This window comes from Acomys russatus, chromosome 16 (assembly GCF_903995435.1).
Source record: "Acomys russatus chromosome 16, mAcoRus1.1, whole genome shotgun sequence".
NCBI classification, from domain to species: domain Eukaryota; kingdom Metazoa; phylum Chordata; class Mammalia; order Rodentia; family Muridae; genus Acomys; species Acomys russatus.
In genome coordinates this window covers 20,913,037-21,052,143 of record NC_067152.1, presented here as the reverse complement: position 1 = coordinate 21,052,143, position 139,107 = coordinate 20,913,037, and the positions used below count along the sequence as shown (strand labels likewise).

Sequence of the window (139,107 nt, the reverse complement as noted above, 5' to 3'; positions counted from 1 at the left end):
CTTCTTGGAGGTTAAGGAGCTCGTCATCCGTGGCATGACAGGGTGACACCAAGTGATGTCCCATCGCCTGATCATCATTTGATCATTGATTTTGGCAATTGCTAGTGATCCTTTGTCAAATGAATGATTTTTATTTTTTTAATTTATGTATGTGTTTTATGTATACAGTGTTCTGTTTGGATGTACACCTGCCCACCAGAAGAGGGCATCAGATCCCATTATAGATGGTTGTGAGTCACCATGTGGTTGCTGGGAATTGAACTCAGGACCTCTGGAGCTAGTGCTCTTAACCACCGAGCCACCTCTCCAGTCCAGCCAAATTATTTCTTAAATTGGAGATTGCAAAGTATTGGTTTCTGATTTTATTATTCCTTCCAAATTCATTTAATTGCCATTTCCCCATAAAAAAAGAACTTTCCTCCGTTACTGTTGCAATGCTAGGAATCAGACCTATGGCCTTGCCCAAGGCTATAGTTTACCTGCTAAACTAAGCCCCGGCCTGAGTTTCTTCCTTCCTTCCTTCCTTCCTTTCTTTTCCTTTCTTTTGTTTTATTTTTTCAAGACAGGGTTTCTATGTGCAGCCCTGGCTATCCTGGACTTGCTTTTGTAGATCAGAGATACACCTGCCTCTGCCTCCCAAGTGCTGGGATTAAAGGCATGCACCACCATGCCCAGCTGTTTTTTTCTTTTCTCCTTTCTTTCCTTTTTTTGAGACAGGGTTTCTCTGTGTAGCCTTGGCTGTCCTGCACTCACTTTGTAGACCAGGCTAGCCTCGAACTCACAGTGATCCACCTGCCTCTGCCTCCTGAGTACTGGGATTAAAGGCGTGCACCACATTTCTTGGCTTTTAATGGGCTGATCCTCAGTGTTATAATGCACATCAGAATGCGGCTCAGGCCATGCCCACCACAGCAACCTCATCCTATGATCAGAACCACAAGTCTATGAATCCCTAACCCTGTAACAGGCTCCTCCCCAGCCCATAGACCTCGGGTTGTCAGACTCCCTGGACATGTGAAGGCTGCCATAAATGGCTATGTCTCAAATAGACATGCCCCCCAATACCTGCAGGGGAATCAGAGATAGCCTGGATACATGAAACCTCCCCCTTCCTCTGAGACCTACAGGAAGGAAATCCCCCCCCCCCCCCCACCCCGCCAGCCCTACTCTGCCTTGGGTAACTTCAGTTCTTGTCAGAGCCCCAGTCGTGTTGTCTACATGCCTATGGCACTGGGGCCTGAATGAAATCTCTTATCCCAAAATACAAACCTACATGTATGTGTTGCCCTCCTGCCCTTGAGCCACTCCCAAGACTTTCACTCTTGACTTGGAAATTGTATGCCATGCATGCATGTGTCTGTGGTGTGTGTGTGTATGTGTGTGTGTGTGTGATTTGTTTCGTTGTACTGGGGCTGGATCTCAGGCCCTTCTGATGTTAAACAGTCCTCTGTCACAGAGCTACATCCTTGGCCTAAGGCTGCTTAACTAACTCCTTATCATGGCAAAAGGTACCACGGTGCCAGAAGTGATTTAGTTACCCTGCAGATGGCAGTACACTGGCCTCTAGTGGATGATGAAAGATGGGACTCCCCCCCCCCTTAGGGGTAAGCACGTGTATTTCCCATGTGCTGGTACGTGTGGATGCCAGTCCTTTTTTGACCCTGTGGTAACGTGGTAACTGTTACTTTATTCATGAATTGTTCATCTAGCACCAGTAGTGTGCCAGGCGCCGCCCTGGGCACGAACAGAGGAATAAGACCTGTCCGTGCTCTTAGGGAACTTTGATGCCATGTTGACAGATGCTCAGAGAGATAAAGCCAGGGTTGTTGGTTAAGCTGTTACAGACAGCCTGGATGACACTGGGTTTTGACGGGCTGAGAGGAAAGAAGTAGGGGAAAGTGTACTTTTCTTACCAATTCTTAGGCGCCCTGGAGAGCCTAGGGTGGGTGGCCTGTGCTGCTCAAGGGGACCCCTGCCCCAGCCTTCCCCTGATCTTGATATTTAAGAAGCTAGCACAGGGCTGGGTGCGGGGGAGGTGCTCCATCAGATAAACCAGGGCCACTCGGGTTTCTTCTAACTGCCAAGGCTTGTGCCACCAGAGCTGTCTGGGCCCTCTCGGCTGAGGCAACTCGGGGAGCCTGTGTAGGGCCTGGATCAGGGTGGCCCCAATCACCTTCCATGACTCAGCCTGGTTCCACCCTTTTCCAGATGAATCAGAGCCTCCTGGACATAGGGCCTAGGAATCCAGCTATCCAATGCTTCCTCAAGGCTCCCAAACCAGGCCCTGTTTGGAAAGCCCTGCCGACTGTCTTCTCCCACTTTCCATCCTGGGGTGGGGACAAGAAGCCCATGGCTACTTCCCAACACTGCAGAGTGTGGGAGTGGGATCCTTCTGTGGCTTGTCCACCAAACGGGTAATCTTCCATATTTTGGGACTCTGGTCGTTGTCTTCTTAGTATTGTTTTGTGTTTTTAGATAGGGTCCCATGTAATCTGGCCTAGACTACTGTGTGGCTGAAGGTGACTTTAAACTTCTGGTTTTGTTCCCTCCACCTCCCAAATGCTAGGATTTACAGGCGTGTGCCACCATGCCTGGCCTCGTCCTCTGTAGCTAAATCTCTAGGTCCCATGCAATACGGGGATAGAGCTGTGTAAATAGGGCTGTTGAGATGGCTCAGTGGGTAAGGGAGCTTGCCATCAGGCCTGGTGACTCATTCTACTTTGAGTGCCCAGGTCCCACACGGTAGGGAAGAGCTGCCCCTTGTAAGTTGTCCTCTGACCTGCACAGGTGAGCCATCATGTACACAGACACCCCCAGAGAGTGGCTGGAACCGTGGCTCCTCAGTTAAGAACCGCTGCCGCGTTTGCAGGGCACTTGGATTCAGTTCCCAGCATTCACTTCATGGCTTACTCCCCCCAAGTTCCAGGGGATCCCACATCCTCTTCTGGCCTCTGCAGGCACCAGGCATGTTTGTGGTACGCCTACAAGCAAGCAAACATTCATAGACGTAAACTTTCCTCAAAGATAACTTTTAATTAAAAATAAACATATGTAAATAGTTAGCAGACTCAATTGTTTAGGGCATAGTGACCAGGAAGAAAATATATAGGTGTTCAGTACAGAAGCCATTTCCCACCATGAAAATTCCCCATTGGGAATTTGTTAAATCTGCAGATTGTGAGCCCACAGAGATACCACTCAAATATGCCCATCTTTGAGTAGCTCTAATGATGAGGGTCTGTTTTACTCGGGCCCTACTCTGTAGCGCCATCCGTTTCCTGGGAAAGAAGTATGTTTTCCTTTGCTTGACTCAGCAAAGAAAGCCACAGAGTGAAATGACTGAACTTTCCAACTGCCCGGTGTTAGCTCAGCCCCAGTTTTAAGAAGTGATGGCTGGCCCACTGTCTGTGTATCCCTCTAGCATAGGGACCTGCACTGTTCAGATAGACTGTTGTGGCAGTCTACTCTCAGAGTGGAGCCAATGGAGGGCAGAGGAGCAGTGAGGCATGGGAGATGAACAGAAAGAAATTAATATTTTCTGTATAGCTAGTATATTTTCAGATGGCGCAGCAAAATTGAGGCTAAGCTGTCAGAGTTTGTAGCCCCAGCATTCAGAGATTAACCATTTCTAGACGGGGGTGTGGCTGTGCGGCTCAGCGGTAGAGTGCTTGCCCCAGCAGGCACCAGCCCTGAGTGCCATTTCCAGCGCTGGAAGAAAGATTTACCACAGAATAAGCCTGGCAGGTGTCCAACACCTGGAGTCCTTGTACTCAGGAAATGAAGGCAGAAACCTCAGGAGTTCAAGGTCAGCTTCAGCTACGTAGCATTTTGGAGGACAGCCTGGGCTATATGGGACCAAAACTCAAAACTAAAATAGAATTGACTTTGTGACAACATTGACCCTTCCTAAATTCTGAGCATCAGTCTCTCTATTGATTGAGTGCTCTGATTTCTTTAACCACTAAGCTTACAGTGTACCTCATAAATATTATATAAAGATATATAATATTTATATTCTATATGTAATATAGAATATATTTACACACAATATTGTATATACTAATATGATATAAATATATGCACACATAATATGTATTATATCCTACATATAATATAAATATTATACATATATGCATACATAATTAGTTACTACCTAGAACCTGGTAGAAGACTCCCAGATCTTCAGATCTCTTTTCTTTTCTTTCTTTCTTTTTTTTTTATTTTTTTTATTTTTTTGGTTTTTCGAGACAGGGTCTCTCTGTGTAGCCTTGACTGTCCTGGACTCGCTTTGTAGGTAGACCAGGCTGGCCTTGAACTCACAACGATCCACCTGCTTCAGCCTCCTGAGTGCTGGGATTAAAGGCATGCGCCACCAATGCCCAGCACTTGTCTTTTTTTTTTTTTTTTTTTTTTTTGGTTTTTCGAGACAGTTTCTCTGTGTAGCTTTGGCTGTCCTGGACTCGCTTTGTAGACCAGGCTGGCCTCGAACTCACAGTGATCCACCTGCCTCTGCCTCCCAAGTGCTGGGATTAAAGGCGTGTGCCACCATACCCGGCTTCCCAGAGTAGAATTGTAAAGCCAACTTTAAAACTGATATAGACAAGAAACATTTGGCAGAATTGAAAATGAAAAAAAAAAACAAAAAAAAACCCCAAAACACAGCAGCTCAGTAATGCTCACACTGTTTTTATTTGCCCAACTTTCCATCCTGCGCTCGTCCAGCGCAAGCCATAGTTTTGCTGAGTGTCCAGGCGCAGGTGTAACTTTGCACTGCGCCCCTTTCCCGTCTCATTTTTCACAAGCAGTTCTCCAGTGTGCATTGCAGTCTCCATCCCTCTCTCTTCTTAGTTGCTGCACAGTGTTCCAGTGAGCGGGTTGCTTAGTAGTCATTACCCTAATGGAAGTCACTCACATGGTTACTCAGCTTTTCCCAGGATGAATAATGCTGCAGCGTGTGTTTTTATGGATATCATTGCTTCCTTCGTGTGGCGTATTTCCTCAGCTCAGTGGCCCAGAAGGAGGTGGCAGAGTTAAAGGACACTGGGGCTCTCATCATTCTTGGCATGAATTACTATATTGTTTTCCAAAGGGGTTTTCTTTAAAAAAAAAAAAAAAATCTGCCTAAAAATATACACACATCTCTTTTTCAACTACATAAAAGAAAAGCAAAAAAATTATACTACAGAAATCTCTTCCACATTCGGACAACCATCCTTCCAGACAGCTCATGATACATAGATATATACGTAGTTGGAGAGATAAAAATAAGTTTTTCATAAAAGGGTTTGTATTCCTATGCCAGTTTTGCAGCCTGGTGTTTTTATTTTCTTTTTTTAAAAAAAGACTCAACATGTTCTGGAGTTTTCTAATTGGCTCTTTCACTAGCTGTGCCTGGGTGCTGGGATGATGTAGCACGGGGTAACTGCTTTAAGCCAGAAGCCACGGCAAGGATTATTTATCCGAGTTTAGTTTGTTGAGGCACAACAAGACTCAGTGAAGACTGTGCCCCTTTCACAGACCAAGTCACAGACTCAAAGAAATTGCTCAAGGTCACATGGCCAGCGAGCTGTGAGGGCTGTCGCTTTAGCCAAATTCTTTGAATCTGCCGGGCGTGGTGGCGCACGCCTTTAATCCCAGCACTCGGGAAGCAGAGGCAGGTGGATCGCTGTGAGTTCGAGGCCAGCCTGGTCTACAAAGTCCAGGACAGGCAAGGCTAACACAGAGAAAACTTGTCTCGAAAAACCAAAACAAATTCTTTGAATCTTCAAAATAGATTGCTTAACACAAAGTAGTGCAAGAACATAGTTTAAGAATGTTTTTGTTTGGTTGGTTTTGGGTTTTTCGGTTTGGTCTGGTTTCGGTTTTTCAAGACAGGGTTTCTCTGTGTAACAGCCCTGGCTGTCCTGGACTTGCTTTGTAGACCAGGCTGGACTCAAACTCAACGAACTACCTGCCTCTGCCTCCTGAGTGCTGGGACTAAAGGCGTGAGCCACCACGCCCGGCTTGTTTGTTTGTTTTAAACTGTGTTTGTGTATGAGTGTTTTATCTGCCAAAGAGGGCATCAGATCACATTATAGATAGTCGTGAGCCACCGTGTGGTTGTTGGGAATTGAACTCAGGACTTCTGGAAGAAGTCACTGAACGTGTTGAGGAAGCATCAGAGACAGACACACCAGTGGCCATGTTTCTGGAAGTGAAAAGAAAAAAGAATGACAGCAGACCCGGACTCTGCAGCTGCTACCAGGATTGGACTGTTGGGTTTTGGTTAATTTGGAGACAGGGTCTCATGTAACCCAGTGCTGCATGTCATGTTACATGTTGCATGTCAAACTTGCTGTGTGTAACTGAGGATGGCCTTTGATTTCTGATTCTTCCGTCTCCTCCTCCCCAGTGTTGGGATGATAAGTGTGGCTACCGTGCCCAGTTTATGTGGTACTAAAGAGCGGCTGAACCCCAAGGCTTCATATAGGCTGGGGAAGCATACATCTACTGAATTCCATCCTCAGCCCTAAGCAACGCTTTCTTGATGAAGTCGAATAGGACATCTCGCTAGGTAGACAAAAACAGACAGATAATCACACATATCTGCCTTACTTGTTGGAAGTATTGCTTCCAAAATGCTACCTGTAGACTCAATTTTCTTAACCAAAATATTTTATTAACAACTTACTGACTGAGCCTACGTCAATTAAAACCCGATTAACCAAAACAGTAGGAAATGAGGATTAATTGACACAACAACAAAACCTGAAGGATATCAGTCCCGAGGAACGATTCTCCGGTCGGGAGCTGTAGGATTTTTTTCACTGGAACCAGGGGTAACCAGACCCCAGAGCCTCAGCAGGAGCCAGAGCTCTAAAGCCTTCCCTCAAGCGGTTTTCTCTATGAGCATCTTGAAGGGCAGCGATGAACAGCCAAATCTATCCCAAGTCTTCAATCCCCCCGCCACCCGTTCTGGGCTCATTTATATGTCTCCTCCCAGAGTCTGTTCATGGGATCTTTTTCATCTGGCAACAATTAAGCTCCTGCACGAGGTGGTTGCTCTTCTAGTGAATTAACATCACCTGTTCTCTCACGAGACCGTTCTGATCCCACATTTGGGATCCTAAAGAACAGGTTTCTCTCCTTCAGCTACCAACACTGTTTTGTTTGTTGCTTCCACTGTAAAGAGTCTCACTCTGTTGCTTAGGCTGACATAAACTCAAGACCCCCGCCCCAGCCTCTGCCTCCCATGTGCTGGAATTATAGCCTTGCTTGTCTCAAGGCTACTCTTTTTATAACCTCATAAATTTTTTTACTCTTTTGGAAGTGAGTTTTCTAGAAATTTCAAATATATTTATACCGCTGAGTCCATCTGTTGTTGTCTTGTGACTTTTTCTGCCAGGCTCAGGCTCATATGTCCGTTCTAACTCCAGGGGTATGGCGGTGTTTAAGTTGGCTCTGTCCTCCGAGAGAGGCTACTGTTGATGGGTAGTTTTACCTGGGTCTGAATCCCTTCTGTTGACTCTTACCTGTGTGACGAGGGAGGGCTATTCAGTTTCTGAGTTCTGGCCTTTCTGGCTAGTGTAGACTTAGACCAACCCCAGGTCTTCCAGTTTATCTGTGCATCAGGAGTACCACAGGATGCACTTTCCTGCTTGCTCCATCAGGCCTCAAGAATCCGGATCACCAAATCTAGGAATGTGGTTCCTCACCTCCATCACCCCGCCACCGCCACCCTCCCCTACACCCACCACCCTATAACCTGCCCCCCCCCCCAGCAAGCTCCTGCTCAGAGTCATAGGGAGCCAAGCTCTTCTGTAGCTTCCTGACCATGCTAGGAGCAGTCAGTAAGAGCTGTCAGCAGCATGGCGGGGCTCCAGGAGCTGGCATCCCTGTTTCTTTCTCTTAGTCAGAGCCCCTCCTCTGAACACAGCCTGAGAAGCAGCCCTGGTCACTGTCCCCTTGGCCATCCTGGGGACTGCCACAGCCACGCACGCTCCTGGGAGGAGGCCAGTTACTTAGCCGCTGGGTCCTCTTAGCGAAGCCACTCACCCTGTGACTCTGGGTGTGCTCACTGCTGAAAGGATGGACAGGGCCTTCCCACAAAGCAAGGGTGACGATGATGGATGGGTGGGTGTGTGGAAAGAGCCTAGAGCTGTTCCTTGTGCAAATGGGCATGGCTCACGCGTGGAGGACATCACCATCGGTGTTTGCATTGTCATTTACAGCTGTAGGGAAGAGAAAGATTTACCTCAGTTGTCTTGAGGTTTGTGGACAGGGTCTGAGAATTAAACTAAAGAAGGCAGATTAATAGGAGAAGGCGTGCAAAGTAATCCCAGCTGAATGTGGCACAGGAGAATGCATAAGGACCCGGAGGCCCCAGGGATACATGGGGGAACCCTGTCTCAGAAAATTAAAAAAACAAAAACAAAACAAAACTGGAAGGCCCAGAGACTCATAACTGAATTGGACAAAAGTAGTAAATTAGGAAAATGTAGTAAGACTAAGGGACATGGGTTGGAAGAGCTGGGTGGGGTCAGGTGAGGGTGATTTGGGGGATGGTTGTACAGGTTTCCTTGGGCCTCACAATTTCATCCTAGATGACAGGAATGACACTGCCCTTTCTTAGACTGATGGGACATTTTTCTTTTTTTTTCTTTCTCTTCTTCTTCTTCTTCTTCTTCTTCTTCTTCTTCTTCTTCTTCCTCTTCTTCTTCTTTGGTTTTTTGAGACAGGGTTTCTCTGTGTAGCCTTGGCTGTCCTGGACTCATTTTGTAGACCAGGCTGGTCTCAAGCTCACAGCGATCCACCTGCCTCTGCCTCCCAGATGCTGGGATTAAAGGTGTGAGCCACCACGCCCAGCTTCTTCTTCTTCTTCTTCTTCTTCTTCTTCTTCTTCTTCTTCTTCTTCTTCTTCTTCTTCTTCTTCCATTTTTCAAATATGACTATCCTTTAAAGACAAGGTAGTCTTAAATGAGTAATCCTCTCCTCGATCTCTAGAGTGCTAGGATTACAGGTGTGTGTCACTATGCCTGGCTCACACATGCTGAGGCTGAGCCTCGGGTCTCTTGCATGCTTGCTCGACAAACGTTCTACCACTGAGCTATCTCCCCTAATTCCTCACCTGCTGCTTTTAAGAACTAGGAAGGTCAAAGTGATCTTCTTGCACCTGTTGTTCTTCAAAGGCTTTTACATGAAAATAGTCAAGAAGCCAAGAGTGGGAATTTGGGGATGGCATGTTAATACCTCATTCACTGAACACGGGGTATGCCAGCCCTAGGGAATGCAGGTCTACAGCTGAAATTCCTGGTGCCTGACAACACTCAGATCTGTCATTTCCCTGTCACCAGGGAACACAGGACTCCTGGAAAAGTTTTCTTCCTGGCTCAGTGGAGAACTTGTCTCTTGGGTAGCTGAGAAGGCGTGTGCCACCAGGTGACCTGCAACCTCCAGGCTTCAGGCACCTGCCTGTGTGACTCCTCACACGTGTGTTCCTTCCCTTCCCCCAACAGGTCTGACAGGAATGGCCCCATTTCTCAGCTGGCAGACCCATCCAGGCAGGGATCACCCCTACCTGCCTCCCAGACCCCTGATACCTGAGGTGCCCAGGATATGCCTTGCTGTTACCTGAACCTCTGGATTTTCTCTCTTCTGGGTCCCTTCTTAAGACTTCAGGCCTTTCTAACTCAGCCTGGAACTGCCCTCAAACCTGACCGACATACACAGGCCTCAAGTGCTTTGCTAAACTTTCTTGTAATTAAGACCCCAGGGAGAATCCCGAGCCTTGGCAGCACTGATGAGGGCTTAAATGCAGGTGGGCGGGGAGGGGGGGGGTGTCTCAGCTTTTGGTCATTAAGGAAGTTGTCATGGAAACCCCCCTTCTTCTAGCCTCCTTTAGATTAATAATACTAAACAGTAGAGACCGAAGAGATGGGCCGTATGTTAAGAGTACACACTAGTCTGGCACAGTGAGGTCAAGCCTGTAATCCTAGCACTCAGGGAGGCAGAGGCAGATGGATCGCTGTGAGTTCGAAGCTACCCTGTTCTACAGAGCAAGTTTAGGACAACTAAGGCTACACAGAGAAACCCTGTCTTAGGGGGAAAAAAAAAAAAAAGGACATCTCTTCCAGAGAGCTTGAGTTCTACTCCCAGCACCCACACCACGTGACTCACAGTTGCCTGTAACTCCAGCTCCAGGTGAGTCTGACACCCTCCTCTGGCCTCTACAGGGACCTCCATTCACATGCCCACCCGCCAACACGTAACAAACAAACAAACAAACAAATAAGATAGGCAGCCAAAACAGGCAGGAGTTTGAGGCAGCCTGGACTACACAGAGAGTACCAGGCCAGCCAGGGCTGCACAGAGAAACCCTGTCTCGGGGAAAAAAAAGAAAAAAGAATGAATGAGTGTAGTTGAATTTGAAGTTACCATTCTAACTAGCAATTTTATCTCAGGGTGTATACCCAAGAGAATGAAAGCATACAGTCACCCAAAGACTTGTGCTCACGTATTTACAGCAGTACTATTTTACTAGCCACAAGCCATCAACCGATGTATGTTTAAACAATAAAATGTAATTTATTCACATAATGGAACACCATTCAGCATTAAGAAGAGACAAAAGCAGGCCACTGAGATGGCTCCGCCAGGAAAGGCACTTGCTACCAAGCCTGGTAGGAGGAGAGAACTAACTCCTGCAAGTTGACCTTTGACCTTTGACCTCCATCTGTGGCTGTGGAATGTACACACACACACACACACACACACACAGAGAGAGAGAGAGAGAGAAACATGTAAATGCATTTTTTAAAAAGATACATGATGGGGCTGGAGAGAGATGGCTCGGTGGATAAGAGCATGGTCTGCTCTTCCACAGGTCTTGAGTTCAATTCCCAGCGACCACATGGTGGCTCACAACCATCTATCATGTGATCTGATGCCCTCTTCTGGCCTGCAGATGCACATGCAGATAGAGCATTCGTACATAAAATAAATAAAATATTAAAAAAAAAAAAAGATACATGAAGTACATACTTTGTGGAAGGCCCTTGAGCACATTATAAAGACATAAAAGGTCACATATTGTATGATTTCATATATATGAAGTGTTCAGAATAGGCATATTTGCGAAGACGGAAAGGATGAATGATTGGTGGGGAGCAGGGTGGAAGAGCGAATAGGGAACACCTAATGGGTATAAGGTTTCTTTTGGAGCTGATAGGACTGATCTGGAATCGGATAGTGGTGGACGGTGATGGTACAGCCTTGTGAATGAACTAAAAAACATCGAACTAGACTTACAATGATGAGTTCTGTTTTTGTTTTTGTTTTTTTAAAGATTTATTTATTTATTATTTATACAGCATTCTGCCTGTATGTGTGCCTGCACACCCGAGGAGGGCACCAGGTTTCATTATAGATGGCTGTGACCCCACCATGTAGTGTCTGAGAATTGAACTTAGTACCTTTGGAAGAGCAGACAGTGTTCTTAGCCTCTGAGCCATCTCTCCAGCCCCATGATGAGTTCTACATAATATAAAATGTTTGTAATTTAGCCAATAAAAATAAAAGGGGGAGGGGACTGGGGAGATGGCTCAGAGGTTAAGAGCGCTGTCTGCTCTTCCAGAGGTCCCAAGTTCAATTCCCAGCAACCACATGGTGGTACACAACCATCTGTAATGTGATCTAATGCCCTCTTCTGGCATGCAGGTGTACATGCAGGCAGAGCACTGTATACATAATAATAATAAAAAAACAAAACAAAACAAGGAATCAGTACACACAAAGTGCTTAAAAAAGCTGTTGAGTCTACTGTAAGCCCTGGGAAATGTCAGTCATTCAATTTAAACTCTTTTGCATTCATGGGCTGATCCAGACAAAGAAAAACGAAACATCATCCTAACAAGGTGTGGCCCTTAGTGATTATTTTATTTTAAAGCTTTTCATTTGTATGTCTTATGTGTGTAAGTATTTTGCCTGCGTGTTTGTCTATGTGCCATGTGTGCCTGGAGTCCTTGGAGGCCAGAAGAGGGCGTCAGATGTCCTGGCACTAGACCTAAAGATGATCATGAGCTGCTGTGTGGCTGCTGGGATTTGAACCTGTGTCCTCTGGAAGAGCAGCCAGGGCTCTCAACCACTGGCCCATCTCTCCAGCTTCTTGATATATTTTAAAATATGTGTTTACTTTTGATTTTTGTGCATGTATAGACATGCATGAATTGGTCTGTTACGCGTGTGCAGGAGCCAGCGGAAACCAGAAGAGGGACTCCTCCTGGAAGTGAAGGTACTGCTGTAGTGAGCTGCCATGCGGATGCTAGGCACCAGGTCCTCGCAATGGACATACATGCTCTTAACTGGTGAGCCATCCATCCAGGCCTAAGATTATTTTATCTTATATATTTTGAGACAGGGGACCGTGTGGTCCAAGCTGGCCTCAAACTGGTCATATAGTTGAGAATGACTTTGAAATCCTGATGTTTCCTTCTACCATTTCTCAAGTGCAGGGAATTAGAGGCCCGCAGCACCGTGTCTGGCTTCTTATGAGTTCTTGTCACTGCCATAGCGAATGGCCACACAATGCCTTATCTAATAACAAGAGGTCAGAAGTCTGGAGTGGTTAACCCCGATGGAGCTGTGCTCCTCCTAGGGACTCTAGGAAGAACCTGTTCTGGCTTGTTTCAACTTCAATCTATGGCTTTTCCTGGCTCTGGGCTACCACAAGTGTGCTGGCTTCACTGCACCACTCTCTCCGACTCCGGCTCTTCCCCCTCCCTCTTTAATGAGTTTGTGATTAAAGGGGTCAATGGATAATCTAGGATAATCTTCAGGTCTCCAGATTCTTAATCACATGCGACAAGTCCCTTTTGCCATATAAGGGAACATATTCACAGCTTCCTGCAATTACGATGGGCACATCTCTGGGAAATCTACGAAGCTGCTTAAAAGAGAAGTTATCTAACGATTTGAGTGCTCCGGGCCTTAACTATAATCCCTTTCATCTGTACAGGGTTTAGAACCCTTCTGTACGACACTGTTTTTCCCTCCTTGAATTGATCCTGGAAAATCAATGAAGTAAGTACTGAGCCCACACTGTACGAGAGGGACTGGCACTCAGGGGAGGCACTGAGCCAGCTCACATAGACACAAAGAGACTCAGGTCCAGAGCATCTATTTGTTTGTTTTTGTTTTTCGAGACAGGGTTTCTCTGTGTAGCCTTGGCTGTCCTGGAACTCACTCTGTAGAGCAGGCTGGCCTCGAACTCAGAGATCCGCCTGACTCTGCCTCCTGAGTGCTGGGATTAAAGGCATGTGCCACCATGCCTGGCTTATTATTATTTTTTTTAATGTTCATTTATTTATTTTGAAACAGGGTCTTACTATGTAGGTCAGGTCACAGAGATTCACCTGCCTCTACCTTCCAAGAACTGGGATTAAAGGTGTATGGCACCATACCCAGCTAATGTTTTATTTCTAAAAAATATACATTTTATAAATTGCATTCGCTTATTATGTGTGCACATGCTTACACACCAGGAGACCAGAGGGCAATCTGCAACAGCCAGTTCTCACCTTTCACCATGTGGACCCCAGGGAATGAACTCAGGCCCTCAGTCTTTGCATATTGCCTTTAGGCATGGCTCTAAGGCTTTTTTATTTATTCATTTTCCAGACAGGGTCTCACGTAGCTCAGGTTAGTGTCAAACTCACTATGTAGCTGAGAATGACAATGCTGAGATTATAGGCACACCAGCTTTATGCGGTGTCGGGAATGGAAGGCAGGACTTCATGCATGCTAGACAAAACACACCACCAACAGAGCCTCACCCTCAGCCTCCAAATGAATGATGCTCCTTTCCCTCAAACCACACCCCAGTCGTGGAGCTAGAACTTAGAGCCCGGTGCATGCTAGGCAAACACTCGTTCACTATGCGGTGCTCTATAAAGGTTTCAGCTGTTTTCATTCAGTTCCCCCACTCACAGTTCCCAGCCGTTTGCTTCCAGAACAATATGCTCTTGGTGCATTAGGCTAACTCCTCAGATAGCTGACAATTTAGAGAGCCTGTTCCCACACAGGCCTGGATGTGTCCTGAGCAGGCAGTCCTGGGACTAGAACCAGGAGGGTGAGATGTAGGTAGAAAAGCTATATTTTTGTTTTGGGGGGGGTTTTAAAAAATCATCATCATCATCATCATAAAAAAATCATCTGCCCCACCACCACCACCACCATCATCATCGTCATCATCTTTGTGGATATTCTTGGCACAGAGCCCCAGAACTCAGTGTCCATTCATCTAGGGCATGTCCTGCACAGCAGCTCTACTTGCCTGGAGCGCTCTTATTCTTAGAAAAGTCTTAGTGAGAATCTCATAATCACTCCAGTATGGTTTATGGTTTTGCCTTACGTGCTAATGCATGGAAGAAGAGCTATCCCAGCCCCACAGGTGTTAGGGGAAAGCTGCCATGGGCCCCCCTGATGCCTCTCTGAGCACCTCTCCCCCACCCCACCCACCATGATGGTCTTTGTGTGCCATCTTATTTCAGGAACTGGGGTACACTGGATCTGAAAGCAAGGCCCTGTTCCCTGGTGCATCTACTTCAGAGGAAGGTGATGTAACTATGAAAGTGCACGTGATAAGGCATTAGAGCTGGGCTGTGGGGGTGGGATAGAAGGTGTCAGAAACTTTGTGGCAGACAACGTCCCTGCTCTAGAGACGGTAGCCCAGGCAGGGGTAGAAGGGAGACACAAGCATAAGCCTTGCTCCGAAGCGTCCACGAGCCTCACTTTCTCTCTAGGTGGCCTTCAAAAAGACTCATGCATGGAAACAGAATCCTGTCATTGGGGCCTTCAGCTGTCATCCTGGTCCTGAGGAAGCTAAGCCGGAGTCACCTGTGGTTTGAGGCTAGCCTGGGCTATAAGGGAAGTTCAGGATCAGTCTGGAACATATAGCAAGATGTCTGAAGGGAGAGAAAGAGAGAGAGAGAGAGAGAGACTGAGAGACAGACACAGAGATAGACATAGAGACAGACAGACAGACAGACGGAGAAGGAGTTTGAGTGAGTCCACTCTGGAAATGGTGTCTAGCTGTCCTCAGGGCTGAGACTAGTGTAAAGTCTCCCATTGTTGGCTAAGCAAGGGTACAGTAAGGAGGCAGTGTCCTGATGTCAACTTTAAGGAGGGTGGCAACCAGATGTGAGGCCAGCTGTGGAGAACAAGTGAGCTCTGTGGTGTGGGTGGCCAGATGTAGGGAGGCACGGGGACAACCAGGGAGTAGGGCAGATGTCTTTAGAGGAGTGAGAGAAGTGGGGAGACACAGGCGAGCCATCTGTGAAAGGCTTGATGAGGTCAGGCAACCCCAGTCTATGGGCTTTGGGAGGTGACTGTCCTCGGGAAATTAATGATACAGGTGGGTGGATTTCTATCCAGGGAGGCTGTTTAATCTCTGGAAAAGTAGCTGACAAAATACTTTGCACTTGGCTGGGTAGGAATAAACAGGGACATGAAGCAGGCCTTTACATCACAACTCTGTAAACCCAGCCACCAGCTCCTCCTCCCTGGCCTGGGAGGAGGCTGAAGGAGCCTCTCTGGCCAAATGATGCTGCTGTGCCTTTAACTGGCACCTCCTCACTTCCTCCTCCCGGGCTTTAGTACTTGTGTGATTGTCTAGAGTGCCTGCCACCAACCCTGTCTACTGCACTCTTACCTGTGCCCTCTAAAGTTCTCAAGACACACTTCCCAGCATGCCCCTCTTCCCAGCATGTACAATCTGTTCTTAGGACACCCAGTTCTAGCTCCAAGGCACACTGACCTTATCCAAACTGCCCCCCTCCCCCACCCGCACCCAAGGGTACATGAATGAGCTTCAGGGAGTCCCTGTGGTTGAATGGGAAATCATGTGCAAAATTAAATATAGGGCCTGTGAGATTGCTCAGAGGGGAAAAAGACAATTGCCACAAAGCCTGATGACCTGAGTTTTGCTCCTCTAGGTCCCACATGGTGGAAGCAAAGAACTGGCTGGCGCCTGCAAGTTATCCTCAGATCTCCACACGTGTGCTGTGGTACACATGCCCACACACACACACACATACACAACCAGAAATAAATGAACTGGGTGACAGAAGCACATGCCTTTAATCTCAGCACACAGGAGGCAGAAGCACTGGAATCTCTGAGTTCGAGGCCAGCCTGGTCTACAGAGCAAGTTCTAGAACAGCCAGGGGTGTTATTCTAGACAGAGAACCCTTGTCTTGGAAAAAAGCATATAAATAAATAAATAAAGAAGAAGAAGAAGAAGAAGAAGAAGAAGAAGAAGAAGAAGAAGAAGAAGAAGAAGAAGAAGAAAAGATGATTTAAAAATTAAAAACAAAGCCAGACAATACTGGTGTACACCTTTAGTCCCAGCACTCAGGAGGCAGAGGCAGGTGGATCTCTGTGAGTTTGAGGTCAGCCTGGTCTACAGTGTGAGTTCTCGGACAACCGGGGCTACACAGAGAAACCCTGTCTTGAAAAACTGAAACAAACCAAAACTTAAAAATAAATGTAAAAGCCGGGCGTGGTGGCGCAGGCCTTTAATCCCAGCACTCAGGAGGCAGAGGCAAGCGAATTACTGTGAGTTCGAGGCCAGCCTGGTCTACAAAGTGAGTCCAGAACAGCCATGGCTCCGTAGAGAAACCCTGTCTCAAAAAAAAAAAAAAAAAAAAAAAAAAAAAAAAAAGTGAAGATGAGTAGATAGTAAAAAAAAAAAAAATTAATGAAATGGTTCCTGATGATGTTCCTAGCCCAAGTCTGTCATTAGAGAGGTTTCTCTGGCAGATGGGACCCATTGCAGAGACTAGAGACTAAAGCTAAATGTTAGGTGTAGAGAGAGAGCCGGGGTTGGAGGTCACCATCAGTTTCCTTCCATCCTGTCTCTCCCTTTGAAGCTCAAGGAACCCCCTAGGAAGAGGGGGAAGAAGGAATTGTGGGAGTCAGAAAAACTGAGGAGACTGGAAAAGCATGACCCTTAGAATCAACTAAGGGGGTTCATGGGGCCTCACAGAGTCTGCAGTGGAAAGCACGGAGCCTATGCTGGCCTGTGCTAGGTCCTCTGCATATATCTTGTTTGTTCGCTTGGTGTCTGGGGGGAGGGATTCCTGATAGTGGGAGCATCACTGACTCCTTTGCCTGGTCTTTGGGACCCTTTTCTTTCTACGGGTTACCTCACAAAGCCTGGATACGAGGGTTTTTGTTCCTGGTACTATTGTATCTTGTTGTACTGTGTTTGGCTGATGTCCCTGGGAGTGAGGTGGTGTAGGGGAAGGGGGGCTGGTGGGAGGGGGGCTAGGAGGAATGGAGGGAGGGAGGGGAAGCTACAGTTGGGATGTATGGTATAAATGAAGAATAAAAAAAAAATAAAAGATCATTCACAAAGTAAGTTCAGAAGCCGGGCGCGGTGGCGCACGCCTTTAATCCCAGCACTCGGGGAGGCAGAGGCAGGCGGATCTCTGTAAGTCCAAGGCCAGTCTGGTCTACAAATTGAGTCCAGGAGAGCCAAGGCTACATAGAGAAACCATGTCTTGAAAAACAAACAAGCAAAACAACAAAAACAAAAACAAAAAAGTTCAGAATAAACTTTAAAACTATTTAGCCTAAAAAAAAAAAAAAAAAAAAAAAAAGAGTGCAGATGAATGAAATGAATGGATTACCAAAATGTGGTGCCTGATGGGACTTTGTTCAGACGTGAAAAGGAAGGACCTATAGGTTAATCAAAACGACAGCAAAGAGCATGTGGTTCCATATACATATACTACCCAAAACAGGCCAACCCTTCAGGCAGTCTGTGGTTGCTAGGGTCTAGAAGAGAAATAAATAGGTGATGGGTACCAGTCTAATGAATACAGGGTTTTCTTCTGGAGAGTGAAAATATTTTAGAACTAGATGTGATGATGATTATTACACAATGCAGTCACGGCACTAGGCGCACCAAACTGTGCAGGTTAAGTGGCAAATTGTATTGTCACCCTCCTGTTCAGTCACATTAAAGAAAATCCAATACATATTTCTGAAGAGGAGAATTTTAACTTTGGTCAGATTTTCAGAAAGTCAAGCAGCCCAGGTCTGGTCCATCATTTTCATGAGAGGCTGTGGAAGGTCCCTGGGGCTGGGGGCAGGGCCCAGCTAGGTTGCCTACCTGCCTGACCTTGCACCTCTCTTCTCTGGCCCTTTGATCCCACTGGTACATCCCAGCCAGGCTACCCACAAGCTGTGTGACTCCACAAGCTTAAAAGGCTTTCCAGAAGCTGCCTGAGGATGAGAGGAGGCACTTCTTGCTTTTCCTCACACAGCACAGAGCTCCTGACATAACGTTGGGAGTGAATGGTCCTGTCTACCTTTAAGAAAGAGCTTGCTGTTTTGCTTGGGAGGGTACTTAGCTGGCTGCCTCTGAGAACCATTCTTTATCCAGAGGACATGCTGCGTTGGCCTAGACTTTTAGATCTGCAACAGTTTGAGGCTTTCTTAGCACACACACACACACACACACACACACACACACACACACACATTTTTAAAGTTATAGTTTATTCATTTTTTTAAAGTGTTATTTTCCCCCCTGAGACAGGGTTTCTCTGTGTAGCCTTGGTTGTCCTGGGCTTACTTTGTAGACCAGGCTGGCCTTGAACTCACAGCGATTCACCTGGAGGTGTGTACCACCATCCTCAGCTATATTTTATTCTTTTTTGAGCTAGGGTCACACACAATGTTGCCTAGGCCACCCTGGAACTCACTATATAGACTGGGGTGCCCTCAAACTCAGTACTCTCGTGCCTCCCTCTTGCCAGTGTTCTTCCAGACAGGCACCATCACTCCCGCTAAAGTTTTATTTTTAATCGACAGGTAACAATTGTATAAGTTTATAGGGTACAGTGTGATGTTTTGATATCTTTCTTTCTTCTTTTTTTTTTTTTTTAAGATTTATTCATTTATTATGTGTACAGTGTTCTGCCTGCATGTATACCTGCAGGCCAGAAGAGGGCATCAGATCCCATTATAGAAGGTTGTGAGCCACCATGTGGTTGCTGGGAATTGAACTCAAGACCTTTGGAAGAGCAGCGGGCCATCTTAACCTCTGAGCCATATTGGCAGCCGGCCCCCTCATCTTTCATTAGCAAAGAAAATGCTTAAGGAATTCCCCCAACACTGAGACCCATTCTCAGAAATGTATGTTGGTTCCTGTCTGATCTGTTTCTTACAGATTAACTGCACAGTAAAGGTAGTTGGATAGAATGCACAAATCCTCCCGTCCGGAGCACTCCCTAGTCCCAAGTTAAGGGGAGAGGACACACTTGGAAGTGTGCTTGCAAGAAATGCTGACCACAGGACAATTCGTGTACCTGTCACTTTAACCAACCCAGACACTTTGGTTGGTTTTGCCTCATTTCTTTCTCTCTCTCCCATTCCTTTGCTTTTAATTTTTTTTTTTTTCTTGAGAGGGTTTTATGTAGGCCAGGTTAGTCTAAAATCCACTATGTAGCTCAGGATGACCTTGAGCTTCGGATCCTCTTCCCAAGTGGGCGAGGTTACGTCTTCTTTAGATCCACTGGTCTGCAACTCTCACCACCGTGAGCTGAGTATGAGATAAGGTGCAGAGCCAACCGCATTCCAGAAAGCCTTTTTTTTTTTTTTAATTTAAACATTGCACAATTGAAATGACTAGTTGCCTAGTACCTACATACCTCCCCCCTTGATAAGCCATACAGGCTGGGGACTAGCTCAGGGACAGAACACTTTTCCCAGTGCGGACAAGGCCCTGAGTTCAATTTCCAGTGTTAAAAAACAAAACCATGCTTTACCCAGTCTTGGAGACACAGTGCCTATGTAGACTCAGGGTTTGGGAACTGGAGAGAGAAGAATCAGGGTCAAGCCCAGCCCTGGCTATAGCAGTAAGTTTGAGGATAACAGGGGTTAAAAGAATCATGTCTTTTTTTTTTTTTAAGGCTGGCTACTAACCTGTTTTTAAACAGACTCAATTGTTTTTTTTTAATTTTATTTATTATGTATACAGTATGCATCTGATCACATTATAGATGATTGTGAGCCACCATGTGGTTGCTGGGAATTGAACTCAGGACCTCTGGAAGAGCAGTCAGTGCTCTTAACCACTGAGCCATCTCTCCAGCCCCAAAAGAATCATGTCTTAGAAAGGTAAAAAAGAAAAAAGAAAAATCACGAGACTTCCTGAGGGAGGTTATATAGGTCACTGGTGAGGCTGCCGTTCTACTGCTAGAAGCGCCTTTCTTCTCCATTACTCAGCCTTTCGTCTGTGGCTTCCACATTTTCTACAGAAGAGGAAAAATCTCACCAATGTACCTTGCCTAAGCCCCGCGCCTCATTGCCCCAAACCTTTCATTCTTAGCTGCATCCCAGCGCCTGCTCCCTGGAGGGCCCAGGTGACAGAGCATCTCCCTGGTGTGTCCTAAGCGCCCCCCTGGAATGAACTGAACCAGAAAAGCTGTGGCCGTGAAGGGGAGCTGGTGTCTGTGTCGGAACAGGAGGACTGCCCTTGGAGCATGTGTCAGTCACGGGGAGCGGGATCTAGAGGAGTCTGTGGTAAAGTCCTGGACCAAACTCAGAAACAAACCAGATAATTCCAGAATGCTTTAGAGCTCTGGGTAAAATAACAACAACAACAACAACAACAAAGCGGATACACTTAGAATTTTGAGATAACAGGAAAAGACATCTTCACTGGTAAACCAAAGGCAACATGTATATGCAAAGACCCCAAGTATGGGAAAAGTTTGGCTGGTCTAAGAAATGAAGCTCCAGTGCCCGATGCGTGGGCGGGGCTGATGGCAGGCGCTTGGGGCGGAGTCTAGGGGCCCCTAAGCTATGTCTAGTCATGGTCAGCTGTACGTGAGCTGGGGGTTCAGGGAAACCTAAAGGCTGGTCAGCAAGCTGTAGCCCAGGGCAAGAGCATCTGGGGCGACTGGGCAGGGAATCCTACGGGGCAGCCGAGTTACTACTATCCCCATTCCAGCCACTCAGCCTGGGCCAGCTCCCACACCTACCCTCTGCCCTTCCCAGCCCAGGTGATGACGCCTTGGCGCTCTCTAACCCCTCCTGTGACGTCAAGAGTCCGACCCCGGCATTCTCGGGATCTGCGAGTGAGCCTAAGGAGTAGCTTGCGGCGCGCGGGGGGGGGGGCGCGTCATGATGAAGAAGGCTAATGACAAGCAGTCCCCGCCCAAGTTGTTCGGTGGGTGCGCGCCCCCGCGCGGGGCGCTAGTTGCTAAGGACACTGCGTCGGCCGCTTAGGGGCGGAGTCGCGAGGGGGTGGGGAGCGATCTACGCAGACACCTTGGAGGCCCAGGAGCGCACCTCAAAGCTGGGAACGTGGGGAGGCACCATGAAAGCCCTGAAGAAGGAATCCCGTGTCAAAATACCGACCGGCAGGTTCTTGGAGGCCGCAGAGAGCCTCAAAGGTTGGCGCTCGAGTCCTTGGGTGCTCAGGAAAGCCCGACAGGGGTGCTTGGGTTGGGACTAGGACGCTATAGATTCGAGGGAGGGTCACTGGGACCATGGAGTACAGTACACAAGTAAAAGTCTTAGGAAGGAGGCACAGCGCCCTGGACTTTGGTGGTAGTGATATGGCCAAGTGAGGGACTAACAGGGGGCTTTAGGGTTTAGTGGCAGGGACAGGCCTTGGACCGGAGGAGTAGGAAACCTCCAATGAGGCAGGGGTCACCTAAGAGTCATGCTGGGGGGAAATCCACAAGTAAAAATAACAAAACTCTGTTGGTTTCAGGGTCCAATTTATTTCCTACCACTTGGCCTTTCTAGCCTCCCGACAGATATCCAGTTTAACATGACTACCGTGAATGCTATCTTTTGCAATCCACTCCCTTTAAAGAAATTTCCTGCTGGGGATGGAACCCAGGGGCCCTGTGTATGCTAAGCAAGCATTCTGGTACTGAGCTATCCCTTGCCCAGTTTTTATTCTCCGAGGTCTGTCATATGTGGACACATAAGTATCAATACTGTGACGCCAATCCTCCAGAAACACAATCAAGTGAAGACACAGAGGGTTAATACCAAAAGACTTAAAAAAGAAAAACAAAATAAAACAAAACCCACAAATATGGATGCCTGTGCCAGAGCTGTGGATGCTCAGAGCTTCTGCATTAGGCCTTGCTGTGTAGACTTTGAAGAGTTTTTCTGAAGTAGATGGCATATGTGGCAGATGAAAGAAAAAGACAAATAAAAAGGAAAGATTTGCTTCTCTGGGTTTGGAGAGCAGGGTGAATTCCTGGCTCAATGAGCACAGGAACCAGAGGACTCTGTGCAGGTGGGCAGGGGCCAGAGCATGAAAGGACTTCCAGGCAAAGTCGGAAAGTCTCTGTGCATGACCTTGCAGGCCCTGAAGGGACCCAGCCTCCTAGGCCTGGCGCCTCACGCTGTGAAGTGAGGGGCAGGCCAAGAGTCTGTAGAGTCCCTGGGAGGCCCAGAGAACTAAGAAGACCCAAGTGGGATTTTTTTTTTTTTTGCTTTCTTTTATGTTTCTTCATAGTATAAAAAAGCTGGTGCTGTTTCGTGACATACTTTTAATAGTTAAGAGAGGAGAGAGAGAGAGAGAGAGAGAGAGAGAGAGAGAGAGAGAGAGAGAGAGAGAGAGAGAGAAAGGAAAATAAAATCAGTTCCCTTTCCCCAAGGGCAGCCAAGGGCTCACTCTCTCTCCTAGCCACTGCCTCGTGCTCGCCTACTTTCAGGGCGATCTTAATCAGATTTGAACTTTCTGCTGTAAACAGATAAAGGAAGGATTTTTTTTTCCACCGCATATTTGTTTTTAATAAGGGAAGGATTTGGTTTGTTAAATAGTCTTTGCAGTTAAGAAGCAGAGTGAGCAGGGAGGAAAACAAAGTTTCACATGCAAGGTCCCTTTCTTTTGGACTTTCTTAGAAGCTTCCAGCTTAGTGGACCCACCTCCCCAGGGTCATGTGTCCAGTCTACAATTGTGATCTTGTAGCCTTGTGTGTTGTGTGTCTCTGAGTCTCTGATTCCGGATCTTTATAAAGGAGAGCAAACATGACTGGGAGCCTGTTTAGGGATCTGAACCCCCCTCTCCCCCAGTGAGTCCTGTGACTCTCCTTGGTTCTTGTTGCTAAGCTACAAGTAGCACCAGCTGCCCTTCCTGCCTTGGTTCCCCACAGCTCAACTCTGAAGTCAGTTTCGAATGACAAATGACGTTTGTGTGAGAAGTAGAAAAACTTTGATCCCTCGTCTTCTGTGCACCGCCTCCCTCCCCCGTGGCTCCCCCTCTTCCCTTTCCCCTTAGCTTCAACCAAGTCTATCCCATTCAAAGGCACTGTGTCTGACCCCCTCAAATGTCAGGACAGAGAAATGCCAGCTCACCAACAGCCCCCACTCAGCTTGGACTTCCAGAACAAAGCGCGTGGGCCCCAGGTTCATTAGTGACACAGCTCTATCCTGTGTGGCCCTCCAGGACACCGGGAACTGACCCCAGCCCTCAGTCCTTCCTACCTGGTCTGCCTCCAGTCTGTCTATCTCTGCCACTGGATAGGTCATTCTGAAATTGTCAGCGCTCCACTCTCCTCTACTAGGGCTCAGATGCTTCTCTAGATTCCATTTACTCTTTATATATATATAAATTTCATGCCAGAGATACTTCACTTTTTTTTTTCTGTTGTAGTTTTGTTCTAGGATAAGGTCTCACAGCCACCATGCTCTGTTTCCCCTTGTCCTGATCAGCAGCTCTACTTCCCCAGCAAACTTTTCCTGGCCATCATGCGACACACCTGGCACATTCAGCCTTGCTCCCGCTGCAGCCTGGCCTGTAACGCCACCATTTGCAGGTCCACATCTGCAGAGCATCCAGCTCCTCCAGGCTGGAAAGCTCTCGCCACAGCTATTCCTTACATTTTCTTTAGAGTCTTCATCTTTGTGACTGGCATGGTGGCTCTTTGAATGTCTAATCAGTCCTATTAGTGTGGTTTTGTTTTGTTTTTTCATGCAGGCATTCACATTATTGCTGTGTGTTTGTTTCTGTGCAGAGGAAACCTTTTGTACTAGCTCCTCTGCCCTTCACAGTGCATGCTTGGTAAGCCAGGCATAGTAGCTCACACCTGTGAAAACAGCACTGAGAAAGCTGAAGCAGGAGAATTGCCACGAGTGTGAGGCAAGTCTGGGCTAGATAGTTCCAAGACAGCCTGGGCTAGAAGGAGACCCTGTCTCAAAAGAAAATAAAAGAGCAAAAGAAAGGACTTGGTGGATAGCCTCTAGGATGGATTTCACTTTAAAATGTTTAAGGACTATTTACTTAACCAGAGCACGTACCATTCCCCAGCGGTGCAGAGTGGCATTTATGGTGATGCACTCAAGGCAGTTCAGACCTCAGGCCAGAGCTTGCAAGGGCGGCTTCAGCCTCAGCCAGTCGGGGTCTGTGGTGCTCGCCGGAGCGTGGTGGGAGCTTTGGCCCCAGGAATCTTCAGCAATGTTGAATATTTGTGTTTATATCTAACTTCCAATAATTCTGTACCCATCAGTGAAAAGCACATCTGGAGCTGCTTAGTCCCTAGGGAAGATGTAGATGAACCAACATGATGGGCAGAAGAAACAAATGGTCTGGAAAGTGTAAATTATATGGAAATATTTTTTCTTTCCTCCTTCCTTTTGGTTTACTGAAACAAGTTCTCTCTCTCTCTCTCTCTCTCTCTCTCTCTCTCTCTCTCTCTCTCTCTCTCATTTTTTTGAGACAGGGTTTCTCTGTGTAGCCCTGGCTATCCAGGAACTCTCTTTGTAGACCAGGCTGGCCTCAAACTCTCAGAGATCGACCTGCCTCTGCTTCCGAAGTGCTAGGATTAAAGGCATGTGCCACCAGGCCCGGCTGAAACAGGGTTTCTCTGTGTAGCCCTGGCTATCCTGGAACTTGCTGTGTAGACCAGGCTACCCTGAAAGTCACAGAGATCTGTCTGTTTCTGCTTCCTGAGCATTGGGATTAAAGGCGTGCACACCACCACCCAGCATGGAAACATTTTTTGTTTTGTTTCTTGAGACAGAGTCTCTCTGTATTAGCCTTGGCTGTCCTGGACTCACTTTGTAGACCAGGCTGGCCTCGAACTCCCAGTGATCCGCCTGCCTCTGCCTCCCGAGTGCTGGGATTGAAGGTGTGCACCACCACCGCCCAGCTATGGAAACATTTCTAACAGCAGATCTGGGCTGCCGCCCGCTTTGCCCTGGCACATAGTACCCAAACCCATCTAGTTGGGGGCCAGTAAGTAATCTTAGCACTCAAGAGGCTGAGGCAGAAGGATGGCAAATTCCAGGCCAACCTGGGCTTCAATAGGAGGAAGGAAAGCTAAATCAAAACCCAAGGCTGCATCTCCAGGTGTGATCGAAGAACAGAGAGAAACCAGGTCAGACTGCCCGGCTCCGCGTGTGTCTATCTGTGAGTGAGCACTTTGTACAGAGACGGGGCCTGAGCTGCTCCTCCTGTGGAGGAGATGGAGTTATGTTTGGAATGATTTTTTTTTCAAGCCACCTGCCATGTGGACATTTCCTTTAAAACACACACACACACACACACACACACACACACACACACACACACAAACCCAAAACAGTTTGTGTAACCCAAAGCCCCTGCCTTGATGTTACCATGGTGTGTTCCCTTAAAGATTAGAGTACTTTGAGAAGCACGGGATAAGGCCAACACGTTGTTCTAAACACCCTGGCAGCTGAGTTTAGGTTCTCCTTTGATTGTTTTGTATAGATGTTTACATCAAACCCTTCTCAACCGGAGGAGGGAAAGATGAAGTTACCAACCAGGAGAAGCGAGGTGTACATCTGAGAGTTAAACCACCTCTCTGGAGGGAGACAAAATGTGTCCTGGTCAGAGGGCCCCGTGGCATAAACTCTCATCTCTGCATTTTGTTTTTTGGCAGTGGCCTAGGCCACTTCCGTCATCTGACATCTCCGGCTGCAGTAGACCATTAAATAATCCTGTCCTCAATCTTGGTCCCCCTAGGCTGTCCCCGGGACCTGACACTGCCCTCAGGATAAGCTGAAATCTCTTGCAGGGATCGCTAAGCTCTGGGTGACAGGACTCTTGCCTTTCTGCTTCACACCCCATGCAGCCTTCCTCCAGTCCAGTAATGTCACAGTGCATGCTCTGAGTTCCAGGGTCCGCCCTCCTCTCTGGCCTCTGGGCTTCTTCCGGCTGCTCCCTCTGGAAAGTTTGTTTCTAGTGTGGGGCTTCTTCTCCTTCTTCATTCTCTGTAGCAGTAGCACCTCTTTAAGGAAGCTCCCACAATCGCCCCTTAGCCAGGGTTGAAGGCCCGGCACCCCTCCCCACCCCCACCCCCACCCCACCGCCCCAGGCGAGTGCCTGACTGTTGTCCCAAGCTCAGTCTGTTTGACCATTTGGTCTCCTGTGGCTATTTTCACCCCCAACTGAAACTGCTTTGTCTTCCCAGAACCTTACCATGGAGCTCTGGTTGGCCTGGTTTCACTATGGAGACCAGGCTGGCCCGAAACAGAAATCCTCCCACCTTAGCCTCCCACGTGCTGGGATAAACCAGGTTCTTGTTTTTATCCCGGCGTGGTGGTGCACACCTTTATTCCCAACACTTGGGAGGCAGAGGCAAGTGGATCACTGTGGGTTTTAGGCCAGCCTGGTCTACAAAGCAAGTCCAGGATAGCTAGGACTATTACAAAGAGAAAGCCTGCCTCAAAAAACAAAGCAAAAAGGTTCATTTTAAGTATGTGTTTTGCTTAAGGGACCACATGCATGTAAGTGTACCATGTGTATGGCTGATTGCACACAAACATCAGAAGAAGGCATCACATCCCCTTGCGTAGGTGTTACAAATGGTTTCAAGCTGACATGCAGGTGTTAGGAATCAAAACCTAACTCCTCTGCAAGGACAACAAGCGTCAGAAATTGATCAGCTCTTAAGACTCTGCTTAAAACTGGCATGGTGGGTTTCTGTGAGTTCGAGGCCATCCTGGCCTGTACAGTGAGTTTTAGGTTAACCAAGATGGCATAGTGAGACCCTGTCTCAAAAAGAGAAAAAGAAGTCCAGTGCCAAGGCACTGCATGTAGTGGCACATACCAGTAAACTCAACACTTGGGACACGGGAGTTAGGAGGGTCATCAAGGTTATCCTGGCCTACATAGTGGATTTGAAGCCAGCCTGGGCTAAATGAAAACCATATTTTAAAAAAAAAATCAAAATTATTGGGTGGTGGTGGTGCATGACTTTAAATCCAGCACTTGGGAGGCAGAGGCAAACAGATCTCTGAGTTTGAGGCCAGTCTGGTTTGCAGAGCAGGTTCCAGGCCAGAGAAATCCTGTTTTGAAAAAACCAATAAATAAGTAAATAAATAAATAAAATAAAAAGGGCCAGGTACAGTGGTGTACAGCTTTTTGTTTGCTTGTTTGTTTCTTTTTCAAGACAGGGTTTCTCGGTGTAGCCTTACCTGTCCTGGACTCACTTTGTAGACCAGGTTGGCCTCGAACTCACAGCGATCCACCAGCCTCTGCCTCCCAAGTGCTGGGATTAAAGGTGTGCGCCATCACCACCTGGCCCAGCGGTGTATAGCTTTAAGTCTAGCACATACAGGCAGGGAGATGTCTGAGTTCAAGACCAGCATGGTTTGCATCTGCATAGTGAGTTTCCAGGCCAGCCAGGGCTACATGGGAGACTTTGTCTCAATTCCCTCAACCCCCCCCCACACACACACACAAAAAAACCCAAAAGTAAAAAACAATTTAGATAAAAGAAACCTGATGTGTTTACCCAGGAGGCTAAGGCAACATCTGGTCTAGTTGCCCCAACCCATCAGGCAACAGAATCTCAGGTCTTGGGTGGTTTGTTTTGTTCTGTTGTTGTTGCTTTTTGTTTGTTTGTTTGTTTGGTGTGTGTGTGTGTGTGAGAGAGAGAGAGAGAGAGAGAGAGAGAGAGAGAGAGAGAGAGAGAGAGGAAGGCAGGTCCAGAGACAGCTTTCCAAGGTCATCCAACTTGAAACTGCCATGGCTCTGACTATAGACGTTCAGTCACTATGGCAGTCCAGGGAGAGGAGGTAGAAGTCCCATCACTTTGGACCACTGTGGTGGCCAGCCTCTGCTGTCCTGTCTTATCCAGGTGGCTGTCTTGACCTCCTGCCATGAAGTTTAATATAGATTTATTTACTTACACCAAGGCCTCATTATGCCGCCATGGCTGGCTTCACACTTTCAATCTTTCTGCCTCAGCCTTCGAGAGCTGGGCTTACAAGCCCGCCTCACCTTTGCCACTGTTCATCATCTATTGCGGTGTTAGAAACTGAACCCAGGGCCTCACTGACCTGCAATGTGCTTGCTAGGCAAAGCATTCCGAGCTATGTCCTGAGCTCTCAATCTATCATCTTATTTGTGTACTAAAGATTATTCAAAGAGCCCTTGGGACATATCTCTCTGCAATCCCTCCAGAAAAAAAGCGGACAAAGGTAGCTGAGCTGCCCACGCCCCCAATTCAGGAAGAGCCTGAGCCTGTCAGCAATGTTTTACAAGGAGATGACATTCTTGCCTTGGCCATTAAGAAGGAAGATTTGAAGAAGGTAAGGGTGAGGGCCAGGGACCCCCTGAGCACCCTGCTGTGCTCCTAGTTCATCTGCCCATTGGCTTCCTGATCCTAGGAAAAGTAAATAAATATAAATAAAATCCACCAAATGCAAATACTTTCACTTCAGCGTCTGAAGGAACTTAGGGGAAGTTAGGTTTTCACGTTTCTCAGACTCTGGTAGACCCACAGATTGATGAGGTACCGTGGGGCCATCCTGGCCATTCCACAGGTGGGCAAGTAAGTGCAAGCATCGAAGACAGACATGAGCACAAGGCTGCTGAACTCCAACCTGTCCCCTTACCCGTCAGTTGCTGTTACTTGATCTGTCTGGGCTTGCCGGGTGGTATCATCCCCCCGTGCCCCCCCCCCCCTCCAGGTTACTCTTAAATCTCAGGTCTGTCACGCAGCCGTTTCCAGCACAGGATGTATGGATGGAGCTGGGAAAGATAGCCCTCAGGAATTCTGTCAAGAACAGGGGTGTATGTCGGGGTGGGGGACGGTGTGTTTCTTCCTCTTTCCAGTAGCATTCTCCTCTGCTTTGTTTCTTTTCAGCAACATGCTCCTCGGTTTGCAGAAACAGGAGAAAAGCCTGTCGTTACGCAGAAATTTTTCATCCGTAAGATCAAACCAAAGGACTCCAGCAGAAAGGTCTACCACTTGGTAGCGCATCCTGCGAATCCAGATGCCACCGCAAAACCTCTGGACTACTCTGGTACGGGTTCCATCGTAGGCTTTGTGTTCTTGGGTGGGTCTTGAAAGGAAGCCCGCTCTCCATCAAACAGTTGCCCTGTGTGTGGCTCACAGCTTCTGTTTCTCCATTTCTCTTCCCCTTTCCCCCAGGTCCCGCTGACAGCTTTGTAAGCAGTGGCCAGATCCTGCCTCATCAGATCTTGGGGAGTCTCCAGGATTTTAAAAGAATTGCACTTGCCCGAGGAAATATCCAGGTTTGTTGTACAGAGCCATGTGGCTGAGAGAAGCTGTTGAAGCTCTCCTACAGAGTCAAAGGAGGTGTGTGTGTGCATGGAGATGGGGGTACAGGGGTAGGGGTCTAGAGATAGGTCCTTCTCTAGGCCTAGATTAGAAGTGATCCTTTGGGAAGGAGTTGCAAGATTCAGAAGCCAGTTGCCAGTTTGAGGCAGCTTTTGCTCAAGTGGGGATTTACTAAAGGGAACTCAGAGCCTTCTGGAATTCTGAGTAGACTGCACCCCCACAATGCAGCAGAGCTCTGAATCACATGCTGGAGGGAGATGTGCCTCCACTGTCTCCTGTGCTACCTTCCTGCCACACAGCTCTTCTGTCTCAGCTCCTTCGTTTCTACCAGGCAGGCTACTAGGGACCCAGCTCAGTTTCTCTGGAGGAAGTCATCAATTGTGGAGAAGACAGCTACCCTAAAGGATGCTGACCTTTCTGGGCAGAGGGGATGGTTAACATTCCCCCAGGGTCCCTGGCATGTTTCCTGGTCCTGGCCTACAGTTTCACCCTATGGCTCCAAAGAGGAGGACAGAATGCAGAACCTGCTCTGCTTTGTGCTTCCTTGTCTGCTTTGTGCTTTCCAGCTGGCTAAGCTGATACGTACCCAGCCCTGTCTCATGACCCTCATCTCAGCTAAAGAAGAGCCAAAGCCAAAGGCCCCAAAGGAAGAAGAAAAGAGGCCGCTGTGGGCTCCACCTCTTCAGCACAACTTCCTGAGGAACTGGAGGCGGCACATTGCCTTGTGGAAGAAGCAACAGGAAGCTCTCAGTGGTGAGCCAAGCTGACCAGGGACCTGCCAGGCTCCATCTGGTACAGAGGCTCTTCTGTGTCTTCTCCCTCACCCTGGTCCACAGCCTGGACTCCCGCTGACATTTGTGCCATCGTTGTTGAGAGCTTCTTGGCTCTCGGGCCTCAGTTCTGAAATGAGCCTGGGAGTGGGCTACCCAGTTCATAGTGGCAAGAGCCTGTGTGTTCTGTTTTGGTGCAGCTGTCACAGTTCTCCTTCTTCGGCTCTTAGAGTACCTGAAGAAGCCAGCGAGTGAGCTGTTGATGCACTCTGGGGAGAGCTACAGAAAGATCCAGGAGGAGAGGGAGCTCATTGACCGTGCACTTCCGACCCAGCATGACAGAAAAGTGAGGACACTGTGGCCAAGTACAAAGAGAGGGAATGAGGGTGGAAGGGAGGAAGGTAAGGAGGGTGAGAGAGAGAAAGAGAGAGAGAGAGAGAGAGAGAGAGAGAGAGAGAGAGAGAGAATATGCACATGGGGATTGGTGCCAGCTTGTCTCCAGTTACACAGTTGGGGAGAAAACAGCCTGTCCATTACCAAGCATTGTTAAGCCCCTGAGATATTTATTGTTTATTTCATGTTCCTGGACAGCTCACTTTAATTCAGCCTGTGGTGGTCCACGGTGGTCAGTTTATCATAAGAGTTGTAATGCTTGCACCCCATCTTTCTGGCATCTTGAGAGCAAGATGTCCAACTCTTGGGGTCCTATTGGAATCCCCCACCAGTCTCTGACTGAGATACGGAGATGACCTTACTGCTTTGTCCTTCCTTGTCAGGGCTTTAATGCAACCAATTGGTTCTGGAGTCCACTGGAATATCTGGGAGATGAGGTGACAGGTCTTCTCATAACCAAAACAAAAAGTCAGCGTGGCGTGGTGGACCCCATCACACACATCAGGAAACCCCACGCCATCAAAGTGGAGACTGGTGAGAAGCGGACCCCAAGCCCATTAGCTTCTTGTGCCTGGTGCTGGAGGCAGGGCAGTATGGTGGTGGTCAGCGTGACTTAGGCAAGTCACAGACTCTACCTGGGATCCAGTGAAACTGACAAAAGTGGTAAGGGAAGCAGTAGCATCCTGGGCCTCTGCTTTCACCAGCCCCATGCAGCTGTTGAGTCCCTGGACTGCGATTTAGTCTGTATAAAAATGAGTTGTCAGTGTCGACCAGTTTGGAAAAAAATTATTTTAGTAGTCATTTAAATGCATTTATTATGTATACAGTGCTCTGCCTGCATGTACGCCTGCAAACCAGAAGAGGGCATCAGATCACGTTATAGATGGTTGTGAGCCACCATGTGGTTGCTGGGAATTGAACTCGGGATCTCTGGAAGTGCTGTTAACCACTCTAGAGATCTGGAGTGCTCTCCAGGCCCTGTTTATTTTATTTTTCAAGACAGGGCTTCTCTGTGTAGCCTTGGCTGTCCTGGACTCACTTTGTACACCAGGCTGGCCTCGAACTCACAGCGATCCGTCTGTCTCTGCCTCCCTGAGTGCTAGGATTAAAGGCGTGCCACTGCACCTGCTAGTAGCCATTTTTACTTGATTGCATATTGGAATAACAGTCTTCATATTAAATAAATATGCCAGGAGTTAAGTAAATCATGCTAAAATGAATCTCACCTGGAGCCGCTTTACCTTTTCAACATGCAACTAGAAAATTTGAAATGACACACATGGCTTGCATTTGAAGTTTGTATTATACCTCCATGTGGTAGCTGTGGTTTAGAGCCCACCAGCCTGCGTGGATTCACACCACAGCTGTGCTGCTGCTTTGGATTCCTATGAGGTACTTGGCTCCCATTGTCCTTGATTTTATATCATAAGGGTCATGAGAGGGTTAAAGGCGACATTCTATACACTAAGGGGTTCTGGCTCCTTGCTAAGACTCTCAACTCTGGGCTGCTATTGTAACCCAGAGATTCAGACGTCTGGGAGCTGATTTTGTGGGATTCCTGTATAGTGCTGTTGCTAAGTAGGCATAAGATAAGACCAGGGAACTGAGGCAGAGCTGGCCCCTCAGAAACTGTATTTGGTCCCCAGTGCCTCTCAGAAGTGCTGTTGGAATCCATGTTCTCAGGACCCTTGGGCCAAGGGTGGGAAGTGGGGCATGATGGTAGCCTGTGCCAAGGGCCTTCCAACTCCACTCTAGGATTACCAGCCCAGAAGGATGCTTGGTACCGCAACACCTGGGACCGGAGTCTGTTTCTGATCTACCGACGCAAGGAGCTACGGAGTATCATGGCAGAACTGGATTTCAGCCCGCAGGTTGCTAACACCTTAATATCGGAGCCTTGAGGCACCTTAGGCGATACCTGCCAGTCAGCTCATATTCTCGCCCTCTACTCCTCTTAGGATATCGATGGCCTGGAGGTGGTGGGCCGTGGGAAGCCCTTCTCATCTGTCACCGTGGAAGAGCATTCTTCGTCACTTGAAAAGAGCCAGAAGAGCTCTTCTGAAGACACCACGTTTCTGTGAGTCTGAGCCTCGGGGGTGGGGGGTTGGAGGGTTGAGGGTGTCTGGGAATGTGCTTACCCTTATGCCCACTAGTGTCAGGGGGTGGGCCTTCCTCTCTGAAATCAAAATCAGGGTGGCTGAATCTCTATGTCCACGGTTCCAAGTGTTGTGACTGCTCAGCCTCTGGGAAAATAAATGTTTTTGTTTTTAAATATTTTTTATTTATTAATAATTTTTAAATTTATGTGTGTTGGTGTGAGGGTATCAGATCTTGGAGTTACAGACAGTTGTGAGCTGCCATGTGGGTACTGGGAATTGAACCCAGGTCCTTTGGAAGAGCAGGTAGTGCTCTTAACCACTGAGCCATCTCTCCAGCCCTGTTTTGTTTGTTTTTACAGGGACTCATTGACCAACCTCTCCGACACAGTCCCTATGCCTATTCTTGGTCCTTCGCTGCTGTTCTGTGGGAAGCCAGCCTGCTGGATCAGAGGCAGCAACCCAGATGAAAAGGTAAACTGCCTTTTCAGCCTCCGCGCACTCGCAGGGAGGGCCTCCCTCACGGGTGCAGCTCCAAGGTGACCATGACAGTCTCAAAGAGTCCACACAGTTTCTGATTTGTGTTATCTGATGGCACATTCTGCATGCCTGAAAATGGGAACAGCAGCACCAACTCAAGGAAAAGTGAGGTCACAAGGCTCAAAAGAGAGCATCATTGGCTGGGCGGTGCTGGCACATACCTTAGATCCCAGTACTAGGGGCCAGGGACAGGAGGATCTTTGTGAATTCGAAGCCAGCCTGGTCTACAGAGTGAGTTCCAGGACTTCCTGGGGGACACACACACACACACACACACACACACACACACACCTCTATCTAGAAAAACCATATATGTGTTTGTAATATGTGTGCAGGCATACACGGGTGTATTCAAATATGTGTGAGCACATGTGTGGATGCCAGTGCACATGCATTTGTGTGAACATATGTGTATAGTCCTGAGGCTGACATAGACTGTCTTCCTCTCTCCCTTTCCACCTGAGTAGGGTCTTTCACTGAACTTAGAGCTAATGTTTGGGCAAGTCTGTCTCTACCTCCTGTGTGCTGGGGTTACAGGCAGTCTGTCATACTCAACTGACTTCTGGAGATCAGATTTCCAGTCTTTTGACTTGCAAATTAATGTCTGAGTCATCGCTCTAATACCAGTTCTAGAACATTCTTCAGATGCTAAGAAGCAGAAGTGAATACTGGATGTAAAATATTTCTCCTCTTAGTATTGGTGATAACCTCAGAGATGATTTCCAGGAGGGTCTGACACCACTCCAGGTGACTTAAGCCCAGAGGACCAATGTGTAGACAGTGGACTCTCAGAGATGTCATGGGCAATGGGGGTGAGTTGGTCACCCTAGGGCAAGACCTCTAGCCAAGACACTTCTTATGCCCTTTTCTTCCTACAGAAAAATGTCGGAATTGGTGTCCGCCTGACATTTGAAACCCTTGAAGGGGAGAAGACATCTTCAGAACTGACTGTGGTCAATAACGGCACCGTGGCCATTTGGTATGACTGGCGACGGAGGCCCCAGCCGGATTCTTTCCAGGACCTGAAGAGAACTAGGACACAGCGGTTTTACTTTAACAACCGGGAAGGTACCCCAAAGAGGCACCCACTGGCCTCAGTGACAGGGACACCCTCCACCACACCCCACCCACCTGTGTTTAGTTAGCACCTACCAGGCCATCCCCTCCTCCTCCCATGAAATGTGCGTTCTACTATTCTGTTGAGAAAACCAGGGGCCCCTTGAGAATGCTGAGAGGGAGGAGCCATCAGGGAGCATAGACCTGAGGTGAGGATGACCAGCTCTCGCAGTCCAAGTCACACACATTCCTGGAAACGTTATGGTCCCGAGAAACCAGGATGGCTGGTCACCAGAGGTGCTTTCTAGATTCAGACTGGCGGCTCAACCAGCAACCCCCTCACAACAGTCTCTGCCTCTCTCTCTCTCTCTCTGCCCCCCCCCCACCCCGCCCCTCAGGTGTGATTCTGCCTGGGGAAACCAAACACTTTACCTTCTTCTTCAAGTCCCTGAATGCTGGTATCTTCAGGGAGTCTTGGGAGTTCGGGACCCATCCTATCCTCCTGGGAGGTGCTGTCCTTCAGGTTACTCTCCATGCCATCTCACTGACCCAGGACATTTTTATGGATGAAAGGAAGCTGCTGGAGGTGAGGGACTTAGAACCTCAGCCAAGGGGACAGCACATGGGTGCCTCCAGGGATCTTGGTTATATTTTTGGTTGTGAGCCTAGCCTTTTAACAGCCGAGCCGTCTCTCCAGCCCTATTCTTCTTGCCTTGAGAGGAGACTTTCTCACTGCACAGACAGATGACTACTCTTGCTTAGCAAATACTACCCAGGCTCTTTATGATGTCAAAGATGGGAGGACAGGCTAGGGCAGGACAGCAAATGACCCAAGTTAGAAGGGAGTGAGACGAAGCCAGAGATAAAGACTCCACAAGCGCTCGGCGTGGTGGTGCACGCCTCTAATCTCAGCACTCGGGAGACAGAGGTAGGTGGATCGCCGTGAGTTCGAGGCCAGCCTGGTCTACGATGTGAGTCTAGGACAGCCAAGGCTACACAGAGAAACCCTGTCTCAAAAAACCAAAAAAGAAAGGGAAAAAAAAAAAAAAAAAAAAGACTCCACAAGTATTTTCTGAGTCCCAAGTAGGAGCTTTCACACTGGGGCTATGAGCCCCAGGTAGAAATGGGAGACAGTGTTTTGTCCACTGCTGTCTGCTACCGCACAGTGGAGAGCGACTGAACTGGCAAGACTTCAAAACCATAGACAATGGTTTAAATGACCAGCCTCAGTGTCCTTCTCCACAAGGAGCAGCCTCCCAGGAGAGTGCAAGGGGAGAGCTGGGGGGCTCTTTGTCTCCGGTCAGTCTCAGGGTGGGTCTCTTGTGCCTTGCTTTGTGGGATTCTGTCCAAAGCTGGGCTTTTTAAAAAAATTTATTTATAATGTACACAGTGTACATGCTAGAAGTGGGTACTAGGTCTCATTATAGATGGTTGTAAGCCGCCATATGGTTGCTGGGAATTGAACTCAAGACCTTTGAAAGAGCAGCTAGTGCTCATAACCTCTCAGCCATCACTCCAGCCCCAAAGCTGGGCTTTTATGTGGCTCCCTATACACAGCTGCTTGCCTCAGGCTGGGGCTTGGCCAGTGCCAATTAGATTGTAACTTTGATAATGGTGAAGTCCACTGTATTTGCTGACTCTAGGACCCATATACAGAGAGGTGCCCTCTGCTGGGTTTCTGTGACACTGTGTGGCCAGGACAGTGCAAAGTGCACTACTGTTCTTGTTTTGGTTTTTGTTTTTGTATTTTTTGTTTTTTTTTTCAAGACAGGGTTTATCTGTGTAGCCTCGGCTGTCCTGGACTCGCTTTGTAGACCAGGCTGGCCTTGAACTCACAGTGATCTGCCTGCCTCTGCCTCCCGAGTGCTGGGATTAAAGGCGTGTGCCACCACCACCCGGCTTTCATTACCTTTCTTTCTTTCTTTTTTTTTTATAAATACATTTGTTTTATTACACAGGTATAAAACAAACTACATACAGCAGGGAGAACCATGTGACAATCATGAGTTCTATAAATGCCACTACTGTTATATACTTAGTCTCTACCCCTTCTTCCAGTAGGGGTATTGAAAGGCCCAAATCCTGTGCAGGAGTACTGTCCTCCAGGCCTGGCTTCCGCTGGATGCTTTCACCCTTTTGAGAGGAACAGGGATATTTGGAGAGACCTGGTGATTTATGAGTCTTGAAGTAATAGGTGTCTATGTAAACCAGAGAGACTAACATCGGGGCAGGAACCCATACCCTGCTCAAGAGGGTTCTCTCACCTTGAGGCTACATGGGCAGCTGAGAGCCTAGGCTGCCATCTTGTGTCATCTTTCCTTTCCCAGAGTAAGCTGGCTGCCCACGAGGCGATCACCATTGCACAGAGCGTGCTTCAGGAGTTACTGAGGGGCATCTTGACTCCAGAGCGCGTACCATCCCCCGTGGATGCCTATCTTACTGAGGAGGACTTATTCCACTACAGGAATCCTCGGGTACAGGCTGGCCCGGTGCACTCTGAGCAATTGTAGTAGCAAACCCCTTCACGTGCTGGAGCCTGTGCTGAGCATCTTCCACGAGTACTTCACCTCCTCACAGCAATCCTAAGGGATAATGAGGCTGTAAATGCGGGGAAATAAAGGCCCAGAGGTGTTAAGGAACAGTTCATAAGTGGGTGGGTGCTTAGTGAGGCTGGAGCAATCACTTCTTCATTTAAACCTAGCCTTTCTTGGAAGGCCCAAATGCATGTGCAAGTATCTTGATGAGTGCAGGTGCAGGCACACACACACACACACACACTAAGTTGGAGATGCGGATGCAGGTCGAAGAGGAAGTAGGAGTTCCTCTGCCCTCAGGGGCTTCCTCTTGGTCAGTATCCTCAAGGCAATGGGAGGAGTCACAGTGACTGGGCGAGGGGCTGGGGGTGCCTTGGACAGGCTTCCTCTCACTTGCCCTCCTTCATCTTGGCTACAGTTGCATTACCAGCACCAAGTGGTACAAAACCTGCACCAGCTGTGGCAGCAGTACACAGAAGCCAAGGTGAGCCAGGAGGGTCCCCTCAGCTCCAGAGCTCGGTTCCCCCCAGTGCCATTGGTGTTTGTTGAGCAGGCCCCTGAAGACCTCCATCACCCGATGAGCAGCAAGAACGCCACCGTGTTGGAGTACCCACCCCTGCAACCTCGTCAGGAGACCCGCAGGGATCCCGGAGACGCCTTCCTGATTCAGAAGGCTGGTGTAGGCACCAAGAGCGTGCCGAGGAAGAGCATCATGGAGGAGATTCTGGTGGAGGAGGGTCCCGACAGGGAGAGTGCCAGGAGCCCCTGGGAGCTGGAAAGCCTTCCTCCGCCTCAGTGGAACCTCTGCCTGGAGGACTTCAGAAAGGTGCCCCTGAGACTCTGGAGGGGTTGGTAGAGCGTGTCCCCTGAGTGTGCCGCTCCTGCCTGGAGCCACTCGGGGAGGCTCCAGCAACTTAACTTTACTCTCCTTGTCCCATGGGCATATAGATGAACCCTGAGGGCCCAGAAAACCAATCCGTTGAGTCAAAACTTTTTTCTTTTTTTTAAACAAGGGGCTTCTTTTGTGAAAACCTTAAACCTTAAAGAACGAGATTCATGGGAATAGATTTCTGAGGGAGGCCACGGGCTCCCACAGAAGGCATCTTCTGCAGACTCCATCGCTTCTGATTTCTGGCCATGTAACCAAGCCCATTGCTAGAGAACAACAGGGACCCTTGGAGTTCTTGTGCGGAATGGTTGCCCATGGTGTCTATGACCCTGACTAGGCCGTGATGACCTTCCCTGAGGAGCCCCTGAGAGAGGATGCCCTCATCCAGCTCAACAAGGCAGCTGTGGAGCTGTGCCAGGAGCAGAAGCCGCTGCAGTCTGATCTCCTGCACCAGATGTGGTAGGTCCCCTCCAAGAGACCACCTCAGACCTCCTTCCCTTGGTAGCACCTGGCCAGGGAGGAGGCCCGGGAAGGCCGTTCCAGCGCCCATGAGGCTGTGTCCCCCTTGAGCTCAAGGTGCTAAAAAAAAAAATGAAAAAAAATGCTGCAAACATCTCATACACTGGAACCCGCCACAGCAGCCCCCACAGCTGCCAGTTGCTTCTCTGGGGAGTGGCCACAGCAAAAAAAATAGTTGGCCTTTCCCCCTCCTCCCCTTGTCACGTTCCTTCTCAATGATCAGATGAAGGAGGGGGGATGTGGGGGGGGGTGAGATGGGAGGAGAAAGCAGAGAACACTTGAAGAGAGAGGGAGCCCCAGAAAAGAAAAAAACCCTCACCTTTCTGTTGTCAGCCTGCCCACTGCCTGCTTGGGATTTGTGTGGATATATATTTTTCTGCAAGGCCCAGAACAGTCTCAGGAGCCTCATGCCAGGAATCTTGTACAAGGCTCAGTTCTTTCCTCTGGAGCTGGACCCAAGGCTAACCACCACTCCAAGCTGGAACTTAAGACTTTGAAGCAAGACTGAGTTCATTAGGACCACTTTACCCTAGGCCTAGATCTTGTCTCTTGGTTGCTGCCGCGGGGAAGCCAGAATTCCAATGAGGGGAGGGGGACACTTGCAGTGTGTCAGGGACCGGTTGGCTGCTCGGCCACATGGCATTTTTCATGGTAGTTCCTGGCACTAGAGTCTTCAAAGGGAGGCATCCGAGCCTCTGAAGGTTCAAAGACAAATGGGGCCTGATGGCTTTTCTCCAACCTGTGTCTTTCCCTCTAGTTTGCAGCTGTGGAGAGACCTGATTGACAGCCTGGTAAGCCAATCCCTGTGGCTGAGGACTCTCCTGGGCCTGCCTGAGAAGGAGACGGTTTATTTGGATGTTCCAGAAGAACAAGGTCAGACATTGTGAGGTGTCACCTGTGTGTAGCTTTCCCCAGTCCTCCGCCCTGATGGAACAGTGCTTTGGCTGTCTGCCCCATTATGGTAGGTACCCAACTGGGCCCATGGTCAGGGGCCTCCTTCATCCTATGCTGACAAGATTTGAGACTCAGATTTAACCTTGGTGCAGTCCACTTGTTTAGCACATTGAGACCCAAGAGACTTTAAATAGAGTAGAGCTGGGACTGAACTGTCTCATAGCCTTGTTACAGAAGGTCAAGGAAGGCTCCAAAAAAGTCCTCCTCCTCCTCTTCCTCCTTCTCCCCTTTCTTGGCTCTATGCTTTCAGAGAACCAAACCCTGCAGGTGCTGAGCTGACCTTTGGCATAGACCAGGCCATGGGAGGCCTTCTGTATGCTCCCACTCCGCCCCCCTTCTTAGGTCAAAAATCCCCTCCTGTCACGGAAGTGAAGGTGGCAGTGGGGAAAGTTGGGAAGGAGGAGCGGAAAGGGGCCGCCCAGGAAAAGAAACAGCCGGGAGTCAGAGACAAAGAGGAAAAAAAGGGAGCCAAGACACCAGGCAAAGAGGTATATGGGGCGGGGGTGTGGGCTGCACCCTGGATGGAACTAGGGAAAGCACTGGAAGGGGCCATGGGAAGGGGGGCATGTGGGTGCTAATGGGGAGCTCTCCAGGAATGCTGCTGGGAGGAATAAGTGACAGAGCTCCCACTCAGGGGCTATTGAGGTTGTGTGTGTATGTGTGTGTGTGTGTGTGTGTGTGTGTGTCCATTTCTCCAAGCAGGACCGCCTGAATAGCAAGAAACAGAAGATAAAGGACGACAAGAAAGTGGTGAAGTCTACAAGCCGGGACAGGCTCCTCTCAGAAGATCCTGCCCCTGACAGCACGGCCCCTTCACAGGAGCCCATAGACCCCCTGGTCATGGAGAAATATACCCAGAGGTTGCATGCTGAGGTGACGGGAAGAGGGCAAGCCATTCCTCTCAGCCCTCACACCTGTGTCATTCACCCCCCTATAGCCTGCCTGCTTCTACAGAGAAAGAGAAAGCAAAAGAGGTGGGGTGGGCATGGGCGGAGGGAGGGAGTGGAAACAGAGACACAGACAGAATCACAGAGAGACAGACAGACAGACAGACCGACAGAGACAGAGAAATGAGGCTGGCCTAAGAAGGGTTCCTTAAGCAGAAACAGCAGCTGCGGCAGAGGAGTGAGTGGGCCGGCAGAGCGGCAAGGATGGGCAGCAGACAAATAATGCAAGACAGGTGGCTGTCAAGAGGGACCTTTCTGGCCCATGCGAGAGGCCTTTGGAGTTTTCGCTGAGTGACCCCAGAAGTGATTGAGAAGTCATTGAGAGTGATATGGCCTGACCTAGGCTCTTGAGGGTACTCTAAGTTGAAAAACAGACTTCTGGGAAGAGAAGAGGGGCGAAGCTGCTAGCACCTACCCGCCCCCTACCCCCCCCCCCAGGTGCACACTGGCAGATGTGTTTCTTGGGAGAATACCATGTCGGACTGTCTTGCTCCTCTTTCTGTTGCTAGAACAAAATACAACAGAGCAGGTGATTTATAAGAAAGGTTTCTATTGGCTCACAGCTCTGCAGGCCAAAAAGCCTGGGAGTAGCCCCCCCCCCCCCCAGGAGAGCCTCATGTCGCTTCAGCTCATGGTGGGAAGATGCAGAAGGGCAACTGGGCATGTGCGGGAGGTGCGCAAAGGGGAGAGTCTTGATTTCTGACAGCCGCCAGCACTCAGGGCTGTGAAGGTATTGACCACTCTGTGAAGGTGGGGCCCTGGTGACTCCAACACCCCTGAAAAGTCCCCAGACTTTCGCAACACTCACACTGGAAGCAGATTTTAAGAGTAGCTCTGGAAGGGGTGGGGGCAGTTTACATTCAAAGGATAGTGTGTGTGTGTGTGTGTGTGTGTGTGTGTGTGTGTGTGTGTGTGTCTGCTGTGAAGACTTCTTCACGATCTGGCGGTCTTAAGCAGCAGGTCTTTTACAGACACCCCCAGGTCATCTTGGTCTTTTGCTACTGTAGTTTTGTGAGGTGTGGGGGGAGGTCAACAGAACCACTCTCAGTATGTCAGCGTATTTAACAGGGATGTCTCATCTTTCACTGATAAGGCATTTGTAGATCTGGGCTTACATTACTGTATATTGTGGGACACACGTATAGCCTTCCCCTCCCCCAACCACATTTGACCACAAGTTCTGTTTGCTGCTGCCGGTGACATCACTGAGCTTTCTGATGGCTGACGGGATCTAGAAAGTAATTATATGGCTCTTGGGACTCTGGGGTACAAACCCTTCGTTGACTCTATGACATGAAGAGTCAATTTTATTAGGCTGTGTGGTCCAGCTGCAGCAGAGTGCTCAGTCTTGGAAGCATCAGTGTGTTTATCTGTTACCTTACAGGAAGGAGAGTTGCTTCTGGAAAAACCAGCACAGAGCTGGGACTGAACCCAGGCCCACTCCAGAACTGGGGGGAAAAGTACACTGTACAACTTCGGTGCTCCCCTCCTTGTCTTTTCTCATTTAGCAAGACCGATAGATCGGTGCCTGCTGCCGAGTGGACCTTGGCCTCTGACTTCTGTCCCATTCTTCCAGGTCTATGAGTTGCTGGACATCCTCGTGACCGACATGATGGTTCTGGCTGATGAGCTTGGCCCCATAAAGAATGCGAAAGACCCTTTTCATTTTTGCAGCTGATTCCTGGGCCCAAGCTGCCTCCTGGGAAAATGGTTAGAAAAAAAAGTCAATAAAGGATCTTTAGGTTCATACCAATCCCGGGTATGCTGGGTCTCAACTGTGTCAGGTGATGGCGTGGGCCTTCCTGCGTCCCACCTGCCCGCATGTATAGTTCTCAGAGCCGCCCACATGCAGGGATGTGCGAAAAACAAGAAGAGCAAGTGGGTAGCAGGGCAAGGAATGAAGTCAGGTGACAGGGCAGATTGCCTTTGTAGCAGTCCCCTGCCTCAGGCCCACACTTTTCAGGGTCATGCTTCCTGAAGCCAACTCAGGGGAGTGAAGCAGAAACTGGTGACGACCTGGTTTTCTAAAATCTACTTCAGCTTTCCTCACCCTTCAGGGTGGCACTTGCCAAGCCTTTTTTTTTTTTTTTTTTTTTTAATTTTTATTTTATTTTATTTATTTATTTATTTATTTTTTTGCCAAGCCTTTTAAACCCTGGAGGAATCGGAGCTGAGCCCACACCCACCCAGGCCGGAAGAAAAACAAAAGTACAACTATTTACAATAGTCCAAGAAACTCTCATAGGTGTAATTTACCTCTCCCGTCCATTCCCTTTTAGCGCCCTTGTCCCAAGCCAGAGGTTAGTATTTGCGGCACGTCTGCCTTAGCCCTTCCTCCACTCAACTCATCTGGCCCGGAGCCATTTTTCTGCTATGGCAGAAAAAAATGCTTTTGGTCTCCAGTGGGACACGGAAGCGGTAAGGTTGTGAATTCAGAATCAACCTGAACTACATAATGACTTTGAGGCCAGCCTGGGCTACATGGGGTAGAAAGTGTCTCAAGCAAAGCAAGAGCAACAACAACAACAACAAAACAACAAAAACCAGCTTTGAGAATTCCCACTCCTTCCTGGAACAGAGAAATGTGGGGACTGTGAAAGTAACAAACAGCTGGAGAAGAGAAGCACTGCTTGCTCAGATCACCCTGGGGTTTCTATTGTAACAAATGCAAACAGCTGGTAAGGCTGGGGGTATCTCGGAGCAAGGGAGGATTAGAGGCAAGCAGGCAGCAGGCAGGGAGTAGCCAGAAGCCTCTGGAATTCATACTGAGCTCTCATGAGCCTTCAACACTGTGCAGGTGAAGATGTGGAAGGAGATTCAGAGCAGCCACGGCCCTCCCAGATGTTGGGGAGGCAGAGTCCTCACGTCCCTTGAGGTGGCTGGAGAAGCTAGAAGTGAGCCGGAAAAAGATCAGCCCCAGGGAAATGGTCGGTTTTCTGCTACAACGTCCTTCTCCTGGCCAGGAGGGGTAGGGCATGGTGGTGGTGGGGGGGCGGCTATTGAAGTTGCCTCCACTCCCACCCACACCCCCTTCCAGCTGAGTAGGAAGTAGAAAGGTTAATTCACTGCTGGTGGAAGTGGATCAGCTCCAGGTCTGTACCCCTGGGGTGTCACCGGCAGACAAACAGGCCGGCCTCCTCCCCTTGAAGGCACCGCCCGGCAGACAGCAGGAAGGGGTTAAACACACACCCGCCCGCCGGCCCGTCATCCTGTGTCCTGTTACTGCTGAGGCAGACCTGCCTGGCCAGCTGAACAACTTTCCTCCTGAGAGTGCTGGCCGGCAGGAGTCGAGGAAGGAGGCAGCCAGCGGGAGGCTGAGCTGCAACCCCGCTGGGGGGGACCCTGAGGTCCTTCCGAGGGCTTTGTGCCTCTCGGTCGGTTGAGGGTGGGGCTCCCGCGACCAGGGTCTTATGGTGGATGGCTCTGGAGCTGAGCCACCCCCTACAAGTCAGAGGGTCACTGCAAAGGCTGCCGGGGGCTGGGGCGAGGGAGCCCACACTGGAGGTAAGGTCCCACGGTGGCGCCCTGCATGAAGGTGGGGGACTAGAGTGGGTTCAGGAGTTAGTTTCTCTCCCAGCCTCTAGAGAGGGCAAGGCAGGGCTGTGGAGAACCTGGAGGCTTCTTACCTGCAACCCTCTCTACCTCCCTGTTACCTCCAGAAAAGGGACGACGCAGGGCTATCTGGAGATTCTTGGTGATGGTCTCTCAGACCGTGGCCTATCCCTGTATTTGCACCTTTAACCTCAGCATGACCCCTTAGTCCACTCGAGTGCTCCCAGGAACACAGCCAGCTCAGGTTTGATGAAGCCAGCAAGCCTAGGGCTAGCTAATATCCAAATCCCCCATCCCTCTAATAGCAGGAAGGACACTGCCACTTCCCCATCGCTCACTCTGGACCTGATGGGGACAGAAGATGGGGAGGGGTGCCGTCTGGGGTGGGGCTGCACACATACTTTGGCAAATTCATGCATGTGATTGGTTCTTTTCATCTCTCTGAACCTCCACCCTGGGGATGCCATCTGCTTCCTCAGTGGCGAATTTTAGGAATCTCTCCATCTCTCCCCTCCACCCCCCAACTCTGGCACCCTTCGGATTTGGGTCCTGAGGAATCCCACCTCTTCAATTTGCAAGAACCTGTGTGCAGGAGGGAGTCTATACTCTGCGCCTCGCCCCCCCCCCCCAAACCAAGCCTGTGCACTCCTCAGCTAGTGCCCTCGTGCCTCCTTTCCGGCTCTGAAGTGGCTTCCCCCTGGTCCTGGCTTCTCGGTGTCCTTCCCTCCACCTGGCAGGGTCTGGCTCAAGGTCACTGCAGTAATTCCATACCGGCCGCCTGGGGCTGCCGCTGCGCACTGCCTTATCGGCAGCTGGGTTTGTGTTTCACTCCCTTTTATTCCTGGGCATACTGTGTTCAATAAAACCTTCTGCTTGTAACACCGCTGGCAGGGCTCCCAGCTGCTACTCCCGCCTTCCCCTCCCCTCAGCTCCAGCTCCAAGAATGCTCTGGGACCTCACCCTGTACCCCTTCCTCCTTACTGTGTCCCTACCGGGTTAAAGAGTAGAAAAAAAGTCTAGGGTGGTGGTTCCAGGCAGGCAGGCAGGCAGGCATCTCCTTGTGTTTCTGTTCCCTCCCTCTCCCCTTCCCTGCCCCCTCACCCCCCCCCCACCCCACCCCACCCGGCTCCCAGCTCCAGCAAAGGTGTGGAAGCAATGTCCACCTTGCTCCTAGGAGAAAACTCCAGGTAGGGCCATGGGGGCCTACGCAGAGGGTCCCTTTCCACCGAGGCTGTTGTATCCACCCTGGCAAAGAAGGGAGGCCTGGGAAGCCAGGCCCAGGTAGGGCTCTGGTGGAGTCAGGATGTCTGATCTGACTGGTTCTGCCAATTCCAGTGGCCAGCAGGGAGGAGCAAGTACACCAGGGCGGGCTTCATGCACAATTATTCCCCATCTTGACTCTGCCATTGCCAGCCTGCCCTCCCACTAGGGGAGGTGAACACAGGCCTGAGTCACTAGTGAGGGGGAGGGCAGGAGTTTAACAAGTTGTAGCTGTGGCATTCCCACAGAAGGCCAGCTGGACAGAAAGACAGAAGGTAGGTAGCACTATGGACCCGGGTTGGTCTGTGTTTCTGTTTGTGTGTGTGTGTGTGTGTCCAATTTCCAACAATCTCATCATTCGGCTCAAGATTGGGACCTGCCAAGACCTGTGGGTACTTTGAACTGCGGGTGCTGGAAGGACAAACTTCCTAATCCGCCCTCCTATCCCCCTCAGGAAGCTGGAGAGGGATCTGGGGGAAGGTATAATCTCTATGGCTGGCAGGAGGTGTGTGGGGAGGGGTCATGGAAAAAGTAGAGTCTTTGCCAGTCCAGCTTCTGTGTGTGTGTGTGTGTGTGGTGTGTGTGTGTACATGTATTCGTGTGCAAAACTATATTAGTGTCATGGTGATGGCAGAAGGTTCCCATGTTGGGTTTTTGGCAAGGTCCTGGGGGACTCTTTTCTGCTTCCTGAGGCCCTGGAAAGGCCTGTGGCTGATTTTTCCTCCAAGTCCGCCCTCTATTAGGCCATCGGCCATCTTCTGTGTGCCTAAGGCCTTGGCAGTTTGCTTAGACTGCCCCTGCCCTCAGGGAACTTCCATTCTGCCTGAAAAGGTGGTTCTGAGATGAGTAATTAGATTAATTAATTAGTGAACTGAGTGACACTGACAATAAGTATTGAATTAGTCCCAAAGGAGACCTAGGTGTTGTCGGTCTCAGCCCTGCCACCTACATGCCCCATGATGTGGGTGGGTCACAGCAATCCTGTGTGTATGTGGCGGAGACCAGCGGGTGGTGGCTAGGGCTCTGGAGAAAAAGCAGCCTTCCCAGCATGCTCTTCCCCCTGGCTGGCTGGTCAGGCTCACAGATTCCTTTACTTTGCTGATTTGCTCTGTCTTTCTGCCCTTGCCATCACGTCTCCAGCTCAGCGCCACCTCCTTTAGAGCGACGTCTCCCATTATTTCCCTTGCTTGTGCCTCCTATACCTGAGTGCCTATGTCCTTTCAATGGATGTGGGCATTCTACAAGCATATTGCAGGGCTCGGAATAGACACCCCTACCTCCCCCCACAGGAAATAGGTGTTGAATGAATTAAATTATGGGGGGAAAATGGCCGTTTGAGAATAAGGAATGAGGGGCTAAACTGGGCAGGGCCACAGCACAAATGAGGGAGACAGGCATGAGTGAGGTGGGAGAGTGACATTCCTGGCAGCCAGTCACTTTATGATCCTTGAAGCCACACACTCAGGTGGAGGGAGGAATGCCCCCCATTTAGCAGCTCTGTGATCTCAGAGGTCTGACCGACTGATTCTCTTGAGTCCCATTGTCCCCCCGTGTGACTAGAGATAGGAATTTCGGCATCTTGGTCTGGTGGTTATATAGACGAGCATGGCAAGCAAACAGTTGTCCACTGAATAGCGCAATGAGAAAAGTTGGTGTTGGCCAAAAGCTGTTTCTGGCAACAGGGACACTCTGGCTATGATGTAGTTGGTAGGTGAATGAACAGCGAGGAAGCCTCAGGTCCTGAGTTCCAGATCCTCTTTTTCTCAGCCCCATGTGGAACCCAAGGACACAGCCGCCCTGCTGAAAGCAAGGCGGCCCATCCTTCGAGACCGTGACCTCGAGACGGTGGCCCTCGGCCCTCTACCTCCGGCGGGGGCGGGGGCCGCCCACCTCCAAGTCCCCAACCATGACAACCTCTGCGCTCCGACGCCAGGTGAAGAACATCGTTCACAACTACTCTGAGGCCGAGATCAAGGTGCGGGAGGCCACCAGCAATGACCCCTGGGGTCCGCCCAGTTCACTCATGTCAGAGATCGCTGACCTGACCTTCAACACAGTGGCCTTTGCCGAGGTGATGGGGATGCTGTGGCGGCGGCTCAACGACAGCGGTAAGAATTGGCGGCACGTATACAAGGCTCTGACGCTCTTGGACTACCTGCTCAAGACGGGCTCGGAGCGCGTGGCCCACCAGTGCCGCGAGAACCTCTACACCATCCAGACCCTCAAGGACTTCCAGTATATTGACCGAGACGGCAAGGACCAAGGCGTCAACGTTCGTGAGAAGGTCAAACAGGTGATGGCCCTTCTCAAGGACGAGGAGCGCCTGCGCCAAGAGCGAACCCACGCCCTCAAAACCAAAGAGAGAATGGCTCTGGAGGGCATGGGCATTGGCAGTGGTCAGCGGGGCTTCAACTGCAAATTACGGAGCTCCCCCTCTTCCTACAACTGTGAGTAGGCCCCCCCTATTGGTATGGCTGGAGAGGATGGGGGTGTGGGTAGACTAGACATAGTCCTCCTGGCTCTGCAGCCAGGAGCCACAAATGAGAGGTAGTTCCTACCCCAAAAGGAGGCTGAGAGGACCCACCCAGCTAAAGAGTGTAATGTGACCATCATGATGCCTGAACATAGTAGGTGCTCAGCAGTTCAGACGAAATCGTGATGGTATCAACTGCGTGTCCTTGATATTAGCCAGCTGTTGAGAGGGTGGCACAGAGGACGACATGCAGGCTCTGGACTTGCATACCATTCATTCTGTCCCTCCCATGCTGCAGTGGCTTGGGCAACCGGCTCTCTTGTAAAGCAGAGGCACACTTTAACCTCTCTCTATTGTTTGATGTGAGAACTGAGGCAGAGAAGGAAGGCCCGTGAATGCCCTTGGTGACCCTTTTACCGAGACACCTGACATTCTGCAAATCCCTGCCACTCAAGAGTACCGTCCTTGAAAATGAGGGTGGCTGATGATGAAACGTCCTTCCTGATGTGGAAGCCTTTGTGACCTGAGGACAACAGAACAGGTCCCCACGATGGCCTGCTTGGGGCTCCGAGGCTGTGATTTTGCTTGATTGGCAGATCCCTTCCTTCTAATCCCTGTGGCCCCAAGCAGTCTTGGGGCCTATTGGACCAGTTCAAGAGCTGAAGTCAGGGACCTGCATTAACCGACCTAGGTCCGTGGCCAGGCACTCCCTGCACTGTCTACTCATTGCCAAGGTGGCCCTGGCACCTGCCCTAGCAGTGCAGTGAAAAATCCACAAAGGGTTGTCTAGTGCGGTGCCCAGCTCGCTGGTGCCTGAAAAGCCAGTTTCCCTCTGCTTTCTCTCTGTGAGTCCCAGCTTCCTGGCAGGCAGAGGAGCATGGGGTGGGGGTGAGGACGTGGATATTGGATGTGCTCGCTCACGGAAGCCGCACTTGTTGCAGCTGCATCTTCGTCCCCGCGCTATGCCTCAGACCTGGAACAGGCTCGGCCCCAGACGTCTGGAGAAGAAGAGCTCCAGCTCCAGCTAGCCTTGGCCATGAGCCGCGAGGAGGCTGAGAAGGTGAGACTTGAGCCTGCGCAGGAGCCGATGGAGGAAGGAAAGGGGGTCCGGTGCTCACCAGCCTCCACTTGGGCTCTCTACCCTGGACCTGGAGACCCCCCTCCAGCTCCTGAGACAGCACAGGGCCTGTCGGTGTTCCTAGTCTGACCCAGTCATGGACTCCAACTCGTGGGAGTTCTCAGGTAGAACCCAGAAAGTGTGGGGTGTAGTTGGCGGTCTGTTAGTGTATCTTAGGGGCTTGCTATCTCACGGATAAGGAGGGATGTGGGCTGATAACACATTCTGAGAAAACCCTGGGATTATCGCTCCCTCTTACCAGCTGGCCTTGGAAGGACAGGGACAAATGCTTCTGATATCTCATCATCTTTTCCCTTACCTCTGTGGATCCAGACAGACCAGGCCGAAAACACTTGTGCCTCTTACATGGGAGGGCTATGGAAGTTCAGGGTACCCAGAAGAAAGATAGCTGAGACTGGAGATTGCGCAGAGTGCCTATGGAGGAAGGAAAGAGATCTGGTGTTCACTAGCCTCTACTTTGGAGGCTGATTCTTTTTTGTTGTTGTTGTTTTGTTTTTCTTTTTTGGTTTTTTGAGACAAGGTTTCTATGTGTAGCCTTGGCTGTCCTGGACTCGCTCTGTAGACCAGGTTGGCCTCGAACTCACAGGGATCCACCTGCCTCTGCCTCCCAAGTGCTGGGATTAAAGGCATGCTCCACCACCGCCCGCTGATTCTTAAGCTGCATCTCAGACTCAGGCAGAGACACAGGCACCCTTGCAAAGCCTGTCATCTCCTTGAGCAAAGGGCATGTCTGTCTCCATCACCATGCCTGGGCAGGACTGTGCTGGCCCTCTAGCCCTCGGGTGGGAATGCTGGACCAACTTCACTCCTCTCTTCCTCCCTCGCAGCCAGTGCCCCCAGCTTCCCACAGGGACGAGGACCTGCAGCTGCAGCTAGCTCTAAGCCTGAGCCGGCAGGAGCACAAGAAGGTAGAACAGAGGCAGAGGTGCCAACCAAGACTCCGTGCTGGTGAAGGCATTTGGTGGCGGTTCAACGGGCACTAACCTGCTTCTCTGCTCGCTAACCTGGGTGCCTCCCACCTGCTCCGTGCTGACCCCAGTCACCTGCTCATGCCCCTACCTGTTCTCCTGCAGGGGGTAAGATCCTGGAAAGGAGATGACTCTCCAGTGGCCAATGGCACAGAACCTGCTGGCCGACGTCGACGCGACAGAGAGCCTGGGCGAGAAGAGAGAAAGGAGGAGGAGAAGCTGAAAACGAGTCAGGTAGAGAGTGGACTTGGGAGAGCGGGCTAACCAGGACTGAGCTTGGCATCTGTGCAGTGCGCAGAGCGGAGCTTGCTGCAAGCACTAAATGGGAAATGAAGGTGGTGGAGCCCAGCAGGGGCTGGCAACTAAGCTGAAGTGAAGTGGCATATTAGCACTCACAATGGAGACCCCTTGAGCCTCCTGCCACTTACTGGCTTGGGACATACTGCTGGCCTCAGTTTCCTTTTTCCCCACAGTGTGGGTTTTGGACAGTTACGGCTCTTACATTGTAGGATCCTGTGATACTGTGGGTCTAGCTTAGGAGCTCGTTCAAGTACGTGGTGCTGAGAATATCTCAAGTTCCCTGGGAAGGGGAGCAGGTGGCCACTGAAAACAAGAGAACCTTCTACGCTGTCCATACTGGCCCTGGAGTACTTCTCTCTCTCTCTCTCCATCCTCTCTGTGTCTGTGGTAGCCAGTTTCTCTTGGGTACTAAGCTAGGGAAGTAGAGTCACTGAAAAACTAATCCAGCTGGGCACGATGGCACATGCCTTTAATCCCAGCACTCAGGACGCAGAGGCAGGCAGATCTCTGTGAGTTTGAGGCCAGCCTGATCTACAAAGCGAGTCCAAGACGGGCAGAGATGTTACACAGAGAAACCCTGTCTTGGGGAAAAACAAAAACAAAACTGTCCTGACTACCCCTCCCTTTCTATTGGCCTGGAATCTATCCCTGCTCTGTCTCTCCCTGACTATGTAACTTCAGGCAAATCACCTCCCCTCTCTGGGCTTCAACTAGTTGGTTCATCTGTAAAATAGGTACATTACCTACCTCACAGGGATGTTATGAAATGGGGCACCTAGTGGATGAGGAAACGTCTTATAAATGGGAAGTGCTGATCAGAGGTGAGGGGGTCATTAAAAGATGCTTGTGGCATGAAGAAAGGAGGGGAATGAGCTGGCTTCCGGCTGCTGCAGGTCAGGCCTCCCCTCCCTCCGGGCCCCGCCTACTTCTGAGCCATGGCTGCCTCTCCCCTCCACAGTCCTCCATCCTGGACTTGGCTGACATCTTCGCACCTGCCCCGGCCCTGCCTTCCACACACTGCTCTGCTGACCCATGGGACATCCCAGGTGGGCATGCAGGGCTTGAAGAGGCTCCCAGACTGGCCCCTAAGTGCCCACTTCCTTCCAGCCACTTGCTGGCAAAACATGCCCTTCCTCTCCATACTGGAGGAGGACCATTGTGCTGCCGCTAGGATGGGGCTTTTGAATTAAGGGACAGCGAAGCACACTTGCAGATCTTAGCCCATAGGAGGCTTAGCGCAAGAAGGCCTAGTTGCCCTCACTGGCTAGCCAAGCCCTGATTAAACGGATACTCCCAGGTTTTGAGAGATCCAGGCTCCTGGGTTTGTTAAACATGGGCTCAAGCATGATGCTTGCTCCCTAGTTGGCATCCCACTTGTGAAGTGGGTACCACACCACCCAACCTGGGCCGGGCAACTGGGAAGGAACCTGGTCAAAGGGTGGGGGAGTGTTGGTATAATATGTGTGCTCTCTCTCTCTATCCATTCCAGGTCTCAGGCCGAACACAGAGCCAAGTGGCTCCTCCTGGGGACCTTCTGCAGACCCCTGGTCTCCAGTTCCTTCTGGAAATGCCTTGTCCCGAAGCCAGCCTTGGGATTTGCTTCCTACTCTTTCTTCCTCTGAGCCCTGGGGCAGGACCCCGGTGCTGCCCTCCGGACCCCCCGTCGCAGACCCCTGGGCACCAAGCTCCCCCAACCGCAAACTCCCAGGCACTGGAGTAGACCCTTGGGGAGCCTCAGTGGAAACCTCTGACACCTCTGGTAAGTGGAGGGCATATGGGTGAGAAGCTGGGGACCACTGGGTCCCCTTTCTTCCAATACCAGCGACGGTCTATGGTGAGAACATCTCCCAGGCCCATCCTTATCCTTCCTTCCAGCTCACTCCATTTCCTTCTTCCTCCTGGCTAGCTCTAGGTAGTGCCTCGCCTTTCGACCCATTTGCCAAACCTCTAGAATCCACAGAACCCAAGGAGAGTGGGGACAGTGCCCAGGTCCTGCCCACGGGGAAGTCCAGCAGCCCAGTGGGTGAGCAAGAGGCCAGGGGATAGAGCTGCTTGGTCCAAGAGGAACTCCAGGGGCGCCTCTGCCCTCTTCCTCCCTCACCACTAAAATTGATCACCTCTCTTCCAGATTTAGATCCATTTGGAGACCCCAGTCCCAGTTACAAGCAAAACGGCACGAAGGAGCCTGAAACCCTTGATCTGGGTGTGCTTGGAGAGGCACTAACGCAGCAGCCAGGAAAGGAAGCGAGGCCCTGCCGGACTCCCGAGTCATTCCTGGGCCCCTCTGCCTCTTCCTTGGTCAACCTGGACTCACTAGTCAAGGCACCACTAGCTGCAAGGACCCGGAACCCCTTCCTGACAGGTAGATCACGCTGGTCTAGTGTCTGGTACCTTCCCATGGGGCCGCCCCTCTCCCGCCATTGCAAAGCCCCTATCCTCTCGTCCGCAGGTCTGGGTGCTCCGTCCCCCACTAACCCGTTTGGCGCGGGCGATCAGGGCAGGCCAACCCTGAACCAGATGCGTACCAGCTCGCCCGCGCCGTTCCTGCCGCCAGGGGTACCCATCGGGGCGCCCTTGGGCTCCATGACCTACAGCGCCTCCCTGCCCCTCCCGCTTAGCAGCGTGCCGGTCGGCGCGACCCTCCCCGCCTCGGTCAGCGTCTTCCCGCAAGCGGGAGCCTTCGCCCCGCCGCCCGCGAGCCTGCCTCAGCCGCTGCTGCCCACGTCCGGCCCCGTGGGGTCGCTGCCCCCACAGGCTGGCACCAATCCCTTCCTGTGAGATGCTTCGGCGCCTGCGCGCGAGGCCCCGCCTCTTCGAAGGATGTTGTGCAGGTTGAACATTGATCCAGCCCTCTGTGGACCCCTGACAGATTCAAACCCGAGCCAGGGACTGACCACATCTTGGGGACGAAGACTGCACCTGCCTAATAAAGACTGGAATCTACGTCCTCAGCTTTAACCAAATGGACTTTTTGAAGGGTGTGGGAGCTGGGTCTGAACCACAGCACTGATTCCCGGCTAAAGCAGAAAACGACTTGACAGTCTGAATTCCCTCATGTCCCCACCTCATTCCTATCTCCTGTGGGCCTGGTGCCTTCCCTCCCTCCGCTCTCACTCATCCGGGCTTTCATTCATCACACACGGGCTTACTCCTATAGTAAAGGGTAATAACATTTGGCCATTCTTTGATGCGCTGTGCACCTTAGGCAGGGAATTCAATCATATTTCAAGGACTCTTCAGCAGTTACTGTTATGCCGGACTTCAGAGTCTGTAGGGCCCTGCCCTACCTAAGCTGAACATGCGCTGCTCTCTGTCCAAAACTGGGTTAAGAATTTCAAAACAGAGTTGATGGACATGGTGACACATACCTGTGATCTCCGCACTTAAGGAGGCGGAGGCAAGAGGGTCCTGAGTTCAGGGCCACCTTGGGCTCAACGTTTCTGGTTTTTTTTTTTTTTTTTTTTTTAAGACAAGGACAAGAGAACAATAAAGGCCCAACCCTCCCAACCGAGGTGGTACAGGTCTTTCTTACTACTCCCATTTAGCAGCCAGCAGAGGCTTTAGGTGCAGCGACATGTTCAAAGTCACAAAGCTGGAATAACATGGGACTAGGATTCCGAGTCAGGCAGTCGGCCTCCCTGGGGCAGGTTCAGCTAACATTGACTGACTGTCTTGGACAAAATGCTGCACACGCCCAGGAGAAACCCAGGATGTCTGAACTAGGACATCTTCCAGGAACTAGGAGGGCAGGCAGTGAGACAAGGCCACGGTAGCCCTGGATATAGCTACACCATTGCCAGCCACAGGAGCCCCTTCTCTTATGTCTGACTGGATCATCTTAAATCCAGATCGGCCCCTGCCTCCTTTCACCAGACTGAAGGGAGCAAACTTGACCATCAGAAAAGTCTGGCCCTCGGGAGAGTTGTTGCAGCGCTTAGGAAAACAAATATAAGCAGCACCTGGCCGACTGCCCTGGGGGTTACCATGGTTACCCGTGTGTGCTCAGGACCCAGGGTCCGGCCTGGCCCTGGCGGTCAGTCTGATGCTAGCTCTGCTCTCTTTCCGGGTCACAGTGCTTGTGGACTTCCTCAGTCTGAAGCACCATAGTTGGGGGAGGTAGCGCAATATCCCTGGGTACGTGGGCAGGAGCTGTTCTGGTGGGGAGGGAGAGCGGGGGAGGGGCGGAGGGGGCCAGAGCTGCTGCAGGTAGGAAGGGCGAGGGCAGTTACTTAGATGTCAGCTGGGCCTGCCAAACTATGCTCCAGGGCCGAACTTAATGATAATCGCTTAGTAATAAGTGGTTGGTTAGTCCCTCTTGAGTAAGTAACTTCACCTCTGTGTCTATGCCTCTGTTTCCTTACTTGCAAGCGTTCCTTCCTTGTGAGGTTGCTATGCGGATGCTCCCAGGCCAGTGGCCATTCATCCCTGTCTGTCTTCTGCCCCACCCAAACCCAGAAGGTTCAAAGCTCCTTGGCCCCCATACCTCTACCTCTCCTTCCCCCAAGCCCCGAAGAACAGGTTGGTGGCCTTGCTTCCTGAAGCTATGAGGCTTACCCTTCTTCCCCAAGGCTGACACTCCACTCTGCCCTGTCTGGGGCAGCCACTCCCCATTCCCAGCATATTTTCCTCATGGCTCAGCTCTCACCTGAGTTCCTTATTAACTCGCTGATCCCAGATCTCTCATCTGTGATGCTGCCATCACCCCAAATCTTTGGCTTTCACGGCAGGGCTCTCGTTCTCCCCTGGGAGCTGCTGTCCTGGCACGGGGGCCATATCTAACAGGGCACACCCCACCCCAAGCCTGTTGCCCTCATCCTCAGACTCAGTGTCAGGAACCCCCTGTCTCCCCTCTAGGCCTTCAAATCTCTTTTTTTCTCCCCACACAGATCCTGCCCACCAGTATACAGCCTGTTTCATCCATTTTGAAGCCAAACCTGTCATTTTCCTATTTCCCGTTTTTAGCTGGTGGGCTTCCTGCTCTCAGCCTGATGCCACTAGGACAACACTCATCAGCTCCAGCCCAGTGTCCAGCTTGCTAAAGCCAGAGGATGTTTGTCTTCTCTGTAGGCACTTTATTCTGTTCTGGTGTGTGTGTGTGTGTGTGTGTGTGTGTGTGTGTGTACATATATGTGGGTGGAGGTCAGAGGACAACTTCAGATGTTGCTCTTTAGATACCGTTCACATTTTGAGACAGGGTTTTTTCCTTTCTTTTCTTTGGCCTTTTAAAGATTTATTTTTATTTTTTTGTACAGAAGGTCATCATCTTTAGACAGGGAAAATACTACCTCCTGTGTCACCATTGCTGAGATCATGTCATTGTTTTGTTTTGTTTTTGTTTTTTAATAGATTGTGGGCATGAGACTCCAGCCCTCACATTCATGAAGCAAGAACTTTTATTGACCGAGCCATCCTCCTGCCCCCCACCTCTTTTAGACAAGGTCTTTCTTTGTAGCTCAAGTTTGCCTTGAACTCGTGTACTTTAGTCTCAGCTTCCAGCTTCATCTTCTCGCTTAACTTCCTAAGCACTGAGATGTGCAGGTTTATGTCACCATGCATAGCTGCTCTTAAGATCCCCGAGGCTTTGAGTATGGTGGTGCATGCCCATAATCCCAGCACTCAGGGAGTCCAAGATAGCTAGGGCTATCAAAAAGCCAAAAACAAACAAACAAACAAAAAACAAAAAAAACCCACAACAACACAAAAACCCAATCAGTCAAATAAAATATCCCTATGGCTCTCTGAACTTATGCATGGGCCTGCCTGTCCATGTTATCAAGATTCAAGGTGTATGGGTCTGAGCTCTCTGCTCCCATATGCTATGGCCTCAATAGCTCTCTATGTTAAAAACTCCTTCCCTCCACCCACCCTGCCCCCTCCCACCCCTCCATCCCCCACTTCACTCCCCTCCCCTGGCCCCCCACCCACCACCCCTCATGCTCCCCACCACCCCCCAACCCCCACCCTGGCCAACAGCCTCCCTTCTGTTCTTCAGGCCTTGCTAACTCCGTTCTACATGTGCATCTCAAAGGTATTCAGACCAATCGGTCCAAAATTGACCTCTTGACCTCCTACAGCTCCATACTTTTCAGAGAACGACCTGGCCCTTCATGTTGACCCTGACACCCCCGTCTTCTCAAAGTCTGACCCTTCCTCGGCAGCTCCCCCCCCCCCCAAACATCCTGGCAGGCCTCTTGTCTCCCCTGGGTGCTGCCATGGCCCTCTCACTCCTGCTGCCTCCACTCTTTCCCCCCTTTCCAGTGTGCTCTCTACCAGAGAGAACTGAAGGAGCTTTGCAAAATGCAGACCCAAGGGCCTGCTCTCCAGATGAAAGCTCTTAAACAAAGTGGCGGTGGCAGCGCATGCCTTTAATCTGAGCACTTGGGAAGCAGAGGCTGGCAGATCTCTGAGTCTGATGCCAGCCTGGTCTACAGAGCGAGTTCCAGGACAGCAAAGGGCTACACAGACAAAGGCTATCTTGGGGAAAAAAAGCTAAATAAATAAATAAATAAGACTTTGAGCAGCTTTCTTCTTGTGTCGTCAGAACCCCTTTCTCTGCTGAAGATGTGACTCCTACTAGGGCACGTGTGTAGCATGTCCAAGGCCCTGGATTCCTCCCCCCAGCAATGCTCCCTTCTCAGAGTTTACCCTCTACCCCAGATCTAGTCCTGTCCACTTCCCTAACCTCCCACGCTGGCTAGTTTTATGTCAGCTTGACACAAACTAGATGATTTTGTAAGCAGGAACCTGAGAAATAGTGTCTCCCACCAGATTGGCTTGTAGACAAGCCTGTGGGTGCACTTTCTCAACTGATGATTGATGTTTGAGGGCCCAGATCCCTGTTGTGAGCAGTGCCACCTTTGGCTTGGTGGTCCTGGGTGCGGTAAGCATGCAGGCTGAGCAAGTCACGGAGAGCTGGGCAGTGAGCAGCATTCCTCTGTGGCTTCTGCTTTAGGTCCTGCCTCCAGATTCCTGCCTTGAATTCCAGCCAGCCCAGAATTTCCTTTGATGATGGACTGTGGTGCAGAAGTAGAAGATGAGCCTGGCTCGGTGGCACGCGCCTGTAATCCCAGCCCTAGGGAGGCAGAGGCAGGCAGATCTCTCGGTGAGTTCGAGTCCAGGCCAACCAAGGCTACACAGAAAAACCTTGTCTCGGAGGGGGAAAAATAAAGTATAAGATGAAATAAACGCTTTCCTCTTCAAGTTGCTTTTGGTCATGGTTTTTCATCACAGCAATAGAAACCTGAGCCAGCACCTATCCATGTCCATTACCCATCTTTTTTTTTTTTAATTTCCTTTCTTTTTAAAAAAAATTCATTTATTATTATGTATACAGAGCTCTGCCTGCATGTACACCCACAGGGCAGAACAGGGCATCAGATTACATTATAGATGGTTGTGAGCCACCATGTAGTTGCTGGGAATTGAACTCAGGACCTCTGGAAGCGCAGGCAATGAGTGCTCTTAACCTTGGAGCCGTCTCTCCAGCCCTACCCATCTTTTTATTCTCTGCCCTCCAGCCATGCCAGTCTTCTGCTGTTCCTCAGTCCCAAGCCCCCACCCCCACATGCCACGGGAACTTTACACGTTGTGTTCATTCTTTCTGATACTTGTCTCATTCCCTGCAAGTTCTCGGTCATTCTTTTTATTTATTTATTTAGTTTTGGGTTTTTTGAGATAGGGTTTCTCTGTGTAGTCCTGGTTGTCCCGGATTCCTTCTCTCCTTCTGTAGACCAGACTGGCCTCGAACTCACAGAGATCCTCCTGCCTCTGCCTCCCTGAGTGCTGGGATTAAAGGTGTGAGCCACAGCACCTGGCTCCCTCCTCCTCCTCCTTCTTCCTCCTCCTTCCTTCTTCTTCTTCTTGTTCTTCTTGCTTTTAAAAAAGATTTATTTATTATTTATACGGCGTTCTGCTTGCATGTACACCTACACACCAGAAGAGGGCACCAGATCTCCTTACAGATGGTTGTGAGCCACCATGTGGTTGCTGGGAGTTGAACTCAGGACCTCTGGAAGAGCAGAAGATGCTCTTAAGCTCTCACCCATCTCTCCGGGCCCCTCTTCTTCTTTTTAAGTTTATTTATTATGTATACAGTGCTCTGCCTGCACGACCTCCAGAAGAGCAGATGGTGCTCTTAACCTCTGAGCCATCTTTCCAGGCCTGGCTCTGTCATTCTTTGTAGCAACTGCACAAGTAGGATTTGCTTAGCAGAGCTTTCCTCCTCCTTCCTACTGGATCAAGTCTCTGGCTAGATTATAACCACCCATGGTACTTGTCGCAGTGTGTGGTCGAATACTCACTAGCTGCAGTCTATGAATTAAAGGTAGGGAGGAGCACACTGGTGTCCAGTGCCTGGCATAATAGACAGCAGTGGGCACTTGGCATTGGCTGGATAAAATGAATGAATAGAGCAATGCAATAGGGCACACTGGCTCAGTGTCATCACTCAGGGAAGGCTTCCTGGAATGGGTGGGTTGCTTTGTGTTTTGTTTTTGTTTGTTTTTGTTTTTTTGGTTATTTGAGATAGGGCTTCTCTGTGTAGCTTTGGCTGGCCTGGACTCGATTTGTAAACCATGCTGGCCTGCAACTCACAGAGATCCACTTGCCTCTGCCTCCCAAGTGCTGGGATTATAGGAGTATGCCCCGCGCCTGGCCTTTTTTAATTTCATGTTCATTTGTGAGTTCTGCCTGCATGTATTGTTTGTATGAAGGTGTCAGATTCCCCTGGAACTGGAGTTAGAAATTTTGGTGAGTTGCTATGTGGGTGTTGGGAATTGAACCTGGGTCCTCTGGAAGAGCAGCCTCTTAACCTTTAAACCATCTCTCCAGCCTGAGAGAGTGGGTTCTAAGCAGGAGCTTGAAATGGGCAGGCTTGAAACAGCAACTTTTGCTAGCCGAACAAATCATTCTGCTGGTGCCTCGTTTCTCGCTTACAAAACGGCCAAGAGCTAGGCAAAAGGACCGAAAGCTCTGAGACCTCATGCTCTCGCAAGGGCTTTAAATCAAACCCAGCTCATTTGACTCAGATTTTAGGCGCTCAGCCGGTTGGATTTTCAAAAGCATCGCAGGTCTATATTTCTGTGCTCTACCGCCGGGCGGCGCTCGGAGACCAGCCACAAAGGCTGAGACTTGGCAACGAACCGGCTCCGGGCCCGCCCCTTGCAGCCTACGACCTGGACTGGAGCAGCCATTCTGGGAGTGTGGGCCTGAATGGGCCCCCGATCTCCGGGTCGACCTACCCAGGGCTGGGCCTCACCGCTAGTGGCAGGTATGAGCAAGCCACTGTAACATGCCTTGCGCCCGCAGGGGCCCTCCATCCCTCTCAGGCACCGTTCTGGGATGTCTGCTCGCATCTCCCTGCATGCCGGGCCCTCCCTAATACTGGCTGCTGCTCCTTGGCTCTGGCAGGAAGGCTCCCTTTCTTCCTCTTTTGTGTTATCAGCTGCAGGGCTAGCTCAGGCTAGCTCTTTGACAACCTTAACACCACCTCCAGGAAGCCTTTCTAGAGTGCCGTGCTGTTCATAGGCCCTGCTCTGGAAGCACTCTGCATCCTGTCATAGGCTTGTGTTGCTGCGCTGGCCTCTTATTATTTAACTGTGTTCCCAGGGCTCCCAGGGCTATTCTTTCAGGTTGAACTCCCTGAGACAGGCCCGTTTGATATTCTCTCTCTCTCTCTCTCTCTCTCTCTCTCTCTCTCTCTCTCTCTCTCTCTCTCTCTCTCTCTCTCTCTCTCTCTCTCTCTCTCTCTGTGTGTGTGTGTGTGTGTGAGTGTGTGTAGCACAACATCTGGTCCTACAGAGTGTTCTGTACTCTGTTTTGGGCTCTTGGCTAAACAGGCTCTGCCCTGGACCCAATTCCTTTTGACCTGTCTAGACACTGGCAGTAGCCCCTCCCTGCCCAGGTCACCCACATGCATGCTGGGAACTCCTGAAGAGCTACTACCCCAGGGAGGGGCCCTCCATTGGGTGACAGAATGGAGCTGGAAGGACCATTCTATTCATTGTGACCTACCCTGACCTCACAGATATTCTTCCTACTGCCAGGTCCAAGAAGCTGGGGGAGACTAACCTGGCAGGGAGCCCCCAATGAGCCACCTTTCCTCACCACCCCCAAAACATAAGGGGGAGCACAAAGGACACGGTCTCCCCCGTGGTTCAGAAAGGTGGGCTCGGCTAGGAATGGCAGTCCTTGAGGCTGGGTGGCTTTGAGCTGACTGGGGTGGGCGACGGAGGTGGGGGGGGAAGCGGTCTTCCTTTATGTGACCCATCTGCATACATTAGGGGTAGCTCCTCCCGGGACAAGGACCGAAGCGCTACAGTTAGCAGTTCAGTGTCCATGCCTGCTGGGGGAAAGGCAAGCCGGACCAGCTGTCCTCCATCCACACCTCAGAAGGCCCCCAACCGCCTGATCAATGAGAAGTCACCGTACCTCTTGCAGCATGCCTACAACCCAGTGGATTGGTGAGTGATGTCCCAGGGGGTGTCCCTTGAAGCAGCGGGGCTCCCAAGCTCCTCTGAGACCCCCTAGGCTACTGAGTGATGTCTTTTCCTATTGGGATCTAGGTACCCCTGGGGACAGGAAGCCTTCGACAAGGCAAAGAAAGAAAACAAGCCAATTTTCCTCTCAGGTATATACCCAACTTTCTAAGAGTGGAGTTCAATGACAGGCAGAAGATTGGGGAGGCGGTTCTTAGGGCCCTAGGGACCTTTTTCTGCCCTCATGGACCTCTTCCTTCTTAGTGGGGTACTCGACCTGCCACTGGTGTCATATGATGGAGGAGGAGTCCTTCCAGAATGAAGAGATAGGGCACCTGCTCAACGAGGACTTTGTGAGTGTGAAGGTAGACCGAGAAGAGCGGCCAGACGTGGACAAAGTGTACATGACCTTTGTGCAGGTGAGCCAATCTCTTGCGGCGGGCAGTCTTGTCACACCCGTGCATGGCAGCTCCCCTGACCCTGGCGCCCTTGCCCTCTTTCAGGCCACCAGCAGCGGAGGGGGCTGGCCTATGAATGTGTGGCTGACCCCCAGCCTCCAGCCATTTGTTGGGGGCACCTACTTCCCACCAGAGGACGGTTTGACCCGCGTTGGCTTCCGCACGGTGTTGATGAGGATCCGTGAGCAGGTTGCTGGCTATCAGGGAGGGAGGTTGCCTGAGTCCCAGGTTGAGGGGTTGTGGGTCCCCCCCAAGCGCATACTGACCTCCAGGTGTGTGCTATCTCACCTCCTGTAGTGGAAACAGAACAAGAACACCCTTCTGGAAAACAGCCAGCGTGTCACCACAGCCCTACTGGCCCGATCTGAGATCAGTGTGGGTGACCGACAGCTGCCGCCCTCCGCTGCTACCATGAACAGCCGTTGCTTCCAGCAACTGGATGAAGGCTATGATGAGGAGTATGGTGGTTTTGCTGAAGCCCCCAAGTTTCCCACCCCTGGTCAGTGACCTTTGCCTCTCATCTATATAATGACTATCTGACTTAGTTAAGTGACCCAGTATAGCTGTGTACCTTTCTGGTCCGCTGTGGGCCAGTGATATTCTGACCTCTGACTTGGGCAATGCCGTGTCCTCTTGAATGGATGGTAGATGATCTCATCTTCCACTCTGACAGAAACTGACTAGCCAGAGATGCCTGGCCCTCTCACCCTCTTCATCCTGCTCCACAGTGATCCTGAACTTCCTGTTCTCCTATTGGCTCAGTCACCGGCTCACCCAGGATGGCTCCCGGGCTCAGCAGATGGCCTTGCACACCCTGAAAATGATGGCCAATGGGGGCATCCGGGATCATGTGGGGCAGGTGAGGGCAGGCCGGGTTCCCGGGAGGGCCAGCAGGATTGGTGACAGAGACTGAGATCAGTCTAGCACTACAACCTGCCTGCCACAGGGCTTTCACCGGTACTCCACGGACCGCCAGTGGCACATCCCCCACTTTGAGAAGATGCTGTACGACCAGGCTCAGTTATCGGTGGTCTATTCCCAGGCCTTCCAGGTGACTTTTGCCCCTAACCTCAACCCTGGCTGCTAACCCCAAGGTCTTTCAGGTAACTGTGGCTTCATCTTAATTTCAACCCACAATTCCTTCTCACATCCTAGACGCCTGGACCTCTCCACTCCCACTTCCCCGGAGAATATTCTCTATGAACCTGAGCTACCCCAGTGACCTCTATTAATACCCTCCATCTCCTACAGATCTCTGGTGATGAATTCTACGCTGATGTTGCCAAAGGCATCCTGCAGTATGTGACCCGGAGTCTGAGCCATCGGGTGTGTGTCCACTGAGGCAGGCGGACCTGGCTGCAGGAGGGCTTAATGATGGCTTGCCTTTTGGATGGTGACCAGCCAACTCTCCTATCCCTACAGTCCGGAGGCTTCTACAGTGCAGAGGATGCAGATTCTCCGCCAGAAAGGGGCATGAAGCCCAAGGAGGGTGCTTTCTACGTGTGGACAGTCAAAGAGGTCCAACAGCTGCTCCCAGAGCCTGTGGGGGGCGCCAGTGAGCCACTGACCTCAGGCCAGCTCCTAATGAAGCATTATGGACTCACGGAAGCGGGCAACATCAGCTCCACTCAGGTGAGGACTTCTGGGGCCCACAAGAGGAGGAACCCCCAAGGCCCACCAAGTGCATGGACTCCTGTTTGATCAAGGTTGTTTTCCTCAGGAGCCCAAGGTAGAGCTGCATGGCCAGAATGTTCTGACAGTGCGGTATTCGCTAGAGCTGACTGCAGCCCGCTTTGGCCTGGATGTGGAGGCTGTGAGCAAGTTGCTCAACACCGGGCTGGAGAAGCTCTTCCAGGCCCGGAAACATCGGCCCAAAGCACACCTGGATAGCAAGATGTTGGCTGCCTGGAATGGTGAGAGACCCTCTCGGAACTCTGACCTTATTTGCCAAGCCCCTTCTGTCTGCTCATTCTTTCTTCATAGGCTCTTCTTTATTTTGATTTAGAAATGAATACCTGGACACCTAGCTACCTTAAATAATCTACCTGGGCTTGGGACTTGGAGCCTTGGGAGTAGGGTTGAGGGTCCCAGGAGAGCTCTGGTTGGCCTCTTGTCACTCCTGGTCTCTCTTTCCTCCAGGCTTGATGGTGTCTGGCTTTGCTGTGACCGGCGCTGTCCTGGGCATGGATAAGTTGGTCACTCAGGCCACCAACGGCGCCAAATTCCTCAAGCGGCACATGTTTGATGTGGCTAGCGGCCGCCTGAAGAGGACATGCTATGCTGGCACTGGGGGAACTGTGGAACACAGGTGGGGTGGGGCTGAGAAGACCGAAAGGCCATCTCTTTGTGTGACGCTGGCCCTGTCTGCCCCTTCAATTGACTGACCAGTCCCTTTGCCACGTCCTGGGCCCATTGACTCTTGGGAAACAAGCTAGCTGCAGCCACAGGGAGAGGTGGCTGTTGAGAATTAACTGAAAGAAAGCCTGAGAAATTTCCTCTCTGTATTCCCAGGCCTGTCCTTAGACTTCTTTCTCTCTTTGTAACCCTAGCACACCACCCTGCTGGGGCTTCCTGGAGGACTATGCCTTCGTAGTGCGGGGCCTGCTGGATCTGTATGAGGCCTCACAGGAGAGCTCCTGGCTTGAGTGGGCTCTGCGTCTGCAGGACACACAGGACAAGCTCTTCTGGGACTCCCGAGGTGGTGGCTACTTCTGCAGTGAGGCTGAGCTGGGGGCAGACCTGCCTCTGCGACTGAAGGACGGTCAGTGTGGCTGTGGGCTGGCCTTGGGGCCTGGGTCCAGTCAGGGCAGGCCATTCCCGAGGAAGACATTTGTTTAGTTTTGCGGTATAGAGCTGGTGCAGGGCTTTGGTGGTGGTCTGATATTTCTGAACCCGCATCTAACTATAGAGATGAGTGCTAGCAGCAGTATCTGCTCAGATGTGATGAAGGGGCTGTCCTTGCTTTCCTGTTGAACATGCAGTGGTCTCTGGAATCCATGGATTCATCTCTGTTAAACAAGAGACTTGGTCTCTGCCTGCAGGACAGTTTGCAATGTGTGCTGGAGACAGTGCCAAATGTGACACCCCCCAGAACACTGAGATCACAGGAAACCAGTGACAGGTGTCAACCAAGAAGGAGCTGTGTGGTCATGGAGGCACTAGGGCAAGAGGAGTTTAGGCAGAGGAGACAGTTTGAGAGAGCCCTAGGGGAACAGGCTGACTGCTGGAAGGCAGAGAGACCGGGAGTGGTTTGAGAGGAAGAGCCGAGGCTGTGGTAAGGAAGTGAGTGCGCAGGCAAGTAAGATGGTTCTGAGGGTCTGACCTGCTCTGCCTTCAATGTAAAGAGGTCACTCTGACCATGGTAGAGATGAGTGGGAACAGGCAAATCAGGGTGACTCATTAAGAGGACACTGGTGCTTGCTTGGAGGTACTGCTGAAAGCAGGCAGGGGGTAGCACACGAGATGGGGGACAGGGGATGATAGGGCAGCCATCCAGCAGGATGTGTAGATGGGTTAGAAGAAGTGAGGGAGTTGGATGATGCCTCTCTGGCCCCAGCAGTCTGTAGCTGGACAAAGGTGTCAGCAGTCAGGTAGGGAACCTGGAAAGCCACAGCTCAACAGCATAGAAAGGTTTGTTTAAAACAAATACAAAACCAAAACAAACAACAACAAAAACCAGACCAGCAACACATGTACTTCCTCATCTTCTCCCTGGACCCCATAACGCAGATTCGGCATCAGGGCAGGGTCCTGAATCCCATTGACCATCCACCCCCGCCCCCATACCACCTCCTATCCCTTGCAGACCAGGATGGTGCAGAGCCCAGCGCCAACTCCGTGTCGGCCCACAACCTGCTTCGGTTGCATGGCTTCACTGGTCACAAGGACTGGATGGACAAGTGTGTGCGCCTGTTGACAGCCTTCTCTGAGCGCATGCGCCGCGTCCCAGTGGCATTGCCTGAGATGGTCCGTGCCCTCTCAGCTCAACAGGAGACTCTCAAGCAGGTAGGGAGGTAGTAATATGTGGGCGGATGATGTAACAGAGTACGGAGGCATGAGTGGGCTGCCAGGGCTGTCCCCAAAGCTCATGTACATGTGTGCAGGTGCTTGTGAGGTCAGGGGTCTTCACTCTATGGAGTGGAGGTGTCTGTGGAGGGTGGTATCAGAGGAGACAGCCTGTGAGGACTTGTCACTGGGATGACTTCAATATAAAGACAAAATGAAGAGATTAAACACAGATCCCGCAGCACTGAGGAGGTAGAGGCAGGTGGATCTTTGTGAGTTCGAGTCCAGCTTGCTCTACAAAGTGAGTCAAGGACAGCCAGGGCTATTTCACAGAGAATACCTGTCTCGAAAAACCAATAAGAAAAAAAAAATAATAATAAATAAAGTAAATAATAAAAAATACGGGTTCCTAGTGGTCGGGTGGCTGGTGAAGTGTTTCTCTGTAAGGCTCTGTGTGTCAGTGTGATTATTTCAGCTCCTGTGCACTTTATTGCTATGTCAACTCTTTTGTGTACACACACACACAAACACAGTTTTACTAGTTTGTGTGCTGGTGTGGGTAAGAGTGTTTGCCTGTGAACACTTGTGTGTGTTGTTTGTATATGTGGCATCTATTGTATGTGCATGTAGCTACTCTATGTCTCTTTGTATGTTGTGTGACATCCAGTGTGTCAAGTTTTCTGGACATCCCTGCCCTGTATTTGTACGTCAACTTCAATGTGTGACATTGTCACTTGTGTGTGTGTACGCGTGCACGTGTGTATGTGTGTGCATGTGTGCATATGTGTGTGTGCATGTGCGTGTGTGCATATGTGTGTGTGTGTGCATGTGTGTGTTTCCACTTGTCAAGCATTACGTCTGATGCATCCTCCTGGTGGCTGAGGTGAGTCCCTTCCCTTCTTAGGAATACTGAGTGGGTGGAGGAAGGATGGAGAAGGCCTGGCAGGTTTGGGGCCTAGCTTCTCCCTTCCTGACTCTGGATGGTTTTTCTGTGCTGGCCAGATCGTGATCTGTGGAGACCCCCAGGCCAAGGACACCAAGGCCCTGGTGCAATGCGTCCACTCCATCTATATCCCTAACAAGGTGCACACCCCTGCAAACTTGATTCATCCTCCACCTCGCTCCTTGCCTTTCCTTACTCAGCTTCCTGGCATCCTTCCTTTTGGTGGTTTTTTTTTGGGGGGGGGGAAGGTATCTCCCACTGGGCTCTGCAATGACCAGTAGGACCCTCTCTCAGGTGACACTTTCTGTTCTGACGCTGTTTCCAGGTGCTGATTCTGGCTGATGGAGACCCATCGAGCTTCCTGTCACGACAGCTTCCTTTTCTGAGCACCCTCCGCCGAGTAGAGGACCAGGCCACAGCCTACGTATTTGAGAACCAAGCCTGCTCTATGCCTATCACTGAGCCCTGTGAACTTCGAAAGCTGCTACACTAATGACCACCCAGAACCCTTTGAGCTGGGCCAGAAGGCAGAATTTTCCAGCTGACCATAGACTCAGACTTTGTGAGGCTATGCTGAACCTATAGTCACCCCTAGGAACCGTGCCATCAGGTGATCACAGCCATCTTTGCGGCTCCCCCATGGGCATCTACTCACCATGAAATAAACCTAGCAGCATCCCGTGGTGACCTCGGGGCTTTAGTCTCTTTTGTGAGAGTGGGCCCTCTGCGCCAGCCTGGGAACCAGCATCCTGGGGCCAGCCTTTCCTCTTAGAGTCCCCAGATGACTCCTTTGTCTTCTTTCATTGCCCTGTCGCCTTCAATGGGTCACTCAACTGTTCTTGCCTCTGTCCATGATTAGTAAGCTTGACTGAAACAGCCAGTGGGCCAAAACCAAGTACAGGGGGCAGGGTGAGGACAAGGTGTGCACTGGCTCAGGAAGGGTCAACCCCTACTGGGAGGTGGTCTGCCATCTACTCCTTGCCCCTTCATTTAAAGCTAGGAAAGGGACAGGGGGCTCAGTATAGACTTTAGTATTTAACAGAAAGATGCCATTGCTATGCAACGTAGGTACTGTGAAAACTGCTAGTACCAGGACTAAGGCATTTCATTGGGGGTACCCATCCAACCCCAGTATCACTGTAGGAGGCCATGTTCTTCCTCTTCCTGGAAGATGGTCTGGGAAAGGGCTCTCTTGCATGTGGAGGACGCAAATCGGAAGCTCCCCAAATCCATCTGACCTTTGCCACAGAGGAATCTGGCATCTTCCTGGGATCCCCCTTCTGCCCTCTCAGTGTTGGGAGATGCTTTTAAATCCCATCCTTAGCAAATGGATCTTCACAGAAGAGCCCACATAGCTGTCCTCAGGGGAGGCGGCTGGGAGACATGCTTTGAATGGGCAAGTATTAGAACAAGAGGGTTGTGAGACTGTAGAAACTGAGGCCAACCGAGCTTGAGCATTGTCCTAACGTTCAAGCCAAACAACACAGGTACTTGGAAGAAGCTGCCAGAGAGACAAAGCAGGGATGGGGAGTAAGGATAGGGCACTGCTGGGGGAGACATCAGCAGCAGGGAAGAGCCTCGAGGTGCGGGACATGGTCACACATACACAGCTAGCCATAGTCACCGGGAGCAGAGCTGTCTCAGTCTGGGCAGTGGGCCCTTGGTACAAGCCACCAGCCCAATCTGCAGGGGATTAGCACTCTGGCCAATGAGGTCAGCTGGCCTCTTTCTTGCTGGGTAGCCCACTCAACCTTGCCAGCAAGTCAAAGACTGGACACGTGGGGCCTGGCTTGAGGGCAGCAGGAAGGAAGAGTGCAACATGGTGAGACACAGGTGGCCTTTTTGGCAATCCCAGCCCTGGATTTGGAACAATCTGGGCAGTTCATGTAGCCCTCTTGCCACTGTGGTCCCACCGACCCACATGAACGAGAGGGTGGAGCCAGGGTCTTTTAGCCTTCTAGGGACAACTAACAGAGGGCCAGAGTTGGTAGGAGTCTATCCTTGACACCTCCGAGCATACCTGGCTTCTCCCTGGCCTCTTTAGAATGTGGCTTCTTCCTGCCAGAAGGTGGAGGCTATGAAGGAGAGCACATTTGGTGTTTTCCCTCCACCCTGCCTGCCTTTTGCGGCTCTCATTTCCCTTCTCCCATCAGGCAGGCACAGAGCTATGGCATCTTAAGATTCAGAGGAAGGAATTACTTCTCCTAGGAAGGCTGGCCTTTCTAGTGAACAGGCTGAACATGACCCTCACTGGCTGTGGAGCTGATTTAAAAGTCTCACAGCATTTCTTTCTCTTGGCAAGAGCCACTTACATTCCTCCTCCATATCCCCTCGTCTGTGAGTAGGACTGTATTGGGGGGCAGCTGTGACCTCGGGTCACAAGACACAGGGGCTCATGGTGTGGGAGTCATTTATCATTTCATTTCTCCGAGCCGTGGATTCTTTGAGAAATGGCGGTTCCTCTCAGTTCCCAGAGAGGTGGAGGTGATCACAAATGGGATACTTGCAGCATCTCTGAGTAAAGAGTACCACAGATGGTGATTTATTTAAGGGAACTAGTAGGCAGCAGGGGAGAGGCAAAGGCCAGAAGGCTGCAGGGGCCTTGGAGGGGCTTGCTAAGCAAGGCACATATGAAATACTATAGTAAACTCAGAAAGGAGTTTGGACCATACAGGTCTAACTTGGTAAGGAGGACCATGACAACAAACACAACAACAACAACAGCAACAACAATAAAAACTTTCTACCTGTCCACTATGTATCAAACTCTAGGCTGGGACTTGGCTCAGGGAACACAGCCTGAGGGCAGAGAGAAGCCTACACTCACTACCTCTGCCTAGATGTCCTCCTGTGAGGTTTCCCACCTTTGACTGGTTTAGTACTGTCTTTAGCACTTCAGTACCTGAAGGCCACTGCTAAAGATTTCTAGAAAGAAAGCCAGTAAGAAGGGATGGTGCCGGGAGCTGAGACTGGGATCCCTGGAGAGAAGGCTTCCTATCTTCTCTTGCCTCCTTCCTCCCTTCCCTCACTCAGGTAGCACACAGGGTCCCCTGATGCCTTAGGCTGTCCTAGATGGCAGATCTCCCCCCAGGTTGCAAACCCAGGGAGAAAAATAGGTCTCGATTTCTCCAGCTCTGGTGCCTGCTTGTCTCTTTTGCTGGCTATGTTCCATAACAGGACAGCTCAGGGATGAAGATGTGGAGCCTCTGACCCCTGGAGAACCATGGGGCTGGGCAAGCCTCTGCCAGTCATACATCCATCTCTGCTTTCAGAGAGTGGGTTATGAGAATCTCCACCTCTGGCTGCCAAGCGTAGGCCTTCAAGGTAATGGTCAGAATGGGAAGACCACCTGCTAGACTGAGGACACACAGGAGGCAGGGAAGAGGTCAGATTCTAAAAGCAAGCCATAAATAGCTCCCCTCTCCCAGAAGAGGGCCCCGAATTCAAGATTGGCGCCTCATACTCAGAATGAGAGCAGAGACTCCCTCCAGGAGAAAACAGGCACTTAGGGGATCTGCTCATTAGCATGAAATGCAAATAGGCCTGGCCTCATTTGCACAACTCAATGCTGGAATTTGGCAAAAGGGCAACCAGGAAGGTGACAGGAGCAGCAGTGGCTCTGCCCTCTTCGATCTATCTTGACAACTGCCTGGAGTGGGAACAGAGAACAGCCCAAACCCATGTGGTGGTGCCAGGAGGCCTCTGGAGGATCTGTGGATGGTGCAGCTTTGGCAGGGAACAGTGCCTGGGAATCAGGGGCTGCAGGAGGTGATCCGGTTCATTCCTTAGCTTTTCCGCAGTGGCTTGTGTGTCCCTGTGTCCACCGGGACCTCGGATGCTGTCGTTCTATCCTGTACACCCTACGCAGATTGTGGAGACGTTTCCCCTGAGTCTAACATCAACGATTTCCCCCTCCCTTCCCCCCTCACGTTCAGGACTCCAGCGGCGCTTGGTTCTCTGGCACTTACAGCCTTTTGGAGGCACCGGCGGTGTGAGAAAGCAGCTAGAACTGACTGAGCGCCTGAACACAGATGAGGCTGGGCAAAAGCCGGGGTCTCCGTTTGCGTGTACACGCCTGGGAAGCACGTAAGCACAAGCACCACTCCCAGTACGTTGACGGAGGAGAGTAAGTCAGTGAAACATTTATCTCTCGGACAGATACTTCCCTTAAGCCATATGGGGATTGAGGGGAGAAACTGAGGCACGTAGTTCAGCTTTGCTGGATGAAGTTGGTAAAGCTCAGCTCTAGGTGTCATTCCCTCCCACAACACTCAAGGCCCACAGCGGCCTTCGCAGGCTATCCTCACTTTGGGGCTGCAGGTGACCCAGGCTCTACCGTCTGGTGCCACTTATACTGGCTACAGTTTTCCCTGCATGAAGCCCCTGAGAGGAATCTCCATCTTTCAAAGATCTCTAGAAGCAGGTGAAGATGCTCAGAGCATCATTGAGAAGGCCTGCGAGTTAGAGTTAAGCTAGTGTCAATATATTAGAAGTGGACCTGGGGGACCTGGACCAGTAAACCTAAGAGGGTGGGGGGAGAACACTCCCAGACCACGCCCACCATTTATCTTTCCAACTTCATTTTCTGCAGACAGTCCCCTTCCGGGCTCAAACACCAGACATTCCACTTTTCTTCCCTTTCCCCAGTCTAGCTCCCAGGTTCAAACACAGAGTGGGTAATTAACCAGGTGGGGAGTCAGGTTTCGCTGGGAGACCCCCGGTAACACTCCTAACTCCTGTGACTCCTGTCTCACTTCTTTTCAAAACAGTCCTGCTTAGAGCTAAGTTCTGGCGTCTGGCTGCTGTCCAATTCGGGGGGTCTTGGACAAAAGCTGTTAGAGACCCGTAGGACTACCCCAGGACCCTATGCCAAACATTCTTGATTTCTCGAGGCTCCCTCCAGGGGAATCCCAGAGACCCCAGAGACCAATAGAAAAGTGGGTTCGGTCTGGGCTGTCTGATTGCGCTCAGCCTTCGGGAGCGAACCCAGGGGCAAGAGGAGGGTAGAAAGGCGGTCCTGGTTTTGGGGTGGGAACAAGATTCCAGCTGTGGTTCTCTCCCCGGGTACCCCCTCCCGCACTGGCACGGCGACCGACCAATGGAAGGGCGGCTCTGGACCGGTGACGCACGGCGATTGGCTGTGAGGTTGGCTGGGGAGAGGCGGGGCCGAGGCTTGAAGTTGGAGTGAGGGATCCAGCTGTGGTGTGCGCCGGGCTCCTCGCCGCCGCTTTCGCTCGCTCGCTCGCTCGCTCAGCGTCTCGGCCGGAGGAGGAGGCAGTGGCGCCGGCGACAGCTACGGCAACGGCAACCACGGCGGCGGCGGCGGCGGCGGCGGCGACATCTCCGCCTCCACCCCCGCCCGGGACGGCCCCCCACGGTCTCCCCGCCCCTCCCGGTCCTCTAACCCGCCGCGGGGCGGAGGAAGGAGCCAGCCCCCCCCCCCTCCAAACCCACCCCCAAAGAGATTACTCCTCCCCTCCCCCCCGCCGCCTCTGGCGCGGAGCCGGGACGATGCTGACCCCTTAGATCCAGCTCCGGCAGCGCCGAGGGAAGAGGGGGCTCCCCTCCCCGGACCCCCGCCCTCCACCGGTTGGCCCTTTCTTCCTCCCACCTCTTGGGGGCTGCTTCGCCGAAGGTAGCGCCGATTCGGGCAACCGGAGCCTGGGCGCGAAGCGAAGAAGCCGGAACAAAGTGAGGGGAAGCCGGCGGGCTAGTCGGGGAGCCCCCGGGAACCCAGGGGAAGCGGGACTCTCGCCAGGCGGGGCTTCCCTGCGACCCGGAGCCCCGCGGGCAGCATGCCCCTGAGGGCAGGGGGAGCTGGGCTGAACTGGCCCTCCTGGGGGCTCAACAAGCTCTCTAGAGCCCCCCACATGCTCCCCCACCGGGGTCCCCCGGTTGCGTGAGGATACTTCCTCTGAGGGGCTCCGCTCGCCCCTCTTCGGACCCCCGGGGCCCCGGCTGGCCAAAGGATGGACGAGGAGGAGGATGGAGCGGGCGCCGAGGAATCGGGGCAGCCCCGGAGCTTCGCGCGTCTCAACGACCTGTCTGGTGCCGGGGGCCAGCAGGGACCGGGGTCGACGGAAAAGGACCCGGGCAGCGCGGACTCCGAGGCGGAGGGGTTGCCGTACCCGGCGTTGGCCCCGGTGGTTTTCTTCTACTTGAGCCAGGACAGCCGCCCGCGGAGCTGGTGTCTCCGCACGGTCTGTAACCCATATCCTTCGGGGCACCGCGATGGGCCGGACTAGGGGGTCCATAGGGGGGCGGGCCGTGTTGCCAGAGGGGACCGAAAGCCAGGTGAGTTGGAGAAGTGAGCCTGTACTGTGACAGTTGAGAGGGGACTGATTAGGAGGGGAGGGGGCGTCCGAGTAGAAGCGGAAACTGGTGGGTACCCCAGACGAGCCCCACCTCCAAATACACACACCTCAGTCTTCCTTGGGCAGGGGTGGGGGGTGGGGGACTTGAAATACAAGCTAGGAAAAGAGAGGCGACCTGACCCTCTGGTACGCAGCTGGATGCTCTACAGATGTGGGCAGAGGAGGGTCGTCATCCTCCAGATGTGGGCAGCTTCAGGAGCCTGGGCTCTCTATTCCGTCAGCCCGCCCGCCGCGGGTTAGCGAGCTGGGTTTGGTTTTCGAGTTTGGGGGCAGGGGTGGAGAGGAAGCTGCGGGGACGGAGGAGGGGAGACCGCAATCTCCTGGGGTTTCCTTATGCCCCCGCCCCAAACTTTGCGGCGGATTCTAGGGTCTAGCCCTCTGACCTGGTCCTTAAGACTGAGGTTTTTACTGACCTAGCGGGAAATGGGGGGGCAGGTCCTGTCCCCCCAACACCCTCCCAATCCGCGGGTTGGAGGCACAACAAGGAGATTTCGGCGGCGGCTGATGTCAGGGGTGCAGAACGAGAACAAGATGTGGCGAAGGGGGAGCTGTCTGCCCCCAGAACTGGACTGGAGCCCCTTTCAGAGAGAGCCCAATGCAGCCAGCGCCCTCCCCACCTCAATTCTTTATCTGATGTCTAGTGCCTAAGGTTAGGTTGGGGAGTTTTGTGCTGGTTTTTTCCCCCCTTGGGCGCGGGAGGGGGGAGAGACTGACAAGAGCTCCGGCAAGTGGGGGATGGGACTAAGCTTGTCCACACTACGCCTCCCTTTCACAAATCAGAGTGTTCCAGCTTATGGTAGACCAGGTATAGGAAACCGCAGTCTGAAAGTGTTGGGCGGGGGGGGGGGGGGGGGGGGGCGGCGGGTTGGGAAGGAAGCACCACGATGTTCACTAAGGAAGACTGAGGTCAGGCACCCCAAGCCTACTCTTCTGGATGGGTTTTGGGAGCACATGCCCCACATTCTAGGCGGATGAATTTTGCTCCCCACCCTCACCTCTGACTAGCCTGGCATGGTCAGGGAACCAACCCCCTAGTCCTCCTAAAACCCGTAGCACAAAGCACTGGTTTGATTGACATCCAGCTCTGGGGTACCGGAAAGGTAGAGGCCGGCTGTACTGCTATCCCAGTAACCCGACAGCCTCTTCTGAGTCTCTTCTTTTAGCCCAGACATTCTCTGGGACTTAGGGTGGGAGACCTCCAGGTTTACCCTGTGGCGGCTGAGAGTCCAAATCGGGCTCTGCTTTGGAGAACAGGGGCAGTGGGAAGCTTGCTGCCGCCCTCTGCAGCGCTGCTGCCTCTAGTGCGCAAAGCAGGATATAAGCTGAGTGCCCCTACCCCCTGCTCTACACCCTGTGAGTCTTTGAGAAGCTCCCCTAACCACCCCTCCCAATCCTTTGCCCCTTCCTTTCTCTCTGAGCTGAAGAAAGGAGAGTAGCAGGCTGTGAGGTCTGTGGTCTCTCTAACTACTATCCTGAATTATGAGCCTCCATCCCAAGGTCCCCTTCTCTGTGGCAGAGATGGAGATAGGAAAGGAAGCCCTCTTCACCCCTAACCTCACTTTGAATGGGGAGCCCCCAGCAGTCCCTGTCTTCTCTTTCTCAGGAGTCCTAGGGGGTGTATGGAAGATCTTGTCTCCTCTCTCTTCACATACCCCCCCAAAAAACAGAGCTTTTGGCAAGCATCTCTGCCCACTTGCCCTAATCTCCAGGTGGAGGATCTGGAGGGAAATGCTTTCCTGGAAGGAGATAAGTAGCCAAGCTTGCAAGAGGGAAGAGAGGTGGGAGTCTAGTGTTCATCTTGAGGTTAGGGGAGCAGGCCCAAACTGGGGAGTTGCGGTTTGGGGTGTGTATACCTATCTCCCTATATCTAGACCAGCTAGAAGAACGTTTTCTTGGTCGAGGGTCTTGCCTGGACTTCTACCCACATTGTGCCCATCCTACCCAAGTCACAAGGGCAAGTGTGCAGCCCCTTAGCCTTCTCCTTTCTCTCTTTCTCATGTCTGCGAGGTGTCCGTTGGCTTCAGGAGTCCATAATGTGGGTCATGAAGACACTGATCTGAGGGACTGGAGGACAGTCTTCCTCTCTCCAATTAACTGAAGCTAATCAGTCTTTTTCTTACCATATTTTTCGTGGCCCCTTCCTCTTGTGGCCTCATTAGGAGGCCAGATTTCCTAGAGTGGAGATCTAGATGCAGGTAGGAAGGGTGTGTGTGTGTGTGTGTGTGTGTGTGTGTGTGTGTGTGTGTGTGTGTGTGGTGTGTGTTAGGGGGAGACAACCAAAGGAAGAAGGGACACAAAAGTATATATGTTCCTGTACTGGTTATTGCACGGGACATGGTCCCAATCATCGCCCAGGCAGGCTACTGCCTCCCAGGTTACAGGGGAATGCTGGCCTTTGCAGTGTGTTTCTTACAGTGTGCGGGCGTGCGTTTCTCCTCCCAGGAAGGAGTTCCTGAGCATTCCCTCTCGGGCTGTTGTGTCACATCTGGAAGTTTGTGTAGGAGTTTCTCCAAGCTCAGAGCCCAGCACAGCTTTTTCTCATTTGGAAATCACAGGCTGGCATTTGGGATGCTGAGAGAGAGAGAAGCGGGGGGGGGGGGGGGGGGGGGGGGAGGAGTGGGAGGGGGGCCAGAGAAGGCGAAGGGAGCCTGCCAGGAGAAGGGGGAGGCCTGAGAGGCAAGAGTCCTAATGGCTTCCAGAAGTGAATGTGAGTGTGGGGCTGTGCGTCACTGTGTGTGTCTGAGTGTGTGCCTCTAGGAGGGAGGAGGCCCTAGGAATTTCTGTAGTTTTCCTTGCCATTGTCCCAGTGCCCCAAGTCTTCCGATTCTTCCCAAGGGAAGAGTCACAATTGGGTCCCCAGAGGAAGTGTGTGTGTGTGTATGTGTGTGTGTGTGTGTGTATGTACACACACATAAGGGGATTGCTTGAATTTCATATGTTCCCTCATCCCATTTCCAAACCCATCCAGAGAGAAGAGCTGGGGCAGAGAATAGAGTGGAACTGGGGAAGCGGGTGGCAGAGGATCTTTGGCAATCTGTCCCAGATCCTTCTATCTTCTGGGTCATATTGACTCCTTGCACGCACTCTGTTCCACTGCTGGGGGACTCCCCATCACCCCTAGTGCCAGTTGGAGCCATTCCTGGGATTACCCCTCCACTCTGCCCCCCTTCTGTTGCTCCCGCCCCAGCTCTCACCCCGCCCTGCTTGCCTTAGCCGGGATGGCGACAGACATACTGCTCACACACGCAGACATGCGTGCGCGCACTCGTGTGCGTGGGTACACACACACACACACACACACACACACACACACACACACACGAGTCACAGACCTTTGAATCAGCTTTCTGGCCTATTTCCCCTCCCAAAGATTCCAGTGGCCCTCTCTCTCATGTGTCTCCTGTCTCCTGTCTCTGGGTGGGGCTGGCTGCCTTTCAGGCAGGCTTCAGTTTTCAGTTTAGTTGGAAACCTCTCTCCCCACACACCCACACACGGGAGCAGGGGGTGCATAGGGAAACAGGGTAGTTAGCAGGAGGGGGCCTCTGTTGGGGATTCCCTTTTTCTGGAGAAAAAAAAATAAGCACAGGCCATCAGGCTGCACCCTGGAACCTTCTTATACCCCAGGGAGCATTGGATCTCATAGACTACCAGCCTTTTTGTGTGATGGGTGAGGCAAGGTCCTCCCCCCCCCACCCCCCAACTCTTACTAGAAGGCCAGAATTCCTGGGTCCAGGCCAATTTCTTCCTCAGTGTTCCTTAGTCTCACATTTCCAGACTTCTGGGAGGGAGAGAGGCAGCTAGAAGGCCTGCTTGCTGTCTGAGTTCACACTCTGGGCCCAGGGCCTTAGATCTATGGTTGCCAGTGTAGGCAAAAGCTCTGTCTAGATTAAAAAAACAAAAAGCCTATGGAGAAGACTCATTTGTGGATATAACATGCTCTATTTCCCTCCCCCAGGAAGGCGGGGAGGGGTGTGTGTGGGGGAATAGTAGAGAGGTCCTCTTCTGCCATTCTCTTCTTCTCTGCTTTTGATGGTGGGTTGTGGGGTGGAGAAAGATCCTCCTCTCTCCTGCTCCCACCCTTTGGGATCCACTCCAGCCCGGACAGTCACCATAGCAACAGTAGACATGTGACCGCACAGGTCTCTCATAGTCACTATGGCAACCAGTGTCCCCCGTTCCCTTGGTTACCATGGGGATCTGTCACATGGTTCCCCCCCCCAACCTGATAACCTGTGGGTCTCCCTGCTTCTCTTTCCTTGCATGAGGACAAGAGAGCAGTCTGGGCAAGGGATGTGTAGTGGGGGGGGGGGGTCTGTCTCTTTAATTACCATGGCAACAAATCCACACCACCTGGTGACACATTCTCCAGTTGTCATGGCAACTGAAGAACATCACACAGTGACATACTGCCATGTTCCCAAGGAAACAAGCCCCACCCTGAGGAGGGTGAAAGTCCCCCCCCTTTAGATATTCTGCTATTCAGATAGTTTTAGGTTTGCCAGTCCCTTTATACTTATCTACAGTGTCAATGGGGAAGCTCTAGCGCAGAGGATATTGTATATACTTGGGTGCAGACTGGATTGCCGAGGGATCTGGAGAAGGGACTTTTGGTTCAGAGCCTGATATGGGGTTGTCTGGGGTCCCAGTTCTCCGTGAGGTCAATTCCGTTCCTCCTTACATCACGGCTAAGGAAAAGCAGCAGGAAAACATGAATGGAGAGGCACATCTGGCTTCTAGATAGGCAGATGACAGATAGATGTATTAATGCATTCACTCATTCTTCCTGATCAGTTACTACATGTTACACTGGGCTCTGTAGTGTGAGTGTTGTTAAGGATGTAGCAGAGTCCCCTTGTCTGCTAGGATCCCATAGCCAGCAAGAGAGAAGAGCCGAACACATGGGTGACTTAACTCGGAAGAGTCACTGTCATTGGATATCCAAAAAGATATCCTGGAGCCCTTCTCCCCCACCAGCGTTCTCAAGGGCTCCTCCTAGACCCTGCTTCTCCTGCAGGGAGGAGTGGGTCAGCTTGGAGAAAACAGACCAGTTATTAAAGGTAATTGAGTCCTTTCCTTTCCAAGTGGTGGCTTCCTCCCTGTCCTCCCCCCACCTTTTCCAACGTGACCCCTGGCTGACCCCCATTCTGGAGAGAGATCTGTGGGCTACATTCAGGAAAACAGCCACATAGAAACACATTCATTTCCCCCTCTCACCTACTTGCCCGATTCAAAGCAAGGATTTGATTTTTCACCCTCGCTCTTTTAAGGGACAGATGTTAGGAAAATGGAAAGGTCTTAGGACTTCTAAGGTGTTGGGCACAAGTGGTGACACAGATGTGCATCCAAGAGAAAAGAGCCTGACTAGCAGGAATGGCGAGAGCTTCAAGGTAGCTGAGAGAGAGGTCAGGGTTGGAGATTCAGCACAGAGGTGGGGTACTGTGGGGGCCAGCTGGGAGGATGAGTTTTGGATCTCTGAACCAATCGGTTCTTCAGGCCTTCTCATTCCAGAAGCAAGGCTAAGACAGGAAGAGTCATTTTCAGGGCCTGAGTGGACTGGCAGCAGGCAGCCACGACCCTCTCTTCTTTCTTTTCTAAACTCTGCTTGTCTCTGGTTTCTTTACTCTTCCTGCCTCGTATTTTTCCATGAGGAAATTAGGCTGTCTGGTTGTATATCTATGGGGGCCAGGGCCTGGAACATTCTTTATCTGGAGGTCATCTTGTATATCCTAATGCCAGTGGGCTGAAGGTAAACCACCCGACAGAACTCATCATGCATAAAGTCTCATGATTTAGGAAGAATTCCCTCTGTTCCTAGCTGCTGGGTCAGAAGGTACAAGAGAGAGAGAGATGGCGGCAGCCTGGCTTCACAGTGTAAGGCTACTGTGCACTCTATACGGCTGACGATTGTGTCGAGCGCTGGGCCTGGCATAGACTGTAGTAGTCTTGATCCAAAAACGATGGATGTGACTAAAGGCTGAAGACTTTGAGAAGTCAGGGATCTGGTGATTGGAGAGAGAGCCCGGGGCTCCTGTGAAGTGCTGGGGGTGGGGTGGAGGGTGGGGCTGGGGGCTGCAGATGTGAGCTTTCTTTTCAGGTACCAGGAGGGTGATCATGAGTGTCCCCCCCCCCCCCCCCCCCGCTTGCCTCACCTGCCTGAGACGTTGTGCCGCAGGGAAGAGAGCAGAGTAGACAGAGAGCTTGGAAGCCTCCCGTCTCATCCTGGCTTCTTGAGCAAATTTGGCACATGACTTGGCTTCAGCTCTCTGGGTCTTGATGTCCTTGGGGTGTGGGGGGGATGAAATGATCCACCCTGTAAGGCTCCGTGGGGCTGTTGTGAGCAGCAGTCGTGGCACTGTGTGAAAGTGCGTGGTAAACTGTAAGCCGGGCTTAATCCGACTGTAGGTTTGTGTAACACATTCGTATACATTATCTCACTTGTTTCTCACATCTACCCAGTGAGGTGGGGAGAGGAGGGCCAGATTCACAGCAAGCTCCTGGAGCCTGGTATTTCCACAGACCTGAATCGATTCTATTCCCTACATGGCTTGGGCAAATAGTCAGGGTATTTATGGCTTTCTCCACCTTACAAATGAGGAGAACGGGGCGCAGAGAGAGAAAATGACCATGGTAGGCCTAGACCCACCCATTTCACTTGTGTTCCCAAAGGCGTCGGGGCGGTAATTGACAGGTAGCAAGTGTCAGGTACGGCATGGGAGGCAGGTCAGCACAAGCTCTGGATTGCTGTTTCCTTGACACCTGATACCTGGTTCGAGCGCATCAGCATGTTGGTCATTCTTCTCAACTGTGTGACTCTGGGTATGTTCAGGCCTTGTGAGGACATTGCCTGTGACTCCCAGCGCTGCCGGATCTTGCAGGTGAGCAGCGTGTGCGTATGTGTGTGTGTGTTAGAGGAAGGAGTGAGTGGCTCTCTCGGAACCCAATGCCCTGATCTGTTTTACCAAAAGCCCTGATCCAGCTGGTGGGCTCTGGGTGCGTTGCTGTGTCCTCCTTTCTCTTCAGTTTCAGCAGTCCCCTCCTTCCCACTTTAGGCCTTTGATGACTTCATCTTTGCCTTCTTTGCCGTGGAAATGGTGGTGAAGATGGTGGCCTTGGGCATCTTTGGGAAGAAATGTTACCTGGGAGACACTTGGAACCGGCTGGACTTTTTCATCGTCATTGCAGGGTGAGAGCTTGGGTTTGGGTGGGAGAGCAGTGGGCAGATCTCCTGCCTTTCTGGCTGTCCCACTCAGCCAAGGCCACCTGCTTGCAGTGCTCTGGCCTGTCCTCTGAATCCCACAGTCTTCCTTCTTTGCGTCTGAGGAGACTGTCATTGCTTTGGGGTGTCCCTGGACCCGACACAGAGAGCTGATCTTCAGCCTCCCTTGGTGGAGGAGAGGGGAGAGTCCTAGGTCATCCTGCCGTCTCCCAGCAGGGTTCTTCACTGGCCTCTTTCACATGGAGTTGGCCTCAAACTCAAAGGGCCTCCTTCCTGGCCCCTCCCCACAGGATGCTGGAGTATTCGCTGGACCTGCAGAACGTCAGCTTCTCTGCAGTCAGGACAGTCCGTGTGCTGCGACCGCTCAGGGCCATTAACCGGGTGCCCAGTGAGTGACCCCTTAGCCCTCACCCCTGGACAGAGAGCCCTCAGAGGAAATGTGGCACATGCATCATGACCCGGACCGTTTGAAGCTGAGACAGAGAAGGGCTCAGTAGGGACCCAGTCAGAGCCCCCAAGCCTGGTGCTATCTCTGGGAAAGCTACTTGGGAAAACCTCCATCCCACTCCGTTCAGCTAGGCTTTGGACAAGAATCTTAGAAACATTTCAGATGACCCCTTTCCAGGGGGATTAAAGGTGGGTGGGGTCCAGTGGGGAGACTACCAGACTAGCAGGAGGGGACACAAAGTGCCAGTGGTTTTTTGGGGGTTTTCGTTGGTGCACTAAATACGACTTCTCTCAAGACAAGGCCGCTGCACGCCTTACCCTCCGGCAGTGGTTGCAAGCAAACACACACACACACACACACACACACACACACACACACACACACACCCTCCAACTCTTGCAGTGACTGCCGGGACCATTATCTAAATTAAACCGCATTGGTTTCTGGAGCCAGCAAAGGTTTGGCAGCTCCAGCTCCCTTGATGTTCCGCCCTTCCCCCCTTTGCAGGCCCCCTTAGCAAATCCTCAACCTACACATGCTGCAGATGGTCCCCACTGGGGCCTCAGGAGGGGGCACTGTGCCTGACTTTATGCCTGATGCTGCAGTAGCCTCCTGTGTGCGTGTGTGTGTCTGCATCTTTGTGTGCATGCATGTATGTGTGGTCTGTGTGTGTCTGTGTGTGTGTGTGTGTGTGTATGTGTGGTCTGTGTGTGTGTCTGCATCTGTGTGTGTGTGTGTGTGTGTGTGTGTGATGCAGTTATCTCTGGGAGGGCAGAGCTGCTGAGCGAGTCTGGGGTCTGCGTGGTGCTTGGATGGTGCTTGGTGCTAACTGAAAATCTAGAAGAGGGGTGTGGCTGGCCTCCTCCCCCAGGTGACAGCTACTAGATTGATAGACCTCAGACTAACTCCTGCTGTAATTCCCTTAATGCAAGCCCTGAGGAATTGATCTCAGTTGGAGTTCCGAGGAGCTGAAGGGGGATGGGAAGAGCTGAGGGGGGGAGACAAGGACTGGCTGACTGGTCAGGGTCAGGTGGCTGTAGATACCAGGGAGGTTCATCAGTAGCTGTGTTCCTGTTGTTTAGAACCTTTGCCCTAGAGGGAGCAAGGGCCACACAATGCACTTTGGGGGTCAAGTGGGCCAATAGAGATCCATCAATTTGACAGGGGCTTAGGAAGTCTGGGTCTCCTGGAAGGCTAGTTCAAGTTTTTGGGCTACTGAGTCCTAGACCTGGAATAAGGAAGAATGGATCCCTAACAAGGGCTTTTATTTGAGGGGAGGGGGGGTAGTGGCCTTGCCCCTGGAGGGAGCATTAATGGCTGTACTCCCCAAAAGACAGAGTTATGTCTCCTCAGACCCTGATTTCAATATCCGGGCGCAGCAGGAAACACAGGGACCAGGGCTGGGGTATAGGAGTGAGCTTAGAAACGTGGTCATCTTGGCTGCCTTCTAGCTTTGCCCCCAGGTCCATCTTAGTTTGCCAGTGGGCCCCTGGGGCCATCATTTAGGAAGGTCACGTGACTGTGTCTGGTGAGAGAAGGAGGTGGGAGAAGTGTGTGTGTGTGTGCGTGTGTGCCTATGCCTTGGGGAGCAGGATTTGGAAGCATGAAAGCCTAAATTTAAGCCCTGGCGCCTACATTTAGCAGCTCTCATCCTGAACAAACTCGCGTCACTCCTGTGAGCCTCAGACTTCTCATCTGTAAATTGGGGGTGATATCATCAGCCCCACGGTGATGCTGGGAGAGTGAGTGAGGTGGGACTCAGAACTTGAGAGGCCTTTGGAAAGCACAGTGCTCTGGCTAGGTGGTGGCATCATACAACAGTTAATATGGGTGGACCGAGGAGGCTTCGAGGGCTGCCTGGGAGAGTTAGGTGTATCTGCCAGTTTCCTCTCCAGCTTAAACTGGGCCTTCTCAGCATCCTCAATGGGCCCCCTTGGGGAGGACTGCCAGGCATGTGTCACTCAGCCTAGCTGGGTGAGACTGGAAGCCTCAGCACATCCCTTCTGCCCCCACAGGCATGCGTATCCTTGTCACGTTGCTGCTGGACACCTTGCCTATGTTGGGCAATGTCCTGCTGCTCTGTTTCTTCGTCTTTTTCATCTTCGGGATCGTCGGCGTCCAGCTGTGGGCAGGGCTTCTTCGAAACCGATGCTTCCTCCCTGAGAATTTCAGCCTGTGAGTGGTGGAGCCGGTGGGTGATGGGCTAGGGAGCTGTGGACCTCTCTTAGTGCCTGGCTTCCTGATGCCACTGATATATACCTGTTCTCCATATCTGGCATGCATTTGGCTCTCAAACCTAGCACCACATGGGAATAACTCAGGGCATTTTTAAAGCCCCGATGCCCAGGGACCCTCTTCCAGAGATTCCCATTGCATCTACTTGGGCTTCAACTTGGATCTAGGCATTTTAAAAGCCTCCTCCCCCCTCCCTCGCCCTCCCCCACCCCCACCCCACCTAGAATCCAAGCACGGTGGTGCCCATATTTACTCTCAGAACTCTGGAGACAGAGTTGGATAGCTCTCTGACTTACAGGCTGCCTTTGACTACATAGTGAGTTCCAGGTCAGCTGTAGATCCATAGTGAGACCTTGCCTCAAAAGGAAGGGAAGGAGGGACGCAGGGAGGGAGGGAGGTTCCTTGAGGCCTAGGGATATAACTTAGTTGGTAGAGTGCTTACATAGCTACTACTACTATTACTAACACACACACACACACACACACACACACACACACACACACACACGGCCCTGAGTTTGATCCTCAGCATCCCATAAACTGGGTGCTGTGGTGAACACCTGTGACCCCAGCACTCAGGAGGCAGAGACAGGAGGATCAGCAATTCACAATAATTTGGCCAAGTGGAGTTCGAGGCCAGCCTGGAATGCATGAGACAAAGGAAGATGGGGGCAGATGGAGAAATAAAACCCCTCCTGTGATTTTGACTTGCAACAATGTTGGGGAAACCACGTCTCTAGAATTGTGGACCTCTCTGGGCTTTGGAGTTTCTGAGCAAGCCCCTCATATCCCTCTAGTGCGTGCCCATTCCTACCCACATACCTCTGTTCTGCCCAATCCCCTCTCCCACATTAGGTCTGGCCTACCCTCTGCGCGTCTCTGTCTCAGTGCACTTACACGGCCTTTTTTCCTTGGCTTCTCAGTGGAGAATCCTACTCCCCAGCCTTATCTCTGTCTCGCCCTCACCCTGCAGCCCTCTGAGCGTGGACCTGGAGCCTTACTACCAGACGGAGAATGAGGATGAGAGTCCCTTCATCTGCTCGCAGCCGCGGGAGAATGGCATGCGGTCCTGTAGGAGCGTGCCCACGCTGCGTGGGGAAGGTGGTGGAGGCCCTCCCTGTGGTCTGGACTACGAGGCCTATAACAGTTCCAGCAATACCACCTGTGTCAACTGGAACCAATACTATACCAACTGCTCTGCAGGCGAGCACAACCCCTTCAAAGGCGCCATCAACTTTGACAACATTGGCTATGCCTGGATCGCCATCTTCCAGGTGGGGCCACGTGGGCCCTGGGATGTCGCCCAGAACAGTCCTCAGGACAACGTACAACCTGGGAGTGCTCATCCTTGGGGTTAGGGTGATGGCTAGAGCCTTGGTGGAACAGACTGAAGGAGGCTTTAGTGGTCCCAGCCAGAATCAGCTCTCTCTCTCTCTCTCTCTCTCTCTCTCTCTCTCTCTCTCTCTCCTCCCCTCCTCTCCTCTCCTCTCCTCTCTCATCTCTCTCTCCTCTCCTCTGCTCCTCCCTCTCTCCTCTCTCTCTCTCTCTCTCTCTCTCTCTCTCTCTCTCTCTCTCTCTCTCTCTCTCTCTCTCTCTCTCTTTCTCTCTCTCCTCCTCAGGTCATCACACTGGAGGGCTGGGTCGACATCATGTACTTTGTGATGGATGCTCATTCCTTCTACAACTTCATCTACTTCATTCTCCTCATCATCGTGAGTGTCTCCTCCAGCCCTCGTGGGAATGGGAGACCATGGGGACACACACAGTGAATAGAGGGGAGTCTCATAGGGGTGACGGCATCTGCCATGCCGTGGGAAGGATACCAGGTGAGTTAGGAAGAAATCCAAGATGAAGGCCACCTGCTACTGTCAGGGCCTTCTGCAAGCCATCCTCTTTGAGGCCCTATAAAGCGGAGGGTTCTCAAGCTATTGTCACCTTCCTTAGGGGTGCTCGGAAATGGCCGAGTGTGCTTCTGACTTCATGAGCCTCTAGGGGAGCACTGCCGGGGTTCTGTTGGAAAAGAGAAAGACGCTAAACGTCCTGAAACGTTTACAAGCAAAGAACCATGCACCCCAAATTCCAACCAGTATTAAGAAATACCGTGAGATCTCTTATGCCTTCCAGCTCTGAAATTCCAAGGCTTTATGAAGGCAGAAGACAGGCCAAAGCGGCATCATTTAATCATTTTAATCACTACCAGTCACTGTTGATGCTTTCATGGCTACTCCTTACAGCTGATATTTATTGAGCACTTACTGTATGCCAGCCACTGCTCCCTGCACTTCCTGAGGGCTGGGCGTCTCATCCTTACCGTGATCTCGTTGCCACCTTTGTTTTTCAAGCAAGGGGGAAAACCACTTCCCTTCATTTATCTGCCCCCCCCCCCCCCCCCCGGCCACATGCCTTGTCTAGGCGGTGGCAGGCTGTCAATGCTGACACGGCCGTTCTCCTTTATACGCTCCTGCGAGGTGACTGCTTCGGGGATGCTTGGTGGCCTCTGGCTTCTAAGTGAGAACTCAGTGCTCTAGAGGCTTGGCCACTGGTCCAAGATTATAGGAAGTAAGGGCTAAGGCTGGGTTGTCAGCTCCAGGTTACCAACTCCAAATTTAGCCCTTTCCGTTTTTCTCCTTGTCACCAATGAGGCCAATTGCAGAGCCAGGTGGAGGGTCAGATACCGAAAGAATGCAATTAAGAGTGAGATTAAGATCTTTCAGGCCCCGGGACAAGCTTCCGAGAGGTGAGAACAGAATGTGGCTACTCCCAGGAAGAGAGACAGCGTGTAGCCTCTGAGAAAGGGCTAGGCTTCCGTAACTTCTTGCCCTGGTGGGAAAGAATGACCAGACTTGGGACAAAGCTTGGCTGGGCACCTGTACCATCCCTGACTTTTACCACAAGAGTGAGGCAGGTACTTCCAGCAAGCGGCTCAGTCTGATAGATTGTTGCTGTCCTCAGGCTTGCTTGGGTGGGGGAAGGGTAGACGGGGACATCAGGGGCCTAGTTTCCACCCTCCCACACACCTCCTGAAAATTCTTCCCAAACACTTCTCTGGAATCACACTAGTGAGGCTAATTATCATAATTACTAGGACGTGAGCCTAAAGTGGGGGAGGGAGAGCGGGCTTTGTCATGGCAAATATTTATTTCTATCATTCAGGCTTGTTGTCTAAACAGTTGGTTGCCCAGGGTCCTGGGGAAATTGACACATGGAGACGGGAACTGAGAAGGGGTGATGGGCAAGTCAGAATGGTGGTTTTGTTAGTCTGTAGAGTCCCCCCCCCCCCCTTTTAGGTGGGGATATTGATGTCCGATGGTTTAAGAGTCTCACCCAAGGTCACAAAGCAGGAATCAAAACAAATGGGAGAATTATAAGTAAATCTCAAAGGGTTAATCCAAGTGGAAGGTCCTGTGTCCCCAGTATCGCATTCTCTCCTAATAGAAACTGGGGAGGTGCCTTAGAGTCTCCATACAAATACCTTCAAAGGCAGGGAACTGCAACGTATGCAGCGACACCCTGAACTTCCACTGGGCTCTGTTTCAGTCTTATCCAACTTGGCCTGCATTAGCTGAGTAATCTCAGGCAACTTTCTTGTCCTCTCTGATCTCCAGCTTCTCCACTGTTCAGACGGAAGATGCCAGAATGTCTGCTCCCAATATTATCATGACAATAAAAACAGGATAAGGCCTAGCTTGTCGTAAACCCCATGCCTGGCCCACAGGGGCTCCATTGATTGTGGCAGCTGGCGCTGAGATTCGCTTTTCTTCAGGACATCTCTTTTTTCTGTCCCCACCCCTGCAGGTGGGCTCCTTCTTCATGATCAACCTGTGCCTGGTGGTGATTGCCACGCAGTTCTCCGAGACCAAGCAGCGGGAAAGCCAGCTGATGCGGGAGCAGCGTGTACGATTCCTGTCCAATGCTAGCACCCTGGCCAGCTTCTCCGAGCCAGGCAGCTGCTATGAGGAGCTGCTCAAGTACCTGGTGTACATCCTCCGCAAAGCAGCCCGCAGGCTGGCCCAGGTCTCTAGGGCTGTAGGTGTGCGGGCTGGGTTGCTCAGCAGCCCAGTGGCCCCTGGTGGGCAGGAGCCCCAGCCCAGTGGCAGCTGCTCTCGCTCACACCGTCGTCTGTCTGTCCACCACCTGGTGCACCACCATCACCATCATCATCACCACTACCACCTGGGTAATGGGACGCTCAGAGTTCCCCGGGCCAGCCCAGAGGTCCAGGACAGGGATGCCAATGGGTCTCGCCGGCTCATGCTGCCACCGCCCTCTACACCCACTCCCTCTGGGGGCCCTCCGAGGGGTGCGGAGTCTGTACACAGCTTCTACCATGCCGACTGCCACTTGGAGCCAGTCCGTTGCCAGGCGCCCCCTCCCAGGTCCCCATCGGAGGCATCTGGCAGGACTGTGGGTAGTGGGAAGGTATACCCCACTGTGCATACCAGCCCTCCACCAGAGATGCTGAAGGATAAGGCACTAGTGGAGGTGGCCCCCAGCCCTGGGCCCCCCACCCTCACCAGCCTCAACATCCCACCTGGGCCCTTCAACTCCATGCACAAGCTACTGGAGACACAGAGTACGGGTGAGAGTGTGGGTGGGTGTGCTGGGACCCCACAGTTGGAGCCCGGGTGGTAATTTAGAAGATTAAGGGTTTAGAGTCTGAGGCCCCAGGGCCCAGTTTCCAGCTCCTCGTGTTGCCTCTTGTAGCCCTGGTACCTTCAACCAGTTCCATTACTTCTTTTGAGCCCTAATTGTCTCATCTGTTCAAATGGGAATTATGATTGTTGTACATATTACTACAACGTAGGAATAATGAGAGCTGCCACACATGGGTACCTACCATGGGCTGCACTCTATGCCTTTGGCCATAACACCTAACTGCCGCTGCCCGATGGAGTGCCTGTCACATGCTTTGCAGGCAAGATCGGCTTGAGCCCTCTGGACAGGTTGGTAATAAGCTTACATGCACCCTTGCTGTATGCGTAAGGAAAAGGGGTGGCTAGGAGTATTGGTGAGTGTGACCCTCAAGATCATGTGACCCTGCAGCCCAGTCTGTGTCCTTTGTCCCAGAGGCTCAGCAGGGAGGGAGGGGACGACAAAAATGGTGTGTGACTGTGGCAGTCTGCTGCCTCACAAGGTGACTGTTGTAAACAGAGAGACCCAGAGAAGGAGCAGCTACTGCTGAAATCCGGCCTCCCTGTGAGTGGGACATCGGGCAGGTTACCTATGCAGACACAGCCTGGGGCCTGTGTTTCAGTGAGAATGTTGTGACAGAAAGCAATGGGATAAGTGAGATGTCCCCTGGGACAAGAAAGTGTCACCACAGAACACAAAGTGAAAGGTTTTTATGCTAGCCCTCCCACTGGTCCTGCATCAGTCACATCTCACCTACCGTCTTCCACTTCCCACTGGATAGTAGATAGGATTGAGGGCATCGCTACTGTGGGAGCTTCCTGCTGTCCTGTGGTACACAGATGCATTCCGGAGGGGCACATGTCATCTTGTGTCTTCTACAGGTCAGGCCTTGAGCCGAGGACTTCCTCACGCTTGCTTTACCTGGGTGCCCTCTGAGGTGTCACTCATATCTCATATTTTCTGACCCAAACAGGATTTAGATGGACAGGGATTCCTTGGAGGCACGTCCCTGTGTGTATTCAGAACATACCTGGTATACACAGATATGCATGAAGGAAGGGGGAGTTCCTTGTGTGTGTATATGAGGGTGCAAGTGTCTGATTTACATGCATTTGGGTATAGCGCCCCTTCCTGGTGTGCGCACACATGTGCGTGGGTCTGGTATATAAACATGGGATGGCATGAATGTTTTTGGGCACACTGTTTGGTGTGCATGCGTATTGTGGTATATAACTAGCGTGTGCTCACTATACATGCGCACAGTATGTATGCATGTGTGTCTGGTCTGTGTGGTGAGAAATGTACGTGTGTGGGTGGATCCCAAAGATCCCCCTGGGAAATGCTACTCAGGATCGTGTGGGTGCAGGCCTACACTGCAGGGAAAGGAGATGCTGTAGATTCCTGGTAGAGAGCTCATAAGACATAGGGGCTCTACAGGACCACAGGGGACATGGTGGCTACCTTTCTGCCTCAATCCTAGGATCCTCAGAAGTGACCATCAATTGGGTGCTATCAACACTGGCATCTTTCACTATTCAGGAGCACCCCCATTCACGAAGTGCCTAGCACACCCATCACTGGAACCCCAGCCTCCCTCCTCCTCCAGTCTATTCCTTCTGGGGCTGGGGAGCTCCCTGTGAGCACCTTGAGCCTCTAATACCTACTCTTTTGTTCCAGGAGCCTGCCATAGCTCCTGCAAAATTTCTAGCCCTTGCTCCAAGGCAGACAGTGGAGCCTGCGGGCCAGACAATTGCCCCTACTGTGCCCGGACGGGAGCAGGCGAGCCAGAGTCTGCTGACCATGAGATGCCCGACTCAGACAGCGAGGCTGTGTATGAGTTCACACAGGACGCTCAGCACACTGACCTCCGGGACCCCCACAGCCGGCGGCAGCGGCGAAGGCAGCGGCGGCGGAGTCTGGGCCCAGACACAGAGCCTAGCCCTGTGCTGGCCTTCTGGAGGCTGATCTGTGACACATTCCGGAAGATCGTAGATAGCAAATACTTTGGCCGGGGAATCATGATCGCTATTCTGGTCAATACACTCAGCATGGGCATCGAGTACCATGAGCAGGTAGGGATGGGGCCCCAGCTGGCTCCAGACAATTGCTGCTTCCATAGCGCTGTCTGTTCCTCTTTGTGTTGGAGTGGCTGGGAGAAGGGGACAGAGAGATGAAGTGATGGGTGGGGTCTCTGGAGGGTGAACATGATCGATGCTGTATGCTTTCTGAACACAGAGGGGTTGCCCAGGCAGGCGGCGCAGGTATGTTCTGTCTGTGAAGGCTTCTCAGAAATGGGAGGCTTTGTGTGCACACGTGGCATGAGCGCTTGTGGCAACAAGCTACCAGAAGAGACTTGGATCTTTGGGCAAGGCAGGCTGGTAGGTAGAGGGAGATTAGCAAGCAGGAGGATCATGCAGGTAGACAGGAGGAGGGATTTGGTGGTGTTGAGTGGCTGTGCCTGGGAGAATATCAGGGTGCAACAGCAAGGCAGTTTTGGCTTGGCTTCTCAGGACAGAGCATTGCTGCGAACCAGGGTGGCTCTGGGTAGGTAAGAGTGCCTGCTAATGGCCAGGCAGCTTGAAATCAGTGAGCTTGTGGAGCGGCTCCAAGGAGCAGGGTGTTTAGTCAGAAGAGGAGGCTCAGCAGGGACGGTGAGCTGTCTTCAAATATTTGGAGGACTGTCATGTGGAAGAGAGAAGCTTGTTCTGTGGGTCGACAGGATCTGGGCTGAGGAGAGGAAGCTACTTCCAAGCTGTGCAGGTGGAATGTGTGGCCATGTTTGTTTTTGGGGGGGGGGGGTGGGGGGAGGGCAGGGGGAAACTCCACTGGCTTGCACACAGATGCTGGGCTGTCTGTCTGAAGAGACTAGCCAGTGGTACTGTGTGGAGGTCCTTCAATGCTTTTGTCTCTTATGCTGTTCATCTGGGAGCGAGTGCTTGCCACCCTGAGGTAGCAGGGAAGGAATTGGCGACCAGACCCTCACTTTTCCTTGTTTGGAACTGAGCATATGCACTTCTCACTCCAGATCCTCCATGCTGAGATAGAGGCACTGAGAGCTTGTGACAGTTGGGCAGGATAGAGGAGAGGTGTCTCAACCAATAGGGGTTGAGCCAGGGTGTGTAAATCCAGCAACATGTTCACTTTTCAGAGGGTTCTGAGCCCCTACACCTTCACCTCACTGACCTCTGCCCTGGAAATGTCATGAGCATTTGGTTCTTGCTTGAACTGCCCTGTCTGGCCAGGCGCTACCCTCATTTATCACACCCCATTGGTTCCATTCTCTCTTGCTTGAATAACCCGGTATGGAGTAGCTATGCTACATAATGTTCTTCCCCTGTGTCAGCGAGGGGTGTGTGTGTGTGTGTGTGTGTGTGTGTGTGTGTAACCACACACCGGCTGCAGTGCCAGCGGGTGGGCACGCATGGCACTGGGTGGGTGTGTTGTGTCTGGGCTGCGTGGGGCGTGGGCATGTATGCACATGCCGGCTCTGCCAGCCTTCCTGCAGAGAGGTGCTCTACTCTGCCAGGTGGCTGGGGGAGGGTGGGGACAGCATTTTTCTCCTCCTGTGACCCAAGAGATGGCAACCCCTAACCCTTTCCCACCTTGCATCTCCTAGCCTGAGCTGTCACCTCCTCTGGTTCACTCAGTCCCTCTCTCCCAAGGGAGCATATTTTTTGGTGCCCTTTCCTCCCCCCACCCCAGGTGGGGGTTGCATCCAGCAGTCCCTGCCCGCCCCGGCCAGATGCTGCTGGTGGAGGCTTTGATTGCACTGGGAAGAAGCTGAGTCAGACAGGCTGAAGGCAGATGAAACTGCAGCTAGAGAGCTTTCAGTTAGATGTCAAGAAGGATGCCCCCTTTGCAAAGGAAAGAAAAGCCATTACTTGAAGTGCTTCCAGCATCTCCTTACCCACGTCCCTGAGGAAAGAGGAGACAACCCCAGCTCCCCCTTAGCCCTCAGTAATAGGAAACCCTCATTCTGAGCTGGCAGCATTTTCTGTAGGGATAAGTTTGTCCTAGGACCTAGTTGCTGAAGGCCCCAAGGGGGTGAGTGGGTGTCCCCAGACACTGGACAGGTTGCCGCCTGGCAAACATAGAGGGTGGAGAGGGTGTCATAAAACTGCAGAAGCTGCCATGGTCCTGTGCTTGCAGGCACTGTGGCGTGAATGTGCCACCATCTGGGCCATGAGTAGGCTGAAGGGGGTTTTGGAAGGAGAGTGAGAAAGTGCACAGGGCTGAGAGACAGAGATGTGGAAGGACTTGGAGGGGAGATAGGAATGGGGCAGATGCACAGGGGACCCAGGGGAAGGGGACAGAGATATGGGAGGAGAGACAGACAGACAGAGAGGACACTGAAGACAGAGACAGAGGTCCAGATTCAAAGGAGGACAAGGAGGGGAGCGTGGGCCTCAGATGGAGCTGACTGCAGGGGAAGTGGAGCTGATTGGTAGGAAGGCTCCGCAGATGCCACTGCAGTGGCTCTTGGGTCCCAGGCTCCTGCTTTCCCCCATGAGGCTCCTAATAAAGCCATTGCATCCGTCAATTCTGGTATTGATCAGCTTGGGGAGCCCTGGAGAAGGTGTTGCTGTGAGTGCCATCCCAGGCCTCTGCCCCTCCCCAGGCTGCCTTCTCCCATGGCCATCTGCTTTGCTTATTGTTCAGATTCGTTGCTGGAGACAGTGCCTGTCTTCCCCACCTGCCTCTTAATGAGGGAACTTCATTTTGCTATGTCACCAGACCTTCAAGGCCGGGACCATGCTCATCTCACCACTCTCTGCTGATTCCCCTACCCCGTAACTACTAGCTAACAGTCTTGGTGTGACCAGGAAGATTAGTGAGAGGGAGAAGCACACAGGACCACTGAGGAAGCCCTGAGCAAGAAAAGTGACATCGTGACTTTAGGATGAGAAAAGGCTTGTGGCCCACCACCAGAGGGGAATGCAAGGCGTCCAGAAAGCTGAATTACCCACCCACCCACCCATCTGTCCATCCACCCATCCACCCACACACCCACCCATCTGCCCACCCACCCATGCACCCACCCATCCACCCATCCACCAACCCACCTATCCATCCACCCATCTACCCATCCACCCACCCACCCATCCATCCATCTAGCCACCCATCCATCCACCCACCCGTCCTTCCACTCCACACTCATATCCTACATGTCAGAGTTGGGTTTATGCAGTGGTGCTGATAAATGTGTAACAAGCAGCCCTTGACAAAACAAAATAAGCCAGGCCTAATGGTGCTGGTAATTCCAGCTACTCAAGAGGCTAAAGCAGGAAGATTGAAAGTTCAAGGCCAGCCTGGACATTTACTGATATTCTTCATCACAAAAACCAGGTCACATGACTAGGCATTTACTTATTTTATTCTATGTAAGTGTGTGTGGTTGAGTGGATGTTTGTGCATCATGTATGTTCAAGAGCTCACATAGAGGTCAGAAGAGGTGTCAGATTCCTTGGAACTGCAGTTCCAGATGATTTTGAGCTGTCATGTGGGTGCTGGGAACCAAACCTGTGTCTTTTCAAGAGGATTAAGTGCCCTTTAATGGCTGAGATGTCTTTCTAGTCTTTAAAAAAGTATTTTAAGTAAAGGAGAACTTAGAATACAGCTCTAGGTTCGAGAGCTCGCCTAGCATGCCCTAGACCCTAGGTTCAAACTCTAGTACTACAAAAAAGCGAACAAGCCCAACCTACTTTGCAAGTTTCCATGGTGTAAATGCTCCCACCACAGCCAAGTCACTGGATATGGAGTTGTGAAGGGAGGGACTCTGAGCTGAGCCTGAAGGACAGGCGGGGTGCAGCCATCTAAAGATGCAGCGAGGGAGTGAAGGGGTGGGGCCAGCCTGGGGTACCAGACAGTAAAACCTAAATGCAGGCATTCAGAATGAGTAGGGTACTGGATGGGGGCTGGATGAACAAGTGGCAAGAGATGAAATAGGGGGTGTTCGGGGTGGGGGTGGGGTGGGGGACTCAGGCCAGATCCTGAGAGGTGGAGGAAGGAGTCTGGCTTGTGTCGATAGGTTCTCAGCAATGATTTTTTTTAAAAACCAGGTCACATGACTAGGTTTGTGTTTTATCAAATGCTCCCTGGAAATCATAATGGAATAAAGGTGGATGAGACGGGAGGGGCTGCTGCTGTGGGCCATGCTGTCTCTCTGTTTTCTTCTTCTTGGAGACAGAGAGAAAGGCCTTGGGGAGAGCCCACAGGTCGCTGAATCTTCAGACTCAGCACTGGGCAGCTATCAGGTGAGGGAGAGCAAGGATGGCCCCAGGCTTTAGAGGGGAGCAAGGACTTGAGAAGATGTATCTGGGGACCACTCTTATCTTTCTGAAAAGAGATGGCCCTGTGCCCTGTGCTCCACCTGGAGCCTCTCTTTGAGTTGGGGTCTTGGCATCACAGGCTAATTGATGCTTCTTCGTTTTGAGTTCCAATAAGGGCAGGCGCTAACACCTTTTTTGAGAAGGAAGATGGCAGGGTATAGGGCAGGGGAAGCTGAACAGAGAGACTCTGGAAGAAGAACAGAGAAAGTCTGGGGTAGTTGGCCTTTTAGGCCAAGAGAGGACAGGATAGGGACAATTCTGCTTGTCACTAGTGTCTGGACTCATCCTGTCACTGTAGATATATGTACAGAGGTTTCTATTTATAAGTGATTGAGGTTGGCTCACATTAAGGGAGGGTAAGATGGGGGTGGGGCCCACATGTGGTATGCCTGGACTTTTGAAGTGGGGGGAGTGGTCACAGACTCCTTTTTTGTCTCTGTTTAAAGCTAGGGAACACACTCTCTCAGATGCAGACATGCCACATAGATATTCCAAATGTGGCAATTGAGGGCAAGGCGTCATGGATGCTGAGCCTGGCCTTTGGGCTCCAGATAGTGGGCCCAGGAGCCGTCAGCCTAGCAAGACTTTGAGTGACGATTCTTTGATGGCTGACCTGACCCCATATTTTCAAGGGGTCTTGGATGAGGGGAGTAAAAAGTGTATCATTTTGCAGTTCCTAGGCTGAGAGGTGCTTGTAATCTTTCACATATTCCCTGCCTCTCGGTCTCCCCAGTTCTACATGGGGTGCACATCTTGGGCAGAGCCCACTGGGAGAATTCTAGAATGTCAGAGGGTGGGAGCAGAGCCAGAGCACCCAGGCAGTGCATGTTCTCCTTTTGTTTCTATGACAATTCACGTCCAATGTCAGGAGCTGGACTCTAGGGGACAGAGGAGAGCCGCTCACACCTCCACACCAGGTGAGGGAGGTAGTGTTGGGAAGGGATACGATGAGTGGCCATGCAGCTGCCTGGTTTGGAAATGTACTGGATGGCATAGGGACACAAGGTGATCAAGGCAGGAGTGACGGATGTGAGGAGGACTCTGAAGGAGCCTGAGCCAGCCAGTGGGTACGGGCATGGTGGGGGAAGGGCAAGGAAGCTGTTCCTATCACTCAGATGACAGGGCAATGAGAGAGCCTCATGTCAAGGGGATGATGAAAAGAGAACAGGGGTGGGCAGGGTGGCAAGTCCTCCTGGCGGAGACTTTAGCTCTGGCACTTGACTGTCACTGCCGGGATGGATAAAGGGCGAGCATGACTCTCAGATAACTCCAAGGTTCTAAGACAGAATTCCCCCTCCCACCCCCACCCTGCATGCAGTGGAGTGGGAGACGGGGTGGGAGCGGGGAGGAGCAGGTTCGCAAAGGAGATGAAGGGCTTGTTTTGGATGTGTTGAGTTTGAGATGGCTGTAGGCCACGCTGAGAGGGCTATCAGGCAGGCGCTGGCTGTCTGGATGAGGAGCCAGGGACTTGGAGGGGCATTTGTTTAGTATCCTCTACACTCTAGTGACAGCTGGGAGGGTGGGGAGTCAGGTGATGGCGGAGGGAGTGCATCAAGGGGGCCTAGGATGAACTCTACAGAGTGTGGGCTGGCGGGGAAAGACTGTGGGAGAAGGGCCCCCTAGAGAGACAGGAGATGACTGCACAGGGATAGGAAGGCTAGGTGCAGGACAGGAGGAGCCCGGGCCTGCCTGGATGTTACCAAGGCAAACACTACCAGATAGACTGAAAGATCCTTGAGAGGCAGGGCCAGGGCTTATAGGTGAGTGTACAGAGAGCTCCTGTTTGGAGGCAGAGCAGGAGAGAGACCTGTGAGAAACGACAGGAAGGGATCCCGGGGCAGGTAGAGGAGGAAGGAAGATGAAGGCTCAGAGGTTGAGTATGGGAAGGAACAAAGAGTAACCAAGTTTGGGACCCAAATGAAGATCCACGAGGGAACAGGTAACTGTGGGTCAGACATACGCTGTGGGGCTCACCCAGCAAGCACAGACTGTCTGATCAGCGCAGCCTTGCTCAGTACTGACTCCTCTACTAAGCAGCAGTTCAGAGTGTAGCAGAGAGGCACGAACCTGGGGACAAACCTGAACCAGGGACCTTAGCGGCAGGAGCCTTCCAAATTCAGCATGGGAATGGCCTTCGGTAGCCTCTACCAGGGGCTCCAGGCCAGAAGCTGACCAGAGGGTGAGGGGCAGGCAGAACAGAGTTCCCCTACCTCCCTTCTTTCCTCCCTCTCTTCCCTTTCCGTTTTTTTTTTTTTTTTTTTTTTTTTTTTTAAGAACTTTGTTATGTAGCCCAGGCTGGCCCAAACTCACTCAGGCTGACCTCAAGCTAGTGGCAAGCCTCTTGAATGCTGGGGATCAAACCCAGGTTCCACATAGGCTAGGCAAACACTCTACACACTCAGCCCTCACCACACCTCCTTTTTTTCTTTCTTTTTTCTTTTTCTTTCTTTCTTTCTTTGTGTGTGTGTGGGTGTGGGTGTATGTGTGTGTGTGTGTGTGTGTGTGTGTGTGTGTGTGTGTGTGTGTGTGTGGGTGTATGTTGTGTGTGTGTGTGTGTGTGTGTGTGTGTGTGTGTGTGTTTGTGAAAGGTGGGTTATCTTGTGCCCTGGGCTGGCTTAGAACTCAAAATGTAGCTGTAGCGGCGAATGACCTTGAACTCTTTATACCTCCTCCTCCTCCTGAGTGCTGAGATTACAGGCATGGGCCAGCATGCCAAGCTCAAGGCTCCAGAATTTTAAGTGGCAGGGGCCTGGGTTGGCCGTCTTGAAGCTGAGCCAACACTGGCAGAGCTCTGTCTACCTGGCTTGTATTCACTTGGGAAACTAGAGGTGGTGGAGAGGATAAGGCTAGCTGCTGGCTCCATTCCTAGTTAGGGGGCACAGGGGAAGGATACAATGAGGGGGTGCTGGGGGTGCAGTGTTCAGAGAGGTGATATCAGAAAGGCTGAGAAGGGAGGGGCAAAGCCATAATCTTTATGTGGCCCGAGAGATTGCTTGGGAATTCCTTGCCACCCTACCGTCCCCCTGACCTCTCACACCCTCCGGAACACTTGCCTTCTCTTGACTAGGGTGCCCTCATCTCTCCCTGCAGCCTGCGTAAGGCCTGAGCTCCTGGGAGCATGTGCTGGGAACAGCAAAATCAGGCTTGAGGTTGGCTGAGAAGTCCAGATTGCTGAGCAGGATCTTTTAGGATTGGTGAAGCTAGGTGCTGAGGAGATGGGCTGGGCATGGGGCACGGACAGAGCTAGAGTGGCTTGACTCAACCTCTTCTTGCCCTGGTCTGGCTTCTCCACCTTTCCCTGGGAAAGGCACATCACTGTCTGTCAGAACCAGCTCTCTCAGGCCTCCTGCCGGGACAGCTGCAGTATCTCCTAATTGGTCTTCATCTCCCCTCCAAGCCATCTGTATGCTGCCACCACTGCAGCCAAACACACAGCCTTGTACATCTCTTCTCTCCAGAAGCATCAATGGCGGTATTGTGGGCCAAGGCTGAAGTTGTGGCTGGAAGCCACTCTCCCTGTGGACCTTGCAGCTTCATCCTTTCCCACTTTCCCACTCAGTACTTTTCGGTCCTTGAGTATGATTCCCCTCCTCCACCCAACCTCGTACACATTCCCTCCCCTGCCCCTTGTGGGGCTGCTGCACCCAACTGGGATGTTTTCCATGGGCACTCTTCGTGCACTGCCCACTGATTTAAGCTGGCTTAGAGCTCCATGTTGCTCCTAGCTTTTGCTCGCGCTGTGCTGTAATTGCAGACGGTCTGTCCTGTCACACTTTGAGGGTTGCTTCCACCGTCTGCACCCACAGTGTCACCTGAGCCTGGGCCTGAGCTTCCCATCCTCTTAGGTTTGAAGTCACCTGTTTCACAGTCATCACCAGGTGGTGGCTCTCTGAAATAACATGGGTTCCAGGGCGGGTCTGAGCTGCCAAGGGACTTGCCCAAGGTCACACAGGTCGGAAAAAGGCTCAGAGTTGACAGCCTCCTGTCTTCAGGTTCGGTCTCACTTTTGTTATATCAAGAATGTTCTGTCCACAGAGGCCACTTTAAAGTGCAGTCAAGGGAGATGCTGTAGCAGCAAGCAGGTGACCTAGGGTTATAATCGCTACAAAGTGATGATCAGGGGAGGGCAGGTTGGGAATGGGGAAGGAGGGACTACAGGCAGCGTCAGCACCTTGGCCTCAGGTGCAAAGACTCAGGCTGACAGCCACCTCTTCCACATCCATCCACTGGGCCTTGACATCTAGGGATGGCAGTGAGTACCCAGCCAGAGACCCGAGAAAGGGACTCTGAAACCAGGAAGTCAAGTAAGGGAGTCTGGGATCTGCCACAGGGGCTGTGTGTGTTCTGTGTGGTGGGAGAGGTATCGTGAGAAGTGTCCTCAAAGCCCTTTCCAAAGAAGCCATGTAACCTTCATCCCACACCTCTCCGTGCCTCAGTTTCTCCGTGCCATCTCCTGTCCCTCCATCCCTTGTTTGCTTGGGAGTGGGGAAGAAATGAACTCTGGGAGGGCCTCAGTCCACTGGTGCAGTCCAGTGCTGGCCACCTCTGCCCCCTTGAGTGGTCAGAATCACAGCTGCAGTCGCTGGGGCAAGCTTCTTACCAAGATGTGTCTATGTGCTGTCCTGTGTTGACGGAACATTCCCAGCCTCCGACTGAGCAACTTGGACAGACCTGGTTTTCTGGGAAAGAAAGGTGCGCGTGCTCTCTCTCTCTCTCTCTCTCTCTCTCTCTCTCTCTCTCTCTCTCTCTCTCTCTCTCTCTCTCTCTCCTCTCTCTCTCTCTCTCTCCCTCTTCTTCCTTCTTTATATTCTCCTCCTTCTTCCTCTTCTTCCTCCTCTCTCCTTTTCCCGCCTCCTCTTCTCCTTTTCCTCCTCCTCTTCTCCTTTTCCTCCTCCTCCTTCTCTTCTTCTTCCATGGACCCCTGAGGAATGGAATATTGGGTTCTTTGAGAGAGAGAGGCCTGGCTCCTAAGTATGATCAGGAGAGTGACAAGGCTGAGGAAAGTAGCTGGTCCACAGCCTACCTGTACCAGGCACCCTAGCTTCTCCAAAGCTGCTTGGAGGAGCGGTGTGGAGTCTTCAGCTTTTGTTGCCCCTAGAGATCAGTGGTTCAGCCGTCCAGGGGTCCCCTGCACCTGCCTTCTCACTGAGCCCTTTGCTATGTACTGATAGGCTGGGTTTGTATGTGCCCTCTGCCTAGGGCTCCAAGGATGACATCCCGGCTGGATGAAACCTGTGTACACACAGGAGCTGTCCTGCTAGGGACCACTGTTGGAGCAAACCCATATCAATGATATGGTGCTGGCAGGGCATGGTGGCCCAGCATTTAGGAGACTGAGGCTGGAAGTTTATGAGTTCAAGGCCAACCTGGACTAGGCCACATAGGGAGACACCCCCCCCCCCATTTTTTAAAATTCTCAAAAAAAGCTTTTGAAAGCTACTATGCTTTTAACGAGTTGCAAGGAGTTTTATACATTTGCTTAATAGTACAAATTGAATTATCTTTTTTTGAAGTATAGATTGAATTATCTTATATTCACTTAAAATGTTTGGGATCAAAAGTGTTTTAGGTTTGGGAGTATTTCTGTGTACATAATAAGATATCTTAAGAAGTGGGCCTATGTCTGACTTCATTGATATTTCATATACTCCTTGCACACACTGACGGATTTAAAAATTTTATAATATTTTTAGTATACTTGTGCTTTGGTTTTGTCTCATTTTTTTGGTTTTGTTTTTGTAACAAGGCCCAGAACTCACTATATAGACCAGGCTGGCCCCAAATTCACAGATTTCTGCCTTCCTCTGCCTCCGGGTCCCGGAATTGAAGGTGTATGCCGGGATTGAAGGCATGTACCACCATGCCTAGCTAGCATAGTTGTTTATGAATGTGACCTACCACATGGCAGGTGGCAGTGTCCACTTGGGGCATCATTTTGGTATTCAGGACATTGTAGATTTTTGGGTTTGGTATTTTGGATTGGAGATACTCGATTTGTATACTTCCTGTGACATAAAATCTGCCTGTTGTAAGTGTTCCTCATGATGGCAGTTTGTACTCAGGTCTAGAAGATGTGTCACATGCTCTGTCCATTGTGTGCCCAGATTTACAGGTCCCTGACTATACCAGTGGCTTTCCTCTGAACCCTCGTTGTTTGGTTTTATTGGGGTCATGGTGATGTGAGATTGATTTGAGAACAATCCCTAGATCTTAGGTTCCTCTGCCTGAGAACCCATTCCCACTGTCTTTTACATGTTTCTCCTCCCCTGTGGCATCAACAGAGGAAGGTTGTTAGGTGAGCAGAAGGTTGAAGAGGCCTCCTGAGAGCCAGGAACCTGTGAGGCACCATACCTGTGCGTTCAGGGCTCAAGATGGAAGGCGGCTGCATGAGTTGGGCAGGCTTACTGACAAAACAGCTTCTTGGCAACTGGATTTTGGAGTGTAGAGTAGGGTCAGAAGAGGTCTGCACCGTGGGCTTTATCCGCGATTACAATGGCCTCTTTCCTGCCTTCTGCACTGTGCTGTTATTGGAGGGGCTAAAGGTCCCCATCTTGGTGTGACCCTATTAGCTAGATCCGGTGTCCGCAGTGTCCTCTTGTGCCTCTGCTCAGAGCTTACGAATCCAATACTTGCTCACTGTCTGCCAGAGCAACAGAGAGCCAAAAGAGCTGCCCTGGTAGCTGCTCAGCTGACTCTCAGACCCCTAGACCTGCCTTCAGGAAGAACACATCATAGGCTGAAAGTGTATCTATTGCAACACCCACCCCACCCAGTGTCCCAGCCCCCTTAGGGACAGGCCCTTTCCTTCCAGCTCTCTAACCTCCCTCCCAGCCTGGTCACACAGATTGGGGCCATTAAGATACATTTGGTTGGGCCCAGGACCTGGCTCCATGCTTCAGGAGCCAGACGCGTCATCTGGGTAAACAGGAGGAGGTGTCTGTCTGATGGAATGAGAGCCTAATTTGGCTGTTTCTTTGAACTCGGCTTCTCGGGTAGCTACTACGCACCTTGGGCTTTTGGTTTGCTGTTCACCTGTCAGGTGGGCAGCGGCTCCAGCTCCCTTGAGCTAATCGCATCCCTACCTGGGTCCCAGCCCTTAGCCAGGCCGTGCACCTCCCCTTCCCCCCCACCCCCCACCCCCCAGCTAGAATGATGTCTTCTCTTGCCTATTCAGCCCTCCCTCCCCAAGGCTTTCCTGGGAGACCCACTCACCCTTTGGAGTTCGTTACAAGTGCTCCCTCCCTATAGCCTTTCTCAGCATCGCCTCCCCCACCCCACCCCCCTCTTCATCTTCTTGCCCTGTACTTCCAGATTTTCTGTCTGGATCATTTGTTTTGGCATCAAGGCAGGTTCTAAGGTCCCTTGTGGTTATTCAGCTGTTTAGTGTGTATACAACTTGTTTCTAGCTAGACACGGTGCTCCTGGGAGGCGTGTTTTTTTTTTTTTTTTAACAGCTCTTTCGATGCCTGGTACACTGCTAGGCATACAGCAGGCACTTCATACAGGAGGGAGGAGACTAGTGGGCTGGAACAAGCAGATGAGATGGCTTTTGTCCTCTGTTCTTCCGAGGGCCTCGCCAGGATGCTTCCCTGGTCCCGTCCCAGACCGTGCGTGGGAACATAAAAGGACTTACCGCCGGTGTTTTACACTTGGCCAGAGAGGTTGGGAATCTTACTGAAGGTCACAGAGCGAGTGGCAGGACAGGCTGAGGGTTATTCCAGGTATCATCAGGCACAGCTACAGATGCATCCTCATTCTGGGGGCTCTCCCTCCTGCTTGGTGACACATATGTGACCAAGAGTGTGCACATTTGCGACGCTTCTGGGAGGAAGCAAGTGTAACCCTTGAGACTTTGAAGCAGGCTGTCAGCCTCGTGGAGGAGCTGTGGTATATGTATGGCTGTGTGGGGCTACAGGGCTGGGTGTACATGTAAAGCCTTGGCCATAGCCCTCTGATGTCATTTAGCATTACCTTGGTGGCCTGGACCTCCTCAGGACAGGAACTGAACGTTCTTAAGACCTCCCGGGAGAGACAGCAGAACTTACACAGCAGCAGCCCCTTTAAAAAAAAAGAATCCATTGAAATGATGGGACCTGGTGGGGTCCATGTGCCCCTTTCTCAGGATGGCTGTCCTTGAGTGCCTTTCTTCCTAGCTACTCCCTACAGCTGCTGTTTCTTGTTCCTCCTCTCCCTGGGGGCCCCATGTTCAGGATGACTGGGATGTGGGGCTTGGGAGGTGAGTCTGCTGCTACTTACCCCACTGCCCTCTAGCCCGAGGAGCTCACCAACGCCCTGGAAATCAGCAACATCGTCTTCACCAGCCTCTTCGCCTTGGAGATGCTGCTGAAGCTGCTCGTCTACGGTCCCTTTGGCTACATTAAGAATCCCTATAACATCTTCGATGGTGTCATTGTCGTCATCAGGTATGGCTGCCCCTTCCTGCCTCTCTCTGTCTGAAAGAGTTGCCAGCAGGGATGGCCAGCACTCTTATCCTTTTATCCTCTCCCTGGGCTTTGCCTTGTTCTCGTAGAGCCTGGGCCCCTTTTCCATCTGCCCTACCTGCATCTATCTCTCTCGTCCTAAACCCTACCTAGGCCTGGGGTGGGTGAGGATTGGAGAGCCTGGCTCTCAAGCGCAGTTGGAGGAAGAGGTACAGACAGCCCCCCCCCCCCCCCCCCCCCCCCCGCTTGCAAAGTGCTTGGAAACCAACTCAGACGCCCAGCAACTTACTTAAGGGTTTCCAAGACCTGGAAAGAATTTCGTCTCCCTCCCCGCCGGCCCAGGGCCAGAACTACTTTATTGGTTTCTGAAATTGGCTTTAGATTTCATTAGAAGAGAGCAAAGCAAATATTCCATAACTTGATGCTCTTGCTATGGCGGGACTTAGGGAGAGGGCTTGCCTGCTGCCAGGATGTGTTGATCTCTGGCTGGGAGGGGAGGATCAAGCCAATTGGAACTGTCTGTCACCTGGATTTTCAGCCCCCTTTGAAGCTAGAAAGGCTGTGCATGACCCTCTCTGAGCTGGGCTGGACGGTCTCATGCGTCATCAAATGGGTCCTCAGAAAGGGAAGTCGGGGATACAGGGGTGTGCGCTGGGACTCAGGCTGTCTGCCTCCCACAGCGTGTGGGAGATTGTGGGCCAGCAGGGAGGCGGCCTGTCGGTGCTGCGGACCTTCCGCCTGATGCGGGTGCTGAAGCTGGTTCGCTTCCTGCCGGCGCTGCAGCGGCAGCTCGTGGTGCTCATGAAGACCATGGACAACGTGGCCACCTTCTGCATGTTGCTCATGCTCTTCATCTTCATCTTCAGGTGAGCGCACCCCTCTAGTGAGGAGTGGGGTGGGGCAAGGGGCGGGGTCGCAGCACCCTGACCCTGTTGTCTGGGACTTCCTGTGTCTCCAGCATCCTGGGCATGCATCTCTTTGGTTGCAAGTTTGCGTCTGAACGGGATGGGGACACGTTGCCAGACCGGAAGAATTTTGACTCCCTGCTCTGGGCCATTGTCACTGTCTTTCAGGTTCGAGGGTCACAGGGCAGGGGTGAGCCGGGGAGGTTGGGTGTCCAGTCGAGCCCTGACTCTTGTCTGTGTCCCCACCCCCCCCCCCCCCACCCACAGATTCTGACTCAGGAGGACTGGAATAAAGTCCTCTACAACGGCATGGCTTCCACGTCATCTTGGGCTGCCCTTTACTTCATCGCCCTCATGACTTTTGGCAACTACGTGCTCTTTAACCTGCTTGTCGCCATTCTGGTGGAGGGCTTCCAGGCTGAGGTAACCCCCTGCCCTGCCCACCTCACCCTGCTGAGGGATGACTGATTCTTCTTCCCTTTGCTGCTGACTATGAGGCCTGGGAGATCCTGCAGGCAGTAACCACTAGACAAAGCCAGGGTGGGCTCTGGCGGGGCAGGGAGGTGCTCAGGCTTATGAAACCCATCACCAGGGGCGAGACAGCAGATGGCTATGTGGGTTATAAGCTGGCAGTTTATAGGGCTCTTTTAGTCAGCTAGGTCCTTCCCCAGAAAGACAAGTCAAATTTGAGGGAAGCTACATAGCTGGACCCCAGAGCATGGGCCTTTATGGGACATCTGGGGAAGGACCCATCTGGTCTGGGCGGGAATGGTATGGGAGGTTTGTGTGCAAGTTGTCTGAGTGCAGGCTGATCTGATGGAGATGCCACCAGGGCCCCAGGCAGGGCTGAGCTGCCCAGGGTGAGAAATGAGCCCAATTAGCTGCAAGCATGGCAGAGATGAGCGTCCTATTTCCAGCCCAGACTCCATCACCTCCGTCACAGGCAGCGTCATCAATTAATATTGATTCACATTGATCCTGCCCCGGCTGTGCCAGGCCACAGTTTCTGTCCCCAAATCTTACCTCCTTCTCCCTCAGTTCTGCTCGTCTTCCCACCCAAGCTCTCTCCTCCCCATTCCTGTCATCCCAGCACCTCAAACAGGGCAGGTTGACCCAACCTAGAAATGCACCAGGTTGGGCCCAGAGAAGCTCTTGGTCCAGTTCTCGCTGGGTGACCCGGATGGAAACTCCCGCTGCGGCCTGGTCTATAAATACCCAGCACACGGTGGAAAAACAAAAATCTATTTTCCGACTCTTTCCCAGCCTTGCAAGGGAAGGCTATTCCCCCTGGGCAGGGTTGGGCTTCGGGGGTGGGGGGGCAGTGAGGGGGCAGTGTTGGGCACTAGTGATGTGGAGAAGCACTGTCTTGCACTGTCCTTTCTCTGCTTCCATTTTAATTGTGTAGTTACCCATGATCACATTTCCTCCCTGCCAGGTGGCAGCGAAAACAGCTTGAAGTGTGTGTGTGTGGCGGGGGCTGGGGGGTGGGAGGGGGAATGATGGGTGGGTCTCTGGCAAGGACAGAAGGTGTCCATTGCACTCCCCTTGCAATAGGGCACCTCTTTGAGGTTTCCCTAGGATCTGATGAGTTGAGAGGTACCACAGGGTTCTCCTTTGAGACTCGTGAGTGGCAGTTTGTTGCCAGCTGCTGGCTGGCTGGAGTGAGGAGCTGAACGGGGATGGGTCTCCTCACTTCCTGCCAAAGGCAATTTGTGATGGCTGAGTTTACTCTCAGGCAGAAAGGAGACCAAAAAAAAAAAAAAAAAAAAAAAAAGAAAGAAAAAGAAAGAAAGAAAGAAAATCCCCAGAAGAAGTGGAGGAAAACACCTGAACCTATTCTTCCTCATCTAGCCACCATGGTGGACCTGGGGGGTGTCCAGCGTAGGTCATCCCTTCCCCACCAACCAGCTTTCACAAACACCTTGTTGAGTGCAGCTGAGCTGGCCTGGTTGCTAGGCAGCAGCAATGTCTGAGTGTGGGAACAGAGCTGCCAGGCCCTTAGGTCTGGCCTGGTCACCCTGGCCCTGCTGGGGGCCTGAGAGCTTTCCCAGCATGGGAAGGATTGACAAGGGCCCCACAGGAGATCCCCTCCTAAACCTTTACAGTGTAAATGCCCTTGCCAGGAGAGTGTCACCCAGGGCCTGGCGCCTTGGAGGGCTGGGTTGCTTCAGGTATGCTTCAGGATTTTAAGGTTAACCTCCTCCGTGGGGTGGCGTGTACACGTGGCCCTGAGGGGGCTGGACCAGCTGCTCCACTGTCCTGCATGGGGTGGCATTTAATGGCGATGACATGGGCACATCCAGAGCTCCCTGTCCTTACTTCTGTGGGGTTTCAGGAAGCCTCAGGGTCTAGTGTGGGGGTTGTGATAGCCTGGAATACTGTTTTGTTTCTGTGACTAAGATAACCCACCTCAGAGCAAGAAGTAGCTGCCCCATTTTGGTGGACCTCAGCGGGAGACCAAGAAGGCAGCCCTCCTGCTGGCCTTAACATCCTGACAAGCCTGGGTAGGGGGTGGCTTGGGTGGGTGGGGGCAGAGCCTGCTTGCCTGCTGTTTCCTGTTTCCCAGGGGGCAGTGCCCTGAATTCCTGTATATTTGTCATCCATGAACTTAATTAGATGAACAAACAGCAGGCCCTGTGTGTAGCCATTAATTGATACTAAACATCATGGCTGCCATCCCACTGTTACTTGTCACATCTCATCTCACTCTGGGCATATGCATCCTTTCTCACTTGAAAGGACTTGGGCTGAGCGTGTGAGAAACGACTGGGCCTGACTGTGTTCCTCACCGAGGCCCTGTCCCCAGCTCTCATCCACATCTCCTTCGTACTCTCTCTACCCATTCCTACCCTTGCTGCCCATTCCCATACAAACACTGCCTCAGAACAGAGAGGGGAGCTATGTTCTCAGCTGGAGGTGTAGAGCAGAGCCCGCAGTCTCTGACTCTCTTTCTCTGCACAGTGTGAGGCTGTTTCTTTAAAGGCTCTGACCTCAGGTGCCTGCCCTGGAAGATGCTTGTGGGACAGTGCCATCACCCACCTTGCAAGGGAGTGAGCTACGTTCATAAGCAGTTTAAGGCTGGGTGTGCGGGCACACACCTATAATCCCTGTGCTTAGAAAACAGAGGCAAGAGAATCGTGAGTTCTATTCCAGTCTGAGCCACGTAGGGAGACTCTGTCTCCAAAAGTCAAGAGCTGTGGACACGATTCAGCGGTAGAACACTTGCCTGGCACAGTCAAGACCGTGGTCCTTGATTCTCAGCTCCACAGACAAGCACAGTGGCTGCTCCTACAAGGATTACTGAGAGGCTTGGTCCTCCCTGCCTCTTCTCATCTCTGTGGCTTTTGCCTTCACTGTTCGGATTCATTCAGGCCTGGGGGCTTGAGGCTGAATTCTAGAAGGCTGTCCTGTCCCATTCTCCCTACCCCGTGTCTCTTGTTACCTTTTCTCCATCCTCTTGGGACATTGCTGATCTTTGAAGGCCCGAGAGCCTGTGAACAGCAGCCTTCCCCTGCCTCCCCCTCTCCCTGTAGGAAATCAGCAAACGGGAAGATGCGAGTGGACAGTTAAGCTGTATTCAGCTGCCTGTCGACTCCCAGGGGGTAGGTATGCGACCACGAGTCAGCATGTCCCTGTGCCCGGTGCCCCCTCCACTCTGCCCCTGTGTCTCTGTGTTCCTCCTGTTCATGCTCGGCTGCTGTGCAACCTGTGGTCGCCGTGGTGGTCATTGGTGTTGTTGTGAGGTTTGCTTTGATTTTAAGTCCCTTCCCCGCTTGAGGGCACCGAAGGGAGCTGCTTCTTTGCCTCTGCCCACATCAACCCGCAGAGGGCACATGCCTATGCCTGCTGGGCCTGTGGATGGGTCAGAGAAGGAAGGGACTTACAATCCTCTGTGTGCACATATACGTGGGCACCGCATGCGTGCCTGCCTGTACCCGGGTCCTGATGGAGTCTCAAACATCCAGCCTCAATGGAACATGTTCCCTTATTCTTTTCCCCTTCACCCCTTTCCCTGAGGCCCCCACTGGAGACCCCACAGATGCCTCCGCTTAGTACCGAATCCCTGGAGGATGCAAGGATGGCATGTAGCTCTTGCAATGTAACGAAATTTGAAGTCCACCTGAGTCTGTCACCACCAGTCATTGAACGGAGTCCTACTAGCCACCTCCGAGCATGTCCCTGCCTTTTTGGCTCCTCATGCCAAACCTGTACTCTGCTGTTTCTTGCACTGACACTAGAATTTGGGGCGAAGCCAGGCTTCCCATGGGACCCAATGGTGCTGTGCATCCCTAGCTGCCCCCTGGAGACCCCACTTGATAATTAAAGGCCTCGTTAGGGATGTAAACTGAGTTAATGAAAATGATCCCCCGAGATGCCAATTATCCAATATTTATGCCCTTATCAAAAGTAGCAATCAAGTATTTTTTTTTAATAACTTCTTAAGGAGAAGTGTGTAATTACTGAGGAAACCTACTGACCTGCTAAGAAGGAAGAAAAAAATAATAATCTACTCCAGAGACAGAGCGAGAAGTGGAAATGGGGCCAGAAAGAAGCTGGGGCTTGGGGAAGGTGGAGGCCAGAGGTCGAAGGACTAAGGTGCCATCTTTGTGCCAAGTTGCTCTGGCTTGGGTCTTTCTGTTTCCTTCACAGATCCACAAGTTTAAGGTTCAGAGATGGGCAACTTGAGGAGAATGGAAGGGACCTTGAGTAGGCTTTTGGAATCGAGGCTGTAGTGGCCACCTCACCCTGGTTCTCAACCCCTCTGGCCCCATCCAGCCACCCCATCTCCCCCTTAGCTAGTCTCGGTGCCAGTCCAGCCAGGCTGCTTATGCTGTGGGCTTGGATTATCCATAGCCTTTCCTAAGGTTTGGCTGGTGGGCGACAGAGGCGTGAGCAATGGGAAGCCCCAGGCCCCCAGCCTGGGTGGTCTGGCCTGTCCCCATGCATGCCTTGTATCGTGGTTGCTGGTTCCTGTGGTCTGTGTGTGGTGTGTTCATGTGAAGAGAGGGAGACCCTGCCTGGTCCATGGTGATGGCATCTGCCCGGCCAGGGTCCTTAATGGCTCACCGTTCCGTGACCCTAGGGAGATGCCACCAAGTCTGAGTCAGAGCCGGATTTCTTTTCGCCCAGCGTGGATGGTGATGGGGACAGGAAGAAGCGCTTGGCCTGTGAGTAGTGGTCCTGAGGGGGCAGCCTCTGGCCCTGGACCAAGCCCAGATGAATTCAGGATTCCCCCTTTCTCCTCTTGCAGTGGTGGCCTTGGGGGAGCACCCAGAGCTACAAAAGAGCCTTTTGCCACCCCTCATCATCCATACGGCTGCCACACCAATGTCACTGCCTAAGAGCTCCAGCACGGGTGTGGGGGAGACGCTTGGCTCTGGCTCTCGCCGCACCAGTAGCAGTGGGTCCGCTGACCCTGGAGCTGCCCATCATGAGATGAAATCACCGGTAAGGGAGTGCATGCTGGTGTTCCGTTGTGGGAGACTAACTGGACAGCGGGATGAGGGGATGGAGGCAGGCAGGTCCAAGGAGAAAGCCCCTGGGACATGGGCTGGACAGAGCAGTTAGGGCCAGGGAAGCAGAGTCTTAACCACGGAGGTTAAAAAAAAAAAAAAAAAAAAAAAAAAAAAAAAAAAGCAGAGTTCTAAACCAGCCTCTATTGCTCTCCTGTGACCTTGGGCAGGACTTAACCTTTCTACCTTCTGTAGAACAAGGGTGGGGCTGTCCTTGGCTCACTTTGTAGACCAGGCTGGCCTCGAACTCACAGCAATCTGCCTGCCTCTGCCTCCCAAATGCTGGGATTAAAGGCCTGCACCATCACGCCAGGCAAGACTGCATTTATAATTGATAAGTTATTGTATGTATTTGTGTGGTAAATTGTGGTATTTGGTGTATGCAAATATGGAATGACGTTATTAAGCTAATTAATGAATATAGTGCCTCACACACTTTTTTGTGCCGTAATAATAGAGTCCACTCTGTTAGCAAATTCAGAAAATACACTCTGTCATCACCATCTGTAACCACCGTACGCGTATTCCTTTTCTCTGACTGCATTCTGGACCCCCATTCCCAGCCTCTGAGCTCCATGAGCCACCACTCAGCCCTTCCATACATTCAGCCCTTCCATACATTCAGCCCTTCCATACATTCAGCCCTTCCATACATTTAGCTCTTTTATGCATACATCTCTCCTATACATTCAGATCTTCTATACACTCGATCTTCTATAATTCACCCCTTCTATACATTCAGCTCTTTTCTGAAATCCAAATTGATATCCTGGGGGACTCTGCCTCTTGGTGCCCAGCTTAGCATCCTTTCCTCCAAGGTCACTCATATTATTGCCAGTAACGAGATTTTTCTTTTTTCCATGTTTACTATTTGTATTTAAGAGTGTGCATGTGTGTGTATGTATGTGTGTTTGTGTGTGTGTATGTACATGTGAGTGCATGTGTGTGTGGGGAGGAGGTCAGAAGTCAATGTTGGATGTCTTCACCTCATTTATCTAGCTTGTCTGCAAACTTGGGGAATGTGTTTGTTTCCATCCCTGACCCCAGTGCCAGTTACAACTATACCTGGCTTTTACATGGGTGCTGGCTATGTGAATCCATGCTTGTGTGGCAAAGATTTTACCCATAGAGCCATCTCCTAGCTTCCTTCTTTTTATTTATTTTTATTTTATGTACATTAGTGTTTTAACTGCATGTATGTCTGTGTGAGTGTCATATCCCCTGGAACAAGAGTTACAGACAGATGTGTGCTGACATGTGGGTGCTGGAAATTGAACCTGGGTCCTCTGGAAGAGCAGCCAGTGTTCTTAACCACTGAGCCATCTCTCCAGACCCTCCTCCTTTTTAAAGGTTGAATGCTAAGTGTAAGTTCCATATGACCTTTTTCTTAAAAATGCATGCACATGTGTGTGTGTGTGTGTGTGTGTGTGTGTGTGTGAGAGAGAGAGAGAGAGAGAGAGAGAGAGAGAGAGAGAGAGAGAGATGCCCTCAAGATGTTGGAAGAGCATCTCATATTCCTCTGAAACCAGTTATAGGCAGTTGCAGCCCACCCGATGTGGATGATGGGAACTGAACTAAGGTTCTTTGAAAGAGCAGCGCATGCTCTTAACCCCTGAGCCATTTGTGTTGCCCCATTTTTAAATCCTTTTGCTTGACGGATACTTGCTATTGTGAACAGTGATGCAACGAACATGAGAGTGCATCTGTTTCTTTTGCATCCTGATTTCAAATCCTTTCTGTATATGCGTAGTAGTAGAATTGCTGGATTATACGATCATTCTACTTTTAGATTTTTGAAGATGCTCCATATAGTTTTCCATGGTAGCTGCACTAATTTATATTCATGCCAACAGCGTGCAAATGTTCCCTTTTCTCCACATTGACTTGGGCAGTAGTTTTCCCAACAGGTGTGAGGTACTTGCTGTGTTTTACCTTGCATCCTGGGGCTTTGGAGATGGCTCTGTGGGTAAAGTACTTGCCACACAAATATAAGGACCTGAATTTGATCCCAGGACACACATAAAACTGGACAGGAGAGCATTCGTCTGTAACCTCAATGCTCCTGTGGTGAGATGGGAGGCAGAGGTGGGAATTCTGGGAGTTCATATGTAGCTGTGTACATAGTGACAAAGAATAAAAAGACCCTATCTAGGACATGGTAGAAGTTGAAGACCAACTGTCACACACACACACACACACACACACACACACACACACACACACACACACAGCCAGAACGAGAGATCTCACACACACACACACATATACAAGTGAAAGAAATGGCCAATTAGTACTTTCCTGATGGCCACTGATGCTGAACATTTCCCATGTATATTTGTTTGTGGTTTTTGTCTTCTGTTGTAAATAACTTATCAGTATGGCCTAGGACGCAAATCACCGACACAGTGAGATTATAGTGTATTTTGAAGCTGCAAGCACTACTCTGGGCAGAATCTAAACTATTCTAATCCTATGGCCTCAGAACCAACATATATACCAATAACTTGCCAATCTGATGATTCCTGGGGCGGCTTCTTTCCCAACTCTCAATTGTCCAGCTACTAGCTCTTCCAACCTCCTCTTAGAAGCTCCGCCTTCCACTCCCTGTCCTTCTGCCCAGCTGATTGGCCAAACAGCGCTTTACCGACAACTGCTACATCCACTTAAAGCATTCTTCCACAGCCTTCTTCTGAGAAATGTCTACTCAAGCCTTCTATTCAGTTTTGTTCTGTTTTTCAGACAGTCTTGTGTAGCTCAGGCTGGCATCAAGCTTGATGTGTAGCCAAGGATAACCTTGAACTCCTGTCTCTGCCTCCCTCCTGAGTGCTGGGATAACAGGCCTACACCATCACACCCGCTTTCAGTTGGATTGCTTTCCTCGGTGGTTCTCCACCTTCCTAATGCTGCGACCCTTTAACACAGTTCCTCGTGTTGTGGTGACCTCAACCATAAAATTATTTCATTGCTACTTCATGACTGTAATCTTGCTACTGTTATGAATCATAATGTAAATATATCTGTGTTTTCTGATGGCTTTAGGCGACCCCAGTGAAAAGGTCATCTGATCTCCCCCAGAGAGGGATCGCAACCTACAGGTTGAGAACCTTTGGCCTTCCTGCTTCTGAGTTCTTTCTCGCTGTTCTTTTATATTGCCTCTCTGTGATGACGACACTCATACCACCAGCTAAATGAAGAGCAAGTGCTATTGTTGGAGCTGCTTTACAGATGAGAAAATGGAGGCACAGAGAGGCTTAGTAACTGGCCTAGGGCTGCACACTTTAGTAGGCTGAGGGAGGATCTGAACTGAGCCATTAGATTCCAAACCCCCAGTTAACATCTCTCCTCCCAATGTCCATTCCAGAGAGGCTCACAGGATAGAGGAACACATGAGAAATAAAGGTCCTTGCAGCCTCTGCTGAGATCATTTCTCCTCTGCTCACCCTGCAGCCAAGTGCCCGCAGTTCCCCACACAGTCCTTGGAGTGCAGCAAGCAGCTGGACCAGCAGGCGATCCAGCCGGAACAGCCTGGGCCGGGCCCCCAGCCTAAAGCGTAGGAGCCCGAGTGGGGAGCGGAGGTCCCTGCTGTCTGGAGAGGGTCAGGAGAGCCAGGATGAGGACGAGAGTTCAGAAGAGGATCGGGCCAGCCCAGCAGGCAGTGATCATCGCCACAGGAGTTCCCTGGACCGTGAGGCCAAGAGTTCCTTTGACCTTCCTGACACCCTGAAGGTGCCAGGGCTGCACCGCACAGCCAGTGGCCGAAGCTCTGCCTCTGAGCACCAAGACTGCAATGGCAAGTCGGCTTCAGGGCGTTTGGCCCGGACCCTACGGTCTGATGACCCCCCACTGGATGGAGATGATGGTGATGATGAAGGCAATCTGGTAAGATTCCCATGGGGCACCGTGACCTCTCACCCCTGATCTTGAGAGAGGCAGCAGTATAAAGGAGTTGTCACAAGGGATGCCCATCCTGCCAGCTGACCTCTGAGCAGCCTCTTTCTCTCGCTGCCACCCTGCAGAGCCTCAAGCCCTCGTGCTTGTGTCCTGGGCTGTGCTCCGCTGTCCTTGGTGGATATGAATGGTTTCAGGCAGATGTGTATGAATCTTTCATGGCCCTCCCCCTGTGACTCAGGAAGACCCATCACTCATCTCTCTAAAATGATGTCTCCCCTCCCCTCCTGTCCCCCTTTCTCATCTGAAACCTCATCACAAGCCTTGACTTACAGCATGTCCTCAGCCACTTACTCCTCCCCCAACTCCGTCACCACCCTCTTTAACCTGAAGATGAACAGAAGGACAGGGATGAGGGAAGGGGGAGGGGAGAGGCAGGGTTAGCACATGAGAAGGGTCCGAGTCTCCTCTGCCCAGGTGTATCTGAGCAGACAGCTGTGATGCTGATGCATACAATGTCTATTGATGCACTTTCCAAAGCCAGCAGGGAGAGAAGGGAAGAAAGGCAGGGAGCTGGGCTGGAAGCTAAATGGGAAGAGCACAGAGGGTGGAAGCAAGAGGCTGGGAGTGCAGGGGCTAAGGTGGGATGTGGGAGGGACTATACTGGGGGGTTTCTGCGTGTAAAGAGGCGAGACGTGGTTTTAGAAATAAAGGTAAAGGAACAAGGCAGAGGGCTGGCCCGGGACCTGGGAAGGATGGACCAGGTGCAGGTTGCTGAGGAGGAGACACTTTGAAGGCTTGGAGGCCTGGTTCCTCTCACACCCCGGTGTACCTTTCATAGAGCAAAGGAGAACGAATACGAGCCTGGATCAGAGCCCGGCTCCCTGCCTGTTGCCGAGAGCGAGATTCTTGGTCTGCCTACATCTTTCCTCCTCAATCAAGGTCTGTTATGGTGGTGTCTGGTGATGCTGGCAGTGGGGTCCTAGTGTGGGGGAGCAGGGGTAGTCTGCAGGGGCCTCTCCTTCCCAGCCTTTACCTCTGTCCCCGGAAGCAGGTTCCGCCTCCTGTGTCACCGGATCATCACCCACAAGATGTTTGACCATGTGGTCCTCGTCATCATCTTCCTCAACTGTATCACCATTGCCATGGAGCGCCCCAAAATTGACCCCCATAGCGCTGTGAGTCACCAGAATGTAAACATTTCTGTTGCAGTCCCTCCTGGGTTAGCACTCAGAACAGGCAGAGGAGGCGAGTAGGCTCAGACTGTCTCCAGTCTGTGCCTTAAGGTTGCACATCACCAACATGGTAAGGGGACAAACCAGGACTTCCTTTAAGTCTCTTGGATTCGAACCCTTGCTTCTGCCCCTTCTGGGTCCTCTCCTGCCTCAGTTTCCCTTCTGCTGACATAAAAGCCCAGCTGGGGCACTTCATTACCCTCCTAGCTACACATACACACACAGACATGCACGCAGGCACACACACACATACGCATGCACACCACTCCAAGGGTAATGCAGGGCTGAGTGGAGGAGGTATTCTTGGTTCCTTGAAATCCTACTAAGTCACAAACAACTAGGCTATGGGGGGAGGGCTGCGGGGGGCACTTAGGCAGTAGGGAGGTACATTGGGCAGGACTGTTTGGCTGTGAATCTTTCAGTATGAGAACAGCAGAGGCCACAGGCTTTAGTGTTAGACATCCTTCCTGATAGCCTCAGTTCTTTGAATGGGCCCAACTGGTTCTGGGAGCTGTCTCTCCCAGCCTGATAGCAAAGCCCTTCCAACTGGCAGCAGTTCAGGTTCTAGAAGGGTGACAGGGGTAGCCCCGTTTCCCCTCTTGGCCCTCTGTACTACTTGCTTGAAGGTGGTCAGAGGTCTCTCCTCACCCCTCCTTGCTCCTTTCCCCATCAGTGTGGATTTCAGTGCTGCTGGGTGAGGCTTCTGTTTCCTGTTAGGATGAGCTCCAGACAGGCCAGGAGAGGGTGGAGAAAGTCCGAGAATTGGAGGTGGGTGGATAAGAGAGTGCCAGCACTGGAGACCCCCTTCCTGGGCTTGTAAACCCTCATTCCTACCTGCTGTCCACTCAAGGCCCCTTACAACCTGACACTGTCTCTTGACCTCAGTTTCCTTGTCTCTAATGTTCTCCTGCCATCCTCTGTTCCATACACTTATGTATACTCTACACTGCTGACAGCTCCCCTCTCTCAGCCAACAAGGATGACCTCAACTCATAAATACCAGGGCATTGGGTCACCAACACCTAGCATAAATACGGTCCTGAGGGTGGCACAGTCTATACCCAGGTCCCTCAGCCTACCTACTGATCATTTCTAGGGCTCACAGCAGGAAAGCAGGTGAGCTGGGTAAAGTGGCAGGCAGGGTTGGCGATCAAGTTAAATCCTGCTCCAGTTTCAGGAAAGAAGTCAAGGAACTGAGGACGCAGATAGCAACCATGCCCTCTACAACACACAGCACAGGTTCTTCTCTTCAAGGAAGGGCTGACACTTCCCACAGAGTTGCAAGTGAGGCTGGGGGGTAGCATGTGAGAGGGGACGACGACAGCTCTTTCTGTATCAAATATCTGGTGCTGTTTTGACCTATTCTTCACAAAGAGCAGGTCCAGCCCATGGATGGGTCTCCCGATAGCCACTTCCCAGCTTCTCTCCCTCTCTCTCTCTTGCAGGAGCGCATCTTCCTAACCCTCTCCAATTACATCTTCACCGCAGTTTTTCTGGCTGAAATGACAGTGAAGGTAATGGTGTGTGTGTGTGTGTGTGTGTGTGTGTGTGTGTGTGTGTGTGTGTGTGTGTGTGTGTGTGTCTGTGTCTGTCTGTCTCTCCTTCTCTGTCTCTGTCTCTCTGTCTCTGTCTCTCTCTGTGTATGTGTTTTTCTGTGTGTGTGTGTGTGTGTGTGTTAGCACTGGTTTGGGCCTTCTGATCTCTGCTGGGTGTAGGGATAATGGAACTAGTAGTGGGTAGGAAGGTTGGCCACAGTGCAAGGCAGTGATGGGGACTGAAGAGAGAGTGACTAGTACCAATGATGTGGTGGTGGTCCCCAGGTGGTGGCCCTGGGATGGTGCTTTGGGGAGCAGGCCTACCTGCGCAGCAGCTGGAATGTGCTGGATGGTCTGCTGGTGCTCATCTCTGTCATCGACATCCTGGTTTCCATGGTCTCCGACAGCGGCACCAAGATCCTCGGCATGCTGAGGGTGCTGCGGCTGCTTCGGACCCTACGGCCACTCAGGTACCACCCTCCTCCCCCACAAAAAAACCTTTACAAGCAACACCCCTTGCCAGGAAACAAAATCTCTTGACCTCCTGGCTATGACCTCATAGGTAATTCTGTGTTCCACTCTAGACAACACTCAAGTCACTGCTCTGGTCACTTTCCTCCAAGAGGCACTGCCCCTGTCAGTTCTGTATACTCCTTTCCTGTGTGATGTACTCTCCCGTTATGACTCTGCTGTGACTAGCTCTGTTAGGGACACAACCTAAAGGATCTAGGGCCCTCATGGCCTCCAATGTAGCTCTTCCACAGAGCCCCCTCAGGGTGATGTTCTTACTCTCTCTATGAGTGACACGTCCTCCCACTGTCTTTTCTCACCTTCTGCACCTCTCCGGGATCACCCACTGCTCTAACACTCCTCCTAGCAGGAGAGCTGCCTTCTCCAGTCAGGCAGTCCCAACCTTCTACCTCAGAATTCCTCTGGGGTGGGGATGATAGCAAAATAACAGTGCTGCTTCCCTGTAATGACCCATCTCCTCCTCCTCTTCTTCCTCCTCCTCCTCTTCCTCCTCCTCCTCCTCCCTGTTCCTCCCTGTATCCCTACTACTGTTCTCCTGGTTGTCACCACCCTCACCCCATCACACTGCATCCCTGGGTAATGCCTCCCTTGTATTGAAACCTATCCACTCACTCCCCGCCTGATCAGGAAACACACTTGATAGCCTGAGAAGTGGAGGTGGAGATGTGGGAGCTGCAACTGCCTGTTTGGAGACTGCGGAAACAGGGGAACTCCCCACGGTGGGGGCTCTGTGAAAAGGGGACTTTCGAATAGCATACTGGGAAGGCAGAGTGGAGGGACAGCGAGCTAAGGCTAGGATGCAGGGAGGGGCCCTAGCTGGGCAAAGGATATGGGAGTGTGTAAGTGTTTCCTGTACCCCCCTCTGCTCTCTAGGGTCATCAGCCGGGCTCAGGGGCTGAAGCTGGTGGTAGAGACGCTGATGTCCTCCCTCAAGCCTATTGGCAACATTGTGGTCATCTGCTGTGCCTTCTTCATCATTTTTGGCATTCTCGGGGTGCAGGTGTGTGTCTGTAGGGGAGCGGCCTGAGGTGTCTGTCTGGAAGGCCCCAGGCGTCTCCTCTCTCCTCTTTGCCCTGGGTCACGTGACTGCCACCATCATTCCCTCGGGAGTCGGTGGTGTGGGGTGTGGGGGTGGCTAAGCTTCAGGCCCCTATACCTGATGGGTGTTTTACAGAAAACTAGAGACCCTTAGGGGGGACCCTTCTCAAAGGAGCCCAGTTTCTCAGAGACTTCAGGCCCATCGGTAACTGTAGCCTGTTGTCCCTACCTCATGGTGTACTTGCTCACATATGTTGGTCTGCCCGGGATCCCCTCCCTTCTCTGCTTCTCAGAACAGGGTGGGCTGAGTGCCAGGCCTGGGGATCCAGGGCCCAGACAGCTGGGCCAGGTTAGCAAAGTGCTGGCAGGCAGGCGGGTGTAGACCCCAGACAAGGCAGGAAGTGGGGGCTGCTGGGGAACCTGGCTTCTGGCCCAGAGAAAGAACTTGGCTGGAGAGGAAAAAGAGCCATAGCAGCCTACAGGGTTCAGCAGACATCTCAAGGGACTGGGGAGCCCCTCAGTCCCATCTTCATCTTCTGCTGTCCTCACTCTAGCTGCGGGGTAGATAGCCAGCTGCTGGGCAGTGTGGGAACTCCTGGGTGGCTACTGCCACACTCCCCTCCTTTTTCCTTCTGCCTGTAGAATGCCCGCTATGCCCTGGGGAGGGGCTGTTCCCTGGTTTCCTAGAAATCCTCTAGCCCCAAGGACCAGTCTACATTTGCCAAAGCTGTGTAGAACCTCTCTACCCTACTCCAATCCCACATGTGGTCTGGTGCCCACCCCTTCCCCACTTCCCTTGGCTTAGGAGAGGAAAACACTGTTGAATCTAATCCCATGGGTTTAGGTTTGCCCTAGATGGTTCCTTCAGTATCCCCACCCCACCCCACCCTGTCCTCCTGTCCTTCAGATCCCTTCCCTGCCACCTCACCAGTCATTGCCTGGGCTCTCTTGGAATGAGAGTAAACTTTCTAGACAGATCCATATTTAAAGACTTTTCTGCCAGCTATGCCCGTAGGGAGTTAATGGCAGTCTCTGAGCCTCAGATTTTCTCTCTCTAAAGTAGGGTTTATAATCTACGCACCTCATACTTGCTATGAGAGTTAAATGCCTAGCTCAGTGTGGCCCTCAGATTGGAGCATCCATCAGAACCACTCAGGTGGCCGAGTGTGGTGGCGCACGCCTTTAATCCCAGCACGCGGGAGGCAGAGGCAGGCGGATCTCTGAGTTAGAGGCCAACCTGGTGTACAAAGAGAGTCCAGGACAGCCAGGGCTACACAGAGAAACCCTGTCTTGAAAAAGCAAAGTTGGGGTGGGCTAAAGGAGCATTGCTCTCGGGTAATGTTTTGGGGTTTCCCCTCCCCACATCTGGAGCAACACTGACTATGTTCCTGGTAGAAGGAGAATGGCTGATTCCTTCCTTCCACCTTGTCCTTCCTTTCCGGGAACAGGATGAGATTACCTATAAAGGAGCTTCCTTTCAGGGTTTCTGACTGACCCCAGAAGTGAGCAGCCCCGCTACGCAGGGTGTGCTACCTCCCTGAACTCAGAGTTTGGGTAGGGTTGGGAGCCCCCCAGCTTACTCTCTGCCTCCCAAATGTATGTCCAGCTCTTCAAAGGGAAGTTCTTCGTGTGTCAGGGTGAGGACACCAGGAACATCACCAACAAATCTGACTGTGCTGAGGCCAGTTACCGATGGGTCCGGCACAAATACAACTTTGACAACCTGGGCCAGGTGAGTGACAGGTTGGGGATCCGGAGGAGCCTGGAGGTGGGGACACACATCCATCTTGAATGATGTGTACCTGTACCAAGTCAGCTGGAGGTGGGCAGCCACAGAGACTGGCCTCCTGCTGGCTCACTGTCACTGTGTCCCACAGCTAGTGTCCCTGCATACCCCCATTAAACAGAGCACAAAGGCCTGTAGCTCCCCAAAGAGGAAGGGATGGACACCCACAGAAGGGGAGGGCTAGCCCAGGGCCACAGTGCCTGCAGAGCAGAGCAGAGGGCACATACGAGATTGGGAGCAGGCTGCTTTGAACATGAATGCTGTCACCGTCATTGTCAGCTCAGTGACTTCGGGCTGCTGACTTGTAGGGGCCTCTGTTTTTCTCATCTGGAGAATAGGTTCATGCTGCTGTTTTCTTGGGGTTTATAAGTAAATGAAATACATATTTGCTTACATGGTAAGGGTTCATAATTTTCCATGGATCCTTTTTCCTCCCCAATTGTGGAAACAGATACATTGACAAGTAGCTGGGCTGGAGCAGTTCCAGGCTATTGTACTTGCCTATCGTTAATGGGGGCTTGAGTTCAGTCCCTATTACTGCAAAAAAAAAAAAAAAAAAAAAAAAAAAAAAATTTTAAATTAAATTAAAATTAATTAGTTAATTTTTTAAAAAGCAGCTAGCTCTTGCTGGTTTGTTTTGGTTTCTAGACTCCTGGGGCCTTAGGATCCTCCCACCCAGGATAAGGTCAGAGACTTAGTCATATCTCCTAGCTTCTCCGTGTTCTCCATGGATCTGGAGTAGGGACCCCAGGATGTTGCCAGGAGGTGCTTTGAATGGAGTGTGGTGGATAGTTTGGCCACATATTCTAAGTTTCAAACAGTTTCTTATCTCCTCTCATCTCCTACCCTGTCCCCACCCCCAGGCTCTGATGTCCCTGTTTGTGCTGGCCTCCAAGGATGGTTGGGTTGACATCATGTACGATGGGCTGGATGCTGTGGGCGTGGACCAGCAGGTGAGGTGATGATGGGAAGGACTGTTTCTGGGTTCAAGTCATTCAGCCTGGGCTGGCTGCCAAGTGTAACCAGGCAAGCACGGGTCAGAAGAACACGCTGCAGCACACTGCAGGCTGCATCTGTAGGCCCACAGTCCATTCTAATTTCTTTTTCAAATGACAGGCGGACAGTTAAAAAAAAAACAAACAAACAAACCAACAACGGTACATTTGGCATGAAAAGTCTAAAGGATGGAGGACACTGGGCTCCCATTCCCTCAAGGCAGGGGTCAGGCAGAGCTACAGAGCAAGAAACAGCTACTTAGGTGGAGGTATAGCTGTCCTCGCCTGATGCCAACTCATTCCAGCCACTCAACCTGTCAGATGCCCGGAGCTATTTAAGTTTGTAGGTGGGCGGCTTCCCTGAGATGGTTTCCTATCAGGCTGATGTGACCCACGGGCACCTTCCTGCTCCCCCACCAGCCCATCATGAACCACAACCCCTGGATGCTGCTGTACTTCATCTCTTTCCTGCTCATCGTGGCCTTCTTCGTCCTGAACATGTTTGTGGGAGTGGTGGTGGAGAACTTCCACAAGTGCCGGCAGCACCAGGAGGAGGAGGAGGCGCGGCGCCGGGAGGAGAAACGACTCCGCAGGCTGGAGAAAAAGAGAAGGAGTAAGGAGAAGCAGATGGCCGGTCGGTAGTCTTTCCACGTCTCTCTGGGTCGTGCTTGACCTTGGCCTTGTGACTGCAGGGGGTTAGGAGCTGGGGCTGGGGGCCTGGGAGAAGTGCTCCGGGGGGCCCCCCCTCCTCATCTCCTTTCCTCAACAGCATGTCCGCCATTAGAGCCTGCATGAAGGAGACCAGGTCAGCCCCCATGGGGGAGGAGCTGCCCCCCAGGAGGCTCCCTGGGTCTCAGCCTCATACTCCCCAGAGGATGCCAGATAGAAACTGGACACTCTCCACTACCTGTCAGAGGAGGGACAGCAACCTGGCCTGACATCACATCTCCTGGTACTGGTGTGTCCAGTGACCCAGGGATTAGCCTAAGTGCCAACTCAGATCAGCCCAGGCTGGCCCAGCAAGTATTCCAATCTCTGGACTTGCTCAGTGTCCTTAGTTGCTCAGCCAGTGCTCAAGGGAGCCTGCAAAGAGACAATAGTTGAGAATGACCTTTGAACCCTACCCTTTCCCTTTCTCCAACGAAACTACCTGACTCCCTGATGACTGGAGGGTTTTTTTGTTTGTTTGTTTGTTTGTTTGTTTTTGTTTTGTTTTTTGCCATAGAGGAAAGAAAAGAAGCCCCAGGTGTGGTAGCACAAGCCTCTAATCAGAGCACGCAGGAAGCAGAAACAGAAGGATCCCAGGCTCAAAGCTAGCCTGGGCTACATAGTGAGTTTGAGGCCAGCTTGGACTGAACAGTGAGACCCTGTCTCAGAAAGCCAAACAAAGAATGGCAGGGTGAGAAAAAGGAAAGGACAGGAAAAGTCACTCCTCGCCCCCATCTCTGGACAGGCTTAGGTCATAGGAAAGCTAAATAACCACTCCCTGGCTCAAGACCCCCTCCAGGCTCCCAGCTCCTGTGCTCCCAGCATCTCTTGCACAGGGTGCGTGCGGCTTCACGCCCGCCGCCTTCATACTTTGCCACGGGCAGGCTGAGACACATAGGAAAGACACACAGAGTTAGGAAGAAAGGAGAGAGGTGCAGTAGCTGCTTTGTTTCTGGCATGTGTGCAGGTGTGTGTGCACCTGGCTCCCATTCGGGGCTCCTGTCTGTCTGGTGCTCTGTCATCTCTGTGCCTCTCTCAGTCACAGCCCACGTCCCTCCACGAGTCTCTCTCTCTCTGTGTGGGTTTCAAAGCCTTTGTGTGTCTCCCAGTGCCTCTCCCTGTTTGGTCTGTGGGTTTCCCTCCTCTCCACCCGCTCACAAACCGTCTGCCTTCCGCCGATCAGACGTGTGCCGCGCTCTCTGAGTTGCCTTTTGGTGTGTGGAAATGTGAGTACCACCAAATGAGCTAGGGGCTCCGTGTCTCTGCCCACCTTGTGCCTTCGGCTGCGTCTCCCGCTGCCTGTGGCAGGTGCTCAGAGGAGGGGGAGAGTGTGGAGTTACAAACAAGGATGAGAGTGGGATGGGGCCAGAGCTGCCGGGGGCAGGGACTCTGGCCCCAGGTGGTCATGAGTGGGTACAATTCTCCATCTCTCACGCCCACACATTACCCTCCAGAGGCCCCCTCTTCCCAGCTCTGGGTTGGGGTCTGGTCTCTGCTTCCCTGTAGATTCTAAAGCTGAGCAGGTATCATGTCCCCAGGGCCACACTCCCACTTCTGCTCCACCCACCGCACACCCCTTGCAGGGAGCTGCCTCAACAAGGCATCTGCAGATGGATTTTTTTTGGCAGGAGCCACTGTGGCCCCCTGCCTGACCAGCTGGCTTCTCTTTTGGGGTCTGTAAGCTATTCAGGTGTAGCTGAGGCCACAGCGGGGACTGTGGGGCGAGGGGGGGGGGGAGTTAGGAGTGGACATCTGTTCTGATGACAGGCTGCCTGGCCCCCCCCCCCTTCCAGTGCCTTCCTACCCCTGTAACTCTGGCGAGTTGGCTGAAACATTTGTCTTCTTCAGGTGCCCCGAGTCTGGGCTTGGATATTGAGAACCAGCTGCTAATGCTCAGCATACCCCATTTGTAGGCAGAGTTGAGGGCTGGAGCTGAGGAGGGGGCGGTGAGCTGCTGAGGGGCCCTGCCCAGCGCACCTGGTCTGGTCAATGACCAATGTCGTGTTTCGTTCTTTTAGATCTAATGTTGGACGATGTAATTGCTTCCGGCAGCTCAGCCAGCGCTGCGTCAGGTACTGCGTCTGGGGTGTGGTTTCACGCGTGTGGGGACATTCTCTTTGCTCTCTCTCCATGGCTCATTGATTCTATCCTCTAGGGGTGAAGGGTTGAGGGTCCTTGGGGGTCCCCAAGAGGGCAGGGCCTGAAGTGTTGGGTCTGTGTCGCCCCCCCCCCCCAACTAGCTGCCCAGTAGGCCTATGATAATAAGCTGGATAGACGTGAGCCTGGCATATCCTCTAGCTCAATAGATTTTGGAGGATCCAGCTCTTCTACAGAGGTCCCCAGCTTCTGCTCTTAGCACCTCCTCCCTGTCCTCCCGTCCTCACCATCTGACTAAGCTGCAAATCTCTCTGCCTTCTCTTGTCTGAAGAGGAGTCTTTGATCCAAGGGAGAGGATGAGAGGAGCGGTGAGGGGGAAGGATTTGTTTTAAAAATGTAGCAATGAATAATTGAACCAACTCATTAATAGTCAAGTAGCCGCGGTGGTCACATCATCACTGCAAACAGCAGGCCCGGGAATCGAAAGACTAAGCTGTAAGCTTCTCCGCTCCCCCCAGAAAGCCAGGGGTTCGAGAACAGGTTGAGTCCTTACCTCCAAAAGCTGTGCGTGTCTCTGGGGAGACTTCCCAGTGCCTGCCTCTTACCCTGGGCCCTACTCTGTCTCCTAGGCCCCTTATCCTGGTCCCCAGATGGAGGTTGGGAGGATCAAAGTCTATGGCAGGGCTGTGGGGCCTCATCCCATCCCCTGCCATCTTCACCTGGTGGTTGCCGGGCTGTTTTTCCCAGGATCCATCCCTCTGCTGGCCCTCCTCTTGCAATTTGGAAGACTAAAGCATGAGCGTGTGGATAATGTCTGTGTTTCCCAATTTTCACTAATCAAAGGCACATTTAATTGCTGATCAGAGCTTCTGAGCCACAGAAGGTCACATACTAAACGATGGTGAAGAAAAAAACTGTTTTGCCATTAAATTAGTCTATAGACTCTTCACATGAGCCAATGTATGATTTCTCTTAAGCCTTGAGAATTTTTTTTTTTAATTAAGAACGGAAGGCCTACGCCTTTAATCCCAGCACTCAGGAGGCAGAGGCAGGTGGATCGCTGTGAGTTCGAGGCCAGCCTGGTCTACAAAGTGAGTCCAGGATGGCCAAGGCTACACAGAGAAACCCTGTCTCGGAAAAAAAACAAAAACAAAAAAAACCGGAAGGCCTTCCCCGTTGAATGCTTTCTAAGCTGCTGAAGGCTTGGGGTTTGAGCCTGGGAACCACTGGCTGTACCGTTCCTTACTGCCCAACTCAGGCAGGCACCATCCTGGGGAAATGGGATGCTGGGTCTGTGAGGGGGTCAGAGCCCTCAAGGGGTACTCTGAGCTTTGGCAGGCCCTCATCTGTAGCCATGGTCCTGAGCTATGGTGTTTGACATTAACTAGTGTCTCTCTGAGGGTCTCAGGAGTCCCTGGCTGGTTTGTGTCTCTGTCGCTAGGATCCCCATGTCTCTGTGTTGGGATTCTTTTTCCAAATTTCTGACACTGTAGGGGATGTGGGGAAGTTGGAAGAAAATTGTCTTCGGCTTAATCCTTCCGAGGTATTGGGTAGCTGATTAGAGTGGAGACCGACAAATAGACACACTTGCCTTTCCCTCTAAACACTTCCCAAACACATGGTTGGCCCACTGAGGCTCCCTGGGGACTGTCCCATTAACTGGCACGTGTAGGCACAGCCACCAAGGCACTCCGTACCTACACCACAGTATACACTGGCTGTCTCATCCTAACCCTTTATCCAGGGGCCCTGGCCGCCTTCTGTTGGCACGTCCATTACTCTTTTTGGTTGTAGCAACAACCCAGACTCTGAACAGGGCCTCCAAACGTCTTATATCCCTCTTGTCTGGGCCTGGGGTTTATCCGGGTCTATATCAGAGCTTGCCACTCTTCACTGAGTAAGACTTACATGGAGAGACAGGACAGGGCTTCCTAGGAGTCACCTTAAAGGTGTCCCCAGCCCTCTTGGCCATGAATTTCTAATAGACTTCCAGATGCTGAGGTGCTGGTGTGCCAGTCTACCTACCGGTGATAAGATTGAAGCCAGGCTTCTTGTCTGGGTTTTCTGGAAGTCTCACATGTAAATCCTCGCCCCCCCCCCTCCTGCTAAAACACTTTCACTCACCCCTCTGCTGTGGCCCAGTGAAAGGGAAAAATTTCATCAGCGAGACACCAGACCTAAGCAGACATTTAGGTCTGAAGGGAGAGAGACTGGGGCTGCTGGGTGACATGACCAGCCCTGTGACACTTGACTTCCAGCACCATCTTTACTTTCCTCAGCCTCCTCTGGCCTCCATCTCCACTAACCCTCTTTATCCCCACCCCCACCCCACCCTACTTCTCCCAGGCCAGAGGGATCCACAGCAGCATGGCTTTTGCTGTATGTGGGGGGTGGGGGGTGGGGGAGGAACTGCTATTCCCAATCAGTGTCCTTTGCAAACCCTCTGCCCTGGCTGTGCCTTGGGCCCCCTGTGACCTCCACTAACTCACTGTGCCTAGTGCTGTCATTCACAGGCCCTTCCAGCTCTCCTCACTTGCCCCTGGGCCTCCTTAGAGGCCCAGTGCCCTTCTCCCCACTGTCTCGCTCTGAACTCTACTCTGCCTAAGGCAGTTCATGATACTAGTAGGAAGCAGGGACATCAGGCTTATGGCTGGGGTCTTGCTGTCTCTTTCTGGTGCTGGGCCATGGGCTTTCTGGGTCTCTCTGGATGACAGAGGGGCTGCTGGAGGATAGGCCACTCTAGTTGGTTTGGTGTTCCTTGGACCTGTGTGTTAATGGAGGGTTTCCTTGATGCCTGCTGATCTGTGCTGGGGGTTGAAGGTAGAAAGAGGGCTTGGGACCAGTGGGCCATGAATAGATGTCCTGCCTCAGTCATGCCTCCCTACTCCTCTGAGTTGCCTGGAGGGTCCCTGGCTGAATGCAGCCCCACCACCATCACTCAGACTCCTGACGCAAGGCTGGAAGGCAGAATTGTTGTTGGTGATACCTCTATTTAGCCCCGGTGTGCCTACAGAAGTCAGGTTGCGTTAAGGGGGTGGGGTGGGGTGGGGTGGTGGGGTGGGGGTGGGGGTCGAGGGGACTTCTCCCTTCCAGCCTCCCCTCGACATTGTCTCAACTAATAACGGGGCTAATAAGGAGCTGCTTCTTCTAACCTAATTGTATTCAAACATTTTAGTTAATTCTCCATTCATATTTTAGCATAATGGGATCGGGTGTTCTCGGCATTTATGGAGATTAATGCAGAGAAAGAGTTCCGGCTGCTAAGGCAAAACAGGGCGACTAGCGCCCTCTGGTTCTCATGGTACTGAAGGAAGGAAGGAAGAGGCCTTGGCTGGCTCAACCACCCTCCACTATCGGGTGTGGATGACCTGCGGTCTCTCGCCATCATTTGCCCCTGGCCTCTCCACTCCCCATATTCTTGAGTGTCAGGAAGGCCACCTAAACAAATAAAGCCGCACTTGGCTGGCCCATCTCTGAAAACAAAAGAGATGATCTCAGGTACCTCTGAGGTGTACCTGGCCTTGCTGGGTCTGTGTCCCACCCCCACCCCCACCCCCACCCTGGTTATCCACACCTCAAGGCCGATATGGAGAGGGTTTGGGTGGGCTTGCAGAGTAGTCTGCCAAGCCAAACCTGCCACTTCCGGACACTCTTCTTCCTTTGGCTTTTGGTGGGGACTTACACACCCCTCCTCTCAGGCCATTCCCTACCTCAGTTTACCTCTCTGTAAAGGAATCCTCTGCATGGGAAAAGATAGTTGTATATGAGCTGGCCTGGGCCTAAAGCTTTCTGCCGTCCCTGCGCCAGCTGGTCCCTGGCATGGGCCTCAGAGGCTGTAGGCCTCCCTGACTGGCTTCTGCCAAGACCTCCTGAGAGAAGAAAGGCTGTCTGGGACCTGAGGCTGCCCATGCCTTCCCAGTGGGGGCTCTCTTCCTTCTGTGTGGCTTTCTGTGCAGCCAATCTGTTGGCACATTTCCAGATAGCGTGCCCCCCACCCCCAACCTTGGCCTGGCCCTTACCTCAGCACCTGGAGGAGGGCTCCTGAAACCTGCCCCCAGATTTCTCTTGCCTGACTTGGCAGAATAACCTTCTGGCACTGTGACTTTTCTAAGCGGTTTGGCTAACTACAAGAGCAACAGCATGCCTGTGACAGATCTCAGACAGCACTTCCAGCCCAGCCTGTGGTGTCAGGCCGCCCCAATACCCAGGGTAGGCTGGGTACTGCCTCATTAGAAACTGGGTGAGTCTGTGGGTGCCACCTCCTAGCTTAAGTCTGAAAGAGAACAGAACCATGGGCCTCTGTCTCTACCCTCCCCGCCCGAGGCTGTGGGGCACAGTCCGCTGGAGGCCCTGTGGTAGGTCAAGCAGGCAGCCAAGACGTCCAATTTCCAATCTCTGGTCCTATCACAAATCCCAGCTGTGTAATCTCTTTGGCAGCCCCACAGGCTAAGCTTGGAGAAGGCATTGCAGCCCTCCCTCAGTGGCTAGAGCTCCCTCAGAGCCCGATTAGATGGGGGTCTTTCATCTTATTGATCTACTTTGCTGCTGAACATGGAATCAAAGGTGTTATAAGGAGCTGGTGGTAACTTAGTGACTGCCCTAGGATACAGGCTCACCCAGTGTCTGATGTAGTGGAGGGGCTCTGCATGTCCCCATCCCGTTCCGCCCTGACCGCAGGCAGTAGAACAGATGCTTGACAGGGGACAGGCCAAAACAGCTGTCTCCTGCAAAGGGCAGCTGGGGAGTTGGGGTGGGGGTGGGGAGGTTGGGATGCTGGTGACCGGAATGTTTCAGCACTGGCAGTAGAGGCTGGCAGCAGCAGGGAGGGGCTGTGGGTGGAGGGGTGTGGGAGACAGGGCCTGATGTTCGCTCTACTACTCTCTTCCTCGCCCCACCAGAAGCCCAGTGCAAGCCTTACTACTCTGACTATTCACGCTTCCGGCTCCTCGTCCACCACCTGTGTACCAGCCACTACTTGGACCTCTTCATCACTGGTGTCATCGGGCTGAACGTGGTCACTATGGCCATGGAACATTATCAGCAGCCCCAGGTAAGAACAAGTGGTGGTCTGGGTGTGGTAGCACACGCCTATTTTAATCCCAGCACTCGGGAGGTAGAGACAGGTGGATGGCTGTGAGTTCGAGGCCAACCTGGTCTACAAAGTGAGTCCAGGACAGCTAAGGCTAACAGAGAGACCCTGTCTCGGAAACAAAACAAAACAAAACAAAACAAAAAAGAACAAGTGGTGGGCCAACAGCCTTGGGACCTTCCCAGGTGAGGCAACAACCTGAACTATATAGCCTCTGGGTGCCAGGAAAGTATTGGGAGCACTACGTGGGTCCTTGTACCTGCAGGAGTGTCCTTAGAGGTGGCCATCACCTTTGTTTTATAGATGAAGACACTGGGTCTCTGAGGGTTATTAGTTGGCTTGACCAACATCACACAGCTAGAAGTGGGGAACCAATACATTTTTTATTGAGCATCTACTATGGATGGCTCCTGGCTTTGGGAAGTGAAGAAGACAGACTGATGTTTACCTTTCAAGACTTAGACTCCATCTAGTAAATACTCCGCCCCCCCCCAGACTCGTCTGGTTCCAGTCACCCTTCTCATCTGCCTTCCAGCCCCCCAGTTTCCCTATCTGGATAAGGAGGAGGTGGAACTGATAATGTGCAAGCCTCTTTCCAGACTTAGTGCTCTGTGCCTTTCTTGGCACACACTCATGTGTTCCTTTACCACCTCGTGAGGGGAAATGAAGCGCCAGGCTTGAAAAGTCATGGGATAATGGCCAGTGGTGAGCCATCATGGTAGGAAATGGGGGAAGCGGGCTCCCTTAGCTTCACCCTGCTTCCCAGTTCTGGGAGGTATGGTGATGAAAGGGCAGGGCAGGCTTTTGCCTTGGCCCTAAGGAAACACTGCATCTGGTCCCCACTCCTGCCAGATCCTGGATGAGGCTCTGAAGATCTGCAATTACATCTTCACCATCATCTTCGTCTTGGAGTCAGTTTTCAAACTTGTGGCCTTTGGCTTCCGCCGATTCTTCCAGGACAGGTAACGGTGGGTGGAGAGAGGTCTGGGAGAGTTGAGAGTGAATAGAGGCTTGTCTCCTGGGGAAATACCCAGAAGGCTTTGAGCCTGAAGACCTTTCTTAACTCCTGAGAGTCCCGGTTGCCACCCTAGAACTGATGGTGATGGTGTGTCAGGGATCTGGGGCTTAAGGGATGGGAGGGGACTCGGGGTCTGACAAGGCCAAGGCTTAGAGGGCTTTGGCAGCAAGAATTCGCTGTAGCTTCAGATGGCGCTTGCGGCCACGGAGCTTGGAGCTGGACCACCTGGGTTGGATTTGAATCCCAGTTCTACTACTTAGTGACTTTGGGTGAGCCTCGGTTCCCTCATCTGTGAAGTGTAAGCTAACTCTATCCGTATCAGAGTTGTGACACAGGTATAGAGCTCTTAAAACAGTGCTTGGCACAAAGTAAGCAGATAAATGCTGAAAACAAAGACAGATGAAGCGAGGTGCCGTGGCTCAAGCTTGTAGTCTCAGCACGCTGCCAGGCCGAGAGAGGAGGAGCGTTTGAGTTCAGTTTGAGCAAAAACACCATATGTGGGGTGGGGGGGAGGGGGCAGGGGTTGGGAGAGAAATAATGATCACAAATGAAAAGTACAGGCCCTTCCCAGTTCTACTTTTCTATGCTACCATGGTACCCTCCCCCAACCCCCGTTCCCCCACTCAGGGAGCTGCCTTCCCCATTTTCCAGATGGAACCAGTTGGACCTGGCTATTGTGCTTCTTTCCATCATGGGCATCACACTGGAGGAGATTGAGGTCAATGCTTCTCTGCCCATCAACCCTACCATCATCCGTATCATGAGGGTGCTCCGTATTGCCCGAGGTATGTCCAATGACGGTCAGCACCCGTGCCTGCCTTCCCATGGTAACCAGCTCGTAGAAGGGGACAAAGAGAGCCAGGTTATAAGGATGGCTATGAGTTTCCAGGGGCTTCCTCCCAGCCTCTGCCATACGGGCTTGTCCACCATGAGTGGGTTGGGGTATGGGTGGATCACCCCCACCAGCTCCAGCCCAGCCTGGCTCTCTCAGCTATGTGATGGAGAACCCGGAAGGGCCAGCTCATGACACCATCCTGTTCCGTAGTGCTGAAGCTACTGAAGATGGCTGTGGGCATGCGGGCGCTGCTGGACACGGTGATGCAGGCCCTGCCCCAGGTAGCTGGGAAGTGGGGTGGGCAGAAGGGAAGGGTCCTCCTGGGGAGGAGGAGGAGGTGCCCTCCGAAAGGGCAGGGGCCTCAGGGAAGCTGACTGGAGAGCCAGCAGCATCTTTTCCATTTCTTTTCCTCTTCTCCAGGTGGGGAACCTGGGACTTCTCTTCATGTTATTGTTTTTCATCTTTGCAGCTCTGGGCGTGGAGCTCTTTGGAGACCTGGGTGAGTTGAGGTTGCGGATAGCGGAGGTGCCAGGGATGGAGGCCAAGGGGGACTCATGAGACAAACATGGCTTTTCCCCCTTTTCCCCTTCTTCCCCCAGAGTGTGATGAGACACACCCCTGTGAGGGCTTGGGGCGGCATGCCACCTTTAGGAACTTTGGTATGGCCTTTCTGACCCTCTTCCGAGTCTCCACTGGTGACAACTGGAATGGCATTATGAAGGTGAGAGCCCACAAGATGGGGACCCCTCCCAGGGGCTGCTGGAACAACCGGAAGGGTGCTCTAGTCTCTGGCCTAAGATGCTTTGAGAAGATGTATTAGCCATGGCCCCTTGTCGCCCAGGTCACACACTCTGAACTCTCTTCCTCAGGCTGTGCTCTGACTCACTCATGCTTCCCCCCAGCATCCTCAAATACCCTTCTATGGCCAGGATACTGACATCCCTTGTCATCCGGGTCCTTCTCCTCCCCCTGCACCCTGATTTTCCACGACGGCTTCAGCGGCTGTCCTCCCCACCCTCATGCCTCTGCCCTTGACACCTCCCACAGGACACCCTCCGGGACTGTGACCAGGAGTCCACCTGTTACAACACAGTCATCTCACCCATCTACTTTGTGTCGTTCGTGCTCACGGCCCAGTTCGTGCTGGTCAACGTGGTCATAGCCGTGCTGATGAAGCACCTGGAAGAAAGCAACAAAGAGGCGAAGGAGGAGGCAGAGCTGGAGGCCGAGTTGGAGCTGGAGATGAAGACCCTCAGCCCACAGCCCCACTCCCCGCTGGGCAGCCCCTTCCTCTGGCCTGGGGTGGAGGGTGCCAACAGCCCCGACAGCCCTAAGCCTGGGGCTCCACACACCACGGCCCACATTGGAGCAGCCTTGGGCTTCTCCTTTGAACATGCCACGGTGAGCAATGGTGCCCCTTCCAAAGGGCCATGGGGCAGGGAGGGCAGGGCAAAGGGCAGCAGCTCACTGAGGGCCTAGAGGAACCCAGCAGGCCCCAGGGCTTCTCCCCCATCCGCCTGCTCCTCTTACCTTGATGTTGAGGGACTAGGTGCCGCACAGCACTTCCCAGAATGGCTGCCTGGCAACCCTCTAGCAAAGCGGTGGCAGGCTGGCTAGCTCCCCCAGCCTGGTGTGGCTTCCCCTTGTAGGCTCTTAGGTTCAAGGCTAAGTCTTCTGTTTCCTTCCTGTCTCTCTCTCTTTTTTTTTATCCTTACCCAATTGTCAAACCTCTTTCCTACACACTCTCTTACCTTCCATCTCCCCATCCTTCCATCTTCTCTTTATCTCTCCTTCTCCCCTGTGGACCCTGATCACTCTCACCTCTCACCTCTCCTTTCTTCCTGTATCTTTCCCAATACTCCCCTTTCTCATCTCCCTGTTGCTGTGTGTGTGTGTGTGTCTGTGTGTGTATGTGTGTCTGTGTGTTGGTGTGCACATGCCACATGGGTTTCACTTCCACTTGCTCTTCCTGCCCTTTGCCAACCCTCTTCCCTGACACTTCTCTCCGGCTCCCCTTATGGGCTGGTCCTCCCAGGACAGACAGCTGTTTGACACCATCTCCCTGCTGATCCAGGGCTCCCTGGAGGGGGACCTGAAGCTGATGGACGAGCTGGCAGGCCCAGGGGGCCAGCCCTCTGCCTTCCCTTCTGCCCCCAGCCGGGGTGGCTCCGACCCACAGGTTACTGTGCCCTGTCATGTGCCGAGCTGTGCCATGCCGTGCTGTGCTTCTGGGGTGGCTGGGGGTGTTGCCTGCCCACTGGGTAGCTAGAAAATGAGCAGCTGAAGGGCCACACAGTTGGGCACTGCACTTGGCAGGAGGCAGTTGGGAGACGGGGGGGGGGGGGGGGGGGCGCTGCAGGCTCTGCAAAGTAGGGAAATCACCCATTCTGGGGAGACAGAGAGGTGGAGGAGGGGCTTGGAGAGATTTGTAAGAAAGAATCTGGAAGAGAGAAGAGATGGAACAGTGGGGCTAGAAGGCTAGGTATCAGGCCCAGGCAAGAAGAGCCTCTGAGGCTAGTGCAAGGGGCCGTGGGACTCATAGAGGGACGTGTTTTAGCTAGTCTATTTCTTCTGTAGTGTCCAGTGCACATCCACACTCCTCTGGTGGCCTTGTAAGTGCGAAGCCCACCGGGACATGATGAGAGCTGTCTTAAGCAGTTTTCTGTCCTGAGGGAATAGAAGTGAATTCTGGAACAGAAGCGGAAAGTAGGACTTGGTTTCCTCACCAAATGCAATCCCTTTCCTCAGCACCCAGTGTGCTCTTCAGCAGCCCCAGTATACCCTGAGCCTTGGCTTTCTGGGTCCCTCCAGCGCTGCTCTCCTCCCATTGGCCCAATACTCCTTCAGTACCCCGCCCCCACCCCAGTCAGGGACTACAGATCTAGAGTGGATTAAGGAGATGGGTGTGGATTATAGCGGAATCCTAGGGGCACAGACTGTTGGGAGAAGGGATAGGCCCACAGGTTCCTAGGTAGCCAATAACCTGGAGGAAAATAGACAGTGATTTTTTTACATGGTAAAGACCTGTACCTGGCATGGTGGTGCATGCCTTTAATCCCAGCCCTTGGGAGGCAGAGGCAGGCGGATCCCTGTGAGTTCAAGGTCAGCCTGGCCTACAAAGCAATTCCAGGACAGCCAAGATAACACAGAGAAACTCTGTTTCAAAAGGGGGGGGAAAAAAAGCCCCATGCCTCTTGTTAGGATTTAGTCTCAGACCTGGCAGTGACCTAGAATGATAGGTAGGAAAGTCGTCCCCCCCTCCCCCCGCCAACCTCCCCCATTCTAAACTAAGCCCATGGGAAAGGTGGGGATGGAGGTGGGATAGGACAGAGATCAGAACAGCTCACTCACCCAAACACCACTCACCCCCCTCCTCCTCTAATATCTTGCAAATGCTGAAGCTCCTAGGTGAGCCAGCCAGATAATGTGGTGGCCCAAGTGCACCCCCTTCATCCTAGCTGGGAGAGCGCTTCTCAAGGCCCACATTGGAGAGGGGGAGCAGGTTGCAGGCAGATGGAGGAGGGCCCATGAGGGGAGAAGCCAGAATCTGGGGGCAGGCCAAGTCCTGCTAGGCTTTTGGAAGCGAAGAGAATAGGCAGAAAACAGCCCTCAGATTGGTGGCATTGTCCCCAGCGCACCCCCCACCACCACCACCATGCTGCTCTGTCTGTGGAGAGGAGACTAGGCTTTGCTGGCCTTTCTTCATTCTTTCTTTTTTTTTTTTTTGGAATCATCTTTATGAGAGTGGAAGCCCTCTCCCTGGGTGGTGGTAGTGTGGGAGGGGGCTGCTAAGATGCCTGGGGTATCTTTAGAATGTGTTTCTGCGTCTCTTGGTCTCTTTGCTTTGCCAGTGTTTGCTCTGTCTCTTTGGTGCCTGCTGCAGACTCTCTGATCAGAGCAGGGGGTTGAACTGGGAGAGGGGAGGCGTTGCGGGTATATTGGGCGAGGGGCGGGGAGTGAAATGGGATGCCTTCCTCTCCGGCTTTGTGGAAAGGGGAAGTGGGGGCTGCTAGCGTGCCCAGTGTGCGTCCTGGTTTCTCATGCCTGCTCATCTCTCTCCTGTCTAGATCCCCCTAGCTGAGATGGAGGCTCTGTCTCTGACGTCAGAGATTGTGTCTGAACCGTCCTGCTCTCTAGCTCTGACGGATGACTCTTTGCCTGATGACACTCACACACTCTTACTTAGTGTCCTGGAGAGCAATGTACATGCACACATCCCTTGCTGCTCCCTCAGCCTGGGCTAGGCTGTCTGCAGGGCTCCAGACCCTCCTCCCACTCTGTGCCCAGGTCCTTGCCCAGAGGCATTCATTCACCTGTGGGCATAAAGTGCCCCAGCCTTTGCTGGCATGAATTCTTCCTTGCCCCCTCCCCCAGGAAGGGAGGCTATAAAGGAATTCGATAAGATATAACCAAGACCCTGCTCAGAGGGTTACATGGGCATCGAAGGTGACAGGTTTATTCCAGGAACGGCAGCCCAAAACAGAAGTTGCTTGGGAGCTAGGTTCTGTCTTTGGAGCCCTGTACCAGCCAGCCCTCCTTCCCTGCTCCTCTCCTCCTGCCTCTCCCTCATGAGACTCACTGGTTTCCTGGGTGAGACACACATCTCTGCTGCCACCATCATGCCCTCCTCCCACCCCTCCCCCTCCCCCTCCCTCCAAAAACTGTTCCTGTCTCCTCTCTCGCTGCTGTCCCTGTGTGTCCTTGTGTCCTATCCTTAACAAGCTCCGGGGTGGAGGGGGGGGGCAGTGGAGGCTGGCTTCTTGGTACTTTGGCCTTTCTACCCTTCCTCAGTTTCCCTCTGCCCCTCTGACAGTGAGCAGCCCCCTCTCGTCGGTTGCCTTCTGTCGTGAGAGCCAGCCAGCTGAGGCAGGATCTGGATCAAAGCCCCCCCCCACCCCCCCACACCCTCGGAAGATCTCTAGAGGGTGTGGCTGGCTGGAAGCAGTGGGTCCTGGGATTGAGACTAGAAGGGAAAGACTCAAACTACCCTCCACTTGCTGGGACTGTGACCAGCGGAGCCCATGTGGCAAAAAGAGCTTTGCAGCCTCCCTAAGAACTAGGGGTGGGCGGCCCAGAGAAAGGGATTCTAAAGGGGGAGAGAAACTCTTGGGATGTAGCCTTGGTTCCCTATTCTGGGGTTCGGGGCTGATTGCTGCCTTTCTTTGAAACAGGTTTTCCCAAACCCACTCCCACCCCCAAGTCTGTCCACTGAGGGAGTACTGAGTCCCCAGTACCCAGGACTTGCTACCTGCCTCCACCCTCCAGGGTCTCTGTGTGGTTAAAGTAGATCTGGAGACTAGGCTGGGACACGCCCCTTGTGTTCCCCTGTTATTTAACCTGCATGAATCTAACTAGGGCCAGTCCCCTTGTGCATCCCTGGGGTAACTCGGGTTATTTAAGAGGACTTCATGCAGTGCTGGGGGGCTGCTCCCTCTTCTTTCCTTCCTTCCTAGTCCTTCACCATCCATCCCCAGCCCAGAGGCTCACGGGTGATCCTGTGGGTATGCTCTCGGGATGGGGCCTCTCCACGCCTCCCTCCATATATGTAGAGACTCACTGTATGTCTTCCCACCTCCCACCATGCTCATACCCATCACCTTGGCCTAGGAGGGTGTGGAGGTGGGGTGTGGGTAGGTTAGGGGGAGGACTGTGGGTCTGGAGGCAGGAGGGCTTAGTTCATGCTGGCTAGCTTCTCCTCGGCTACCAAGCCCAGAGGCATGCTCTTCACCCTATCCTCTGGTCCTTTTGCAGATGGTACCCCACCCTGAGGAGGCGCCAGTGCCCCTGGGACCAGACCTGCTGACTGTGAGGAAGTCTGGTGTCAGCCGGACACACTCTCTGCCCAATGACAGCTACATGTGCCGCAATGGGAGCACTGCCGAGAGATCCCTAGGACACAGGGGCTGGGGGCTCCCCAAAGCCCAGTCAGGTACCCGAGCTTAGCCCGCTCAAGGAGAGCCAACTTTGCCTAAGATGAACAAAAGAAGTGTCTCTCTTGTTTTGAGGAAACCCTGGGCTAAGGGGAAATGCCCAGACTGGAAGAAGTAACTTTCATCCCAGGGCAGTGAGGGGTAGAGGCCCCGATGGGGGCGGGGCTCAAAGACTACCCTCTACTCACCCTTCCATGTCCCTTCTCCACAGGCTCCATCTTGTCTGTTCACTCCCAACCAGCAGATACCAGCTGCATCCTACAGCTTCCCAAAGATGCACCACACCCTGCTCCAGCCTCACGGGGCCTCCACGTGGGGCGCCATCCCTAAACTACCCCCACCCGGCCGCTCCCCTCTGGCTCAGAGGCCTCTCAGGCGCCAGGTAAGCAAGTGTGGAGGGCTAGACTTGGCCTCTGTGGTGCGGTTCTTTCCGCCCCGCCCGCTGCCCCGCCCCCCCCCCCCCCCCCCCGGTTTTTCAAGACAGAGTTTTTCTGTGTAGCCTTGACTGTACTGGACTCACTTTGTAGACCAGACTGGCCTCGAACTCACAGTGATAAGCCACCCACCACCCGGCTAGCGGTGGGGTTCTTTATTGGAACTCCTATGCTGTTGGTGATGACCAGAGTGATGCTTTCATTCTTCCAGCAAACGTATATTGTGTGCCAATAATACCACAGCTCTAAAGCCAGGCGTGGTGGCACACACCTTTAATCCCAGCACTTGGGAGGCAGAGGCAGGCGGATCTCTGTAAATTCAAGGCCAGCCTGGTCTATAAAAGTGAGTCCAGGACAGCCAAGGCTACACAGGGAAACCCAATCTTGAAAAACCAAAAAAAAAAAGAAAAAGAAAAACTAAAGCAAAAACAAAAAACAAACAAACAACCACATAAAAAACAAACTACAGCTCTAGGTACTAGGGACACGGTACTGGGTAAAGCAGAAGAGATTGGCGTTTGCCCTCCCACCCCCTCCCCATGCACACACCTTGTTTTGCTGAGGAGGCCTAGGGTCCAGGGAACAGTTGTTGCCAGGGGAACTGACATTCAGTGGAGGTGGTACCCATGTATGAAGGGTCCCAATCCCAGGCTCAGAGTTCCCCCAAATTCTTTACACTTTGGATTAATCTGGGGAACACAAGGCAGGGTTTAGGTGTCTTTACTTCTGGCCAACCCTGGGGGTCCACTGTCCATGAACCAGACAGGTAGTGACTGATGGAGGCAAATGAAGTTTCTGTGCCTTGTGTTGACGGCTATGGTTCCTGAGCACAGATATACGGATATCTGTCGGCCCCATGCTGTTGGGGAGCGGCATGGTACCCTCCTCCTGCACCCACTCACCAAGCAGCTTCCTGCTGCTAGGCACTGGGACACAGTTCCTGCTCTCTGAGCTCAGTCTCAGAACGGAGGCACACGTGCAATCATTTCACTGCAGCCACGGGTTAGAGCCGCACGGTGCTTGTGTGCATTGTAGCAGGGAGCCCAGAAGAGACAAGGGTTAGTTTTTCTTGAAGTAGATTGCACTCAGCAGAGAAAACACGTGTTCTGCAGAGGGAGGGATACTTGCTGTTGGGAAGGGTACTCAAGGCCAAGGGAACTGTTACCTTGCTCTCCCTAAAGGCCAGAGGCACAACAAAGGCACCAGCTTGGAAAGCAGAGCTGGCACCATTTCTTTCTGGCCTCCCAGGGCCCAAAGACTGCAGAGAGCTCCTCCTGCAGGGTTTGGGGAAGTGGGGCACCGAGGACAGAAGAAAGGTTTGGTGGTTGAAGGGGAGGTGTGAACCACGGAGCTCATGGCCCCCTCCTCTCAATAAGAGAGGCTAATAGGGTGGTCCTGTAACTTCATGGGGGTCCGGGACGCCCAGCCTGACAGAAAGGGTAAAAGAGCATCCACGTTGTAAAGGAAATCCCTGGGCTGAGCTGGACATCCACTTCCTACAGGCAGCAATAAGGACTGACTCCCTGGACGTGCAGGGCCTGGGTAGCAGAGAAGACCTGCTGTCAGAGGTGAGTGGGCCCTCCTGCCCTCTGACCCGGTCCTCATCCTTCTGGGGCGGGTCGAGCATCCAGGTGCAGCAGCGGTCCAGCAGCCAGAGCAAGGCCTCCAAGCACATCCGCCTGCCGCCAGCCCTTTGCCCAGGCCTGGAACCCAGCTGGGCTAAGGACCCTCCGGAAACCAGAAGCAGCTTAGAGCTGGACACGGAGCTGAGCTGGATTTCAGGAGACCTCCTACCCAGCAGCCAGGAAGAACCCCTGTCCCCACGGGACCTGAAGAAATGCTACAGTGTGGAGGCCCAGAGCTGCCGGCGTAGGCCTGGGTCCTGGCTAGACGAACAGAGGAGACACTCCATTGCTGTCAGCTGCCTGGACAGCGGCTTCCAACCCCGCCTATGTCCAAGTCCCTCAAGCCTGGGGGGCCAACCTCTTGGGGGCGGCCCTGGGAGCCGGCCTAAGAAAAAACTCAGCCCACCCAGTATCTCTATAGACCCCCCGGAGAGCCAGGGCCCTCGGCCCCCATGCAGTCCTGGTGTCTGCCTCAGGAGGAGGGCGCCATCCAGTGACTCCAAGGATCCCTCGGCCTCCGGCCCCCTTGACAGCACGGCTGCCTCACCCTCCCCAAAGAAAGACGGGCTGAGTCTCTCTGGTTTGTCTTCTGACCCATCAGACCTGGACCCCTGAGTCCCACCCACTATCCCTCACACTTTTCTCCACTGGGTGCAGATCCTAGCTCCGCCTCCTGGGCAGTATTTCTGAAAAGTCCCATGCAGCAGCATAAGCGGAGAGGCACGTCATCTGCTTCTTTAGTAGCTGGGGGATTACAAGCAGGACCTCCAGAGAGTCTGGAGAGAACACAGCCCTGGCACCTCTGCCGGGAAGAAAGAGAGGGAGAAGCCCAGTGTGGCCGAGGCTCCCGACACCAGGAGCTGTTGGGAGAAAGCAATACGTTTGTGCAGAATCTCTATGTATATTCTATTTTATTAAATTAATTGAATCTAGTATATGCCGGATGTACGACATTTTGTGACTGAGGGGACTTGTTTCCTTCTACTTTTATGTGTCTCAGAATATTTCTGAGGCGAAGGCGTCTGTCTCTTGGCTATTTTAACCTAAAATAACCAGTCTAGTTATATTCCCTCTTCTTGTAAAGCACAAGTTGGGACCGTGAGTGTATTACAACCCAGCGGCGGCCCATCTTCAGTGGAAAGCAAAAACCATTTTGGAAACTGTCATGTAACTTAATTTTCTCCTTTAACCTCGTCATCATTTTTCTGTAGGGGGAAAAAAAGAGAAAAAGAGAAAAAAAAAGAGATTTTACAAATGAAATGGAACCTTTTTATATATACATACATACATATCTATATATCTATATAAAATAAAGTAATTTTCCAAAATAAAAAGTTAATCCCAGTCCAGAGTAAAAGCAAAGGGGATGGAGAGATAGCTGTGTTTAGATGACCGGAGAGAGTCCTGGAGATGGAAAGTGGGCGGTGGGAGGGAAGATTTGGGGTTGCCCCTGTGTGTGTGTGTGTGTGTGTGTGTGTGTGTGTGTGTGTGTGTGTGTATGAGTTGGTATGTATGAGCTGTGTGCCTGAGAGAGGAGGGACTCAAATGCCAGTCCTGGAGGGCTCCATCCCTGTACCACCTCTGTCAGCACAGAGAAGAGCAGCAATACTGTTCTGGGAGTGGGAGTCAGGGGCTGCTGTTTCTTTCCAGCACAGCTTTATCGAAGCCTCTGAACAAGGCAGCTCAGGGAGTGTGAGCAATTCCAGATTAATTCTTGTTTCTGCTGACAACTATCAGCTGCATATTGAAAGCTGGAAATTGGCATAATGAAGCTGTTTTGCTTATTGGGGCCAACGGAGGAGGCCGGGAGGCAGCCCCTGGCTGCTGCAGATCTAAATGTAGGGATTAATGGGGGGAGGGGCAAATGCTTGGGGGGTGGGTGGGCGGGTTCCTGCCCTGTTCTTCCACCCCAGCATTTGCCACACTCTGCCTGGGTGGTGACCTGAGGTGTCTGGGCTAAAAGCCTCTTGCCTTGGGCCTCACCCACCTGCCTGCTGATATTAAGATTAATCTGTGTAAACAGGACAGGTCACCCCTCCCAAGGATGAGACTACAAGGACCAGGGCTGGAGACCAGAGGTGACCCGAATACTGAGCTAGGGGAGCTGGCTCCCTGAGGGGTGATGAATGATACAACCAAGGTGCTTACATGGTCCTGCTGCTGCTTGCCCAGCGGGAGGGAGCTGGAGCAGAGAGAGGTTGATGTCCTAGTGCCGAGAGGGAATAACCAGAGATGCAGCCAGCCTGTCAACCCCTGGCCACCCCAAACATCTGTCCCACTAACGGTCTCTTGAACATGCCTGTCCCCTTTAAGTCAGGGGTGTGTGTGTGTGTGTGTGTGTGTGTGTGTGTGTGTGTGTGTGTGTGTGTGTGTGTGTATGAGGCAGCGACCACTGAGCTGCACACCCAGTCCTGGATTTGTTTCTTGAAG

General features: G+C 52.1%; 4 protein-coding genes across 4 annotated transcripts; all 4 read left to right on the top strand.

Moving 5' to 3' along the window:
• Positions 1–21,314: 21,314 nt before the first annotated feature.
• On the top strand, positions 21,315–42,015 carry Mycbpap (MYCBP associated protein). The gene is made up of 19 exons (XM_051158330.1): positions 21,315–21,443; positions 28,448–28,575; positions 29,133–29,292; positions 29,421–29,524; positions 30,137–30,323; positions 30,571–30,686; positions 31,117–31,267; positions 32,489–32,604; positions 32,692–32,810; positions 33,192–33,303; positions 34,248–34,437; positions 34,824–35,011; positions 36,753–36,899; positions 37,378–37,785; positions 38,186–38,307; positions 39,125–39,240; positions 39,664–39,809; positions 40,024–40,194; positions 41,845–42,015. The coding sequence occupies exons 1-19, from the start codon at positions 21,368–21,370 to the stop codon at positions 41,944–41,946; spliced, it is 2,859 nt and encodes a 952-aa protein (XP_051014287.1). The 5' UTR covers positions 21,315–21,367; the 3' UTR covers positions 41,947–42,015.
• Positions 42,016–43,502: 1,487 nt separating this feature from the next.
• Epn3 (epsin 3) lies at positions 43,503–52,928 on the top strand. The gene is made up of 10 exons (XM_051158333.1): positions 43,503–43,772; positions 46,848–47,527; positions 48,495–48,613; positions 49,519–49,599; positions 49,765–49,893; positions 50,918–51,005; positions 51,449–51,718; positions 51,866–51,982; positions 52,088–52,321; positions 52,409–52,928. Exons 2-10 carry the CDS (start codon positions 46,987–46,989, stop codon positions 52,735–52,737), a joined length of 1,908 nt encoding a protein of 635 aa, XP_051014290.1. The 5' UTR covers positions 43,503–43,772; positions 46,848–46,986; the 3' UTR covers positions 52,738–52,928.
• A 6,258-nt stretch (positions 52,929–59,186) lies between these two features.
• Positions 59,187–66,527, top strand: Spata20 (spermatogenesis associated 20). Its single transcript, XM_051158332.1, has 17 exons — positions 59,187–59,227; positions 60,003–60,121; positions 60,240–60,419; positions 60,522–60,586; positions 60,699–60,853; positions 60,938–61,081; positions 61,190–61,391; positions 61,621–61,751; positions 61,839–61,943; positions 62,144–62,218; positions 62,315–62,524; positions 62,613–62,805; positions 63,032–63,200; positions 63,442–63,653; positions 64,698–64,897; positions 65,900–65,980; positions 66,166–66,527. The coding sequence occupies exons 2-17, from the start codon at positions 60,045–60,047 to the stop codon at positions 66,331–66,333; spliced, it is 2,367 nt and encodes a 788-aa protein (XP_051014289.1). The 5' UTR covers positions 59,187–59,227; positions 60,003–60,044; the 3' UTR covers positions 66,334–66,527.
• Positions 66,528–71,159: 4,632 nt separating this feature from the next.
• Cacna1g (calcium voltage-gated channel subunit alpha1 G) lies at positions 71,160–137,954 on the top strand. Its single transcript, XM_051158326.1, is given in 39 exon segments — positions 71,160–72,051; positions 78,978–79,089; positions 79,264–79,397; positions 79,721–79,818; positions 81,894–82,053; positions 83,087–83,387; positions 83,733–83,825; positions 85,909–86,692; positions 88,423–88,817; positions 101,346–101,497; positions 102,196–102,381; positions 102,474–102,588; positions 102,688–102,843; positions 105,954–106,022; positions 107,504–107,588; positions 107,672–107,868; positions 111,381–111,812; positions 112,663–112,763; positions 112,876–112,999; positions 114,502–114,570; positions 114,877–115,061; positions 115,996–116,122; positions 117,767–117,892; positions 118,810–118,899; positions 119,362–119,554; positions 121,668–121,721; positions 126,645–126,796; positions 127,688–127,797; positions 128,505–128,638; positions 128,899–128,969; positions 129,109–129,187; positions 129,288–129,409; positions 129,736–130,089; positions 130,724–130,867; positions 132,756–132,890; positions 134,440–134,617; positions 134,830–134,903; positions 134,905–135,000; positions 136,555–137,954. Coding segments are annotated over 39 exon segments (7,167 nt in total). The 5' UTR covers positions 71,160–71,809; the 3' UTR covers positions 137,293–137,954.
• The last annotated feature ends 1,153 nt before the right edge of the window (positions 137,955–139,107 follow it).

Bases quoted from the DNA above. Each gene is read 5' to 3' on its own strand.
- Spata20 (XM_051158332.1), top strand. From the start codon at position 60,045: ATGAGCCACCTTTCCTCACCACCCCCAAAACATAAGGGGGAGCACAAA. The intron at 62,219-62,314 runs GTGTGTGTCCAC...CTATCCCTACAG, and splicing joins CCCGGAGTCTGAGCCATCGG to TCCGGAGGCTTCTACAGTGC. The intron at 63,654-64,697 runs GTCAGTGTGGCT...TATCCCTTGCAG, and splicing joins GCCTCTGCGACTGAAGGACG to ACCAGGATGGTGCAGAGCCC.
- Mycbpap (XM_051158330.1), top strand. From the start codon at position 21,368: ATGAAAGCCCTGAAGAAGGAATCCCGTGTCAAAATACCGACCGGCAGG. The intron at 39,241-39,663 runs GTCAGACATTGT...CCCCCTTCTTAG, and splicing joins GGATGTTCCAGAAGAACAAG to GTCAAAAATCCCCTCCTGTC. The intron at 40,195-41,844 runs GTGACGGGAAGA...CCATTCTTCCAG, and splicing joins CCCAGAGGTTGCATGCTGAG to GTCTATGAGTTGCTGGACAT.
- Epn3 (XM_051158333.1), top strand. From the start codon at position 46,987: ATGACAACCTCTGCGCTCCGACGCCAGGTGAAGAACATCGTTCACAAC. The intron at 48,614-49,518 runs GTGAGACTTGAG...CCTCCCTCGCAG, and splicing joins GCCGCGAGGAGGCTGAGAAG to CCAGTGCCCCCAGCTTCCCA. The intron at 51,983-52,087 runs GTGAGCAAGAGG...CCTCTCTTCCAG, and splicing joins GAAGTCCAGCAGCCCAGTGG to ATTTAGATCCATTTGGAGAC.